Source organism: Podarcis liolepis, assembly GCF_965112155.1.
Source record: "Podarcis liolepis genome assembly, chromosome: 8".
Taxonomy (NCBI): domain Eukaryota; kingdom Metazoa; phylum Chordata; class Lepidosauria; order Squamata; family Lacertidae; genus Podarcis; species Podarcis liolepis.
In genome coordinates, this window is record NC_139560.1 from 7,129,985 (window position 1) to 7,274,163 (window position 144,179).

The 144,179-nt window shown below is 44.2% G+C and overlaps 1 protein-coding gene across 1 annotated transcript; it reads left to right on the plus strand.

The window, feature by feature from the left end:
* The first annotated feature begins 1,631 nt into the window (after positions 1-1,631).
* On the plus strand, positions 1,632-108,217 carry KCNK9 (potassium two pore domain channel subfamily K member 9). Its single transcript, XM_083516826.1, has 3 exons — positions 1,632-2,789; positions 95,118-99,638; positions 100,198-108,217. The coding sequence occupies exons 1-2, from the start codon at positions 2,138-2,140 to the stop codon at positions 95,954-95,956; spliced, it is 1,491 nt and encodes a 496-aa protein (XP_083372952.1). The 5' UTR covers positions 1,632-2,137; the 3' UTR covers positions 95,957-99,638; positions 100,198-108,217.
* Positions 108,218-144,179: the final 35,962 nt, after the last annotated feature.

Genomic DNA, 144,179 nt, shown 5'->3' on the forward strand with positions numbered 1-144,179 from the left:
TAGAGAATGAGTGAGTGAGACCGCGGACACCAAGAGAGCAGGTCGGGAGACGGCAGCCGACGAGTTCCAGTTTTTTCCAGACAAGGTGGGTGGATGAGAAGAGAGAGGGCGGGCGGGCGCTTCTCCGTCTGCGCTCAGAGGCAAGCGCTGGGAAGGGCGCTGAGCAATTGAGGCAGGCGCGCGGTTGAAGGCGGTGGGAGACTCTTCGCCGGCGACGGCTGGCTCGCACAAACCCCACCGCCAACTCTTCTCTGGGGCTGGAAACATCCCAGGAGATGAAGCCCAGCCCGGCCCGGCTTGGCTTTGCGTTGGGCGAGGAAGGAAGATGGTGATGGAGGAGGAAGGCGCGCACGCCACCCCTCCCACTCCCGGTGATGTCAAGCAGTTAGGACGCTGGGGGGCTGCTTTGTCGTGGGGGAGGCAGCCTTAAAGAGGATACGACCCAGAACCGAAGATATACACAAACACAGAGCCATGTCCCCCTCACCTCAGGCCCCATAATTTCTCCAATACTTTGAGTCTCATTTTCTGGGGAGTGGGGTTGGGATGGAAGAGTGTCAAGGCAAGGGGTCCTGCTTCCCTCCCCCTCCCCCTCCGTGCTCCTCCCCCTTCTGAATCCTGATGGCTGTTAACTCTCTCCTTTAAGGCAGGGAGACTGGCAAGACCAAGTGCCTTCTGTAGCGCTCTCATCTTCGGCTTCAGGCGAGCCCATCTTCTCAGTGTCTGCGAAAAGAGCAAAGGAGCGTGGCGCACTGGCGGGTGCGACCAGTTGGTTCCCAGACGATCCCACGCGCGACCGGGAGATTCCTTTGCATCCTTGGGCCACGCCTCTCTCTCTCACACACAATCTTCCCCCTCCCCTCCCCCAATTATTCATTCATTCCACTCCTTCCCCCGGCAAACGGCAGCCTTTCAGATAAAGGATCCAGAGGCAGGCGCGCACCTGTCTCCACAGAAGACCCAGACTGTCTGCCTTTTACTCCAGCGAGGAGGAGGAGGAAGAAGAAGAGGAGGAGGAGGAGAAAAGCGAGCGAGCGCGCCCCTGCCCTGAGTCCGACTATGAGACCCCAAAGCCGCAAGCTGACGTCTGAGACCGTCTCCTTCTTACCCCGGCTGGTCTTCCAGATCTTCTCCTTCAGCACCGTCTATCTGTTCCAGCGACAATCGCCCTGCCCCCAAATGGTGGGCTCTTCTTCTCCCTCTTCCCCTCCAAAAGCAATCTCCCTTCCGAAACAGTAACAGAAAGGGGCTGGCTGCATTAAGAGACCTCCCCCCCCCGCGACCCCTCCCCAGCCAAATCGCAACTGACCCTAAAGAAAGCTGGATTTCGCGAACTTCGCCGCCTCCTCCTGCCCTGTCTCCCCGCAGCCACGTTGGTGGCTGCAAAGCAAAGGCTGTGCGCGCTTTGTATGACCCTCGTGGCGACTCCTGGAACGATCTGCCTCAAGATTGCTGCTGATCATACTTGAAGGCTTTGCTCGAAGGAAGCAGCAGCCTGCAGAAGTGTGTGTGTGTGTGTGATGTTCGTGTGTGCCTGTGCGCGTGCCTGGTGAAAATTTGCATCCTTTGGGGGTGGGGGAGAGCCGCCGTGGCGCTTGCAAGCTGGTCAGTTTCCTTCCCCACTTACCGGAAGTTCTTCCTCCGTTCCAAAGAGGCAGCGCCCCCAAAAGAAGTCTTCTTGGGACGTGGCTGATGCTGTGCCGGCATCCCACCGGCGCACACCTGGACCGGCCACATCTGGAGACGGGACCCGCTGGCCTCTCCCGGGAGGGACAGCCCAGTCGCACATGGATTGGAAGGGGCGTGCCGCCGTCCCGCCGCCCCTCTGATGGGACCCCTCTTCGCGTCCTTAGCCCGCTCCCCCCGGGGCTCGACAAGTGCGGAATAAACCCCAACCCGAGCGGGGAAGGGCGATTGCGGGGAGACAGGTGGCGGGGCGGGCAAGATCCGCTCTCCCCGACGGACTCGACTTCCCTCTTGGCTTTCCCTTGCTAAGAGGGCGGGGAGGGAGTTTTCGGGAGTTTGGGAAAACTGTGGGCGGCGGCGTGGAGGGGGGGACCTGCCTCTGGTCCTCGGGCTGAGCCTCCTTTCGACTCCTCGGGTGGGCAAGATCTGGTTTCCTGAAGAGGTGCCCTTGATGGCCCTGCGCGCCGGGACAGCTTGGTTTGGACAGGTCTTGCGCAGAGTTTGCCGGCTGCAAGGTCCGTGGTCGAGACGCTCCAGCAGCCTTCTGTGCCTGTCCGCCTCACAGGAGCCCGATCCGCGAGGCGGAGAGCAGCAGCAACAGCCAGAGCAGCAGCAGCAGCGGCGGCAGCAGCCCGAGCAGCCGCCGCCGCCACCGCGCTTTCAGCACCAAGGACAGCAGCTTCCTCGAGGAAGCCCACCGAGCCCCGCCAGGCGCCGCTTGCAGCTCGCCTCGCTCGGCGGCTGCCTCTGTTGCACCCTGTCGGATCTCCGGGCGGCCAGGGGGGGACATGGTCCCTTCCGTGGGCCCTTCCTGGCGGCCATGAAGAGGCAGAACGTGCGGACCCTCTCCCTGATCATCTGCACGTTCACTTACCTGCTGGTGGGGGCGGCCGTCTTTGATGCCCTGGAGTCCGACCACGAAATGCGCGAAGACGAGCAGCTGAAAGCCGAGGAGACCCGGCTCAAGGGGAAGTACAACATCACCAACGACGACTACCAGCAGCTGGAGGAGATTATCATGCAGTTGGAGCCCCACCGGGCAGGGGTCCAGTGGAAATTCGCAGGGTCTTTCTACTTTGCCATCACAGTTATCACCACCATAGGTAAGTCCCCCGCGCGATGCCGGATGGGTGCAAGTGGAAGGTTTGAGGGCGCCAAGAGTTGAGAAACTGTGAGATGCCAAGGAGAGGGACGTCGGAAGGGAAGCTTCCTAAACTTTGGGTGCTGTTCGGTGCTGAACTGCTAACACGAAAAATGAAATATATCTGTGCGTAAAAGCATGAGTAAATGTGACCAGACTGCTCCAAAGGTTGAGGAGTTATGCAAAATGAAAGCGGGTTACCCAGGGAAAGATGTCTACTGGGAGGTGGGTGAACTGAGGATTTGGGGAGCAGGGCAACTGTGGGATTTGCAGGGTGAAACAAGAATGGTTTTAGGAAGCTGTGCAGTGGGGATTGGTTCCAAAAGTTGGAGAGCAAATGACCCTCCCTTTCCTACTCTATTAATTTATTTGAATGTTTCAATTCACACTTGTTGGACATTAGGTCTCTCTGTCTCTCTGCCCCCATCCCCAGATTCCAGATTAAACCTTAGTAGAATTGGGTGGAGTGACTGGGAACTTCTGAAGGTAGAATTTAGCACCACTAGAAGTTCTTCCCAACTCATGACAGGGAAGCAACAAAATGAAGCAAGTTTTCGTGCGATGATATTTGGAAGGTGATGCCAATAAATTAAGATTTAAAAGTAACTGAAGCTGCAATCCCAGGCACACATAACTGGGAACAAGTTCCAGTGAGCTCAGTTGGAAATACTTTTGAGAAAATGTATTGGCTTGGCTTGCAAGTCTCTTTTGAAGCTTGTTTTCAATCTAGGGAGAAAAAATAGACAAGGTTTGTAAACTGGCATTGCCATGTACCCTGAAATAGTTCGATTGTGCTACTTGGGAATCTTCACAATAATAGTTTGAGGATTGTAACCCAAGGCTTGGATTGCCATGATTCAGGGAACTAACAGACCAGATCTTTCCATCTGATCCTTTGCTTTGGGAAGGGAGAGGCCAATTTGCCCCAGAAGTTTTCTTCTACAACAGTAGTAGTAGTAACAGGTCCTTGTCTGCGTGCCTCTCCTCTTGTCTACTTGCAATCTCCTCCCCCTCACTTTAGAAGGCGGAGTAGACAGTCCAATGTGCAAAATAGTAGGAATCAGAGAACTTGCCCGGTGCTGAACGTAACATGACTTTTTAGATGACAGTTTTGTCGACAAGGCAGAGTTGTTTTTCTAGCAGCGTACCATACCCTTGGGAAAAGTGCAGAATCACCCAAATAAAGTTTTCCTCTCCTAAAATAAAATATTGCTTGACAGGATGAAAAAAAAAATTCAGTGTATAGACCATTTCATCCCTCAGGCACTGATGAGGTATCAAGAGATAGGTTCTGGACCCTGGACTTTATTTTGTGCTTACTCTATTGCTTGCCTATTTGTATATTCAGATGCACGTCATGAGAAAATGAAGATGTTCTCTCAACGTACGCCACTAGCAGGTCACTTGAACACAATAGTTGGTTAATAATGCATGCACTATGTTCTGTTGGACAGGACACGAAGAACAGAACAACGTTATTAATTGAGACAGACACTATCATTACCGCCAGTGTAAACATTAACACACGAAGGAGCTCTCTGTTTTCAGCAGAATGTCTATTCCACCTTCTTATAAGCTGTCAGGTGTGGAAGGTGTGCAGTTTCCAGCAGTAAATTGCTTGCTTGAGAGGTAATCTGACACTGGGAGAGATTTTGTAGATTATGTCTTTCTAACTTTGTTTAAAAAGAATGTTTCTTTTGGGGGCCAAAACTGAGACTTATTTTGCTGAGTCTCCCCTTCACTTCAATCTCCCCCCCCCCCGTCATAAAGGGTCTTTGTAGAAATCAAAACCTGAATGCTTTGGAACAATCTTTGTGAAGTTGGGGGTTTTTTTGGGGGGGGATCAGGGAGGGAAACACAGCAGAGTATTAACCCCCCACCCCTGTGCTTTAATTCTGATATTTTTCTACTTGCTGAATTTGTTCTGCTTCTCCAAGTGCTTTTATCTTTCTATACAGTAAATTTTTATCAGTTTTCAATCACAGTGCAATAATAGCCTCATTATAACAATACCAATTTATAATACAATTATTAATACCAATCATTCAAATACCGAACTATATAATTTAGGTAAAGTGGAGCCCCCAGCATGCTAGATTTGATGGTTTTATGGTTTTCTTCATTTCTGCGTTCAAAAATTCTCCAAGTGCTTTTAGAGAATTAATTTGACCCAGTGTTAAAAATTAGTTCCATATTTTATAATGTTATAATGTTTTAATGATTGTACTGAACGCTGTCGTGATAGTTTGTTGAATGGGTTTAGTTTAGTTTAGCTGGACCCAATGACGTAACTTCCTTTCGTGAGTTTCGGAACATCTGCTGTCTCTTAACTTGTGTATGTATTTAAAATTGCGAGTATATAATTGAAATACTTTGTAATACAGTATGTTGCAGAAGGATGAAAAGATTTTTTTTTAATGCTCTCAGTATACATGTTTGCCTGCCTGCATATTAACAAAAAATATTGGATATTTAGATCAAAAGCTTTCTTAAAAGAGCACAAGGAATAATTGGAAGAAGCCTGGTGGAAAGAGAACTCTGAATATAACCATGGGCATGACCTATTCAAAGGCAAACACTTTCTTGTCCCATTGATTTCAATGGGAGAGTTAAGTGTTAACTTTGACTGGCTTATACCCCAAATATGACTTGCATCTCCATTGCTTAATTTGTGAAACAACAGGTGTCAAGGTTCAAACCAACTTGGAAGCCATGGGCTAAGCCAATGTGTCCGAATGTGCTCCTATTGTGATTACTTAGGATTGAGAAGAAGCACTCTGTACATGCTCGAAGGCACTCTCCCCTCCATCCAGCCTGTAGGCATAGATTTTTTTTAAAAAAAAGCCAGATAGTTTTGAGTGCTCTTCAAGCTGGGATATATAGGACCATTATCACTGAAAATCCACTACCAGTGCAATTCTATGCATGCCTGCTCAGACGTAAGCCCCATTCAGTTCAATGGGACTTATTCCCGGGTAAGTATGTAAAAGGTTGCAGTCTCAGTAAACTGCTGTCCTGCTGAAATCAATGGGACAAGTTGGCCTTGACTTAATTTCAGACCCATTTATTTCAATGGATATCAAGTTCTACCAACCCATGAGGACAAATTAACAATTTCCCACGTGTGGTTAATTTATACCTTTAAAAAGTGCTTCTGTTTTCTTTATTCCACTTCAGTAGTTTTAGGCCTTTAGAGAAATCACTTTTTTTTTTTTAAAAAAAAAGTTATTTTAGAATAATCTGCAGTGACATCAAGTGTGCCGCTCGGCTGGTTTTTTTTTTTTAAGTTTCTATTTTTAAACTAACCTTGAAGACGTCGCTTTGCACACATTTTGTTCTCTCTCTGAAACCACCTAAGTACAACTCAGGAAGAAAAAGCACATTTTATGCATTAATGAGAAGGCAGCAAGTGCCTCCGTAGGGTACAGCTAGTGGGCTTTCACTAGCAAATGCAATCTGAAATTTCCATATTTTGCATAATGTCAATAAATACAACAGTTGGTTGTGTTTTCTGGATTGGCTTCTTATCAAAGGCAAGGAAATCAGAGTGTCTCAGAGGTGAGCATACCCAGGTGCAGAATTTGACATCTGGCACGGAGCAAGTTGGTCGAGGTTTAGCAATTATGGTGTGTTTGTACAAAATATTTCAACACCGCCGCCCCATCAAAAACGGCAAATATTTAAATCAGGCACAGGCAAACTCGACCCTCCAGATGTTTTGGGACTACAACTCCCATCATCCCTGACCACTGGTCCTGTTAGCAAGGGATGACGGGAGTTGTAGTCCCAAAAACATCTGGAGGGCTGAGTTTGCCTATGCCTGATTTAAATTGCTCCAAAGTGCTTCCTATGTTCAGAAATCCTTAGTATGCCACCTTTTAGAGTTTCACTGTCATCATTTTTATTTGCAGAAACCCCGTCAGTGTATATGATGCTCTACAGCATAAGCCAGTGTCCCTGCCCCTAGGAACATACAGTGCCAAATCTGACAGGGAATAGAGGCACATAAGAGAGAGGAGGGGGCAAGTGAATGTGAGCAAACGCCGTTAACGCCTATCAGGTGTGTACACATCTGAATCACATTTAGAACCCCCAAAGAATCATGGGAACTGTAGTTCAAGGGTGCTGGGAACTGTAGCTCTATGAACTACAGTTCTCAAGATTATCGGGAGTGACTGTGTGCTTTGAACGCATAGTGTGTACTCAGCTACTGTGACCTCGCTGTAGTTGAGGACCAGCACTACAAACCTTTGCTGTTGCACCTGGGGACCCAGAAGTGAAATGACGGTTTTGTGAAATAGAATCTTCACCAGTTTTCCCAAGACCATCACACACTAAGGATCATCGCTGGTTCTCCGCATGGACCAATACAACCAAGGTTGCATTCTCTCTTCCATCCTTGCTGCCAGCTCAGACCTGGGTTTCCTCAGTGAGGCCCCATCTACAGCATACATTTAAAATACCCTTTTAAACAGTCATGGCTCCCTGTCCCAAGAAACGTGGGAACTGTAGTTTTTTTTAAATGGCATAGGGAGCTTTTAAGAGAACCCTATTCCCTTCACAGAACTCCCTGGGAAGACGGATTGAGAATTAAAGCACTCTGGGAATAGTAGCCCTGCGAAGCGACTAGGGGTCACCTAACGACTCTCAGGACCCAACTACAGTTCCCAGGCTTTTTTCAAGGAAGCCACAGTTCTTTAAAGAGATATGATACTGTTTTAAATAGATAGTGCAGATGGGTCCCAACAGACCACAAATTGTGACACTGTTTCGATGAAGAGGTTAGGAGGGCTAGGTCCCTGTAATTTTTTTAAGAGATGCAGCAGGAATTACTTCTTCTATTTGGTTTTTGACTGGAAAAAGGGCTTTCCGTGGCTACTTTAAATCTGTAGTGGTGTGCTGATGTTGTGATTTTCTCCCCTTTTTTTCTTTTGAAGGCGCTTTTAATTAATTAATTAATTTTAAAATGTAAAACCACTTGGAACTGCTGGAGAAGAAGTAGGGAAGGCTTTTAATAAATAAACCTTAATTAAATAATAAATCAATCATTTCCAAGGAGGGATTTGAAGGAAGAGAGAGCGAGAGAGAGATATGTAAGACCACCTAAAGGTGCTTCCAAATCCTTATTATCATGTCCCTCAAAGGTATTTTCGCATTTCACATATTGGCTTTTTCGCTGAGCGTGCCCTCACTCTTTCACTCTGACTAGTGCATGTATGTTTTTAAAGAAGAGTTTAGTTTGCCTTTTGAGAGGTACGTTGAAAAGCAAGTGCAATGTTTGAAGAGGCTCCGCACTCACTCTCATACCAGTTCTTGAGGCAAGGCATTAATACTCCCAATTTACAGAGAACGGAGGGACATGGGTGGCGCTGTGGTCTAAACCACTGAGCATTGGGCTTGCCCATCGGAAGACCGGTGGTTCGAATCTCCGCAATGCAGTGAGCTCCTGTTGCTTGGTCCCAGCTCCTGTCAACCTAGCAGTTTGAAAGCATGTTGAAGTACAAGTAGATAAATAGGTACCACTCCAGCGGGAAGGTAAACGGTGTGTCTGTGCGCTGCTCTGGTTCGCCAGAAGTGGCTTAGTCATGCTGGCCACATGACCCGGAAGCTGTCTGCAAACAAATGCCGGCTCCCTTGGCCAGTAAAGCGAGATGAGCACTGCAACCCCAGAGTCGTTTGCGACTGGACTTAACTGTCAGGGGTCCTTTACCTGTGCAGGCTCACTGAGTTAGATGGACCAATGGACTGACTCAGTATAAGGCAACTGGCTATGTTCATAATTTGCTCTTTCTCTGTCTGCACATGAGTTGCAAAGATAAAAATAAGTGGGCAATGAAAAGGCTAGATGTCCTTTAGCCCCTCTGCCTTCTCTCCCATCCAAATAATCCCCTCCCAGTGCTGCTTTGCCACAGAGAAGCAGCACCTGGGAAATTTGGATTCATGAGTTCGCTGCTCACATGTAGTTTTTGACTGAGAGTTAATTGCAGGTTCGAGATACATCCTGGTGCAGCTGGGATTTAAGCCACAAGTTCCTGTCTGGCATGCTGTCCGCACTTCGCTTGCTTTGTGTCCCTGACTGGTCTTGAGTCCTTTTGGCTGGCTAGAATGTGTCCTCAGACTCTGATATTGCTTGCCTGGATTATGGATAGAGGAGAGAGAGAGAGAGAGAGAGAGAGAGAGAGAGAGAGAGAGAGGGGAATACAGTGCACTCTACAAATGCAAATTTGCAACCAAGATGAACAAGGGCCTGGACACCAAGCCTTATGAAGAACGGTTGAAGGAGCTGGGTATGTTTAGCCTGGAAAAGAGGAGACTGAGAGGAGATTTGATAGCCATCTTCAAAAATCTTAAGGGATATCTTCTTTGGGGGTTTTAAAGCAGAGGTTGGATGGCCATCTGTCATGGATGCTTTAAGTGAGTTTCCTGCATCACAGGGGGTTGGACTAGATGACCCTTGGGGTCACTTCCAACTCTACATTTCGACAATTTTACATTTGTGGCTCTGTCTCTTTTTCCTCTGGCTTGATCCATGTATGTATATATGTGGACTATGGAAAGCTGTCCAGCAGGGAAGTAAGCCATGGGGCTGTAAATGTTTTCCCTGTCCGTATTTTAACTGGAGATGCCATGGGACCTTCTGTATGGAAGCTGCTGCTTCATCACTAAGTTATGACTTCTCATATGATGCTGCAGTCATGTGCCTTGGGCCCCATTCCATCTTCTGTCAACGGATGGTTTTTCCATTGCATTTCCATCTCATCTTTTTCCTACAATGAACTCATGGTGGCATCCAAGGTTCTCCTCCTCCTCCACCTCCTCCTCATTTAAACCTCACAGCAACTCTGGGAGTAGTTGCCAAGACCACATAACACCGGTCTTGAAAGACCTACATTGGCTCCCAGTACATTTCCGAGCACAGTTCAAAGTGTTGGTGCTGACCTTTAAAGCCCTAAACAGCCATGGCCCGGTATACCTGAAGGAGCGTCTCCACCCCCATCGTTCTGCTCGGACACTGAGGTCCAGCTCCGAGGGCCTTCTGGCGGTTCCCTCACTGTGAGAAGCCAAGTTACAGGGAACCAGACAGAGGGCCTTCTTGGTAGTGGCACCTGCCCTGTGAAACACCCTCTCACCAGATGTCAAAGAGAAGAACAACTACCAGATTTTTAGAAGACATCTAAAGGCAGCCCTCTTTAGGGAAGCTTTCAATGTTTAACAGACTACTGTATTTTAATGCTTTGTTGGAAGCCGCCCAGATGGGCGGGGTTAGAAATAATAAATTCTATTCTATTCTATTCTATTCTATTCTATTCTATTCTATTCTATTCTATTCTATTCTATTCTATTCTATTCTATTCTATTCTATTCTATTCTGTGAGGTAGGTTAGGCTGAGAGGCTGTGACCGGTCCAAGGTCACCCGGTGAGCTTCATGGCCAAGTAGGGATTCAAATCCTGGCCTCCCAGGTCCTAGTCCCACACTCTAACCACTACACCACACCAGCTCTCCAGTTAGGGAGCATTTGGTTAAGAAACCATGCCAGTGAAATGGAAAGGTTAGAAAGATTACTTTTCTTTCTGGAGACCCATTTTGCACCACCAACATACAAGAAGTAATGGTGCTAAACTGGTTGAATTGGTCAGTTGATACAGCTGCTCACTGTTAAGGAAACCAAATGCTCTCCTAAATGCTGAGTGGTTATTGCTAATTACTCACAAATGATGACAAGAGAGGCGGTAGAATTGGGAAGCGTCCAAGCACCATTGCACTAATAAAACTTGGCCGATTTTTGTTAATTCCGTCCAATGAAGCCCACCCTTCCCTTCATTAACCAGTGGTAGATTTTTTCCCCTCTGGGAGGTGAGAGGTCTAGCTAATTTGCCAGCTCCAGTATTAGCAGAGGCTCAAAATATTTATTCCATTCCTTGGAGGATATTTTCTGACTCCCAATTGCCATACTCTTTGAATTTTTATTTTTTGGTAAGAAAGTTTTCTACAGGATGCGATACAATCCTGCCCCCTCACACCCAATCACTGTGCAGAAAATATATCACTGTGTTCCACTGGGAGCGTTGAAGTGACTTCTCATGAAATTTTCATGACTCGGTGGTTCAAAAAAGTTTCTGCAGGGGATTAAAGGAATTTACTTATTACTGTACAGGTTTCTTAGAGAATGATTTCTGAGCATTGAGAACAATTCGATTGTTTATTTCTGTACCTGAGCAAAATGTCTCCTCCTTCTCTATGTCAACCCCATTCACCTTCATCTACTTTTCAGATTCTATTTTCTGATTCAAAGTTCAACAGTGCATAAGAATGGTGTTGCTCGGCTAGATAAAAATCTTTTAGCCTAGCATGCTGTTTCCAGCAGTGGCAAGCCCAGTGTTTCTGGGTGCTTACAAACATGAGGACCCCTTATGGGCTGTTTGGAGCTCAAAGGTATATCAACTCTGCATATGCCAGCTCCACTGAAATAACTTTGCTGATAGTCCTTGATGTGTGTTGATTGCTCTCTCTCCACCCCCCCCCCCGAGCTAAACTGAGCTCCTTCAGCCTTTTCTCATTCATTGCATCTTTTGAGCAGTTAAATCCTCCTCAGGATTTGGTGATCATGCCAGGACAGGATCACAGTGAACTCCGATTAGTTATCAGCACCACCCAGTTTCGTCTGTTCTGACTGGCTCTCTAGGTTCTATGGCAGAGACCTTTCCTATCACCTGGTGTTCTAATAACCCAGGGGTGGGGAGGCACAGATCTGGGGGCCAAAAGTGGTCCTCAGGACTCCCCTCAGGCCACACACCTTCCCCAGCCTCCTTTATCCAGGCCACTTCCTTCACTGGTCCAGCATTGCACACTCCTTGAGTGTGTTTGTCTGGTTGTCATGTGTTCCTTGCTGCCTGGATGGAAGAGCGAGGTGTGTGTGTGTGTCGGCACCTGCCTACTTAGAAACCTAAATGTTGCATGGGTTGCCTTGCTCATTTTTGCCCGTGGGTCTGCCCAACACTTGCATGCGATTGTCCAGAAGGGAATGAAGTCTTTGGGCAGAAAATTGTCCCATGTCCCTGTTTTAACTGGAGATACCAGGGATTGGATATGAATGCAAAGTGGGTGCTCTGCAAAGTGGGTTAGGCTTCCCCATATGGTGTTGCAATTAGGGTTGGCAGAAGCCTTCACGTCTGCCTCACCCCCTGTAGGTGGCAAGTGGAGGTATTGAATCTCAAGGCGGGCAGCCTTTAACACTACCACCACCACTTGCAAGCTTCAGCCTGGCAGAGCTGGCTGCAATTTACACCATTGGCATTTGGGGAGAGTCTTCCCCTCTCTGCTCCAATTAAGCTCTGTCTCCAGGGCTTACCCCATGACATTATTAGGGGCTGCTCTCTGACATCACCAGGGCCCACCCCAAGATCTCAGGTATGGGCCCTGAAATCTCAGGATTTGGGATTCTCCTGCAGCCCTGATTGCATCAACATTAGACCATGTGATGCTGTGCAATGCAGGCAAGGTTCTCTGATGTTACACAGGGAGGTTACCTCAGCAGGGGCAATTGTTCAGATTACAGTGGCTGCATGCATTGTTCACCGCCCCCCACCCTCAGTCACTCAACAAGAGCCCATATAGATTAATGGTGAAGAGTATAGATGGTGATCTGGAAGGCTGCAGTTCCAAAGATCTCTTCTCAGGCATGAAATTGCTATGTGGCCTGAAGAAGAAGAGGAGGAGGAGGAGGAGGAGGAAGAAGAGTTTGGATTTGATATCCTGCTTTATCACTACCCTAAGGTGTCTCAAAGCGGCTAACAATCTCCTTTTCCCTTCCTCCCCCACAACAAACACTCTGTGAGGTGAATGAGGCTGAGAGACTTCAAAGAAGTGTGACTAGCCCAAGCAGCTGCATGTGGAGGAGCAGGGACGCGAACCCGGTTCACCAGATTACGAGTCTACCGCTCTTAACCACTTCACCACACTGGCAAACCTCTCTCACCTACTTTCAACAATCCCCACCCAAATGCAACGTGAGGTGATCACAAGAGTGGTATACCTCCCAGAGCAATTGTAAAAATAACTAAGAAAACATATATGGCATTCTTTGAACATTAAAGTAGTAAACAGAAACTCCTTTTCCTCCTCCTCTTATTCTTCTGATGTGCAGTAAAATGTCTATCCTCAGCTGCTAAGGGAAATGTTCCTTTTCAGGGCTCCAGAGACTGTAGAATAAGACCTTTGTGGTGCTATTTGAGTTCTTCTTTGGCGATCACTTGTAGCCAAGTAAGATTGTCTTCCATGAACATGGTCTTAACAGTGAGTCCGTAAGTGACTGTGGAGGCCAATTCTGGATCCACATGTCCTTCCACAGTGGGGATATAGGTTTCTGGGTGGGACTTGATCATGGTGAGGGTTTGCTGAATGTAGCTTCCTCTTAGCTCATTTCTCCTTTTTGCCCTGCGTTTGTGCTTCTTCAAAGTCCATGACACCCTTGGTAAAGGCTGTTCTCCAGTTGGAGCACTCATGCGCGAGCTATTTGAGTAAAAAGGTAAAAAAAACCACCCTTGAACTGTTTAGCCCAGTCAAAGGCGACTATGGGGTTGTGGCGCTCATCTCGCTTTCAGGCTGAGGGAGCCAGCGTTTGTCCACAGACAGCTTTCCAGGTCTTGTGGCCAGCAGGACTAAACTGCTTCTGGTGCAACAGAACACCGTGAAGGAAACCAGAGTGCATGGAAACACTGTTTACCTTCCCACCGCAGTGGTACCTATTTATCTACTTGCACTGGCGTGCTTTCGAACTGCTAGGTTGGCAGGAGCTGGGTCATGTGGCCAGCATGACTAAACTCTTTTGGTGCAACTGAACACCATGACAGAAATCAGAGTGCAATGAAACACTATTTACCTTCATACTGCAGCAGTACCTAACTATCTACTTTCAATAGGAGCTCGCCCTGTCGCACAGATTTGAACCGCCTACCTTCCGATTAGCAAGCCCAAGAGGCTCAGTATCATGGGAATGGAGGGGGTTTCAGTGAAAGGGAGGGGAAAAGGGCACATCCCCCCCCTGTTCCTTCCACCTTTTCATGCTGTGCTTCACAGCAAAACCTGAACATCTTTAAAACTAGCCATGATGGTTGTGTTCCATGTCCTCTGGTGGAATCAGTATGCCTCTGAATAAGTGCTGTTGGGAATCGTAAGAGGGAATAGTGTGGCTGAGCTCAGGTCCTGCTCATGAGTTGCTTCATTGCCCACCCATTAAGAGTTTTTCAAAACACATCTTTCCTTTAATTTACAAACTCATATGCACAACTAGGAAGGTAGAAACCACCCTCTTATTTTGGGGAGTGGTGTGTGTTTTTTTCTTCTTAGGCCACTCAACCTCCTGAGTTTGCTTTTAGAGGGATTGACTGTATTCTCCCATTCATAACCCCGAAATAACATGAATGGGCACACAAGTGTTGCTCTTACATCTCACGCAGACCTTTCCAGTAAAAAAAGAAAGAAAGGAAGGAAGAGAAGAAAAATTGAAGACCTGATGCACACTGGGGTTCAAATTGGCTCCAGGGTCTCCCGAGGGCTGCTGATTTAGACAATTTGCTTAATGTTCTTATTTCCATAATGTATTCTGATTGCAACATCTGTGGGCTTATATAGATGCCCACAAGATTTGGCTTCCTCTGTCGGGGAATCAGAATTATTTTGGGAATATAGTCTAGAGCAATCCATTTATAGCTGCAAGGAAACTGGGTATTCTCCCTCTCTCTCCCTCCCCCTTTCAAAGTGAGCAAGTTCCCACTACGGATAACACTCGATCATTTCTCAGGCTTTTAGAGGTGATAGCCATAGTTGATTTAACGCCACGGAACTGTAGTAAACACTGGCTATTTCTGGAGGCTCGTGTGGGGAATGCAAAGAAAAGAAAGCCATCTTTTCTCTCTCATTCCAAAACCAGAAGAAGCAACCAATGGATGACAGAAACATACGGCTACCCCTGATCTTTCACCAAAGGTTCATGGCCACCGTGTGCCCAGGGACATAGCTCAGTGTATCTGCTTTTTTATGCAGAAGGTCTTGATTTTAATTCCCCGGCATCTTACGGTAGGACTGGGAGAAGTCCCAGTCTGAAGCCTGGCAGAACTGCTACCAGGCACTGTAGGCCTTACTGAGGCTTTCTCTCCCCCACCAGCTTCATTATTGTTATTGTTATTTTTTATTTTAACAAAGTAATAAAATATAAAATATAAAATGTGCACCCCACCCCCAAGACCATTCCATTATAACTATCCAACCTCCCAAAATTTCAACACCTCTTGCAATGGTTTGACCCCTTTCCGTTTTAACAGTACAAATTCTCCAAATACCTTCCATATCTCCTAAAAATCATTTCTCCTGCACATTCCCTGTCTTACCTTAACAACACCTGTTAATTCATCATTAATAGCTATACCCGCAACCTCTTTGTTCCATTCTTCTATTTTATATTCACCTTGCACCTTCCACTTCCTAGCTATAATAACTCATACAGCTGTCAATAAATTTGTGAGCATGTCCTCCATAGCCTGCAAACCTTCCACCCCATCGTAAATTGATAACAATGCTACATCTGGACTTTCGGTCAGCTTTAACCCAGTGATTATCTCCTTAAATACCCTTTGCCAAAAAAATTGTACATATTTACACCCCCACCACATGTAAACGTAAGTCCCAGTTTCCTGGCATCTCCTCCAACATAACACCAAACATTTCTTTTTCATTTGATTTAATCTTACTGGTGTTAAATACAGAGTGAGTGGGATCAAATTGGTAGCAAAGGAAGAATATTCTACTGTCTTCCTGCACCATCAGTTTGTTTGGCTTCCTTGCTGAATGCTGAGAAAGTGGATTGCAAGTCAGCTCACATCATTCCTTTGGATGTTACAGACCCTCCAAGTTGTCCCTATTTTCCAGGGACGTCCCTGATTTAGAGATGCCATCCCAGTTACTGATTTGATCCCAGAATGTCTCACTTTTCCTTAGGATGTCCCTATTTTCATTGGAGAAATATTGGATGGTATGATGTTATCAGATCCCATAATGAGGGGCTCTTCTACAAAATGCTTTCCATCTTCCACTTTGTCACAGCCATCTAGGAGCAGTGCCAAAGGGCAGAGTCAAACGCCTTTCCCCCGCTTTATGTTCATCCAATCAACTGAGAAAACCATATGTTCCTCTTAACAAAGGTTTGCCTTTTTTGCTGTAATATCACCATCACCATCATCTCAGTAAAGCAAGCAGCCCACCCCCACCCCCGAGAAAGGATTTGAGCCAATAGCCCTTTGGCCAATTTAATGTTGCATAACCTTCTTATGGCAAACTTCCAGACATGAATAGAAGTTTATGTAATGGTGGGAAAAGAGAGGGGTAGGAAAAGAAAAAATTCAAGATTCTGGGAGGTGCTTCCTTTGCTTAGGAAATGGATTTGAAGGACTCTTTAAATATATCTTACTGTATCTCCCAGTATCATAGAACCATAGAACTGTAGAGTGGAAGGGACCCCAAGAATCCTCTAGTCTAACCCCCTGCAATGCAGAAATCTCAACAAAAGCATCTATGACAGATGGCCACTCAGCCTCTGCTTAAAAACCTCCAAGGAAGGAGAGTCTACAACCTCCTGAACTGAAGTGGCTGTACTGAAGCGAGCATCATAAGACAAGACAAAGGAAGGGTGAAATAATATATGGAGGTTTTTTTTTATGTAATAATAGAATTGGGGTACTTTCCAACTCTAAGTTCTATGATTCTAAGTGACTGTGGTCCTCAGACTGAAAAACGTCCCCACCATTGTGCTACACATCCACTTTATCATACTGCCATCTCATCCTTGTTTTCTGTTTTTGTAAAAAAATCATTATCATGCTTAACCTTTACAGAAACAGATTTCTGTTCAGTGACATAAACATGCACTGCTTATTCCAGTATGTGATAAATGGCGACCACTTACCTATCACCAAAATTGGCACAAGGGGTCTATTTCTTCTTGGGATAAAGACATTTCTGTCATTTTTCTGTAGTTTGTTAAGGGTGCTGAGAAATGTTTGCAGGTCCCTATTCCCCTCACTAAGCTACCGTTCCCAGAGTTCCTTGGGGAGAGTGCTGATTGTTAAACCACTCTGGAAACTATAGCTCTGTGAAAGGAGTAGGGAATCTCCTAACACCTCATAGCACCCTTAACAAACTACAGTGGTACCTCGGGTTACAGATGCTTCAGGTTATAATAATAATAATAATAATAATAATAAATTTTATTTATATCCCGCCCTCCCCAGCTGAGCCGGGCTCAGGGCGGCTAACAACAATCAAATAAACAATCAAATAATAACACATTCTAAAAATATTTCATTATAAAAATTAGTTAAAATCAAATTGATGGCAACCGATTAAACAAAATTCTGTGCAGGTTGCCAGAGGAGGGAGTCAGGCTGCGCCCTGACCAAAGGCCTGGCGGAACAACTCTGTCTTGCAGGCCCTGCGGAAAGATGTCAAGTCCCGCAGGGCCCTAGTCTCTTGTGACAGAGCATTCCACCAGGTTGGAGCTGCAGCCGAGAAGGCCCTGGCTCTAGTTGAGGCCAGCCTAACCTCTCTGAGGCCTGGGACCTTGAGGGTGTTATTATTTGTAGACCGTAGGTTTCTCTGTGGGGCATACCAGGAGAGGCGGTCCCGTAGGTACGAGGGTCCTAGGCCGTATAGGGCTTTAAAGGTTAAAACCAGCACCTTAAACCTGATCCTGTACTCCACCGGGAGCCAGTGCAGCTGGTATAGCACCGGATGAATGTGATCCCGCGGCGAAGACCCCGTAAGGAGTCTCGCTGCGGCATTCTGCACCCGCTGGAGTTTCTGGGTCAGTCTCAAGGGCAGCCCCACGTAGAGCGAGTTACAATAATCCAGTCTGGAGGTGACCGTCGCATGGATCGCAGTGGCTAGGTCAGGGCGAGAGAGATAAGGGGCCAACTGCTTAGCTTGGCGGAGATGGAAAAATGCCGCCTTTGTTATAGCTGTAATCTGCGCCTCCATAGAGAGGGAGGTATCGAAGATTACACCCAAACTCTTAACGGACGGTGCTGGCACTAATTGCACCCCCACAAGAGATGGGAGTTGCCCCCTCAATCCCATATCGTCCCGCCCCAGCCAGAGGACCTCTGTCTTCGAAGGATTTAACTTCAACCGGCTCCCACGTAACCATCCAGCCACAGCTTCCAGACATCTGGTCAGTGTGTCTGGGGCCGAGTTAGGATGGCCATCCATCAACAGATAGAGTTGGGTGTCATCAGCATACTGATGGCAACCCAGCCCAAAACTCCGGACAAGCTGGGCGAGGGGGCGCATAAAGATGTTAAAAAGCATCGGGGAGAGAATCGCACCCTGAGGCACTCCACACACCAAGGAGTGACGCGATGACAATTCCCCCCCAAGCGCCACCCTCTGTCCCCGATCAGAGAGAAATGAGCGCAGCCATTGAAGGACTGTGCCCTGGATCCCCACGTCGGCAAGGCGGTGGTCCAGGAGTTCGTGATCGACCATGTCAAAGGCTGCTGACAGATCTAGAAGAATCAGCAGCCCCGACCCGCCTCGATCCAGCTGCCTGCGGAGATCATCTGTTAGGGCGACCAGAGCCGTCTCGGTCCCATGACCAGCACGGAAGCCGGACTGGAATGGATCCAAAGCAGATGTTTCATCCAGAAACCTACCAAGCTGTTCAGCAACCGCTCTCTCAATCACCTTACCCAGGAATGGAAGATTCGAGACCGGGCGGTAATTGGATAGATCTAAGGGATCTAACGATGTTTTCTTTAAGAGCGGACGCACCACCGCCTCCTTCAGTTCCCCTGGGAATATCCCGGTGCCAAGGGACAAATTGATGATATCCCCCAGGGGGGCCCGCACCTCGTCTGGACACGCTCTAATCAGCCATGACGGGCACGGGTCAAGAGGACAGGTGGTGGGCTTTCCAGCTTGGAGGAATCTGTCCACATCGGCTGGAGATATCCGGTCAAAGTGGTCCAATACTGGACCCGAGGACAGTCGAGGGGCCTCCAGTTCCTTTATTGTATCCAAATTGGCAGGGAGGTCATGGCGGAGCAACAGGACCTTCTCCGCAAAAAAACTCGCAAATGCCTCACAGCTGTGTGTCAGATTGTTATTTAAATTTGGCTGTCCTTCAAGGGACGTTAAAGACCGAATTATACTAAATAATTGCGCCGGGCGAGAGCTAGCGGATGCAATGGAGGCCGAGAAGTAAGACTTCTTAGCGGCCTTCACTGCCATCTCATAGGTTTTCATAAAAACCCTATAAGATGTTCTTGAGGCTCCGTCACGGGCACCCCGCCATACTCGCTCTAGCCGTCTGAGGTCCCGCTTCATTTTCCGAAGCTCCTCGGTAAACCAGGGAGCCCGGTTTCTGCGGGGTCGCAGAGGGCGCTTAGGTGCGATCTCATCGATGGCTGCCAGGAGCTGGGTATTCCAGCCCTCAACAAGCTCAGTCAATGAGTCGCCAGGGGGAGCAAGGTCCCGCAAGGCTTGACGGAATCTATCAGGGTCCATCAGCCTCTGCGGGCGAGCCCAAATCGGCTCGCCACCTAAGCAGGGTGGGGGTGGAAAGTCAATCCTGGCTTTCAGAGCGTAGTGATCAGACCATGGCACCTTCATCGAAGGAGACATGATCACATCTATACCGGCGCCAAAGATCAAATCCAGCGTGTGGCCTGCTTGATGTGTGGGGCCCGAAACAAACTGGGAGAGCCCTAGTGTCGCCATGGAAGACACCAGGTCCAGAGCCTGTGAGGAGGGAGTGGCATCAGCGTGGAAGTTGAAGTCTCCCAATACCAATAGGTTAGGGAACTCCAAGGCCCAGCCGGCCACCGCCTCCAGCAGGCCTGACAGGGTGGCTGCTGGTGCGCTAGGTGGCCGGTACACCAGCCAGACAGCCAAGCTCTCCTCGGAGCCCCACACTAGGCCAACACATTCAATGCCGGGGATCGATGGCGATGGTAGAGCCCTGAAAGAACAATCTTCCCGGATTAATACTGCCACCCCTCCCACAGTCCGTGACTGGTGGAGGACGGAGAAACCCGGGGGCGCCATCTCTCGTAAGGTAACAGTTACCCCTTCGCGCACCCAGGTCTCCGTCACACAAGCCAGGTCGACCCCCTGCGAGGTAAAGAAAGGTTTTGTTGCCTATAGACCTGGCATTGCACAACACCAGTGAAGGAGGTGAGTAATCCTTGCTCACCCTACCCTCGTCCCTCGGGATGGGGCGCAGATTGGAAGGGGTACGAGCATATCCGTATCTCGATCCCCTTCGCCTATAATATCTGCCCCCACCGCCATACCTCCCTCGCCCCTCCACGGTAGCAATCCCAGGCCTCATACAAGCCTCCATTTATAAAATTGAAAACAAAACAACCAAAAACAATTATGCCCAAACAAAACCAATCCCCACCCCACTCAATGTCCGACCCCAAAACAAAACAAAACGGAACAAAACAAAATACATGGATAAAAACCACCGTTCACGGTGGTACAACAAAATAAACAATAAAAACACCTTTAAAACACCTTAAAATATATATAAACATGTTTAACATATGCTGCAGCAGCACCAGTGTCCTTAAAGCTATTACGGGGGTGAGCCTGAGCCCCGCCCTCTAGGCCAGATGGAATGAGCCTGAGGAGGGAGAGGCCTTCTCCAGCACTCACGATGCAGCAGCAGCGATGTCCCAGGCCCCAACGAGGCTCCTAAAGCTGTGGCGAAGGTGAGCCTGGGCCCCGCCCCCTAGGCCGGATGGAATGAGCCTGAGGAGGGAGAGGCCTTCTCCAGCACTCACGATGCAGCAGCAGCGATGTCCCAGACCCCAATGAGGCCTCTTAAAGCTGTGGCGAAGGTGAGTCTGGGCCCCGCCCCCTAGGCCGGATGGAATGAGCCTGAGGAGGGAGAGGCCTTCTCCAGCACTCACGATGCAGCAGCAGGTTACAGACTCTACTAACCCAGAAATAGTACCTTGGGTTAAGAACTTTGCTTCAAGATGAGAACAGAAATTGTGCGGTGGCAGCGCGGTGGCAGCGGGAGGCCCCATTAGCTAAAGTGGTCCTTCAGGTTAAGAACAGTTTCAGGTTAAGAATGGACCTCCAGAACAAATTAAGTTCTTAACCAGAGGTACCACTGTACACTTCCCAGGAGTCTTTGGGGGAAGCTGTGAATGTTTAAAGTGGTATGATGCATCCTTAAATGCATAGTGCAGATGGGGCTTCAGTTACAGATGATAGTGCTACCAGTCCAAGGTATTTTGCTTCTTCACTGGGACCTACTTTGGGGGCCAGCACTGAAACAAATATTGTTGCATCAGTCAGGCACTAATTGCTGCCTTCCTCTGTCCTTCACCATCAACCATGCCTCCAGAAGTACATCATGTCACCCTCCAACATGTCGCCATGGAAAACAGGATGTGCTTCTTCCGGGACATTGTCCCACACAAGTCATGTGATCGGCATGAGATCCTAGCACCCAAAAAGCATGTTTTGGGGCGTTGTGCTCTTGAGAGCACAGCCTCCCAAAACAGGACCTCCCAATTTAATTGGGGCAGTTGAGTGGTATGATGATTCATGGCAGGGACTGGACCCATATGGCAGACACTGTTTTCTGATCTTTACTTTGGTGTTTGATTCAGGGTTCTGCTAGCTAGGGGATGTTTTGCTGCTCTTGGGGGCTGTCTCCTTGCTTCCAGCTGATGTTGGAGTGCACACAGTGCTGTGACCCTTTCTGCAAACGACAGTGTCCCCACATTATCTCTTTCTCACCATGTGTCGTCTTAAGCTTCTGCACTACTGAGCAGTTGCTATGGTTAAAATGAGATAAATCTAGTTCCAGGCAACAAATAGTTGAAACACAGAGCTCTCTCTCATTCTGCCTTCCCTCCTTCTCCCTCTCCTATTCCATTTTTGCAAGGGACACATTTCAGCTTCAACTTCATGCCCAAGAGCTGCATGCAAACAACTGAGAGTAACAATTTGCCGCTAACACTTGGCTTGACCTTGTTCCACATGGTTGGTTCTTGTATTGGGGAAATCAGAGGACTGTCTGCTGAGAGAGGCGGAGGAATTCTGTTCCACTGTGCAGACTGGTGCCCCTGGGCTTGTGGGGTGGTGATAGCCAGTTGTTAAGAACATTTTACAGTCACCTACTGGGGCCTCGGTACGCGGGTGGCACTGTGGTCTAAACCACTGAGCCTCTTGGGCTTGCCAAACAGAAGGTCGGCGGTTCAAATCCCCGTGACGGGGTGAGCTCCTGTTGCTTGGTCCCTGCTCCTGGCAACCTAGCAGTTCGAAAGCACATCAAAGTGCAAGTAGATAAATAGGTACCACTCTGGAGGGAAGGTAAACGGTGTTTCCGTCACTGCTCTGGTTCTCCAGAAGCAGCTTAGTCATGCTGGCCACATGACCCGGAAGCTGTACGCCATCTCCCTTGGCCTATAAAGCGAGATGAACACCACAACCCCAGAGTCACCCGCAATTGGACCTATTGGTCACGGGTCCCTTTACCTTTACTGGGGCCTCAAGGCTGGGTGACCAACACAAACCCAGTATTAATGGATCTGTGGCTCCAGTCCACAGTATATGGAGATGGTGGGTTGATATGGAGCCTATATCCTCCAAGTGTCCAGATTTTCCGGGCACAGTCTCAGAATTACAAAAGCCTTCCCAGTTTCTGATTTGATCCTGGATATCTCTATTTCCCCCACCAGTGCAGCTGCTGCCAAGCTTGGGGAAGAAGATGAGCCAGGACTTGTCCTTGAGAGGTGGTGGCAGCTGTAAGGAACCACCCTGTTGCCTCTCCATGGCCTCTCTATGGCCACTGCCTCTGGCTTCCTCCCTTGGGCAGCTTGTAGCAACTGCTGGAGACCAGGCAAGGAGGAGGAGAGGTTGCGGCCGCCATTGCCCAACCCTGTGTGACACACTGGCTCTGAATGGCAGGCAAAGGGCGGGGACACCCTGGGGCAGGAGAAAGTGGGAGTGGAGTGGAGCACAAAGGAGTCTTGATTAAAAACAAACACTTTGTGCATCCACATCTAATCTTGCCCCTTTCTAAAATGTATCTATTGGTGTATTTATTGGTTCCCTCGCTGCGAGAAGCCAAGTTACAGGGAACCAGGGAGAGGGCCTTCTCAGTAGTGTCACCCGCCCTGTCGAATGCCCTCCCACCAGATGTCAAAGAGAAAAACAACTACCAGATTTTTAGAAGACATCTGAGGGCAGCCTTGTTTAGGGAAGCTTTTAATGTTTAGTAGGTTATTGTATTTTAGTGTTCTGTTGGAAGCCCAGCCAGATGGGCGGGGTATAAATAATAAATTATTATTATGATGATGATGATGATGATGATGATGATGATGATGATGTGTGGTTTGAATAAAATACAATAAAATCGGGGTGGTGGAGGGTGTCTCTCATTAGTGCAGTGGCGGCGGCACTCACCCTTCTTCTGATAGGAAATGCTCCGTTGGTGGGGGGATAAAAATGTGGGGGCTGAGGAGGGTCATTGGAGGGGGAGTGAGAAATGTCTCTATTCTCATTTGAGGAATGTTGGAGGGTATGGGAGTCTGATGTGAGGCAGGCTAGGCTTCTGTTATGATGATGATAAGATAAAAACTTTATTCGCATTAGCCAATGGCCATAGCCATAGCAACAATAAAACATCACAGTATACGCAGAAAGGGATATTTGATATAAGAGCACAATTTAAAGTCCTGAATCAACAGTCAGTTAGTGGCCCTTATTCTGATTGCCCCTGCTATGAATCTAGCAACCTTTGCTGTTATCTGCTCATTTTGATCTGATAGAAGAAAGGACATTGTGGCAGTGGTTGAGCACCCTGGGATGGTTAGTATGAGTGGGGTGATGATCTCGTTACTTAGATCTTTGTAGAGAGTGCAAGACAGGAGGACGTGTGCCACTGTTTCGGTGCTACCGTCTCCACAGGGGCAAAGACGTTTCTCAGACGGGATCTTTTGGAATCGACCCTCAAGTACCGCAGATGGCAAAACATCCAGTCTTGCAAGTGTAAAAGCACATCTGTATTTTGGGATAATACGTTTGTGCAGATATGGGGCCAGAGAATCAAAATGGAAAGGTGGAAAATGAACATACCAAGGGCAGAATTTCCTTATAGTGGCCAGGTTGTTCTGATGCTTGATATCTCAATAGCTTCTGTTATCAGGCTTGTTGAGAGACCGCCAAACACAAGGGCTGGTGTTGTAGATCGCCATTTTCATCTGCATTCCTGGAGCTCCAAGGGGTTTTACAAACAGCAGTAGGCACTGCTTTGTATACGCAGATCAAAAGCTTTGGAACCCCAGAGAAGGGTTCTCAAACATTTGTCAGTGCTAAAAGGTACTCCAGTATTTTGGGGGACTGATAAAGAAAGGGTCGGAGGTAGTTTCTTATTCCCAAAGCATTGCTCTACCTCTAAACCAGCTTTGTGACATCAGCACAAAACCAGCCTTCTAATTGGCCATGTCACATCACTATGTGATCGCTGATTAGCTAGGATCATGCTAGGAGTGTGCTAGATAGAAAGAAAATAAATGGTGCAAAGCAGCAGCGGGACTGCAGCAGGAGGCCATGAAGGAACAGGCAAAGAGCAGTATTCATTGGCATGACCTTACATTATACTTTAATAAGCCTACTAGTGTAGGCTTATTGAAAGCTGGTATTTTTAGGTGGAGTGTATGGCTGGATGCCAGGATCTTCCTACCTCCTGTTGGTTAAACAGTGGGGCTGAGTTGGAATCTGTTGGCCTCCAAGATAGCAGAAGCAGTTGTTGGCTGGTTGTGCATGGCTATTTATTAGTGGATATCTGGCAATGGATACCCGGTCTCATTTGGAGTGCCACTGTACAGGCCTACACCATAGGCTGCCAGTGTGCAACCTGGAGATCTGCATGACATCTTTAAATTGCCCGATGTTAAGTGGGAAATGCCGGGTGAGGCTCATCCTGCCTGGCTATGGTCTTCCTCACCCGGTTCAAGGCACAAAAGAACCACCCTGCTGGATCAAGCCAATGGGAATCGAGTCCAGCATCCTGTTCTCACAGTGGCCAACTGGATGCCTATGTTGTTGTTGTTGTTTAGTCGTTTAGTCGTGTCCGACTCTTCGTGACCCCATGGATCAGAGAATGCCAGGCACTCCTGTCTTCCACTGCCTCCCGCAGTTTGGTCAGACTCATGTTTGTAGCTTCAAGAACACTGTCCAACCATCTCAACCTCTGTCGTCTCCTTCTTCTTGTGCCCTCCATCTTTCCCAACATCAGGGTCTTTTCCAGGGAGTCTTCTCTTCTCATGAGGTGGCCAAAGTATTGGAGCCTCAGCTTCACGATCTGTCATTCCAGTGAGCACTCAGGGCTGATTTCCTTCAGAATGGAGAGGTTTGATCTTCTTGCAGTCCATGGGACTCTCCAGAGTCTCCTCCAGCACCATAATTCAAAAGCATCAATTCTTTGGCGATCAGCCTTCTTTATGGTCCAGCTCTCACTTCCATACATTACTACTGGGAAACCATGGCTTTAACTATACGGACCTTTGTTAGCAAGGTGATGTCTCTGCCTATAGGATGCCTATAGGAGGCCCCAAAGCATGACCTCACCATAATAGCACTCTGTCCACTTGTGATTCCTAGCTACTGGTGTATGCTGCCTTCGACAGTCAAAGTGGAACATTGCTATTGTGTTTAGTAACCACTGACAGCAGCATCCTCCATGAATTTTTCTAGCCCTCCTTTATGTAGGGATTTGCATAGATGCTCGGAGATAATATGTTTATTAGATGTTATCCTTCCTTCCTCAAGTTTGTGAGTACAGCAGAGTGCCATCCCCTTGCAGCTTAAAAGCGAAGCTTAGAAAGGCTAGTTTAAGCCTTTTTAAAAAGCCTTTTAGTTTAAGTAACCCAGGATGCTTCAAGGAGGAAAGGATTCTGCTGGTATTTCCCCTCTTTTCTGCCCTTTAAACAATAACCACATAAACAGTCTTGTAAGAGGTAAAAATAACATTTACAGTGGACCCTCTGGATACGAATTTAATTCGTACCGGGGGTCCATCTGCAACCTGAAAAGTCTGTGGCCAGAGGCACTGCTTATGTGCGCACGCACGGCACGATTGAGCGCTTCTGCGCATGTGCGTGTGGTAAAACCCAGCAGTATACACTTCCGGGTTTGTGGCATTCGTAACCCGAAAGTTACATATCCAGAGCGGTACGTAACTAGATGGTCCACAGAACTCACTCAGAGCTTCTGTTGCAGAATATAAAATACAGTCGCTTTAGTTCAGGTGAACTTAAAATGGTAATTCAGTTACACAGACCTACTTAAGTCTAGTTTAAAATGGTGCCTGAGCAATGGAACTCAGACATGCAGATTGTTCTCACATTTCTGGCTTGGGGATGAGATGAAAAAGTAAGAGTGAAGAGAGAGCAAAGAGGAAGTGCCCAGCCAGGTGAGGAAATTACCGTATTTTTCGCACCATAGGACGCAGTTTTTCCGTCTTAAAAACTAAGGGGAAAAGTCTGTGCGTCCTATGGAGTGAATGCAGGGGGGGAGGCAAGCAGGAAAAGCCCCCAAGAGCCACACACAAGCTTCGCGCGGCTCTTGCGGGCTTTTCCCCAGGAGGGAGAAGGGACTGACGTGGCCAGTCAGTCCCTTCTCCCTCCTCTAGAAATCCAGTCGTGGGAGGCTGCGCGAGGCTAAAGAGGAAGCCTGGGCAGCGAGTGTGATCCAAATATGTTTTTCCTTGATTTCCCCCTCTAAAAACTAGGTGCGTCCTGTGGTCTGGTGCGTCCAATAGAGCGAAAAATACGGTATATACAATCTCCCCACCAGGAGTTCTCTCCAGAAAACTTACAGGAAAACTCTATGAGCTTCAGCTCCTACCATCTAGCAAACATGCATTGTTGGTTTGATTGCATTATAAGTATCTTTCACTTTAAAGCTATCCATGTTGTTGGCCATTACTGTTAGGATTCCTGCTTTCTGCAGCAGAGGAGGGTGAGGCTAGAGGAGTCCTGGCTGCCATTTCTCACTGTACTGGAGAATTCAAAGGCTCTGTTGGGGTTGCTACCTGCTGCTTTCCCTGCAGCCAAACAGGAAAATATTCCACAGGTGAAGCTTTTCCAGATAACTGGCAGGGAAAAGCTTCAGCTGGTGTGCCAAACTGCTGTTTAATAAGAAAGGTGGCTATCAGGTTGCAACCTGATAACCCTCTTAGCTAGTTTCCCATTGTGATGCCAGGATGCCTGGGAGCTCTACAGCCTTTCAGGCAAGCCCTCTGAGTAATTCAGGGTTGCAATGAACCTGGCTTCTAGCCCTGCGTCTTTCCTATCCTGACACCTGGGTGATCTGTGCTGGAGAGATCTTGCCAGCAGCACTCAGAATGAGGAATGGCTTGTTCTTAAGGCAGGCCACAAGTGAGAGTCGAAAGGCTCGCTGAAAGAGCAATTCCAGCAACAGCAGCTCCTGCAACAGCAGGGTATTCCTTTTATTTGTATGAAACCAAAACATATGTCTGTGTCTGTAGGGCAAAAAGAGGCAAATGAGCTGCATTGGCAGCAGCTGAACAAAAACCAAATAGCTTTTAAAAACAACCACCACCGAACCAGCTTGATTTCTAATCAGATATGCTTTAGTTCATCTTCTCTGCAAATGGATGCAAACCTCCCCAAGGCCTAGTTCGTGATCTAGAAGCTCATTCTTGAAGGCTGCAGCATGCACTGAGGACTTGCATGTATCAATGGCCCATTACACATCAATATAAACAACATGGGCCACCTCTTTTGCAAGGCCTTTTCAGACAAAAGTCTTTTTGAACCTGGCTACTATGATCCTTTTTACAGGAGATGCTGGAGCTTGAACCTGATACCTCCCCTGTGCAAAGCAGATGTTTTACCACTGAATTCTGGCTCCTCCCTCTGCTGTTCCATGGTGCTTCAGATTCTAGCCATATATTTCTTGCCCCAGACAAAACTTCAGTAAACTGAGGGGCTGGTATATTGCCCAGTTTGTTATGATTCTTGTAGGGTTTGTTTTATTGTTAGGTGAGCCAACATAGGCTCAGAACTCGAGTGAGTCCCCTTTATAATTCTGATTCGCTGGAATAAATCCAAGACCACCAGCAAATCTATTTATGTTAGCAGTACTTTGGCACTGATTAAGTGGCTCTGTGCATGCGGCCTTGCAAGTGTCAGCGTGTGCCCTGCACCAGGAAGCGGTAGTCTGCAAAATAAATTATTGCAGACTTGAAAAGCAATTGGGGAAACCCTGAATGTAATGTTAGCCAATTTGGAGAATGGGAGTCTATGCATTGACTATGGAAGGATTAAAAAAAATGGATAGGCTGGGCTTCCAGGAAGGAGGAGAGGCATGCCAATCATGGAGACATGTAATGAAGAGATGGGGAGCTGAGTTCAGGAGCAGATTATATTGCAGCTGTTCCAGAAGTCCCAGTGCAGTTGTGATAAGCAGGATGACAATGCTGGAGACCACCAGAATCAAGGCTGAGCTGAGATCAGGAGCCAGACAGCCTACCCAAGAACCTGGTAGCAGGAACTTGGATGTATAGATGATAGGCTGAGGAATGCAGAGCAGGGCTTTGAACTGCAGACCAATTAGAAGCAATCTCAGGCAATGGCTGCAAGCGCTTGCCAGTGGATTCCCTATTTCACAGTCCCCATCACTTTTTTATGAACCAAATGGATTATTTTTCCAGTGCAAACTGAGACACAAGGCAAAGGGTTCTCCAGTGCTTCTCCCTTCTGCTCAGCTGATGTGAACAGCTTTGACAGAGTTCATATACAATACAGCTGAGGGTTGGCTCCTGCAAGGGAGAGTGGGAAAGGGAAGGATTTTCCAAACTGTCTATTGAAGTTTATTGGAGGAGAGGGGATTAAAGAGCCCTTTGCCCATGACTCGGCTTGCAGAGGCCTCATGTTTTGATGACATGCATCCTATTTGGTTGGAGATGTTGTGCCTTCAGCCATTACAGCTGCCGAGGATAGATAGGTGCATAAAACCTTTCATGGAGTGGACAGAAAGGTTTATCCTCTTCTCTTGCAATACTGAAACTCAGGGCCACCCAAAGAAGCTGAAATTCAGGACAAACAAAATCAAGTACTTTTTCATGCAGTGTTTAGTTAAACTATGGCATTTGCAAGAAGGAGTGATGACCATCAACTTGAATGGCTTTAAAAGAAGATTAGAAATTTTCATTGGCTACTAGCCATTATGACTATTTTATTTCCCCTGTTGGAGTCGGTATAGTTGCTGAGAATCACAGGTGGGGAGAGTGCTGTTGTGCTAATATCCTGTTCGTGAAAAAAGCACACCAAGAACTCGGGCCAATGTAAGTTTCAATAGTGGGCGTGGTCCCTACTCGCAAATCAATAGTCAATAGTAACAAAAACTAATCCATTCAAAAGTATGTATTCTGACAAGGATTAGAAACTCAAATAGAGATTACAAACTCTAACAGAGATTATAAACTCAAACTCATAAAGATATGTATAACACAATAATTCGTTACAGAATTAGAAATAAGAGTTTATGAGTAGAGATAAGTTCATGTTAGTCCATAGTCAGATTCAACATGAAGAGTTTCAATCATTGAGCAGAAGTCAGAAGTCAATTATAGATCAGAGACCAGGACAGGGCCCTGTTTCAATGTATTCACCTTCATCAGCTAATTTTTAAAGGGTTGTGTAAGTTTGAAGACTTTCGGATAAATATATCCTGTTATTTTCTACATTTCTCAGGGATAACAACTACGTGTGGGTAGATCAATGTGTATCTTGAGCTTTTCTGTGCATTTTCCACATGCTGGAATATGTGCCCCAACCAACTGATCCAGCAGGGCTTTCTGTATGTTCTGTGTCCAAATTTTATTTGTGTTTGCTGAGTCAACTTACCAAAAGTTCCATAGAAGTAATTATTAGTTCTGGCTCCTTTTGATGGCATAGTTGGGTTGCCTAGGAGAAACTAATCCTTATGAGGAATGGTTGAGGGAGCTGGGTATGTTGAGCCTGGAGAAGAGAAGACTGAGAGGTGGCATGATAGCTATATTCAAAGATCTGAAGGACTTGTTTTCTCCTGTTCCAGAGGGGAGGACTCACAGCCATGATAATAATAATAATAATAATAATAATAATAATAATAATTTTCATTTATACCCCACCCTTCCCAGCCAAGGCCGGGCTCAGGGCAGCTAACAAGCAATAATAAAAACAAGTTGAATGAATACAACTTAAAAACAAGATTAAAATACAACATTAAAATATTGAAACATTAAAATATTAACATGCAGCCTCATCACAGGAGAAAGGAAAAAGAAAGAGGGGGAGGGAATCCAAGCCAAAGGCCAGGCGGAACAACTCTGTCTTACAGGCCCCGCGGAAAGAAATCAGATCCTGCAGGGCCCTGGTCTCATGAGGCAGAGTGTTCCACCAGGCCGGAGCCAGAGTTGAAAAGGCCCTGGCTCTGGTTGAAGCTAATCTAACTTCCTTAGGGACCACTAGGGTGTTGCTATTTATGGACCTTGAGGCTCTCTGTGGGGCATACCGGGAGAGGTGGTCCCGTAGGCCCAAGATTATTCTTGGACTCTTTAGCAGCCTCAGCCTTTGTAGTTGGAGTCAGTCAGGGACCCGCCCTCCCAGGTCAGGTGGAAAAGGCCTGCAAAGCAAGGAGCAGGTCCCCCAAGACTCACAGCTAAGATGGTCTTACAACTGAAGGATCTGGCAACTTCTGTTTCAGTGTATCTGAAGAAGTGTGCATGCACACGAAAGCTCATACCTAGAACTAACTCAGTTGGTCTTTAAGGTGCTACTGGAAGAAATTTTTTTATTTTTACAAGAAAGGAGATTATGATTAAACATTAGAAATGGCTTTCTGATGGTAAGAACTATTTGACAGTGGAATGGACCAGCTCAGAAGGTGGTGGACTTTCGTTCACTGGAGATTTTTAAACAGATAACCATCTGACAGGGTTTCTTTAGTTGTGATTCCCACATTGCTGAGGGTGGAACTGCATGACCACTGGGGTCCCTTCCAACTCTACAATTCTATGGACACAGTGCTGACTTTGGGGTGTTTCTGTGCCAGTTCTTGGCGTGGGTTCAGTTCCCAGGGTTGGCAGAAAGGGATGAAACACAGTAACTCACATACATCCACTCAAGTCAAGATCCAAAGGGAATATGTAATAGGCACAAAAATCAGAATGAGAGGGGTTGAGTCCCACTGCAGGAGCTCCTAGACTTGGGCTTTCAATTCGTCCAGATGTCTGATACATGCTGTACTTCAAAGGTAGCGCAGCTTCTCTGCAGGACACCTAAGCTCTACTCAATGATGGTGGCGATTTCTTCCCTAACTTACCCTGTGGTTATTGGCATATGCCCTGAAGCATGGGATTTGATTATCCTTCTCATTATCTTAGCTACAAATGTTATTAGTAGCCATAAAATTGCTCATTAAAGCAAGAGGGATTACTTGCCTGTGCCACCAAGGGAGATAATAGATAATTTACTAAACAGGTTCAGCTGAAATCCTGTCTGGTTTCCCCACCCTCCTGCTCCTCTTCCTTTTTTTTGAAAGAGAGGGAGTCAGAGAAAGAAAACCACCCTCATTGCAGCATCTTGTACTCTCCAAATGAGCTCCAGGGACATCTATATCCTTGATGTACTTCTGATAATTGTAGGGCTATACACTTAAGGCCAGTTAATCTCTCTCCCCCTCCCCCGTTTCCCCAAAGTGATTTCTGTGCCTAGTGATACATGCATTTTGCTTCACGGGATCATAAATACACATAACATTATTTTTAGATATGTTTTTCAGAGTGCACAGAGCACACTTCACAGACATGTCTGGTTGTAAAGTCTCCTACAGCAAGCCTGGTAGGTAGATCAGTATTGTGTGCCCCCCGCCCCCATTTTGCAAATGGGAGCAGGAGCTGGTGTGTGTGTGTGTGTGTGTGTGTGTGTGTGTGTGTGTGTGCATACCCTCCAACATTTCTCCGATGTAAATAGGAATGTCCCATTCCATAATGGTAATTTATGGAATACCCCACACATCTTACTGGGTTGCCCCAGCCACTCTGGGAAGCTTCCAACAGATATGAAACCATAATAAACATTTTAAAAAGCTTCCTTATACAGGATTACCTTCAGATGGCTCGGGGGTCGGATACCCTCCAATACTTCTCCAATGAAAACAGGGACATCCTAAGAAAAAGTGGGACACTCCAGGATCAAATCAGAAACTGAGATGGCTTCTCTAAATCAGGGACGTCCTTGGAAAATAGGGACACATGGTGCCCTTCAGATGTTGCTGGACTACAACTCCCATAATCTCTGACCATTGCCCATAAGATAGGGCTTATGGGAGTTGTAGTTTAGCAATTTCTGGGGGATGCCACATTGGCTACCCCTGACCTAGGGCAATACAGTATCATAAAAAGGCAACATAACTACTCTGCCCCTGTCTCCCATCCAAGTAGGCTTTTCTCTATACCAGTTCAGTGTCTCACACTAATTGGTATTAAGCAACTTTAGGATCTGGTTGGCCGCTGTGAGAACAGGACTAGATGGGCCATTGATCCAGGAGACTCTTCCAATGGATACTCAAAAATGTTGCAGCCCAAACTCTCACTCTGGGCAACCTATAAAGGATGGGGTTTGGGGTTTGTAGGAAGCAGGCAGGAATAGGCTGACAGCTGCCTCCTGTCATTGTGCTTCTGTCTTGCTTAATTAAAAATAATGCAAGTGTCAATGACAAGGCTTTAATAAACAAAGCTCATCCCACACACCTTTATAAGTGTCTGAGTGGAGAGCTGGTGGCTTTCTGAAAAATCGTGTCTCAGACTCAGGTGCAAATATAACCACCAGTTATCTGAAAACCCCGTCCAAGAAACCCAGGTGATAAAAATAACACAATAGGGTGATACTGCTCTCCAAAACAAGGATTCACAATTGCATTTCATGCTTTGTAGTTGCCAAGGAATTCTAACTTGTGCAGGTTTGAATGGTGGTGGTGAGGAGGTAGTGGCTTTATGTATAATCAGGGCAATGGGAAGAGTGTACAGATAACCCCATCACTTTATTTTTTTTAGTGTTGGGAAAATTGGGTCAATTAGCTTTTGGTGAACAAAAACAGCCATTTAAGCGGATCCATAAATGGGGCTCAATTTGTTTACCCCTAGGTGGTCTGAACATCATGCTCAGAATTTGCTACTGTTGACCTGCCCTTGCATGAACATTTCCCACTGGTGCTATCAGCAAAGTCATTTGGCAGCTTGTAGCACTGGTTTTTGCTTCCTCTATCTAGCTTCTAAGAGTGCTCTTATTCCCTTGCTAGTGGCAGCGCCTTCTCAGTATTCAGCACCACGGAGAGCTCAGGGTTGATAATGGGTAGTAAGAAATGTGTGAAGAAATTATCAGCAGAAGAGCAGACACTCTCATAGGGGATTAATTGAGACCACAAATTCAGAGTAGTTAGCCATTTTGGGTTGCTCCTTCAGGGTCATCATGAGAATGAGAAAGTGCCCTATCCTTTCGATTTGTTGTTCTTGGGGCATTATTGTTTTTTAAGGGAGATTTTTTTTTAAAAAAAATTGATTGACTGGGATGCTCCCTGGGAAGTGGTGAGTGAAACTATGCTGGGGACTTCACCTGACTCACCACGGGACGAGAGTCTGTTGGTGGGAAAGTGTTTAATCTCCTTAGGTGGGAGATGGAGAGAGGGTTTTCTATTGCCCCAGGTGAGAGATGAGGAAGAAATGACCTCTCCTTCCAATGCTGTTCTTGGATTTTTCTTATTCAGAGGACTCCTTTTTCAGTACACAATGATTAGTTAATTGAACGTTGAGTGTTTTGTTGAAGCAGGAATTGAATAGATGGAGTGATGCAGCTGAGTGATGTGATAGTTGAATGATAGTGTTAAGTAGAGGTGGTGTAATCTGATTGGCTTTGTGTAGTGTGAATGTGTGTTTCAGGGCTGGGAAACCTTTGTCATCGAACTACAGCTCCCATCAGCTCCAGCCAGCAAGCCAATAGTCACAGAGAATGGGAGTTGTAATCCAACAAACATATGGAAAGCCAAAAATTCCTCACCCCTGGTGTACGTGAATGATTTTACTGATTGTATTATTATGCTATGTGCTTTTGTGTGATATTTATGACATTTTCTAGATGATACTATCATTATGTTGCGTTTTGATGTTGTATTTTGTGTTTTGATGTTTCGTATATGATCTGCTTTTGCGGTTCTTATTTATTTTACTTGTGCACATTGTTTTGTGACATTTATTGGTTGTTTTATCATGTTGCTTTACTAAACTGCGGAATTATTAGTAAGGTTTGGTTTTGAATGTTGATTTTGTATTTTATAGTTTTGTATTGATTATTTTATGCTGGCATGTGTAAACTGCTGAGAAATTTATGATGGAATATTTAGCAGCGTGCAACTTACTTAACTAGGCAACTGAATAGTAAATATATATTGAAGGGGGAGGTGAATCACCATTATCAGCAGAAGTTCCTAACCCTTCTGTACTTTGTGGCAAGGGAATGAAAATTCTGCAGAAATGTGATAAATTGCAGAATATCCTGTTCCTCAGTACTTGGGAACTAACACTGAGATTAAAACAAAACTGCAGAGGGGTGGGTAATACATGAGAGAAAAAATATTTTAAGTGTACTGAACTTTGTTTTGCAGAATTTTCAGACAACACCCATGGATTTGGATGCCATTCCTGATATTTGAAACACTTGCAGGTTGCATTTGATGTCAAAAAATCATGCCAATTGAATATTGAGAGATCCTGAATATAGCAGTGTAAGGTTTTCTTCCGCTCCTCAGCCATTCTTCCTAGTGTTGACCAGAGAGTCAGTAGTTTGCTGGCCAGATCTAAAGTGGTCTTTAAAGCCTCTTTGGCTAACCATTAAACTGAACTGACCTTATGCGAATTGAAACAGAAGCACTGTAATGTTTATTTTTTTAAAAAAGAGAGAAAAGTAGAAAATGGTGGGGAAGAAGAGTGAAAGATACAAAATTTATATACCGGTAATTAATATAAATTTATATTGGTTCAGTACTAGTTTAACTGACATGGCTCCTTGCTCTCTTGCCCCAAACCTAGGAACGGTAATTTGACTCAGACAATAAGGATTTTATGCTAGAAATTGCTACCCCCCCCCAAAGAACTACCATCTGCAATAAGCTAGTAAGTCTGCAGTGCAGATGTGCCCAGAGGAAGAAAAAGTGTGTGAGAGAAAAACAATGAGACAAGAGAAGTGGGACCTCTCTCTCTCTCTCTCTCTCTCTCTCTCTCTCTCTCTCTCTCTCTCTGTGTGTGTGTGTGAGAGAGAGAGTGAGTGAGAGAGAGAGAGAGAGAGAGAGAGAGAGAGAGACCTGTGGGTTGTATTCAGTGTAGCACTAAGATCAATGGTCTATCAGCACAAGAATATCTCTTTGTGCAATGACATGCCTGGAGAATAGCCTGGAGAAGAGGAGGTTAAGGGGTGATATGCTAGCCATGCTCAAATATATAAAAGGATGTCACATAGAGTAGGGAGAAAGGTTGTTTTCTGCTGCTCCAGAGAAGCGGACACGGAGCAATGGATCCAAACTACAAGAAAGAAGATTCCACCTAAACATTAGGAAGAACTTCCTGACAGTAAGAGCTGTTCGACAGTGGAATTTGCTGCCAAGGAGTGTGGTGGAGTCTCCTACTTTGGAGGTCTTTAAGCAGAGGCTTGACAACCATATGTCAGGAGTGCTCTGATGGTGTTTCCTGCTTGGCAGGGGGTTGGACTCGATGGCCCTTGTGGTCTCTTCCAACTCTATGATTCTATGTTCTCCACCTCTCCTAACTTCCAAGAGTGCATTTGAGATCGTATTGGGGGGAGGAGAAAAGGAAAACCCCATTGTGCTTCTGCTAATCCTTGCACTAGGACGAATATTTTGTTGAACACCCCCCTATGATGCAGGTTGGATTTAAAAGCCTGCCTTGGATCTGAAAACTTCGAAGACCTCTGAACTGGCTGAATAGTTCTGAAATAGCGAGAGAGGTGCGCATACCTGCCTTTGAGCCGCATCGTATGGTACACGCGTGTCTATATTGGTTATTAGAAGGCTGGTTCAGATGTTGATAGGCCTGGGGCAAGCTGAGGAGCAGGCAGGAGGTCAGATAGAGGAGGCAGTCAGGCAGAAATGAACAGAAACTGTGTATCTTCCCCTGGAGACCAGCTGCTCAGATTGCAAAGCAGCGGAGCTTAGAGATGGAAGTGAAAGGTGGCTGGGAAAGTAGCTCAGTGGCAGAACATCTGCTTTGCATGCAGAAGGCCACAGGTTCAAACCCCAACATCTCCAAGTAGGGCTGGTAGAAACTCCTGCCTTAAGCCCTGGAGACCCAATGCCAATCAGTGTAAGGAATACTGAATTAGATGGACCAGTGGTCTGACTCAAAGGTGGGTGGCTTCTTAGGTTCCTAAAGGCTAAGAAAGCCAATTTTCCATTACAGAGAAAGCTCTCTGCATTTACAAGTGCATGCTCTGTATACTTCTTGCATTAAACAAGAGAAAAAGCACAGGGAAGGGTGATGTATAGCTACTTCTGGCTGCATTGTGAGCAAGATCCTCTGCAGTCTCCATGCATACAGAAACGTTCTGCGAATGGGCCTTGGACTGCTGTTTTCTTTGTTTCCTCTTTCATTACCATGAGACTGTAGCTTGGAATTAGATACTTCCCACCCGGAATGAACAGCCTCACTTCCATCCCAGGTACAGCTGGGAACATCTCCCAACTGAAACCCCAGTCAATGTAGACGAGACTGAGACAGATGGACCAGTGGTCTCCCTCAGTAGAAAGCAGCTTCTTGTGTTCTTATAGAATCATTGGATTGTAGAGTGGGAAGGGACCCAAGGGTCATCTAGTCCAACCCCCTGCAATGCAGGGATTTTTACTGTGGTTAGTTCACTCCTACCTAGGAGGCTTCTATCATCATCATCAAACCTTTTATTGGCATCACATCCAAACATCCGAAACAAATCAATACAGAATTACCACTTCCCCAGTGGCACAAAACAATTGCTAAAAGAAAGGAGGCAGAGCAGTCTATTGTCACATCTCTAGGTCTCCAGGGAGATCAGGCGTCTGCAGTGTATTTCTACGACAAAAAACCAAATAGAGATATTGGTGAGCCCCAGTAATAGAAAATGTATGACCTCCAACTCTGGTTTCCATTTGGGGATGCAGAGTTGATCTAGAAATTGCTGATGGAGATCAGCAAATAGTTTAGAGTTAAGAACCATATGTGTGAGGGTTTCCACCAGTTGGTCTTCACATGGGCAAGTTCTTTCTCCTTCCACCCTGCCTGAGAACCTTCCCCAAAGGAGGTTGGATGGATTTGAATTAAACCTGGCCAGTGATACTGCCCTTCTTTCTTGAGGGTTAAGCAGAAATTCAAGGTAATTGTGGTTAGTTTCATGTGCCCAAGAAAGCTGAAAATAAAGAGGGAACACATTTTCTCTGCTGCTGCTGTTAGTTCCTGGCGCTCAATATGGAGAGTTCTAGAGTGTGCAGTGTCTGCAGTTATCATCTCCACGCAGCTAGCTGTCTCCTGGCAGTTCAGACTAAAAGTAACCCACACTGGGCTCCAAAGTTTGTCTGGCAGTGCCACAGCGCCTTACAATTGACATAAGATGGAGCATCACACACAGTCAGTGGTTTCCTGATACTGTTGTCCTAAGACAAGTGAGCTATTGGCTCTGGAAAGCTTTGCAAGTCTGTTCTGTGGTGTTCCTTCTCAGTAATGTTCTCTCCAAAAAAAATTATCCGTTCTTCTGGCCTTCACACTTCTGGCTTCCTTCCTTCATTTCAGTGATTCATTACCCCTGAATCCGCTTGCTCTTGGATGTCTGGAAGTACAATCACAGATATACATTTCCTTTGGATTCGCCTTGCATGCACAAGAGAATTTGGAGGAGTTTCCCCACCCACGCTCTGCTAGGTATAGATCTGGTTGCCAAAAAGGACAGCAAGTAAAAGAACAGTCAGTTCTTCCTCAAGTGTATAATCTAATAAACCAAGAGGATGGAGCAAATTATAGATTAAAATATCTAGCTCTGTTAAGATATCCCCCCTCACTTTACTCATTAAAATGAACAGTTAATGTCAGCCAGGAATAAAGCCGATATCAGGTGTATTTATAGTCACGTACACTAAAAACAGCCCCGGGGTGCCTGATTTTTCGTGGAACCTGCATACAGTGATTTGGCCTTTCTCATTCAGGCACATAACGACCCTGCTCTTTAAAACCATGTGACAAGTTTGGCCATTTCTCCATTCCACCCAGTTTTTCTTAGTAGGAGACTTTACAAGAGGATCACACAATTTCAAGCGCTTTGTGTTTGTGGGAGGGGCAACAGTCAGGCAGGCAACAGTTGAACAACAAGTATTATTTACATATGCATAAATGAATGCAATGTGTTTCTCTCCCTTGAGCCCAAGAGAGGGTTTAGTAGCCCTTTTTCTTTCAAAACTCCTTTGCAGCAGAGGAACACTTTTGACTTTTGCGCAATTGTCTTCTTTGTTTGGCGAAAGTGAGCATGAAAATTTCAACATGAAAACTGAACATGAAAATTAACCAATTGACTTTAGTGTCTACTACTTCACACAAAAGCACATGTGCAGTTGCAGGCAGTTCTGATCAGTCCTCAACACTGCGTATGTGTGTGTCTGTCCATGCTTGCAAGGAGAAATGTAACTTGTTCACGGTCTGATCATGGATAGAGGAACAAAGCAAGCTGCTTTATACAGATTCAGACCTCTGGTCCACCTAGCTCAGCATTACCCATACTGACTAGTAGCAGATCTCCAGAGTTTCATACCTGCCTTTCTTGAAGATGCCAAGGACTGAAACCAAGATCTTTTGCATGCTAAGCAGTTGCTCTGCTATTGAACCATAGCCCTTCCCAATACAACTACATGGGGTGTGATGTAGTGGTTTAGGGTGTCTGACTAGGACAAGGAGCAATGCAGCAGCGAGCTGCAGCTGGCTGGAAAGCAAAACATTATGGGAATGTTTGGGACTGTACCGTGAGAACAAAGGGGCAGTCTATTCACTGTGCTGAGCACCGGATGTTAGCTCAGGGTGTCATTTTACCTGTACAGGAAGTACAGGAGGTGGAGTTTCTCTCTCTGCTGTTGGTGCCTGAAGAGAGCAGACACGTTTCTCTGTAATGCTGCAAAGACAGAAATAAAGGCATGTAAATACATTTCTGTCTATCTCTTTCCCCTCCCTGGGGAGCAGGGAGCAGGGAAGAGTGGTGTGTTCTTCTCACGCTTGAGGAGGATCGCCGATAGTGACCTAGCCTGTATCCTGCCGGGAATTCAGACAGGGAGGTCAACCAGGAGATCAAGCCGGGTGCCTGGAGAGTGGCCAGTTCCTCTGATAAGGCTTGAAATCTGACACTGGGAGACCAGGGTTGAAAATTCCCACTCATCTGTGGAGCTCGCTGGGTGATGTTGGGCCAGTCACTCACTCTTGGCTTAAGCCACCTCACAGAGCTGTTGTGGGCATTAAACGAGGAGGGGAAGAACTAAGTAGACAAGCCACTTTGAGCTCCTTGGAGAAAACGGTGGGATATAAATGCAATGAATGAATAAATAAATGTAAGTGAATTACTACTACGTATATCTGCAATTCCAGAAGGCAGAGGGGACCTGGCTTGTTTACGTGTAACTTTTGAGCGCAGCTCCTTTGTTGTTGTTTAGTCATTTAGTTGTGTCCGACTCTTCGTGACCCCATGAACCAGAGCACACCAGGCACTCCTGTCTTCCACTGCCCCCCGCAATTTGGTCAAACTCATGCTGGTAGCTTCGAGAACACTGTCCCACCATCTCGTCCTCTGTCTTCCCCTTCTCCTTGTGCCCTCCATCTTTCCCAACATCAGGGTCTTTTCCAGGGAGTCTTCTCTTCTCATGAGGTGGCCAAAGTATTGGAGCCTCAGCTTCAGGATCTGTCCTTCCAGTGAGCACTCAGGGCTGAATTCCTTCAGAATGGAGAGGTTTGATCTTCATGCAGTCCATGGGACTCTCCAGAGTCTCCTCCAGCACCAGAATTCAAAAGTATAAACTTGGCGATCAGCCTTCTTTATGGTCCAGCTCTCACTTCCATACATCAATACTGGGAAAACCATAGCTTTTACTATACGGACCTTTGTTGGCAGCTCCTTTAGGTGCTGTTTTTGGAATACTAGAGGGGTCTATGAAATGGGAGAATCTGGAGACTGTAGATTGCACCAAGCACTACCTCCCTTCTCCAGCGAATTTAGCATGAACTGTTGACTCACATTTATATTTCCCCAAGTGAGGGCATTCCTAGTGCTGGCTGTGCCAAATATTAGGTGTAAACTGCCTCATCAAACAGATCAAAGTCCTTTCTCTTTGCAGGTTAATTATGGGGGGGAAAGCAACAATCCATGAATTTTCCTGTTAAGGCTGAGCTACTTTATCTTGAATTTCCAAGGGAATAAATCTTTCCTTTTGCAAACTGTTCTAAAATAAAAGAAGGGGAGTTATTTATAGTTCACGACCTCTCTTCTGGTGAAGCATCAAAGACTGTGTGCTTGTGTATGAACTACAATTATCCCAGGGGGATGAACAATGATTATAGGGCTCCCCCTAGAGGCTTCAAGCAGTGCAGTCATAGCTAAAGTAACCTGCAGGAACACCTGATTACAAAGAGGAGTATCTAACCAGGTGTGTGGCACGGTCCTGTTCAGTTCAGTTGGTGAATCTGGGCTCGCACCCTCATCTATATACTTTGGCTTTTTTTGCAATGAACAATGAATGAATGTGGTTCCAGGTACTCGAGCAAGCAGCCAGGATGCTATTTTTAAGAATTTGCAAGAGACTAAGTCACTCTGGGGGGACGCGGGTGGCACTGTGGGTTAAACCACAGAGCCTAGAACTTGCAGATCAGAAGGTAGGTGGCTTGAATCCCCGTGACGGGGTGAGCTCCCATTGCTCGGTCCCAGTTCGAAAGCACATCAAAGTGCAAGTAGATAAATAGGTACCACTCTGGCAGGAAGGTAAACGACGTTTCCATGCACTGCTCTGCTTCGCCAGAAGCGGCTTAGTCATACTGGCCACATGACCTGGAAGCTGTACGCCAGCTCCCTCGGCCAATAAAGCGAGATGAGCACCGCAACTCCAGAGTTGGTCACGACTGGACCTAATGGTCAGGGGTCCCTTTACCTTTACCTTTAAGTCACTCTGGCTATCTTGCATGTGGGAAAAGGACCAGGTAGAACTCTCATTATCTCCTTAAAGCTTTTAAGGAGGGTCTGTTTTCACATCCAGCTGACAGTCATCTATAGCAATTAAATGTGAACAAATCATGTGATGCAAATCATTGCATGAACTGATTGTTAAGGAATGTGTAAACTTACTACTTTGAAAAGTATAAAGTAACAGGAGAGGATTTGATAGTTCAGTCAGTGCTCTGATAGGCCATTCATTCATGCAAGGAATCTAAGATATTCTGCTATAACTCCCATCATTGCTGACCATCAGCCATGCTGTTTGGGACTAATGGGAGCAGGATTCAAGATTATATGGAGAACCATAGGCTGCCATTGCTGCCTTAGAGTATTGTTGTTTCTAAAAGTTGTCACCAGATGGTTTAAGTACATTGCAATTTACATTTCAGCGAACCTCTTATTCTGCAACTTTATTGGTACTGTTCTCAACTTCCATCCATGCTGTGGCAGCTTAATATAATAATAATTTAAAAAAACCCAATGTGGACCATCCCATAAGAATTACCTTGTTGGCTTAGATCAAAGTCCCATTTAGTCCATCACTGACTCCCAAATATGCCTCCAAGATGCTCACAAACAAGGCAAAGGCAATAATGCTGGTAGCTATCTATCTATCCCTTCTTGGTTTGTCTCCAGAATCTGGTAATGAAATACGTAGTACTTTTAAAGATGGAGTTTTAGCTGTTGGAGGAAATTGGATCTGATAACCTTCAAAACCCTCTTTGAAATTTGTGTATACTGAGTCATGAAGGCTATGGCTATTGATGGCTACTAGTCATGATGCTCCTGTGGTCAGAAGCATAGCTGTCAACTTTTCCCTTTTCTTGCAAGGAATCCTATTCGGAATAAGGGAATTTCCCTTAAAAAATGGGAAACATTGACAGCTATGGTCAGAAGCAGTACCAGTTGCTGAAAAACACAAGTGGTGAGGGCTTCCTATAGGCTTCTGGCTGGCTACTGTGAGAACAGAACTTTGGACCGGATGGGACTTGGACCTCATCCAGCAGGACCTGTCTTATGTTCGTAAAAACCACCACCACCTGTAATAGTGGTGAATCTCCCAAGTTCATGTAATATTGGGTTGGATTCAGTCATGCTTAGAGCAGACCCCTGGAGACCAAAGAGACTTAGTATTGACTAAGTCCCATTGATTTCAAAGGATCTTCTCTAACTCTGACGTAGGGATCAATCCTAAGTTCCAGCTGAGGAGCAGCAGAGTTGCAACTGCTCATCCAAGCTCATTCAACTGCTCATCCAAGCCACAGTGGGTGGGGCTAGGGTGTCATATATTTTGCTGAGCCAGCTCCAGGGTGGGGCAGCAGAGAGGCTCAGATCAGGCCCCTCCCCAGCTGGTGGATCAGCTTAGGATCTAGTTATTGTCTGCCAAAGTAGATTGTATGAATTAAGAAAGAAAGAAAGAAGAATGATGCCTTGCCTTTAGGCTAAAGAAAAACAAACCACACTGTGGAAGGGAAAGGCAGACAAAGGAGATGTTATACTTTGGGAGTGTGCAAGGGCTTTGTGTGTGGTCTGAATAACGAGGCAAATCAGGATGATTCAGGCCATGATCTCACATTCCTGAGTCAGATCAGACCATTAACAAGGTGCCTTAAGGCTGACCAGGAACCCCCTAAGCTTCTGAGTCATTCTGCGGCTGTGATTTCCCCCCAGAAGTTAAATGTACAACCTACCCATCCCATTTCCTGAGAAATAAAACCAAACTGACTGGGAAAATGTCTAGAGTTCAGTAAGGAAGGTGGGTGAGAGGGGAGGGGAACTTTGGTATTGATGGGCAGGTCAAGATTTTCATAGAATCAAAGATTTGAAGAATTGGAAGGTACCCCATGGGGTCCTTCTAGTTCATCCACCTCCAGTGCAGGAATCATAGCTAAAGAATCCCTGACAGATGGCCGGCCATCCAGGCTCTGTTTAGAAACCTCCTTCTGAGGGAGTCCATCCCACTGTTGAGCAGTTCTTACCACCAGAAAGTTATTCCTAATGTTTAGTTAGAATCTTGAAACCATTGGTTTCCTGAACTACAAGTTTCATCAATCCTGACTCCACTGAGTTTTGACTATAAGAGCAGGCTGTGTGTGGTTGAGTTAGACTATTGATTGGCCTGCTTCTTTCCCAATCTTCAATTTTTCTAACTACAAATCACAGCTCTCTTCTCCATTGAGGGATTTCTGGAGGGGTGGTGGTGAATAAGAACTGCAACTTTTCAAGGCCTTTCCCCCCCTCCAAAGAAGGTAAAACCACCCAGCAGAATACCCTTCGGATCTGTTTGTCTGAACATTGGTGAGTTTCTTACCAAGGGACACCTCCCTCAAGTTACAAGTTCTCAAATTGATTTCCTTCAACAACAAAAAAGAAGAGAGGGAACATGACTTCTCTTACCCCACTCCAAAATGTTAAAGTTTGTGCTTGTGGAAGACCTGTCTCCATTAATTTTGGCTGGTTTCATCCCTTCAGGACAAGTGAGCAATACCTGCAACTTACATGTAATTGTAGCAGCAAATAAAAGGTTAGAGACTAACCCCCCACAAAACCTACATGGAAACCCATGGATGGATTTGCCTGGATTTTGGCAGGTTTAGTCCACTCTGAGGACCCATAAATTTTATCTACTTCAGTGAAAATGGGGGGGGGGGAGAGAGGGATATTTGTAGATTCACCATTATAGTTAATGGGGGTGAAACAGAGCTTCAGATTTTAAAGATCAGATTTGGACCTGAATAACGAAGCAAAGTGAATGATACTGAATGCACTGGAAACAGATCAGGAGGTTTCCAAATATTACAGATTTGGTAAAGACTCAGGAAAGGGCCACCAAATGAGGATGGAATGGCTTTCGTATAATGAAAGCTTGCAGCGTTTGGGACGTTTTAGCTTAGAGAAAAGGTGAGGAAAAGGGAACATTTTAAAAAATATATATGCATGGCTTGGAGAAAGTAGATAGAACTTATGAATCTCCAATGAAGCTGAATGTTGGAAGACTTAGGACAGCTAAAAGAAAGCCCTTTTCCTTTTTCTTTCTTTTCTTTTACTTTTGCATTTGTACTTTTAGTGTTATACGGCATCACTGTTTCTCTCTCTCTCTTTTTGATTTTTTTTTTTGATACAGCAAGAAAAGAAAGAAAAGAGAAAACACAAATACCAAATTACACACAGGAAAAACAATAGATACTGAATTTTCTTAAGACATAAATTGACATAATAAGACATAAATTGGCCTTAACACTAAAGACCCAACCTTCTGTCTATTCCATATTTTGATTTCATGTAACTTCTTGCCAGTACACACTTTTATCATTATTAAACTTTTTCTTAGTATATCTTAATTCTTATATCTGCCTTGCAACTATTACTGAAGTTCCTCGAATGCCCTTTTTCACATAGCACAGGGCCAAACTATGGAACTTGCTTCTCCGGGAGGCAGTGATTGCCACTGACTTGGATGGCTTTAAAAAGCAACTGGACAAATTCATGGAGGAGAGGGCTGTCAGTGGCTACTAGCCATGATGACTATGTTCTACCTCTGCAGTTGGAGGCGGCAGAGCTTCTGAATGCTGGTTGATGGAAACCACAGGAGGGGAGAGGCCTCTTGTGCTGGAGGCCTGTTCATGAACTTAGAATCATAGAATCATAGAATCATAGAGTTGGAAGAGACCACAAGGGCCATCGAGTCCAACCCCCTGCCAAGCAGGAAACACCATCAGAGCACTCCTGACATATGGTTGTCAAGCCTCTGCTTAAAGACCTCCAAAGTAGGAGACTCCACCACACTCCTTGGCAGCAAATTCCACTGTCAAACAGCTCTTACTGTCAGGAAGTTCTTCCTAATGTTTAGGTGGAATCTTCTTTCTTGTAGTTTGGATCCATTGCTCCGTGTCCGCTTCTCTGGAGCAGCAGAAAACAACCTTTCTCCCTCCTCTATGTGACATCCTTTTATATATTTGAACATGGCTATCATATCACCCCTTAACCTCCTCTTCTCCAGGCTAAACATGCCCAGCTCCCTTAGCCGTTCCTCATAAGGCATCGTTTCCAGGCCTTATGAACTTCCCCTTGGGGGTTGGCTATTGTGACAACAGGGTGCTGGACTAGATGGGGCTTTGGCATGATCCAGCAGGCTATTCTTATCTTCTTACTATGTGCAGTTGCAAGGGGAATCTTATGCAGAGTTGCCATATTTCAAGCACCAATTTTTTTGCAAAACCACATTAAAATGTGACGTTTTCCAGCTGTTTTTATGGAAAATTGGCATAAACGACACTGCCGTGCATTGCCATACGTCTAGATTTCCCTAGACTTCTTGCCGATTTTCGCCCAGACACTGCAACCAACTAAAACAGAGGTTTTTCACCTTTTTAAGTCAGCAACTCTCTTGACCAACTACATTCTTTCTGTGGTAACCCTGAGGGGCTCAGGAGCCCAGTTATGTCCTGGACTCCTTGGCTGGCTTTGAATAAACAAACTTTTTATTGATAATAATCAGCTAAATAGTTTGAGGATCTGTACAACTGTGTAACATTGCATAAAACAGCACTCTTAGAGAAATCAAAGACTGGAACTGAGGGGTGGGTGGGTTTTGTGTGGGAGGGTGGGGGGAGGGAGGAAAAATGGGGGTGGGGGAAATAAGGATGATATGTTTCTGGATAATATGTTTTGTTTTAATTTTGAATTTAAAAAGTTTTTTAAAAAGAAAAGAAAAGAAAAGAAAAGAAAAGAAAGAAAGAAAGAAAGAAAGAAAGAAAGAAAGAAAGAAAGAAAGAAAGAAAGAAAGAGAGCCCAGTTATGTCCCCCCCTTGCTGGCAACCTCTCCCCTCTTTTCGAAGACCCTCCCTTGTGGAGTGTTCCCTCAGCCTCCTCTCCTCTCCCTTCTCCTCAGGAGTCCACTGGGCAGCAGCCACTGCTTCTACCGTTGGTCTCTGAACTGCCCCCCTCCCCCAAAGACAGGTGCCTCCCTCGCACTGCCCCACAGGGGCCTTGGACTTGTCTGTCCATTTCCAACAGCAAGAACTGGTGGACTGGCTGGGCTCCCTTGCCCGCTTGCTTGCTTATTCCAAGGCTGCCTCAGCTCCTGGCAACCAGCACCTCCTGGCCAGCCCCAGAGGCACCATTTGCCTTCCAGAGCTTGTAGCCAGGGCCACTGCAACAAACAGTTGTGCAAGCCTTTAGGAGGCAGAGAGGAAGGAAGGAAGGAAGGAAGGAAGGAAGGAAGGAGGGACAGAGGACAGTGTTGTCCATGGCACCCCTGACTATCATTCAAGTCACCCCAGGGTGCCACAGCACACTGGTTGAAAACCACTGAACTACAGTATTCCGGATATGCCCGGGAAATTTTGGATGTATGGAAACCCCATTATGGTTGAACGTAGGCATTTATATCCAGTTTGGGCTAGGTTGATCTTTCCTTGCTATCTGTTTGCTTGGACAGTGTTTTGTGGCTCTCTGCCCGACTTATGCTGATGAATGGGGTCAGGGTGTCATTTCCCCCTTCTTTCTGCAGTCTCAGAACAACCAGAAAATAAAGCAGATCATTAGGTTCAAACCGGCCAGAGAAAATCTGTTGATTTTCTACATTCTTCAATACACATTAATATTTAAGGCAAAACAAAGAAACGGAAACCCCCGGCTGAGTTGCGATTACTTTTGTTTTTATGGTTAAAATCCAGTTAAGTTAATCTTGTTTGTTGCATATAGCCCACACAAATTCTTAAAGCTCTTTTCTATGCAACTTTGCAGCTTTCATGATGTCAGCATTTTAATGAGAATTAAGCTTTGTTGCAGTATATGGAGATTATAGCCATTCATTCATTCATTAGAAGACCTTGCAAAATTAACCTCTGTAATATGCATTTTCAGCTTTTAGGAGGAACATTTTAATACTGAAATGAAACAGACAAGACCGTTTATTATTGTTTATTTTTTAATTTTGCACAAATTAGGTCAGATTCAGAAACAAAAATGCCGATCAGAATTTCCTTCTATTCCTGTTATGCAAATACATGAAATCATGATGATTCCTGTATTGTAGGTTTTTTAAAAAATTTTTTAGTAAGCATATCAATTCCTCACTCCTCACATCAGAGATGAATGAAATTATCTCATGTCATGGATCCCCTCATTTGAAGTATTCATGTGTTCATCAACAGACTCCTTCCCTTCCCTTTATGCCTTGATTTGACTATTCAGAGAACGTCACTGCAGAGTCTTAATCATAATGGAGATCATTCTACCGCATGCCTGACAAGTTGAGAGTTTGGCGAGAAAAGATTACACAAATATCAATGACTGGTGTGGCATAAACATCAGGATTCCTCCTCTCATCTCAAGAGGGCCAAGATCTAGCAAAGTGTGATTAAAAGATAAAGGGGAAAATATATATGGATTTAATAATGCAAATTTATATGATAGCTCTTTCCTTACAGCCTGTATTCCATTTATTTAACAGATGGTCAAACACACACAGTTGCTTTAGACTTGATTTGTGGCCTGATCTAATGAGCTGCTGTGCTGGCAAAAAGTAGGCATGGTTGGGGAATTTGATATTTGCAAATCCTTATTCATGTTGACCAGATCTGCATCTCCTAGACCTAGACTAATGTGCAGGCTGGAATTTAGCTGTTCACAGGGTTTCACGTTTCCCCAACAGTCTGACAGTTCTCAGTTCAGACTGAAGGATCCTGTGGTCTCTGAAAGAACACTGGGGGAGCCATAAAAGCACTGAACATAAAGGTAAAGGGACCCCTGACCATTAGGTCCAGTCGTGGCCGACTCTAGGGTTGCGGCGCTCATCTTGCTTTATTGGCCAAGGGAGCCGGCGTACAGCTTCCGGGTCATGTGGCCAGCATGACTAAGCCGCTTCTGGCGAACCAGAGCAGTGCACGGAAACGCCGTTTACCTTCCCGCCAGAGCGGTACCTATTTATCTATTTGCACTTTGACATGCTTTCGAACTGCTAGGTTGGCAAGAGCAGGGACCGAGCAACGGGAGCTCACCCCGTCGCGGGGATTCGAACCGCCAACTTTCTGATTGGCAAGCCCTAGGCTCTGTGGTTTAGACCACAGCACCACCCGCGTCCCAGCACTGAACATAAGAACACAAAAATAGCCTGCTGGATCAGGTCAGTTGCCTATGTAGTCAAGCATCCTGTTCTCACAGTGACCAACCAGGTTCCTGTGGGAAACCAGGGAGCAGAACGCTCCCCACTTGTGGTTTACAGTAACTGGTATTTGGAAGCATCACTGGCTCAAACTGTGAAGGTAGATCATAGTCATCTTGGCTAGCAGTTGTCAATAATCCTCTCCTCTATGAATTTGTGTAACCCGCTCTTAAAACCATCCACCTTGGTGGCCACCACTGCCTCCTGGGGGAGTGAGGTCCATAGTTTCATTATGTGCTGCATGAAGAAGTATTTTATTTCATAGAATTGTAGAGTTGTAAGGGACCCTGGAAAAGACCCTGATGCTGGGAAAGATTGAGGGCACAAGAAGAAGGGGACGACAGAGGACGAGATGGTTGGACAGTGTTCTCGAAGCTACCAGCATGAGGTTGACCAAACTGCAGGAGGCAGTGGAAGACAGGAGTGCCTGGAGTGTTCTGGTCCACACGACTAAATGACTAAATGACAACAAGGGACTTCCAGGGTCATCTAACCCAACCCCTTGCAATGAAGGAATATCAACTAAACCACCCATGACAGATGGCCATCTAACCTCTGCTTGAAAACCTCCAAGGAAGGAGAGTCCATTACCTTCCGAGGGAGTCCATTCTTACCATCAGAATGTTCTTCCTGATGTTTAGTAAGAATCTCCATTCTTGTAACCTAAATCCATTGGTTCAGGTCCTACCCTCTGGAGCAGCAGAAAACAGGCTTGCTCCATCTTCCATGTGAGAGCCCTTGAGATATTTGAAGGTGGTGACCATATCTCATCTCAGTCTCCTCTCTTCCAGGCTAAACAGTCCCAACTCCCTCAACCGTTCCTTATAAGGCTTGGCTTCCAGACCGTTGATCATCTTGGTTTCCCTCGTTTGCACATGTTCCAACTTGTCAATATCCTTCTTAAATTGTGGTACCCAGAATTGGACACAGTATTCCAGGTGTGGTCTGACCAAGGCAGAATAGAGTGGTACTACTCCCCTTGATCACTGCACTAAACGTCTGTTGATGCAGCCTAGAATAGCATTAGCTTTTTTTGCTGCTGCATCTCATGGTTGACTCATAGAGTTGGAAGGGACCCCATGGGCCATCTAGGTCAACCCCCTGCAAGACAGGAATATGCACCCAAACAGGGATCAAACCCATAACTGTGGCGTTATCAGCACCAACTGAGCTGTTAAGCTTGTGGTCTACTAAGACCCCCAGGATCCTTTTCACATATACCACTGGCAAGCCAGGTGTTCCCCATCTCTCATTTGAACAGCTGGCTCTTCCTGCCTACCTTTGTCTGTATTGAAATGCGTTTTTGTTAGTTTGGGCTGAATTCGCCCATCTGTTCAGGTCATTCTGACTGGCTACTGTTAGAAGCAGATTGATAGTCCAAGATGAGTGTTAGTCTGATTCAGGAGCCTAGTTATGATGCACCAAGACTCTCCAAATTTTTTCACTTTGCATAGAACCTTCCTCATCTCAGCTTCCCCAGATACGCCTGTAATCTTGCAAGGTGCATTCAGTTCATATTTGTGCTGCATTTTTGGGAGCGCAAAGTTGGATACCAATTGCTAACACAAGTCATGAATGAAAAACTCCAGCGGCAAAATCCATGTTTTTCTGGTAGAAGAATTGGCTAGTGGCAAATGACCTAATGTTCAAAAGCAGACCTATCCAAAGGGTTTGCTTAGCTTCGTCTTATCAGAGGCCACATTGTTGTAACATATTGCTCAACAAGAGCATTGAACGTACATCACCAAAGCCTTTGTTAACATGATGAACTTAGGTAGCACACAGAGTATGTTTTAATACTTTTTAGCTCTTACAACACAAACCAATTACTGTGCAAAGGCTCTGCTCTCAGCTCCAGCTCATCCTCCCATTTCATTTAATTTCTGCCAACAATTTCACTTAAAGCACAGTTCTTGGCTGTGCAATGGGGAAAAAAAAGAGATATAGTCAAGCCTGAAAAATTGCAGAGAAAGAGTACAAAATTGATCAAGGGGGGGGGGGGACTGGGTTTCACACAAAACTCAGCTAAAAAGATTAGGAGTCCTGGTTGGAAAAGAGAAGGCAAAAAGAGGAAAATGATTGTCATATATGAAATTATAATTGGTTCAGAAAATGGGAGCCTGGAATTTATACATTTGTTATTTCCCACAGTCCTCAACTCCAACACTTAATCTCAGAATGAAATGGAAGCCAAAGTTGCATCCTTCCTCCATTTTATAATTCTAAGTGTGGTGGAGAAGGCAGCAGTTATTCAGGGGTGTGGGAATACACTCTGCAGACAGTGGCGTAGCGTGGGGGGTGCAGGGGGGGCCGGCCGCACCGGGCGCAACATCTGGGGGTTAGGGGCGCAAATCTACGGGTTATGGGGCGCAAATCCACGGGTTAGGGGGCGCAAATTACTTGCCTTGCCCCGGGTGCTGACAACCCATGCTACGCCACTGTCTGCAGACGATCATTACGATTTCTCCTTCTCCTTGTTTGAGTTCTAGACCTGATAGCTCTGACATTGTAGCTTGATTTCCTGGAGGATAAGCCTGGCAATGGCAGCTAACCAAGATGGCTATGCCCTAGCTCCATGGGTAGAGTCAGATGCTGGGATTCATAAGTAGGGAGACTGCTGTGGAAGTCAGGTCTTGGTTTGTGAGCATCCCAGAGGCATTTGGTTGGGCACTGCTAGGATGCTTGACTAGAGACTTGGCCTGATCCTGTTGTGAACTGCTCTGATACCTACAGTTGTAGGGCAGTATTCTTGTGATTCTGGAACCAAGTCCTTACAGTTGCCATTGAGCCATGTGAGATTGGTGTCCTTAAGGAAATTGCTAGAGGAGATATGTAGAAGTAGTGGCAAAGATGGAAATGAAAAAAAGAAGGCATGAGAGGAGAAGAATGATATTAGAGTAATGGCCTTAACCTAGCATGTCTTTGTATCTACAGGGAGATGTGGGAGAGAATACAATAGCCTGACTGAAGGGATATGGAACATCCTTATATTTTATATATGAGTGTATATGATTGAAATTTCAATTTACTCTACGAGATGTACTATATATATGTAATATATTGTAAGATTAATAAAGCTTGTTAATAAAGCTTGTTACATTGCAAAAAAGAAGAAGATATTTTATGTATGCCCCTGCATGTTTATGATATTTATGATATTTATTTTTGTGTTTTTATACCGAAAACTCCCCTGTGATCCTTGGATGAAAAGCAATATATAGATTTTATTTTATTATTACATTCCTATACCACCTTTGTCTTCCAAGGATCTCATCATCATCACCACTAGAATTAGAATTTATTAATTTGCTTTCAAAACCACCATCTCAAGGTGAGATAATTACCGGTACAGTGGTGCCTCTGGTTACGTACTTAATTTGTTCCAGAGGTCTGTTCTTAACCTGAAGCACCACTTTAGCTAATGGGGTCTCCCGCTGCTGCTGCGCTGCCACTACGTGATTTCTGTTCTCATCTTGAAGCAAATTTCTTAACCTGAGGTACTATTTCTGGGTTAGCGGAGTCTGTAACCTGAAGCATATGTAACCTGAAGTGTATGTAACCCAAAGTACCACTGTACAAACAGTTAAAAACCTATGGACAACAGATACATTAAAAATAATACTAAACCCCTGACAATCCAGTGTAAAGACTTTGCTGGGATGGTGCTATTTTAGACTGCAAGTGGAAATCTGTTTGTTTGAATGTACTGACATGGAAATACATACGTAGGCCTGTGCATGTACACACCTTGCCTAGAAAAGAAACAAACCAGGGAAAAGACCCAGGCGAACTTATATGTACAGTACTGTTTTTCCATGTGTGGGACATGGAATTTTAACATTGATTCCCCCTCTGCAATCTGAAGTAGTACAGTCCAAGAGAAACGCTTCCATCTGATTCTGGTGACTGTAGAAACTGGCCATCTGTCAGGTCATTTCCTGGAGCTGCCGTGTAGTCATTTATGCTCCTGAAATTTGCTTCTTGGTCAAATTCAATGTCAAAAGCTCCTGCCATATGTCTGCAGATATTTCACTTCCACTGCACCTCTTAATGTCTCTTGCAGTTCTTGCTTTGACAAGGTCTAGGAACAACTTTTCCGGGAAATGGATCTGTTCATTAATACTCTGTGGTGTTGCATGGGCATTAGAAAGCCATTGGGCATTTTTCTTCATTTGTGTTTTGCAAAGAGCTGGCTTTTTTTTTTTGCAAGAGCTGAGAAAAATGTTTCCATTAAATCATAATGGAACAGAGATGCTCCTAGGCAAAGTGTTAAGAATGGGAAAGCATCGTTCAGACTTGATTTGCCTGGAATTATTGAGCAGGACAGAACTAACTAACAGCCTTCTTATCAGAGGCAGAATGCTGTTTGCTGGGGTTCACAAGTGAAAGAGTGCATCCACTTGGGCTTCATGTAGACATCTGCTTGGCCACTGTGTGGATAGGATGCTGGAGTAGGTGGTCTTTGGGTCTTATTGGGGAGTCTTCTCTTCTTGTGAGCTCAGCTGATGTAGTTAGGGCTGTGCCAGTTCTCACTGTGGCCCATTCTCTTCAATGGGAGAAAGTAAGCCGTATCAACACTAGGGTGTAGTTTGGAGGGGACCTGACTGTCACTGCAGACACCATGTGCTCACCATTGATGAGAACCACACAGGGATGTGATGTATTTCTGCATTGCAAGGGGTTGGACTAGTTAGAGTCTTGGGGTCCCTTCCAACTCAACGATTCCATGATTCTATGTTTTGAACCAGGCACTTTGTGTTTTGTTTTTGAGGGTAGGATCTCGCCTTTGCAGAACTATGCGCTCCAGTTTCGGTTCCCTCTTCAAGCATTAAAAGGAGCAGGAGTAAGCAACACAAACCCCCATGATTGCCTGACTGTGGATTAGTCAGGAATGGGAAATTAGGAGTCTGGACATTGTCCTCCACCCGTTCAAAACAGCAGTACATTTTACCTTCTTTGCAGCTCCAGCTGCAACCAGTAGAGCATGGGTAGGCAAACTAAGGCCCGGGGGCAGGATCTGGCCAAATCACCTTCTAAATCTGGCCTGCAGACAGTCTGGGAATCAGCGTGTTTTTACATGAGTAGAATGTGTCCTTTTATTTAAAATGCATCTCTGGGTTATTTGTGGGGCATAGGAATTGGTTCATTTTTTTCTTCTTCAAAATATAGTCCGGCTCCCCACAAGGTCTGAGGAACAGTGGACCGGCCCTCTGCTGAAAAAGTTTGCTGAGCTCTGCAGTAGAGGGTAGTCCATTTAGGCAAATGGGGCATGGCCCTACCAATTTTAGTCTGCTCTTAGTACCCACCTACCTTTTGTCTAACTTTCATCCAGTCCAGCGGGTGGCAGTGCTTGTATCCAACTCAGCTTTCTCTTCCTACTAAATCTCAGTGTCGACCTCGTTTAACTCAGCAAGTAGGAAGATGGGTTCAAAGCTAGGTTCTGGCGCCATCTACTGTTGACCTCCCTACATTCCACCCTACCAGACCCAATGGCTACCAGCCACAACTGGCCACAACAATTGATTTCCTCAATCTTGGAGTGAAGAGCACAGACTTCAGGGTTATCCATGGTCCCAGCCTACCTCTGACGATGGTGGGGATAGTATTCTTCAATAGATACATCAGCCATGGGCCAACGTTGGTCTGTGATGCCTTGACTAATGTGAATTTGCCGCGAGTAAATTCCATAGACATATAATATTGCAGCTTAGTTTACATTTAGCTAACATCTCTGTACTTCTACAATTCCCACTCCAGTTTTAGTCTCTTGTTCTTCTTCTTTTTAATAAATGTAGGTTAGCCTGGGCTCTCTGTTAGAGTGCCTTTCTGCCAATACCTCTCGAAGACCTTTGACCATGTTATTGTCAGAACTGCTTAGGAAACAGAGGTCCAAACTTGTTTGAGTATTTGAGCATAAACAGATAATCTCGTGTTCTATTATTTAGCTGTACTTTCTCTTGCTCACTGTGAATAACAAAGGTGGGGAAATGTTTGTGATTCATTTAGTGGCTTATAATGAACATTCAAGGCTGCTACTCGGAGGTCAGAGAGAAATTTTCAGAAGCATGCAAGGTAACAAGTTTTCTCCTGAAAACTGAGCAGGTTTATCTGGATGGTTTGAATGAAAATCTCTCTCTTCTCCTCTGATTCATTTTACAAATGGTTCTTCCTCCTTTGACTTTTTTTGGGGGGGAGTAAGTCATGCTGGCCACATGACCCGGAAGCTGTACACCGGCTCCCTCGGCCAATAAAGCGAGATGAGCACCGCAACCCCAGAGTCGGCCACGACTGGACCTAATGGTCAGGGGTCCCTTTACCTTTTACTTGATCACAAAAACACAGACACAATGAAACAATATTTATTATATAGGTAGAATTTCATGAGTTTTAGACTGGATCTAAGCTCTCACAAACACAGAATCTAGGACATTGTATATGAGACCCATTAGGGCCACTTGACATGGTATGAGAAAGATACATTCTCATTTCTTTGCAGTGAACGTTGTAACCTAGAGAGGATAGATGCATGCTTGGAAAGGGGTGGTGAAGACACAAGGAGAAACCTGGGTTGTTTGCAGTTCCTAGGCACTTTGTTGTTTGCAGTTCCTAGGTTTACTGAGTGAGTTTTGAGAAGCATTTCCTTTAAAGCCCTATATGGCCTAGGACCCTCATACCTATGGGACCGCCTATCCTGGCATGTCCCACGGAGGACCTTATGGTCTTCAAACAAAAACATCTTGGAGGTCCTGGGCCACAGAGAGGTTAGGCTGGCCTCAACAAGAGCCAGGGCTTTTTTGGCTGTGGCTCCGATCTAGTGGAATGCTCTGTCACAAGAGACTAGGGCCCTGCAGGACTTAACATCTTTCCGCAGGGCCTGCAAGACGAGCTGTTCCACCAGGCCTTTGGCCAAGACACAGCCTGACTCCCTCCTTTGGTAATCCTCACAGAACTCTAGCCCAATGGTTGCCATTAATCTGATTTGAATTGATTTTATAATGAAATGATTTTAGTATATTGTATCATTTTACTGTTGTTAGCCGCTCTGAGCCTGGCTTCGGCTGTGGAGGGCGGGATATAAATAAAATGTTGTTGTTGTTGTTGTTGTTGTTGTTATTTCCTCTCTGCACATATGGATTTCACTATGGAGACATGCAGAGAAAACTGTCTTTCAAATGGTAACTTTCTAGTCAAAGGACTGAAAGACCAGGGACGTTCACATGTTACATTGAATGAGTGGAGTGTACAATCTGTCCACATGTGTACACATGCTCTGGTTTCTCTTCAGATCATATGAATCTTTTGCCTTTTACACATGTGTACACAAATAGTTGAGCTGCACACTTGTACAGTTATTCACAGGTAATGTTCAACAAGTGTAGAATTTGGGTGCATGTGCGCACAATGACTGAGTTGTATGAACAAATAAGTGCACATTCTTTCACGCAATTACTTGTACATGTGTAGAAACAACTTGTACCTGGGTTCAGTGTATTATGTGAACAAGTCTACTATCTCTTGGGGTGGAGCACCCTCCCTGTATCTGTAAGCAATGTGGATTGGGTAGAACACATAGTAAGTCCTCATGCTAGCACGTCAGCTGCCCATATATAGTTTGGAGAGACACATAAGTTATAGCTATGGTGTAGAGACACCATCAAATGGAACCAGGTTGTGTGTGTGTTTTTTTTTTTAATGAAGCCATCCATACTGTGTTTATTATATGCCAGATTTGGTCTCTCAAGTGAAAATGCTGATCCTCGCTCACTATTTTTTTATTTATTTTTTGATTACTCAAATATCTTCTGAATATTCGCTATCCTGTTCTTGACATCTTGTGGCTGCTGCTTGCCTGAACGGAAGATCTAGAGGGGTGTGTGAGTGTAAAATCCAGCCTTCCGTGTACCGTATTTTTCGCTCCATAAGACACACTTTTTCCCTCCTAAAAAGTAAGGGGAAATGTCTGTGCGTCTTATGGAGTGAATGTACGGTTGATCGCTGGCTCCCTTTCCAGCCGTGCCCCCTTGCCCAGGCCTCCATTGTTGAATGTTCTGCAGATGGAGGCTATTTGTTTCCCCAGCGACATGTGACTGGCTGGTTAGATTATCTGTCTGGAAACTGTAGAAATGGCTCCCTTTCCTTTCCTAAAGAATCTGCAGAACTGTGAGTTGAACCCCATAAAAACAGGATTTTTTCCATTTGCAAAGTAAGCTCAACAACTTTGAGCTGATCCTCAAAAAGGGGCTTTTCCCATTTGCAAAAGAACCTGCACAACTTTGAGCTGATCTTCAAAAAAATGGGGCTTTCCCCCTTTCCTCCTCTAAAAACTAGGTGCGTCTTATGGTTAGGTGCGTCTTATGGAGCGAAACATACGGCAACTTACACTTGTCGCTAAGTCCAGGTTTGCCTCTGGTCCCTTCCACCCCTGGAACATGGCCCCTAGGAGGTTTCAAATATGGGAATATGAACCTTGGGCTGCAAATGTTCCCCACTCTTGACTTAAAAGTTTGGTTTTAGTGAATTAGGTTGTTTTGGTTTAAAATGAAGCTGAAACATAGAAGCACAGAATCAGAGATTTGGGAAGGACCTTGAGGGTCATCTACAGCAGTGAAACCCCCTGGAATGAAGGAATATGCAGCTGTCCCATATTGGGTTTGAACCTGCGACCTTGGTGTTATCAGCACCCCGCTCTAACCAACTGAGATATGTTTATCACCCAGTCATAAAACTTTGCTTTCTGTTCCTACCTATGTCACATAGAAATGTTTTGTGTTCAGAAGTTCAGTGTATGGAACAAGGTGATCTACTGCTTTCAGGCTGGTTTGAAAGGTTTGATAACGTTCTTTCAGGGGATCTGCTGGAGAGGTTCACAAACCTCACAGGTGAGAGGTGAAACACAGTTATAGATTATTTTTTAAATTGTGCTTAAGAGGCAAGGAACAAATAATAGAAGGAACAGTTCAGTTCCCAGAATGTGAGGAGGTTAATAGAAAAACACCCACAGGGATCAGGGTAGTAAAGGCGAGGGGAGGAACAAGTGGAACTCTGGAAGGGTTGAAGAAATCTCAGGAAATGCCAGCACAGTGGCACAGTGATGGATTTCAGGGCAGGTAGTGTGAAGTCTAGATGAAACAGCTTAAGCAAATCACACATACAAAAGGGTTCTGAATGAGCTCTTAGTCCTCTGGCCTCTAAACTCCTGGCTGGCACCTCCTTGAAAATATCTTTTCAGCACACACTTGAGAGGCGAAGAGGTGGAGAAGTCGCTCTTTGAAGGTGATAGAGAAGGCGAGATAAAGTATGATCGTTGCCAAGGTACTCAGATTGCATTGAGGTTTGAACATCCTTGAGGGTGGAATCTGGGCATGACATTGGGAAATAAAAATGAAAGGATACCAGTGACTATTGTTCATGTCCTGAAGAGGGAGAAATGACGTTGACTTGGTGAGATGTTATAGAACGGACAAGTTTGTGACTAATTCATAAGCTTACTTCAGTGGGGTGGGGGGCAGGGATACACGTGATTCTGCCCACCAACTGATATCTTCTTTGGGTGCCCTTCTCTGGGTGCTCCTTAACTTCAAATATTGGGCAGGTGACTACAAGCAAAGTGGTGGCACCCAGGCTGTGGAACCCTCTCCCTAGACACACAAATATTTTCTTCTTCATCTTGAATTTCAATTCCATCACTTGTGAGTTAAATTAAGATAGAGGATTTTTATCATGCTACATGAGCTTATTAGCTAACCAGTGCCAGGATATCTGTGCTCTTGCAAATGATTCCCTGCCCCACTACACGTGTTAATACAATCACTGCATCAATCATCACTGCAGAAACTTCAAGGTGTGCTCCAATAATCAATCCCTGACTTTAGTTTCTTCATCTCATAGCCGTTTAATGCCCATCTTGCAATTTCCTCCTTTGTATACCTGCCAGACAGGATTTCACTTCATGCCTCTGATGAAGCTAGTCTGAATCCCAAAAGCCACAATAAATTTGTTAGTCTTTAAGGTGCCACAAGACTCTTTGATTCTTAAAATATCTGAGACACTTTTGAATTGTTTTAATTCAAGCTTTAATTGCTTTTAGATGCCTTGACTGTAATGAACTGGTTTTGGTTCTTTCCATCTGCTGCTTTTATGAGTTTTTATTATTATTATAAAAAAACACTCTTCTTAATTTTGTATTTTAGTTGGTTTTTAACTTTATTGTAAGACATTTTCAGGCTGTTAGGTGATGAGGCAGAGTAGAAATATTATATATACAGATACATTTTGCGGAGTGGAAAGAAACCATGGGGAAGCATATCATTCCCCTGCTGCTGTCGTTAATGTATGTTTCAGGCCTAGATGGAAATGGGATAAATGTATTTCTGGCAATGAATGGAGAATAAATAAAGCCACCATGTTATTTTGCTTCAGTGCCAGTTGTTTGTGAAAAAGTGGGGGGGCATTTTTTCCACTCTGAGGGCCACATTCCTTTCTTAAGAACCTTCTGAGGGCCACAGGCCAATGGTGGGTGTGGCCAGAGGCAAATGGGTGGAGCAAGAAATGCAAATTTTCCATTTGGGCAGTAGGCTAGTTTCTACTCTCGCACACCCCTCTGTGTCCTCTATCCAGGCAAACAAGATATCTTTTTAGAGTTGAATGAGGCATTCCAGCCAAGAAAAAAATGCTCAGCAGATGACACAAGAGCAGTGAAGTATATGGCCTGAGGAACAAGGTGTAGCCTGAGGAGACTTCTGAGGGCCAAACAGAAAGTCCCGAAGGGCTGCATTCAGCCTCTGGGCTTGAGGTTCTCCACCCCTGGTATAAGGAAACAAAAGCCGATCAAAGGAACGGCAGGAAAGATCTCTTTGTGTCTAGAAAAGCTTCCCTGATATAATCTCGCTGCCTGTACAAGCTGTCACTGAGATGGGCATGGGATAAGCAATGGTTCAGTGCATTCGCCTTCCATCTTCTGCTCTTCCACTGCAATGTCTGAAGAGGAACCTGCGCATGGGACTTGCCAAAGATTCAGAAGCGCACACGGCTTGCACAAGCTGTCTTCCCGTCAGTGCCTTGAAAGACCCCAAAGCAGGAGCCAGGAGAAGGCCGTCCCTCACCTTGTCACGTCACATTAAATGTCTCTCACGCAGATGAGTAGCCTCAGCTCCTCAGCATTGCCCGGCCGGCCTTACAAGAGTGCAGGCATTTCATTCCTTGGGAGGTTTCCGAAGTACAATTCTGCGGAAGGATGGAGGGTGTTAACCCTTCATTGGCTGTTTTTGAGCAAAGATCTCCTGCCAAGTGACTTATAGGGATAGAAAGGAAGACATGCAGGAAGTGTACTGTGACTTGATGACAGGCCCAATCCTTGATCGAAAAGCATTTTATTTTTTTTAGAATGCCCTGCTCACCATCTTGGATCAAGGAATGCATGTCACAAAGAGAACATACATAACCAATAGCTCAGTAAGAAGTGAGACCGATCACACTTTCTACTTTTCTGGAAAGTGATTGCAGAGATGCAAGGATGGTTGAGGAGCAACTGAAGTGAGGTAGTGTCCTATTTAATGTCAGTGTGCTAAGCAGAGAAGGAAATGCTCTGCTGTATACAATTTTCGGGACACGGGTGGCACTGTTTTCTAAACCACAGAGCCTAGGGCTTGCTGATCAGAAGGTTGGCGGTTCAAATCCCGGCAACAGGGTGAGCTCCTGTTGCTCGGTCCCTGCTCCTGCCAACCTAGCAGTTCGAAAGCACGTCAAAGTGTAATTAGATAAATAGGTACCGCTCCAGTGGGAAGGTAAACGGTGTTTCCGTGCACTGCTCCGGTTCGCCAGAAGCGGCTTAGTCATGCTGGCCACATGACCCAGAAGCTGTACGCCGGCTCCCTCGGCTAATAAAGTGAGATGAGCACCGCAACCCCAGAGTCAGCCACGACTGGACCTAATGGTCAGGGGTCCCTTTACCTTCACTATACAATTTTCAGGCAAGTTTGGCATGGGCCCATAAAAAGGGACTTGGCTTACAAGTCAGACATAATTTGCGGCTATTGTTACTATAGATGGAATTTTTCAAAAATATCAGTGTTCAGCTTTTTAGCACAGTCCCCCTCCCCCAATCCTTGATTTCAAAAGTAGGACACATGCAAAATGTCCCAGGTTCATTCTTTGGCATCTCCTGGTGGGACTAAGAAATACAGCTGCAACTCTGAAGTAGCAGTCAGTCGGGATAGACCAACCCCTCAACCTGGACCCCTCTAGATGTTTTGGATTATGGACAGGTCGGAGTGAAACAATATAAACTGAAAGCTTTTGCAGATGACTTGGTTTTAACATTACAGGAGCCAGAATCTAGTACGAAGAGAGTTTTAGAATTAATTCATGAGTTTGGTCGGGTGGCGGGGTTCAAACTGAACAAGCAAAAAACTAAGGTTTTGGAAAAAAAATTGACAACTGAGGAATCAGAAAGGTTTCAGAAAGAGACAGACTTAAAAGTGGTAAAGAAGGTGAAATACCTAGGGGTAAACTTGACTGCTAAAAATCTGAACTTATTTAAGGACAACTATGAAAAATGTTGGTTAGAAATTAGAAAGGATCTAGAAACTTGGTCAAGATTGAAACTTTCCTTGTTAGGTCGAATTGCAGCTATAAAGATGAATGTATTGCCAAAGATGTTGTTTTTGTTTCAAACCCTACAGATTGTGGACAGAGTGGAATGTTTTGGAAAGTGGCAGAAAGATATTTCTAAGTTTGTCTGGCAGGGCAAAAAGCCCAGAATAAAATTCAAGATTCTAACTGATGCAAAAGAAAGGGGGGGATTTGCCCTGCCGGACTTAAGGTTATATTATGAAGCTGCAGCTTTCTGCTGGATGAAGGATTGGTTACTGTTAGAGAACACTGATGTCCTAGATCTGGAAGGGTTTAATAATGCTTTTGGATGGCATGCATATTTGTGGTACGACAAGGTTAAGGTTCATAAAGGGTTCAAAAACCATATTGTCAGAAAAGCAATATTTATTGTCTGGACTAAATACAAGGACTTACTAGAAAACAAGACCCCGAGATGGCTATCACCAATGGAGGCTAAGGTCCGAAAAAGACTCAATATGGAGGCTGGTTGGCCGAAATATTGGGAAATAATAGAAAAAATTGGAGACAATTGGAGGTTGCAGAGCTTAGAAAAATTAAAGAATAAGGTGCGAGATTGGTTACATTACGCTCAAATTCAAGAGGTTTTCAAATTGGACAAAAAGATAGGATTCCAGGTGGAAAAATCGAAACTAGATACAGAATTGTTAGAACCAAAGATTAAGGTACTTTTGAGAATGTATAATTTGCTGCTTAAATGGAATACTCAGGATGAGACAGTCAAATCAGCCATGATAAAATGGGCCCAGGATTTTGGGTATAACATTATGTTTGAAGACTGGGAAAGGTTATGGACCACCGGAATGAAATTCACGGCATGTAATGCCTTGAAGGAAAATATTATGAAAATGATTTATAGGTGGTACATGACCCCAGTCAAGCTTGCAAAAATATATCACCTGTCTGATAATAAATGCTGGAAATGTAAGGAGGCTGAAGGGACATTTTTTCACCTCTGGTGGACCTGTCCAAAAGTGAAGGCCTTCTGGGAAATGATTTATAATGAGTTAAAAAAGGTATTTAAATATACCTTTGTCAAGAAACCAGAAGCCTTCCTCTTGGGCATTGTCGGCCAGAAAGTGTTAAAAAAGGACAGAACTTTTTTATGTATGCGACTACAGCAGCAAGAATACTTATTGCAAAACATTGGAAGACACAAGATTTGCCCACACTGGAAGAGTGGCAGACGCAATTGATGGACTATATGGAACTGGCTGAAATGACTGGCAGAATCCGAGATTCAACTTAAATCCCGCCACCCGACCAAACTCCTGAATCACTTCTAAAACTCTTTTTGTACTAGATTCTGGCTCCTGTAATGTTAAAACCAAGTCATCTGCAAAAGCTTTCAGTTTATATTGTTTCGCTCTGACCCGTACTCCTTGTAGCTGCCGGTCCTTCCTAATCATATTCAGGAGCACCTCCAGGACTGAGATAAATAATAGGGGGGAGAGAGGGCACCCCTGCCGTGTTCCTTTTTCAATTTGGAACTCTTCTGTCACCGCATTGTTCACTATCAACTTAGCTTTTTGTTCTGAATAAATTGCTTCTATACCATTTTCAAACCCCCGTCCCACTCCCATCCCTTCCAGGTTTTTCTTCATAAACTTCCAAGAAATATTATCAAAGGCCTTCTCTGCATCAATAAAAATTAACACTGCTTTAGTGTTAATGTTTGTTTGCAAAAGTTCCAGAATATCAATAATATTCCTAGTATTGTCAAACAAGTGTCTGCCTGGGAGAAAGCCTGCTTGGTCCTTGTGAATTACTTCATTTAATAGCTTTTTGAATCTACTTGCCAAAATGTCTGCAAATATTTTGTAATCCACATTTAGGAGTGAGATGGGACGGTAGTTCTTAAGCTGAGTCTTTTCAGTTTCCACTTTAGGTGTCAATGTGATGAAAGCTTCTTTCCACGTTTCCGGTGCCCTCCCTCCCTCCATAATCTGATTGCAAACCTCCATTAGTGGCTGGGTCAAATAGTCTTTTAACATCTTATAATACTTGGAGGTAAGTCCATCTGGGCCTGGAGATTTGACCAACTGCATGTTCTGAATGGCATCCTCAATTTCCTGTTGTGTTATTCTGTAGTTCAAGATTGATCTCTTCTCCTGAGGTAATTCTGGTAGACCATTGGCTTTTAAAAATTGATCCATCTCAGACACTTCCTCGGGCCCTTGCGTGTACAGTTTTTTAAAGTATTTCTGGAAACAAAAAACAAAAAAAAACCCCCAAAAAGATGTTTTGGATTATGGGAGGAGTTGTAGCCCAAAACACATGCAGGGGGCATCTAGTTGGGGGTATCTAGTCTAGAGAGTACCAGGTTAGATGGATGAGTTATTTTACTCAATATATGGAAGATTCTTTTGTTCCACATATTGGGTGGAATTCACTGTTCCATCTGCACAAGCATATTAGTTTGCTAGATGGAATGATCCCACCTCCTTTCCCCATAGTGCTGTTTTGGGGTAATTCTCAACCCTCCCAGAGCCAATTATGGGGTTCATGGGGGCATGTAGGGGAGAGGAGGAAAGTCCCATTACACAAGGAGAAGCCCTTCTGCAGAGCCAACAGGGTTCATTAGGTGAGCTAATTAATTATACTAATTAATTACATTTATATCCCACTTTCCTCCAACGAGCTCAAGCTGGTGTATATGGTTCTCCCTCATTTCATCCTCACAATAATTAGACACAATAACTAGACATTGAGAGATAGTGACTGGCCCAAAGTCACCCAGTGCTTCAAATGTAGTGGGGATTTGAATGCTGGTCTGCCTGGTCCTAGGCCAACAATTGTAACCACAATGCCATATAAACATGTCCCCCTCTTTATGCCTAAATTGATGACCATCAGGGTTCCTTCCAATTTTATAATTCTATGCTTCTTCCATGCTGGGACTAAAATCAATTTTATAATGTTTTCTACACTTGTACTAGATTAGCATCTGTGATCTGTCCCTTCTTTTTGGTACCTTCCCAAATTTCCTTGCATTTTAGCAGTCAAGAATCTGAATGGCTATCTTTTGACGCTGGCTTTCTCAGCCAACGTCTCCATTTCCAGGCAGAACTTGTATCCTTATTTCCAAAAGAATTCAGCAACAGCCCTTTTCAGCCTCACCTCAGCCCTTTCAGCTACAGCACTGCGGAGAACAAAGAGCAGGGTATTTTAACTCAGTTTTTGACCTTCTGACCGACTGAGGAGCCTTCAGTTTAATTGTTGCTAGGGTCTCCTTTCCCATGCCTCAAGATGTTATTAGGAATGGAGTCAAAGGTTACCCGAGGTAATAGGGGTGGGGGAGAAATGTCCCTGAAAATGAACAGCTGGTGCTGGCTAAGCAGTGCATGGGGATAGGGCAGTGATGGTGTATTTAATCTCAGCAATGAGATTCTACTCTATTCTGTAAGTCACGCTGAAGTAATGCAATGAAGCAACTGGAGCTTGTAGGCAGTCCATGGTCTGCTCTACATACATCACAACTCTCTGTCACCATCCTCTTTTCAAGAATTTCCTGCAGATCTGGCAGATTCATATCTGAACTCTAATGATGGTGGATGCAGCTGAGCATTTGGAGTGCTTTGAGGGGTCGGAGCTCAGCCTTGGATTTCTCATGCTGTTTAATATCTCTTTGAAGCCATTTGGAGTGTCTAATAATAATAATAACAATAATACCGTATTTTTCGCTCTATAAGACACACCAGACCACAAGACGCACCTAGTTTTTGGAGGAGGAAAACAAGAAAAAAAATATTCTGAATCTCAGAAGCCAGAACAACAAGAGGGATCGCTGCGCAGTGAAAGCAGCGATCCCTCTTGCTGTTCTGACTTCTGGGATAGCTGTGCAGTCTGCATTCGCTCCATAAGATGCACACACATTTCCCCTTACTTTTTAGGAGGGAGAAAGTGAGTCTTATAGAGCAAAAAATACGGTAATTTATACCCCGCCCATCTGGATGGGCTTCCCCAGCCACTCTGGGCAGCTTCCAACAAAATATTAAAATACAGTAATGCATAAAACATTAAAAGCTTTCCTAAACAGGGCTGCCTTGTAGGAGATTTGGGACAAGGTACCATCAGTATGCTGACGACACCTCTATTTCTCCATAGCATCTGAAGTCAGAGAGATTGTAAAGCCCTAAGTGGGGTGGATAAGGAAGGATGGAGGCACTGTGGGTAAGTGGTTCCCCTGTCCAAGAAAAAACTGACCAATTGCTTGCCCTGGGTGGGATTTAACTGCTGCTGAAATATCAGTCTAGGATTGCTTCTGGGTCCAGCTTTGTCCCTGGAGGTCCTGATAACCTTGGTGGGGCTATTGACCAGCTTTAATTGGTACAACAGCTGTGGCCATTCCTGGACTGGGAGACCACAGTAGTTCAGGCATTGCTAACTCCAAGACTGGATTACTGCAATGCACTCCACGTGAGCTTCCCTTGTACTTGGGTCCAGAAACTATGGTTAGTGCAGAACGCTGCAGAACAATTGCTGAAAGGAGTGAGAGGCCACCAGCATATTGCAGCTCTGCTCAGAGATATGCACTGGCTGCCAATTTGTCACCAGGCAAAATTCTAGGTGTTATTAATATTTAACAGCTTTGAGCCAGTCAACTTGAAGTAACTCCTTGCCCCAATTGGCTGCTTTGATCTACAGAAAGGGCACTTTGCAGGTGCCGCATAATTCTCATTCTGTACTTGCAAGGAATCAATCCTTCAATGTGGCAGCCCCTGCACTTTGGAACTCCCTGCCCATTTATATTAACTTGGCACCTTTGTTGTATTTGCTTTCAAAGGTAAAGGGACCCCTGACCATTAGGTCCAGTTGTGACCGACTCTGGGGTTGCGGTGCTCATCTCGCCACCCGCTCATCTCACCACCAACATCCCTTGTATTTGCTTTGGCTCCTGCTAAAAACCTTTTTTAGTTTAGGCAGGCCTACCCAGACATGAGAGACGCAGGTGGCACTGTGGGTTAAGCCACAGAGCCTAGGACTTGCCGATCAGAAGGTCGGCGGTTCGAATCCCCATGACGGGGTAAACTTCCGTTGCTCGGTCCCTGCTCCTGCCAACCAGGCAGTTCGAAAGCACATCAAACTGCAAGTAGATAAATAGGTACAGCTCTGGTGGGAAGGTAAATGGCGTTTCCATGCGCTGCTCTGGTTCGCCAGAAGCAGCTTAGTCATGCTGGCCACATGACCCAGAAGCTGTATGCCGGCTCTCTCGGCCAATAAAGCAAGATGAGCGCCGCAACCCCAGAGTCGTCCACGACTGGACCTAATGGTCAGGGGTCCCTTTACCTTTATGTTCAGTGCTTTTATGGCTCCCCCAGTGTTCTTTCAGGGACCACAGGTCCTTTCAGTCTGAACTGAGAACTGTCAGGGGTCCCTTTACCTTTACCTTTACCCAGACATGAAATGTTATTTTATTGTGTATACATTTAACAGGTGCATGTTTTATTTAGGTTAACTTGCTTTAAATGTTAATAATAATAATAATAATAATAATAATAATAATAATAATAATAATTTATTATTTATACCCGCCCATCTGGCTGAGTTTCCCCAGCCACTCTGGGCGGCTCCCAATCAGTGTCATTATTATTTTTTTAATGAACATTTTATATTCTATGTAAACTGCTTAGAGGTTGTGGGTGAATAAGCGTTAAAAATAATCCTGTTAAATAAGAGGTTAAGTTAGGAACATAGGAAAGCTGCCGTACACTGGCTAGCTTAGTATTGTCAACACTGGCAGAGAGTGGCTCTCCAGGGTTTCAGGTGAGGTCTCATTTAGCCCTGCCTGGAATTGAATTTAGGACTTTCTGCATGCACAAGAGAGGCTCTACACTAAACTAGGACTCTTCCATGAACTTAACCACCTGATAAGTCAATTGTCTGCCTGTCTCATTACATGCTTCCTAAGCATTAGTTGCTATTCTCAACTGGAGACTCAATTGGCTCTCCATTCTCAACTGCTGGTTGGCATCTGTCTTGGGAAGAGTGTGCCTTTGTGGGTGAAGCCAAACCATTGGAGAGTTACAGCGCCTGCTGTGGATGTAGAGACCGATATGGGAGAGACACATTTTGCTGCAGCTGGGGCAGATGAAGGCGTCCAGTTGTGCTGCTGCAGATGCACCAGGACGTTTCTTTTCTCTGCGCTCCTCCCTGTGTAAAAGCTGGGGACAGCCCAAGGACAATTTCCTTCCTGAGGGACATGTTTGTTTCTGGGCAACCTTCTGGGTACCACATGCCACAAGACAAGCAAAAGCAAGCAGCGCAGAGCATGTAATTTCTACTTTTGTACAGTCGGCTAGTTGCTATACACTGTCACACACCCTGTCTCTATACGCCGTCCAGATAAGCAAGAGGCATGATTAGAGTGCAGGGACATATTTCAGGCAGGCAAAAACCCTTGTGGCCAGGGGCAAAGGAAGGCTAACCAGCACCCGGTGCAGGGTGTCGGGGTGGGGCAAACAGCCTGGCAGTGCATGCATATGAACCGTATGTACGGTGCATGTGTGGTACCACTACGTGCTGCGCATGCACCAAAGGGCGGTTTGCCGAATGTGCCATACGGATGGCAGTGGAATCCTCTGCTTGCAGCTGCAGCTCTGAGAGAGCAGATGGCTAGTGGGTAGGCTTACCTTGTGCGCTGCTTTGCAGCTCCCCCCTTTCCCTGGCTCCCTGTAGGCTTGGGAGGGGGGCAGAATGTCACCTTCATCAGGATGGCACCCAGAGTTGTGCCACACCCACCGCACCCACCTTGCTCTGCCTCTGCTTGTGGCATGATGTGGGGCCAGTGTAGGATGTGGCCTAGGGAGAATTCTGAGGGTGAGAGCTTCTCCATCCCTACCAGATACCATACAAGGGTCTGTCGTCCAACAGAATGGAAGTGCTAGTGGGCTTATAGAGAACAGCAAGAGGATATTGCCCTCCCCCCAATAATCTGAGTGCCCACTTTGCCCAATGGTAGGGCCAACCCTAGTAAGCGTTTCCATGCTACTGGCAAGTTCTGCGCTTGTCTGAGTGCGGCCAAAGGGGAGTGAGACATTAAAGAAAGGCATGGGCGATCAACAGTACAATCCTGGTTATAGTTCTCCAACATTTTGGTTCACTTCCGAGGATGGGAGGTGGAGAGCCATCATCAAGCTGGCAAGAGATTAACTGTTTGCAGGGCCTGGGAACAGATGCAACAAGTATCTCCCTGAGAGGATGGTTCATTCAACCGGTAAGCCCCAAAGCACAACTTGCTATGTTAATGAAGCCCAGTGCTGATCAAGCAGATTGGGAGCGATTTGAAGCGATTTGTAGGTATGTGGGACAGTAAATGGGAAATGCTGTTTTAATGGGAACTGGCGTCGAATGATACAGCGGGGACAGCCAAGTGCGGTAAAATGCAGACATTTTCCTAAGCAGCTGTGCAGCCAGCCAGCTTAGGGGATTTATTGGCTATTTATGGCAGATTATACGATGAGAGCAGCATTCTGGCTTGGTGAGGATATCAGACATTAGTATTCTATCGCAAAACGGGTTGTAATTCTCCATGCTCCGTCACGTCCTTCCCTGCTCGCACAACGCTACCCTTTCCCTTGTTCAGCCTAAAGCTTTGACATGTCATGTCCTTATCTCATCATCTATTTAATAGAATGCGGGGAAAATTCACAGAACTTCAATTCTCCCCATCTTTTATTTAGATTCACATCACAAAACAATATTGGCCTTCATAGGTCAGGGAGAAATTCATCCTGTGGTGCTTCATAATGATGGCTACTTGTCAGATAAGATGGATTATGATTGTGTACAGAGTAGCTTCCACACAGCAGTTCTGACAGAGGTTAGGATTGGCGCTGCACTGAATATTCACTAGTTTCAATTTTTTTTGGGGGGAAAAAGGCAATTATGGTAGGCAATGCTATTTTTCTAGAGAAAGAGGAGCCAGAACTCACCATGTTCTCTCTTTTTTAATTTTTTTTTATTCAAAATTATAACAAGACACATTATCCAAAAACATATCATCCTTATTCCCCCCCATTTTTCCTCCCTCCCCCCCCCAAAACCCACCCACCGCCACCGCCCGACTTCCCTCAGTTCCAGTCTTTGGTTTCTCTAAGAATGCTGTTTTCTGCATGTTACAAAGTTGTATAGATCCTCAAACTATTTAGCTGATTATTATCAATAAAAGGTTTGTGAATGTTTATTCAAAACCTGCCAATGAGTCCAGTTCTCTTTGTTGCGTCTTCAGATACTTTGTAAAGGGTTCCCATTCATCCTTAAAGTCACAGTTATCCTTGTCCCGTAGCTTATATGTCAGTTTTGCCAGTTCTGCATAGTCCATCAATTTTTCTTGCCATGATTCTTTAGTTGGGGTTTCTTCAGTCTTCGGAACTCACCATGTTCTCTTAGCATTCTCTTAGCAATGGCGCCCACCTGAGAGGTGCCGGAACTGAGTTCCAGTGAGCTCTGACTGGAACAAAGCTTTGATGAAGAGTTTGGACTTGATATCCCGCTTTATCACTACCCTAAGGAGTCTCAAAGCGGCTAACAACCTCCCTTCCCTTCCTCCCCCACAACAAACACTCTGTGAGGTGAGTGAGGCTGAGAGACTTCAGAGAAGTGTGACTAGCCCAAGGTCACCCAGCAGCTGCATGTGGAGGAGCGGGGAAGCGAACCCGGTTCACCAGACTACGAGTCCACTGCTCTTAACCACTACCACTACACTGGTAGGGTAGATTCTCCTTGCCCCTGAAAGATGTTTACATGTGCCTGCCTGCCCATCTTTATCTATGTAGTCTCTTGTTGCCTCTAGCCGGGGTTCCCAGGGTGTTGTTCTACCAACTTTGGTTGGTTGCCCAGCTGCAGCGCTGTCCAGATGAAGATAACCTGGCTTTAGTGATCTATGACTTGCAGAAGGCTATCAATGGCTACTAGCCATGATGCCTACGCCCTGTCTTCACTGTAAGTGGTAGTAATGCTTCTGAATATCAGTTGCTGGAAACCACAAGAGGGGAGAGTGGCTCTTGTGCTTGGCTGCTGCTTGCGGGTTTCTCACCGGCATCTGGGTGGCCACTGTGAGAACAGGATGCTGGACTAAGATGGGCCATTGGCCTGATCCAGCAGGCTCTTAAGTTCAGTGTTGAAGTAAGATGAACTCTTGGGCCAGTCAACATCTGTATACGGAGGGGTGTCATTCTTCCCACAAGCAGCAAAATGTCTTTCGTCTGCCCTGTTAAGAGAGAGCAGTTCTGAGCATCTTTCCTTTCTCTAAAAACAATTCTTGCTTTGATATTTTATATATACTACAAACACATTTGGACTAAGGGTGACCGACTTTTCTTACACAGCTGCTGCTGTTATCCCCCCCTTTCTGTTTCACCCTCCTTTTTGCAGGTGTTTTGATCCCTCTCGTTGTTTCTGAGCGGGGATTGCAGCCCTTGGTTGTAAAGGAACAACAGAATGAAGTCTGGGAATTTTACCAGGAAATGGTAATTGAGCTTTAACAGCTATGTTTAGGATACAAAAGAGCCTGTTGTTTCTCTTCCTTTCCTTAATTATCACAGTTTATTGACAAGGCAATAATCCTGATTGCTCTGTGACGTTTGTCAGGCATGATGGGTTTGGGCTCTGAGCCCGAACCATCGACTTCTGGTTAGTGCAGCAGATACTTGCTGCTGGTAATACTCATGGTCTTTCCCTCAGTAACATTACTCCTACTCCTGAATGTCAATACTACATCTCATGTTTAACCCGTAGCAGCTGCTGTTTTGACTTAGCTCCTATTGACATTTAGCTGCTCAGTTTCAGACTCAGGCTGGTGGGTGTAAGAGACACCATAGCAGACACCAATTATGTTAGCCTGCTATTATTTAATCTTGATTGGTGCTTAGTTTTGCTTCTGAGTCGAGATCAAAGTACTGGCTTCATTGGGACCTACAAGCCCTGGAAAGCTTGGGACTAGGATATTTGAAAGGCTGCCTGCTTTCATACGCTTCTGTCAGCCTATTCAGATCTTTGAGGAGAAACCCAGTTCCAAACCACTTTCCCCTGCCATCAGCAGTGTCGTTTATGGGAAGGGACCTTCTCTCTTGCTGCTCCCAGGCTGTGGATGAACTCCTTCCCTTGGGAGACTCAGCTTGTCTCGTCTTCACTGACATAAGAACATAGTCTAACATCCTGTTCTGCTTGCTGGGTTTCTCTATGGAAAACCAGCAAGCAGGTTTCAAGCACAAAGCATTGCCCTGCCCTGTGGTTTCCAGCAACTGGTATTCAGAGCATCATTGACTCCAACTGTGGAGACAGAGCACAGCTATCAGGCATGCTTCTTCCTTCCTTCCAGCTGCTCTGCCAGCTTTTATTACTGAACTTGCATATTGCCTCAACAGGAAAACAGCAGCAGCTTCCAGCCAGCCTAGATCCAACTCAACTTTCACAGAGTGCAATTTTGGAATAAGATTTTGCTCCTCTTGAGTTAAGGGGATCTTAGTTCTGGACAGAGAAGTGGAAGGGAAAGGAAGTCTTCTTCTGATGGGGCTCAGTAGGTTCTGTTGCTGTGAACCAGGAGAGGACAGAAAATGAGCAAAGTCTTGGGCAACCCCAGTGGGTGTAAAAACACAAGAACCCTGTTGGATTGGTTCCAGCTAGTCAACCACTCTGTTTCCCATACACTCCAACATGTTGCAGCGGGAAACTAGGATGCCTGTTTTTCAGAGCATGCACTTGCATGAATCACGTGAACCACACAAGAGCATGGTGCCCTAAAACATGTGTGTCAGGGCTGCCTCAGGTCCCAGCTCACAAAAGACCAACGCCAAGTTCTTCTTATATACAAGGATGTTTATTGCAGTTCATTATTGGTTCCACAACCAAGGCGTGCAGCCCCGCGTCTCTTAGCCTTAGACGTTAGAAGTCCCCTCTGAATCAGTCCCTCCCCTGCACCAGTTTAATAGGCTTACGCTGCCCCACCTCTTTCTTTCTTTCCTTTTCTGCAGGGTCTTTCTGCCCGCTGGGGTTTCGCCCCTCCTGGATTCCCCTGCCGTGGAATCCCCAGACTGCTCTCCCTCCCTCCTGCAGGCTTTGGGACTTGGCTCCTCCTCCGGGCTCCCTGTTCTTCCGCGCGCCCCCACATTTGGACTTGGCGCGCACGCCCAACCTCTAACCTTCCTTTTGACAGTTACACTACTCCCTTCACTACTCCCCTCCCCTTCCGGGAGGGTGGCTTGCTCCGACCCCCCTTCCCTCTCTGCTGCCGGAGCTGCTTCTCCTGATACAGTGGAACCTCCTCCCCTTCCGCTGCACTCCGGCGGGGAGGCTGGTCCAGACGCCCAGCTGCCACCCTGGGATCCCCCACTGGCCCCCTGCTCCTGACACATCCCCCCTGGGGCTCCCTTTGCTCTGACCACCGGCGCCCCCTTCTGGGAATCCTCTGATTCGCTGGAAAGACTCATGGAATGCCTTGAGTCATTGTCATCCTCTTCCTCGCTGTCCTGCGATTCATCCCCATCGCTCTCCATCTCCTGCCTCCCCTGTGCCTCTGTCCCTGAACCCCTGACAACGTGCCTTTCAGGTTGTGATGTTGCATGTTTTGGGGTGTCATCCTCCCAAACAGGATGACCCAATTTAATCAGGGCAGTTGCAGGATATGTGTTTCCCACGGTGATGTTCCTTATCGTATCTGCAACATACAGCTTTGCTGTGACAATCTAGCTTTCCCCAGACTGGTTTCCAGTGTTACACTAACATGAAGCACAGATACCTCACGCTTCCTGTTGTTTGGCATCTCTGCAGTGGCTGAGGCAGAGCTTTCCTATATTCCAATGCTGGACAGCTCAAGGTAAATTTCTGCTGTGTTTCCTTTCCAATGGTGTCACATACAAAACTCAAACTTGTGAGCATAGCTTGAACAAGGCAAATAGACAGATACGGAGACGCAGCACCTTAAATGTACAAGGCAGGAGAACATTATATTAGAGTTTCTCCCCGTCCCCCCCCCCCGTTTTCTCTGTCCCAACAAGCTTACAGCTTGAGTCACATGTATACAGTACTAGAACGATACTGCGGTTTTCCTGCGGAGGGTATCAGTAGCAGGAGCAAGGCTCATCTATCAATGTTATGCCTTGTCAACGGAGAACTACACACCAAGTAGTAAAGTTTCCATAGCTACAAAGCTTTACAGCTGTTCCTTTCTAAAAGAAATGGTGTCTGATCACATTCACGACTTGTCTTTATTTCCCCCTCTTTCCGTCAACCGATTTTGTGTTCTCTTTTCTCAAAACCCCTCCCCCACCTCCTACCAATAGAAGCAACAATAGTTTCTTCAGTTTGGTCAGATTTACACTTCTCAGATATAACGGAGAATAAAACAGTTTTACTATGAAGAGGATTTAATGCATTTGGGCTCCAGGCTGGGTCAAAATGACCCAAGATACATTCTAACTAACTAGGGAAGGGACTCTGGCTCATTAAGAAGAAGTCATATTGATGGTTGGCCTGTGGAAGCAATTCCCAGTCTTTCTCCCTTCTTTTTTAAGAGGGCAATGGAAAAGGCAGAAGCAATCCCAATGACAGACAGTAAAGTTTGTATGATGGATGGATCAGTCAGTCATCTGAGTCAGGCATGGCTCACTACTCTTACAGCCCAGACTAGGCAGCTGCTCTTAAATGTCATCAGATGCTATTTTTAATCCACAGAGTTAGGGTACCAGTCCAGTTCATATCAGATCAGATCAGGGAGAAGACACTGTAGAATTCTCAACAAGGTTTAGAGACCTGCTCCTGAATATACCCAAGATTAAATGGCACAGAGCAGTGTATTTATTTCAGCGATATGAGTTGTGTCCAATATTAGTTCTACCCAGAATGGACACATTGAAATTCATGAACATGACTAACTAAGGTTCATTAATTTCAATGGATCTACTTTGAGTAAAACCTAGTTGGCTGCAATCCTATAGGCTGACCTTAGTTTCAATGCCTACAAATGTATGTCATACATACTACATCAAAAGTTAAGTTCAAGCTGGTCAGCATATTGCATTCCAGGTTTCTCAGCCATATTTAGGGAGGTAATGTTACAAACTTCTTAGGAAATGTGTGCTATCTTCTAATGATGGCTTCTCAACAGTCACTTCATTTTAAAGAAAGTATTCTCCAGATTGATAAAAGATTTATTATGGATGCCTTTTCCTAACCTGTAAATGACACACTAAAATGTTTTCTGCTATGTAGTGTTATTCTTAAATGAAAGATTACCAGTTTCTCACAGTAGTTTAAAGTGTTGTGGCTGCTACTGTATTTTACATGAACAATAAGATTGTGTCTGTTTCTATGTGGCAAAATTCATTCACAACACACACACACACACACACACACACACACACACGTGTTAGTGTTTGTGTTTGTGTTTGTGTTTGTGTGTGTGTGTGTGGAAACAATTGGTCCTGGCAAGTATTAGCCACTCTCAATTCCAACCTGATAATTGCCACCTGCCCAGATTTTAACTTGTCTGAATTAATTTTAAGATGTATTTTAATTAATTGATGTGTGTTTTTATGCATATTGTATTGTTTTTTATGATGTTAGCCGCTCTGAGCCCGGCCTCGGCCGGGGAGGGCGGGATACAAATAAAATATTATTATTATTATTATTATTATTATTATTATTATTATTATTATTGCTACTACTACTATTACAAAATGAGGGATTGGTGCCAGTAAGAATGCAGATCTGATTTTGTAATGGTTTGGCATATATTCCAATTATAGTTGATATTAAAAGGCCTGTGCTATTGTGACATAGTTGGTCTGTGTCAGACCTAAAGCCAGGTGTTTCTGTCTGTCAAAGAACAGGGGGAAGCTTATAGCTCAGTCAGTAGAGCATGAGACTCTTAATCTCAGGGTTGTGAATTTGAGCCCTATGTTGGGCAGAAGATTCCTCCCACTCTCCTGCCCCTGATTCTGGACTTCTGTCTGCCACAGACTCTCCTAGCTCACTAAGCCCTGTTACCTCTTTGGCTTCTGACGCCTATTCTTCCAGTCTGCTCCCTCTTCTTCCTCTGACCGCTTATCATTGTCCCACCACCACTCTGAGCCTTCTTTGCTTGGTTCCTTCCACCATTCTTCAGCATCCAACCAGTCTATGACAGTGAATCACATTTCGATGGACAGTAGATATAAATAATGTAGATGACCAGTGTATCTTACACTTCACAGAAGGAATACAATAATAGGAAATGAGCTTTAAAAAGAAGGAAAAAATGGGGTGTATAAAAAATACTCTAATGCCATCCAACTTGGTGGTTATTACTACCAATATCCAAGCTCTGGTGTTTTGTGTGTGTGTGTGTGTGTGTGTGAGAGAGAGAGAGAGAGAGAGACTGTCTTCATCCCCATTACTAGCCCCTCTCCAAAAAAGCAACCTTATATTGAGAAAAGAAGAAGGGTTCACTGGGGAGAACTCAGTCACAGGAGAGACTTTGATGGTCTCCCCTTAATGTACTTGTGAAAGAAGAGAAAGTAACAATATGCATAACAGGTTATATAAACAGCAGTAAGTCATGCAAAATTCAACAGCATATCCAGTTTTCTTCTGTTGAAAGCCGCTAAAATATATATTAGCTGGGATCCTTGGCCAATAGTTGAATTAAAAGATGCAGCAGATCATTAGGGGAAAAACAATAACGGATCTGACTAATGATCTTCAAGGCCTCATTTGCTGACCAGTTAATTAAGCAGGCTGCATGGATGACGTTGCTGTTAATAATACTGTTCAATTACTGGAAAGCAAATTATTATGAGGCATGGAAAGCCCCTTTTGCCTGCTGTTTGAGGAGGGGAACTGTAGAAGACTTCTTAGAGGTTCGACAATGAATGCATCATAGGAACGTATGAAGCTACCTTATGGCAAGTGAGACCACGGGTCTATCTAGATCAGTAGTGCTGGCTTCTTCCTCATCACCAACACCTTAACTGGTTCAACCCCTCAGCTTGGGTGGGGAAAGGTCCCTGTCTAAAACCCTGGGCAGCTGCTATCAGTCATTGTAGGCGATACTGACCTAGATGGAACAATGACCTGGCTCCGTATAAAACAGCTTCCTTTGTTCCTAGCATGCAAGGTCTGAATCCTCATGGAAGACAGGTAGCAATCGATCAGATTCAAAACTAATACTCAGATAATAGACTTCAACATCAAATAAGACACTTCTGCCACTAAGTCCAGTTTGGCACTATCTCAGGGATGGGAAGAAAGATTTATGTGCTAATGTGTGCTTTGTGCTGACTTCTGAATGAAACAGCGGCAGTCAGATGTGCGTACAGTTCAGTAGACCTCCTTGTCTGAGAACAGCTGAGGTCAACAAAACCTCATTTAGCAAAGCAGGTAGTGGATGCATTTGGCTTAAATTTCCACTCTCTTAGATTGTGGGGATATCTAAAGAAAAGAAAAAGAGGGCTGTCAGGACGTGGTTTCATCTTGGCACTAAAAGCAGTATCAAACAAAATGTCTTCCCTTTCCGGGCATGAATATATATGCATATATGTCCAAAAATATATGAGACGGGGTGAAATTCAAATTCGTTTGCATTTTTATGAGCAACTACCCACTTCTCACGTCTCAAGCCAATAAACGAACCACAATATGATGATCTTCCAATATTCACGTCTCCAAATTTTGCAATGCGTTTCTCCAACCATCCAGTGTGTGCAAAAAATGCATTCAATATGGAAAGTGTGTGTAAATGTGCATATATATTTGTGAAAATAACACATCAAAATTGCATCCTGTTAGGAGAGATTCATGGGACGTGGGTGGAGTTGTGGTCTAAACGACTGAGCCTCTTGGGCTTGCCAATCAGAAGGTCAGTGGTTTGAAGCCCTGTGACGGAGTGAGCTCCTGTTGCTCTGTCCCAGCTCCTGCCAACCTACCAGTTCAAAAGCATGCCAGTGCAAGTAGATAAATAGGTACCACCGTGGCGGGAAGGCAAACAGTGTTTCTGTGCGCTGCTCTGGTTTCGGTGTTCCATTGCGCCAGAAGCAGCTTAGTCATGCTGGTCACATGACCCGGAAAAATGGTCTGCAGACAAATGCCAGCTCCCTTGGCCTATAAAGTGAGATGAGCGCCACAACCCCAGAGTTGTCTGCGACTGTCAGGGGGTCCTTTACCTTTACCTTTTTGGGAGAGATTCACACTGAAAGGCTGACAAATTTACACAGTGATTTGTTTTAAGATTGGTAAAATTAGAAACTGGTGAAGAGGGAAAGTCACAAAAAAATAAAAAACTTCCGCATTCGGCCCTGTGTTTTTCAAGGCAATGATACCTAAGGGAGATGAGATGTTAAAGAACATCCGATATTATAAGAATCCATTCCCACGGGAAAAGAGAAGCTAGGGAGATTACTTTGTTTCTCTCTCTTCAAAAAAGAGATGTTATAAAGGTTTCTGCCATTGATTAATGAAGTTCAAAGATTCCTTACTTGAACACCCCCCTGGACTACCATGGAATAGCTTTTACCCCAAGAGATGCTTTCATCCCAAGAGGTCTGTCAATGGTTTTCAGAAGGGGTGCTTAGCAGTGGCTCTCAGAATCTAGTATTTTGTTTCTAGGTCATCCAACATTGCCTTTTTACACCATTAAGTCCAGCACATATTAAGGCAAGGTATTAGAATTTCCCAGCATCCGAGTTTGGGTGGTGTTCCTCACATATGGTCCTTACACTATAGTGGCACTGTTGTGCCTTTGTGGAGGTTTGGAGGTCTCCTCTGAGTAAGAGCTGGAAGCAAATTTTGCTGGAATTGAAATTCTGAAAAGGAAGTGAAGGTTCTTGCTCAGGTGAGGAATGTCAAGAGAAGCAAAACAGTTTTGGATAAAACTCATGAATTTTATATCGGAGCTCTGCCTGTTCTGAGGTTGCTACTGAATTTCTCACCAAGTGGTGAATTTTGAGATCTTGGCTTGGGTGAAAGATCAGCGGAATTGCAAGAGATCAAATGGAGGTTCACAGTGGAATCCTATTGTTGTTGTTTAGTTGTTTAGTTGTGTCCGACCCCATGGACCAGAGCATGTCAGGCACTCCTGTCTTCCACTGCCTCCCGCAGTTTGGTCAAACTCATGCTGGTAGCTTCGAGAACACTGTCCAACCATCTTGTCCTCTGTCGTCCCCTTCTCCTTGTGCCCTTATTATTATTTATACATACAGGTCTCAGGGTGGTAAGTCACACTGAACTCAGTGAAACTTATTCTTAGGTCAGTGGGAATAATAATAATAATAATAATAATAATAATAATAATAATAATAATTTATTTGTATCCTGCCTTCCCCAGCTGAGGCCGGGCTCAGAGCGGCTAACACTGTAACATTCCCATGGATTCCTAACACTCTGGACCCTGCACACAGCAGTGTCACAACCTTAGTGTAGGCTGGTGTTCCCAGTGGGTCAACTTGGATAGGAAAAGTCAGGACGTTGATGGTGGAACAGTCTCATGCTGGTGTAAGCATAATCTAACTGGGTTCTAAACAAGGGGAAGTAATTTACAAAGCCACTCTTCCCAAGCTTTGCTACCATTACCAAGTACTTGTATATGTGACACTGCCAGGTTTTTAGTTTTCAATTTGGGCTTTCTCAGTTTCTCTCCCCCACCCACTCTTAAATCCAGCTCTCACATTTGTGCAACAATTTCAAAATTCCTTAGCATTTGTTTTATAAAAGGTATATTTTTATTGGCATTTTCAATAAACAGAGCAATCATTTTACAACAGCAGATTTGTTATATTAAGCACATTTCGGTACGCAGTTTTGACTAATATGCACTAATATTGACTAATGTTCCAATCCCTTTCCCGTAATATTTTTTTTTTGTTAGCTTCACTAATGTATGCATCTTTATGTACTCCTATCCCTGATTTATGCATCTTTGTACACTTAGGCTGGAGAACTGCATTGCAAAATTCAGAGAAGTGTGCATTTCAAATGACAGATGTCTTTTGGTTCATGTATAGGTTTGAGAAGTGCAAATTAGGTAGTTTCTCACTAAAATGCAAATAATATCAAATTTCTCTCCCATCCTGGGACTGTGCTGTGTGCTGCACGATTAGGCAGACAGTGGACCTGATCCCTAGATGCGTATGCACTGATTGTCTTCTAAGATCTCCCCTTTCATTGGACTGCTAACTTTACTCAACGCATTACAGTGCCTGGCAGGTGATTTGGCACATGGTGTAAGCGTCAGACAGCCATTTGCCTTGTGCACAGTGTTTTAGCCCGTCTACCTCCCAGCTTGTCTCTTTATTGTCTTGACCTCAGGTCATAACATACAAACGAGAAATGCACAAGCATAACATTTTGTACATTGTCAAAGCAGTATGCTGACATAAATGGTCAGATACCTCAGGCAAAAGAAAATCAATTATCCTTAAAACTGTCAGCTGCCTGGTTTTCCAGTTGAAGGTTTCTGAATCTTTCTGCTACTAAAGCAAAGATCTTGCTGGACTACAAGATCTCATCATCTCTGGCCACTGGCTGTACTGGCTCAGGCTAACAGGAGTCCCAACATCTGGAGGATCATGGGTTCCCCATCCCCTTAACGGGGGGGGGGGGCATAACTCAGTGGGAGAACATCTGCCTTGCATGCAGAAGGTCCTAGATTGAATCCCTGTCATCTCCAGGTATGGTTGGGAGAAACTCCTGCCTGAAGCTCTGGAGTCATTGACAGTCACTATAAACAATAGATGGACCACTGGTCTGACTCAATGTAAGGCACTTTCCTATGTTCCTAAGGCTAAGAAACTCTCAGCTTTTGCAAATACATATCTGAACATTTGTTGCATTGAACATGAGAGAAAGCACAGGGAAGAATGTGATCTATCTATCTATCTATCATCTATCTATCTATCTATCATCTATCTATCATCTATCTATCTATCTATCTATCTATCTATCTATCTATCATCTATCATCTCTATCTATCTATCTATCTATCTATCTATCTATCTATCTATCTATCATCTATCTATCATCTATCTATCTATCTATCTATCTATCTATCTATCTATCATCTATCTATCTATCTATCATCTATCTATCTATCATCTATCTATATCTATCTATCTATCTATCTATCTATCATCTATCTATCTATCTATCTATCTATCTATCTATCTATCTCTCTATCTCTATCTCTATCTCTCTATATCTATCTATCTATCTATCTATCTATCTATCTATCTATCTATCTATCATCTATCTATCTATCATCTCTCTCTCTCTCTCTCTCTCTCTCTCTCTCTAATCTATCTATCATCTATCTATCTATCTATCTATCTATCTATCTATCATCTATCATCTATCATCTATCTATCTATCTATCTATCTATCTAATCTATCTATCATCTATCTATCTATCTATCTATCTATCTATCTATCTATCTATCATCTATCTATCTATCTATCTATCATTTATCTATCTATCATCTATCTATATCTATCATCTATCTTTGGCTTCATTATCATGTGCAAGGTCCTCTGCAGTGGTCATGCTGCATATAGAAAGCTTGTTTGGATTGGCACTAAATGGCTGTTTTCTTTCTTTTTTACCCAATATGATGCTGCTGTGGCTTGGAATTGGACAATTCCTACCCAGAAAGAACCTCCTCAGTTCAGAACTCCCTGAGCCCATGCTGTTCTGAAGTTCAGGCCAAGTACACCTGACATCTCCATGCAACTGGTTCCCTCCTTCCCAAAATGTATGCATGTTAAGGCAGGAGGACGGTCTGGAGGTGGAGAGGGGAGGTCTCACTTAACCATTTTGGATGTTTTCATGGAGCATCTATTAATGCTGGGGATCACAGGAAATGTAGTTTCCCATGGCTCCCAGCTCCATCCTTTTTACAGATTTGGGGTGGCACCCAACTAAGTCTTACACAGAATAGGCTCCCTGAAATCCATGGACTTAAGTTTGTCACATGGAAGTCCATCAGCTTCAGGAGGTCTCCTCTGAGTATGACTTAGATACAACCCTTGGTTAATAAGCTTATGTGCTTTGTTTTAAAGTTTTACAACCTGCCTCCAGCCCTCTAGAGAGGGTAGGGGAGCAATCCAAATAATAAAAATGGAAGCACTGTGAAGTGTCAATTTTCCCTGAGGATAAGAAAATTTAAGTTGCTGGGCAGAGGCATCTGAATTCCATCCCTGCTTGTTAAGTGCAACCCTCGGCTTTCTGATTCCAACAGGAAGACAAATGGGAGCTTTTGTAGCCAACACGTCCATTTCCTAATGGACTGAAAGCCTATGGTATTTAAGGGACTTCCTTCTGGCACAATCTCTAAGTCCGAGGGATACGTTCTCGTGGCAGAGGCTTGAGTCTTATTAGTGGACGTGCAGCGCTGAAGGCAGCTAATGATGGTTTGGGGCTAATGGTGCATGAATGCAGTAATTTTAGTTGGTCATTATCACCCCTAGAAAAGACATGGGTCGTGACCGTAATTGCTTAAATAACAGGAAGAAAATGTATTTGAGATGGGCTCAGAGGCACAGGTGCTCAGGAATGCTACCTCTACCTTGTTCTCTGGGAGATTGCATTGTAATGGAGTGTAGTTTGCATCAATGGTGTGTGAAGACTCCAGTTATTTGGGCCAGCGGTGGGATTTTGAATTGTTCATTGCACATTATGACTTCGAAGGTCAAGCACTTTAATAGTTGGTGGTTAATTCATTTCTGCTCTCACATATACTTTAGCACTATCATTTACAACCACGATCCTTTTTATAATACTTTACAATATGTACTTTAAGGAGTGTCGTAGAAAAACGGCTTAAAAATCGACAGTAACAGTGCTTGGGAACTTCATTATAAAAAGGAATAAATTCCAGTTCAAGTTCGCCGCCTCCAAAAAGGAACTAATTCTGTCCCAGTTCAGGTTACAATTCCATTCAAAATTCATTCAAGTAGTCCTTGGCACTTTTTTTAGCCACTAGAATTTTACAAGCTGCTCCCCTCAAGCATAAAATATACTTAAGAAGACCAAGAAAGTATCAGAACATAACAACACAGTGTAATGTGAACAGTTGTTTTATTAATTTCCCCAAATAATGAAATGGCCACAATCAAACACAGAGTTAAGTGTGATGAAGCATATATGAATTGCACATCACCCAGATGTTCCACTGCAAAAGGAACTTAATTCAGATTGAGTTCATCCCAAAATTATAGGTATAATTCAGAGATTTTTGAATTAATTCAATGGATTAGTTAATCTGAATTATTTCCTTCTAAGCACTGGGAAGTGCCCATTGAGTCTGTTAGCACCACTGGTTGCAGGTACATCATCTGCAGCACTGAACAAGAAACAGGTGGGACCTGGAGCAAAATGATACGACATGACATGCCTCTGTTCAGGTCTACAGTCACTCAGTACTATTTCTTTTCCTCACTTCAGTTTTCCTTTTCCTCACCCCAGCAGCCACGTAGCATTCCATGCCTTCTGAGTATGCTCTGTCTTCATTCGGCTGTTTTCTGTTTCTTTTTTTCTCTATTTGTACCCTTGGTTTTCTCCCTATATTCTTTTTTTTTTTTGCACTTACGTAAATTGAGAATTGACAGAGCTATTTGCATCTATGAAACCAAGTCTTATGAAGAGTGGTTGAAGGAGCTGAGTATATTAAGCCTGGAAAAGAGGAGACTGAGAGGAGAAAGGATAGCCATCTCAAGGGCTGTCACATGGAAGATGGCACAAGCTTGTTTTCTCTTGCTCTGGAGAGTAGGGCTTGAAACAGTGGTTTCAAATTATGAGAAAGGAGATTCCAACTAAAGATCAGGAAGAACATTCTGGTGGTAAGAGCTGTTTGACAGTGGAACAATCTCCCTCGGGAGGTAGAGGACTCTCCCTCCTCTCTCACCAGCAGATGAAGGCTGTTCTAATCACAGAAGCAGACAGGCATTACCCCTAGTGTTCAGACTGGTCCTAGACGATTGGCAACCATGGGCTAGATGCAGACTATATTTGGGTACTGTTGAAATTCATCCAACAAGTTAGTGTTAATTTCCATTGATTACAGGGAACTAAGTGCAACAGAATTATTCTGGTTTTTTTAAAAAAGAATTTTATTAGCTTTACAGTTTTATATTCCACACATTTGTCATATAAAAGAAAAATAATAAAAGAATCAAAATATCCCCTCACCCTATGACTTCCCTCAACTTCCCCTTCCAATTCATTAAATGTTTGCTATTTCTGCTTAACTGTTATCTTTTGATTAAATGCTCTTATATTCTCATCATTTTTTTATACCATATTTTCTTTCCAATTATGTCTTATCCTTAATTAGTTTCCAAACTGTTGTTTCTTAATCTTTACATTTGTTTTCTTAATTGTAAGTGTTTACTCGAATCCTTTAACAGTATTATTCTGGACCCTACTGCATATTTCCTTCCCCGACTGTAATGATTCTGGGTTCAGAGGCAGACTAGAAGAATGAGAAATGGCTTGAAGCAATTATTATTATTATTTTTTAGAGCTTGTGCAAGAACCTCTGGGCATTTGGAACTGCCTGAGCCATGTGAGTTTAGGACGAGTCCTAAAATTACCAACTTCTTAATACTTAAGGGTTTAAAATTTAGAGATATTCCCTGTCTTTGCTCTGATTGGAAGGCTCAGAAAATGTTTTCTTCCCCCTCTCTTCAACTACAGAATGGTTGGTAACTGGAAGCGTGGTGTGGCTTGTCGGAAATCACTGCCATTTCTTTGTGTACCCTGATAAGCAGCTTCATCAAACAACTGCAAAACCCCTCCAAGGAAATTGAGTTTTGGAGGCAAATATAGCATGGTACAAACTGCACTAAGCCTGGAAAGGGAGCTTTTGATTTTGAAGCATGAAAGGAGAAAACATAATAATAAGCCACAAGAAGCAGAGAAAATTGCTGGCACACTTGGTGAACTGTGTTCTGAAGAGATGCAACCTCCACAGAACCATGCCCCAGGGCTGTTGCTTTCTTGGCTTTGTTTTCACGGTCCTTTTCAGATTATGCCAGCCTCCCTCAACCTGCTTTCCTCCAGATGTTCTTGGACTGCAATGGCAATCAGCCCCAGTCAGTATGGCCAATGGTAAGGAAAGATGGGAACCACATCTGGAAGGCTTCAGGATGGAGATGGCTGGGATGTGGCGTGGCCATTTGCAGTGACGTGTGGTGGTGGGGTTGTGCCATTCAATGTGTGGATGACACTGACACACTCAGAACCACCTTTAACCAGTTACGAGAACAAATATTTTGGTCTCCACTGAAATATTGCAGGCTTCCTTTTGCAGCCTGGTGAAGAAGGGACTGAAACCAAATGGCCAGGTTATAGCTTTCAAATCAAAGTGGTGGCTGAAAGGCCCATAACTCAAACAGAGCCACCTCATTCTAGTTTTGTCTCCATACTCCTCTCTGCTAAATTCTACAAGGGCAGCACTATAATTTGTTTAGGGCTGTTGCAAATTGTAACTCTGTGTGGGGTGAATTACAGTGCCCAGATTTCTTTGAGGAAAGTGATGCGCTTCGAATGCGCTTTATAGTGTTTCAATCAGGGGCCAGCAAACTTACCGCACCTCTGGCCAGTGTCTCCAGCGCCAATTGCATGGTGGGCGAGAGGGCGGGGCAGCGCGTGCCCATACGTGTGCGCACACGCTATTTCCAGCGCACTTCCGGGTCAGAGGAGCACCGGAAATAGCTTGTGCACATTTGCACGGGCCTCCTCCAACCTGGATGTGCACTGGAAATAATGCTTGCGCATGCGCAAATAACGCTTGCACATACGCACAAGCTATTTCTGGTGCTCCTCCAACCCGGAAGTGGACAGCAACACAGCGCAGTGCTGGTAAGAGCGAGTGGCGGCAGCGGGGGTTGCTGTGGGCCAGATAAGCAAGGCCCTTGGGCCTTATCCGGCCCGCGGGCCTTTGGGGACCCCTGGTGTACATAGCCTTTGACTTGTCCAGTGGATAGTGAGAAGCCAGGGATGGAAGATTGAAAGTGATGTTTCCTTTCTGGAGATGGTCAATGTACTCTCCCGACTTCATCGATCACAATGTGGTAAGGCTGGCCTTGGGGGTGGGTTTTCCTCTGGGATCCATGCAAAATTATTGAAAGTGCTGGATCTTTCACACAGGCTCATACATTGGGCCTCCAGTGCACAGGAAACAAAAATGATGGATCTCCCTGATTATGCATAGTCAGAACATTTAAGATGGGATGCCTAGCTCCACCGCCTCTTGTAAATTTACCGTGGGATGCATATGTCAGAATCTGGCATCGAGGAAGGTTGCTCTTTGTAAACAACAGAGAAATGGGCTTATTTTGTAGAAAACTGCAGCTGCCTATTGATGAGACAAATTGCTGTAAAAATGGCTAACTGGGATGGGTGGATCAATTTCCACAATTTAAACAAGACAGATTTACTTCCTTGGCTGCAGTGGCTTGGCTTGGTGCTTTCAGCATCCTCATCTTAGCCTCTTCCTGAGCATGATTTCACAGATGCCTGTTCAGACCCTCAGTTGGTGATTGAAAAAAATCCAAAAAGTCAGGAAAGGATTCAGGGAAGCCACTGTTGCTCAAGGGTGAAGACAGCAGGGTGTGTGAGGAAAGACTGGAGAGATTATTATTGTTTAGCCTAGAAGTGGGAGGGGGACACAACTGAACTGACACAGTTTTGCTCCTTTTAAGTTTTTGGCCCACCCCCAAAATGAAAACCCAGAAAAGGAATTTCTTCCCTTGAAATTTCATTGAAAATAGAGTTGCTCATCTTGCAGGAGATATGCAAAGTTCCTATGAAGTGCAGTGGGGGGAAAGGAAGGATGAAAACTCTGCAGGATGGGGATTGCCAGAATGTGGGATCTCCTTAAATTACTGTTTCGGCAAAGGCTAATGTTATTCTTTGCTACATTACGACAAAGAGCTGTTGGTTGGTTGTACCACTTCAGATGGCAAATAGGGGGATTGCTTGGTTGAATACTTCCCCATGAAAATGTGGGGCTCTGTGCATATGGAGCTCTGGATCAGTGCAGTGTGTAGAGCTGGGACGGAATGCTTTCTTTCCGTCGGAAGGCGGGGAGAAATGGGGTGGGAGATTTCATAAGATTTAGCTGGCCACAATGATGGCGATTCCTTTCTCCATTCCACTCCCTGTCTCCAACTTGTTTGACCACAACTTGTAGTGGATGAAGTCCTTGCAGAAATGGAGGAAACTGTTTTATACTGATTACAGGTAGGTAGCCGTGTTAGTCTGCCGTGTTGTTGTTTAGTCGTTTAGTCATGTCCGACTCTTTGTGACCCCATGGACCAGAGCACGCCAGGCACTCCTGTCTTCCATAGTCTGTCTGCCGTAGTCGAAACAAAATAAAAAAATTCCTTCCAGTAGCACTTTAGAGACCAACTAAGTTTGTTATTGGTATGAGCTTTCGTGCACATGCACACTTCTTCAGATACATATATAGATACAGATATATATAAGGGTCTGGTGACTTCTGTTTCAGTGGATCTGAAGAAGTGTGCATGCAGATGCCAGTTCTCTTCCCACCCTTGCTACCACTGGTAATGATTCTCTTTCCCACAGCCTGAGATTTTGTAGGATTTGGCCATCACCCTTTCCGTCATCACCTGTTTGACCCGGGCCACTTTCCAAGCTGAGCCCTAGACCACGGAGCAGTTGTTCACACAAACCACCCTATGCAGAAATATTGCTGGCACAGCAGAATGGGCTGCAGCTAAGTGGCAGAATATCTGTTTTTAATGCAGCAGGTCCCAGGCTGAATCCCTGGAATCTCCAGATACGGCTTGTAAAGACTCTGCCTGAAACCTTGGGAGAGCTGCTCCCAGCCAGTGTCCGCTGTTCTGCACTAGACGGACCAATGGTCTCACAGCTTTAAGGCAGCTTTCTATCTTTTTTAAGGATGCAAGTGCTGGACTAGGAGGCTTCTGCCTGAGGCAGGAAATAACGACTCTCTGACAGTGTCGGAAGAGGGTTTTTAATACCAAGAATGGAGAGACTCTGCAGTGATGTAGGGGGTGTATAGCGAAGGGTAATGGGATGCAATTGAGCAGAGAAATTCAACGTAGGCTGTATGTAAGGAAAACTTCCTAATGGCAGGCTCTGCAAAGCTCTTTACAGATTTCCCCAGGGACTGCTGTGAGGAACCCTTCCACTCCAGACATTTCACTTCATATATAACATCAGGCTTTCAAACTGCACTCCAGGGAATCTTGGGGATCCTTGAAGGCTCCTCAGGGGCTTCTCAAGGTGAACATCAGCAATGGGCAGAAGCTTTGTCCACCATGATTGATGTCCGCCTGCCATGCCAACAGTACACTAGATTCAGGATGTGCAGGGGTAGGCAGATCTATCCAATCAGTTTCTCTTCATTTCTCATTTTCCCAATCTCAACTTCTACACATTTCTACATCCATTTGTGAATTAAAGGTCCCAATGAAAGTGCACCAGTATTTTAGGATAACAGAAACATTATTGCATGCAACATTGCAACATTGACTACTACACAGGTTTGCAAGCAATTTCTCCCAATACAGTGCATTTAAAAAAATCATTTTCACTGATGCATTGATGCATGCTCAAAGCCTGCAAATTACTTGGTTGGAAAACGCACCTCAAAGTTCATTCAAGTATAGATTTCGAAGGATAGTAGTGTTTCAATCTTCCGTCAACAATCCTTACATTGGCAAAACAGCACAAATGGTGCATGAGAGGAGCATCAGAGGTCTTGGGGGAACTTAAAGGATTGCAGATGCACAAAACAGCTTTGGGGAAAAAAACACAAAGGGGACCCTCTCAACCAGCCAAAAACCCAGCCCTTTGAGAACTGGGCATGCTCTGTGGAGAGGCAAAATGGAGTGGGAAAAAAGCATGGATCAGAGGCTGGAAACCTGAACAGGAACACTCCACACTGCAGCATTTTGTTGCTGGTCTCATTTGTGCAAACTGAATGTGCACTCTAAATGGTGCCCCCAAATTCTTTGCAATACGTAGGGAAATTTTGTGACTCCAAAGAGGTTTCTTAGTAAAATGTTAGGAGTCACAAGACAGAGAAACCAGTAGGAGAACACTTCAATCTCCCAGGACATTCTATACAAAATCTCAAAGTAGCTGTCATATGACAAAAGAATTTCAGAAATAGACTGGAAAGAGAAGTTGCTGAATTGCAACTTATTACCAAACTTAAAACCATGGAGAGACCTGGTCTGAATAGAGGCACTGGATTCTTATTTCATTATACATGATAAAGCTATTTTTAGCCATCTCACCCCTTGCTTTTTCCTGTAAGACCAATTGCAGTCGTTAACAGTCGTCAACAGGTTTACCACACCTATCAGCCAATCACCCATTCCCACCACCTTTCTGAGTAATACCCCTCCCGACCCTCTCACTATATATAAGGGTCTGGTGACTTCTGTTTCAGTGTATCTGAAAAAGTGTGCATGCACATGAAAGCTCACACCAATAACAAACTTAGTTGGTCTCTAAGGTGCTGCTGGAAGGAATTTTTTTACTTAGTAAAATGCTTGATGTGAAAGCTGGATTAGGTTGGCATCCATCTTGTCTTGAGAGTCAACAGAGGAGTGTGCCTTTGGGTGTGAAGTCAAAACAGTTGGAAGGTTTTTACTTCACCCCCAAAAGCTGTGGCTGTAGAGGTATGGGGGAGACATGTTGTGTTGCAGCTGGGGCTATATAGTAAAACTGCAAGGATGTCATCACGCTGCACTTTGTGTGGCCACCAGCAGGCAGCCATGAAAACTGCAGCACGGTGATGGAACAGCCTGCTGTCCTGCCTGTTCCTCTTCAGGTTTCCTGGGCTCAGGTTTCAGTGATCTGTAGGTGTGTGCACATTTGGGACAATCTATAAGAGGAAGGGGGACGCGGGTGGTGCTGTGGTCTAAACCAGTGTTCCCCAACCTTGGGCATCCAGCTGTTTTTGGACTACAACTCCCATAATCCCTAGCTAGCAAGACCAGTGGTCAGGGATGATGGGAACTGTAGTCCAAAAACAGCTGGAGGCCCAAGGTTGGGGAACACTGGTCTAAACCACTGAGCCTAGGGCTTGCCGATCAGAAGGTTGGTGGTTCGAATCCCTGCGACGGGGTGAGCTCCTGTTGCTCGGTCCCTGCTCCTGCCAACCTAGCAGTTTGAAAGCACATCAAAGTGTAAGTAGGTAAATAGGCACCGCTCCAGCGGGAAGGTAAACGGCGTTTCCGTGCGCTGCTCTGGTTTTGCCAGAAGTGGCTTAGTCATGCTGGTCACATGACCTGGAAAAACTGTCTGCGGACAAATGCGGCTCCCTCGGCCAGTAAAGCGAGATGAGCACCGCAACCTCAGAAGTGTTCGCGACTGGACTTAGCTGTCATAAGAGGAAGGGGTTTCTGTAAGCTGCAAGGGGAGGGGTTGGAGAGTGAAGTGAGCAGTGTGTGTGTGTGTGTGTGTAATCCAAGGAGGCATGATTGGTTTAAACTAGAGAAGAGTTATTTCCTTCGGTCATCTCTGCTTGCCAGTTTGCCTTTTCAGGCTGCAATTCTTGTTCAAGGCATTATATGTCTTGTGATATAATACTCTGGATAGTTTCTGAGGAGGGTTGGCAGAGGCAAATGGGGACAGAGGGGTGCCACGAGGACACGCAGATTCCATCCCCTCAGCATGTGTAATAAGACATAAGGCTGGATGTGATGTGATAACTGTGTAGCAGAGCCCACTGTGTTCTGAACCCTTTCCCCTCTAAAACATAAGCCCAGATTCAGCAAATTCAGCAGGGAGGATGCAGGCAAGCGGACAAGTTCACCAGATGACTGAAAGCTGGCTGAAACTCTTCAGACTGCAGGTGGTGCTGGTGGAAGTATGAGATCTGATGCGCATTCAATCATGCATTATTTCCTGTGCTTGCTCCCTGATGGTCTTGCATGTGCAATATATATTGGCGAGCATTCAAATATTTAATCTCCCTCCCACTGCAGGCCAATGTGGAATCACCTGCATATTTATCCTTTTGAGATCTCTTGATTTCCTTCAGTTCAAGCGGCAGAGCATCTGCTTTGAGTGCAGAAGGTCCCAGGTTCAATCCCCAGCAGTTGAGATTCCCACATTGCAGGGGGTTGGACTAGATGACCCTCGGGGCCCCTCCAGCTCTACAGTTCTGTGATCTCCATGCAGGACTGGAAATGTGTCCTGTCTAAAACCTTGGCAGTCAGTGTAGATGATACTGATCTAGGTAGAATAACTTAATATAAAGCGGACACTTACCTTCTTCCTAAGCACACTTCTTTGACATGGGCTACAATCCTGCACAAACAATGGGGGTGAGACTCATTGAACTCAATAGGACTTACTTCTGAGTAGATATGCCCCAAACCGCATTGTTGTGGCCCAGTCCTATGCATGTTAACTTGGAAAGACCACTGCACCCAGTGCAGCTTACTCCAAGGGAACAGCGCAAAAGATTGCTGTTCTAATTCTTCTCCACTACAGTCATACCTCGGGTTACAGCCGCTTCAGGTTGCATTTTTTCGGGTTGCAGACCGCCAAAACCCAGAAGTACCAGAACACCGAATCGCAGACGCGCAGACATGGGTTGCAACCGCTGCGGGTTGCGAACCTTTAAAGCCCTATACGGCCTAGGACCCTCATACCTACGGGACCGCCTCTCCTGGTATGTACCACAGAGGAACTTACGATCTTCAAACAAAAACATTTTGAAGGTCCCAGGCCACAGAGAGGTTAGGCTGGCCTCAACCAGAGCCAGGGCTTTTTTGGCTGTGGCTCCAATCTGGTGGAACGCTCTGTCACAAGTGACTAGGGCCCTGTGGGACTTGACATCTTACCGCAGGGCCTGCAAGACAGAGCTGTTCCACCAAGCCTTTGGCCAGGGCACAGCCTGACTCCCTCCTTTGGCAATCTTCACAGAACTCTAGCCCAGTGGTTGCCATCAATTCGATTTGAATTAATTTTATAATGAAATGATTTTAGAATGTTGTATTCTTTTATTGTTGTTAGCCGCCCTGAGCCCAGCTTCGGCTGGGGAGGGCGGGATATAAATAAATAAATTATTATTATTATTATTATTATTATTATTATTATTATTATTATTATTATTATTATTTGCATCCCACACGGATCATGTTCGCAACCTGAGCGTCCACTGTATTTTCTTAATCGTAGCATTTGTATTAAAGCTTTTTTTTTTGAACGAGCTGGGATGGCCATAGCTCTCTTGAGTATTTGGAGCGCAGATGCATGTCCTGGCTTGAGAATTGGGACCTTATGTTGTCAGGGTGAATCATAGTGTGGAAAGAAAGTCACGTCCCTTATACCATTTCCCTCCTATGTGATTGCAAGGAGCAGCCAGCGCTCACCTCTCCACTGGGACAGGAATTTGCTGACTCTGTGACCATCTCCCCCTTCTCTTTCTTGGGTGACCCTTTCAACTCTGCCTCTTCACTGCCATCTGCTTGATTTGCTGACAGGCATTTAGCTAAGTCAACTTGATTTACTTGCAGACAAACCTGTGCCGGGGGTAACTTTTCAAGCTGAAGCAGCCATCCTTCTTCTGAGTCATGCTGTGCCGTGCTGCAGCCTGGCCTTCCACCCTTCAGAATTAAAAAAAGGGAAGACAGGCGCCTGACCTGATAGAGCTGATGAGAGAAGAAGAGGCCCGTAGCTCGTGCTGTTAATCTCTGTGAGGCGATTGTAGTCTCGGCTAGGGCAGGAGCACGATTCCTTTTACACTTATTTTAAACTTTATTCACATCTGCTGGTGTGGTCCAGCGCATAGCAATAAGGCTAGAGGCAGCCAGGCAACATTTTGGCTGCAGGAAACCGATCTGCTCTTTTTGGCTTTCAGCTGCTCCTTTTGCAGTTGCATATGCTCAAAATTAGCTTATTTATTGTTAACATTCACAGGTATCATATATTTCTGTGGATGCATATTGCTGCCTGCCACCCCAATCTCTGAGTGGTGTGAGATTCCAGGGGTTCATGTTTCCTTTTGCAAATGAGGCACAGCAGAGACTATGGTCTCTTTACGATAATATTGTTTATGTGCACATATATACAACCTGAGCCTGTGATGGAGGGGTTCACAGCATTAACCCCCCCAAATGATCTTGTTTCTCCCATAGGTGCAGCCTTGGATTCAAGCAGAAATCAATCATACTCCCACCTTCTTCTTAGCTTGCTGCCTTTAAAAACCTGCAACCTTTCCCCCCTCTAGGTCACATCACAGCCAAGTCTAAACATCTGCCTCAAACTCTGGCTTTGTTTTCTAACTAACTTCAAAATGAGGAGAGGTGTCACCCATTTGCCATCTGGCACAGAGCCCCCTCTCCTTAGCTTTCTTAATGGGCCATCACCGTTCCTTTGTTTTCTTAATGGCTCACCTCTCATGAGGAAGCTTACTTGGTTTATATTTTAACACTCCAATCCTTGATTAAATTCTAACACTTACTAGGTCCAGGAATTTAGGGGAGTCTGGCACCCCCAAACGCATAACAATATTTTGGTCATAGTAACACTGTACCATGGAGTTTGTAGTCTTGAGGCTCCACCAACTATTGTGGCAGTCAAGAAAGCCTCCACTTAATGAGTGGCAAATGCCATGAGGATTTTACCAAGTTGTCTACAATGTTGTATAACAGATTTGAGCTTTTTTTTGGATGCTGTTGCTGCAGTTCTGGAACACTCCTCCAGGTAGATCTTGTGGGGCCCTTCTTTCAAAATTTGCCTTGCATTTTTGTTCTGTAGCAGTCTTTTTCAGTGTTCATTTTGTTGATTGACCTTTGTTGTTTTTACTGATTATTTTTTAAAAAAATATTTATTATTTTCCCAAAAACTTAAACACTAAAAAGACAATACAATACAACACATCAAATTAACAAAACAAAACAAAAACAATAAAATAAATCAAACAATTTCATTATCCCGTCTTTCATTCACTTATTTCCACAACCTCCTCACACCTCCCTTTTTGTATTCCACTTCTATTAATTATTTCAGCAATTCCTTTCCATCTGTTTTTACTGATGTTAACTGTACACTGCTTCGGGTGCAGATGAGCAGAAAGGTGGTCTGTAAACAATATGAAATAAACATAAATGATGGTAGCTATTCAGCAGTAACAGATCCCCTACTTGCAAAGTCAGTTTTAGAAAAGATTTGATGACAACCTTCATTATTTCCACTCATGGAAAGAGAAGTTAATGGGGAGTGGAGTCATTTTCTGGGTGTGTATATAATACGCCAAACTCTAATTTAGAGAACTGGATGCACTGTTTGCAGTATTTACTAATGGGTTTACTTAGGCCTAATCTGTCAGTTTTGGTTTCTTCCAGTTTCTCATTTCCCCAGTCTTACTTTTATTTTTCCACCTTTCTACATCACTGCGTGGATTTTTTTAAGTCGTGAAAATTCACCAGCATTTTAGTGTGAATTTTCTCCAATATACACATTTTTTTATTTAAAAAAATGCAGCTTTGCCTAATACAACAATTGTTGCAAACCATTTGACCTAATGCAATGCATAAACCACAAATCAATGCAGAAACGAGATTAACTGAAGACTGGGAAAAGGAGAAACAGAAAGAAACCCAAACTGACAGGTTCATTCCTACCTCCGACCATGACAGCATTAGCTGCTACTGAAAGGGCTTGTCTGCTACCATGACTGAAGATGATGGGGCAACCTAAGTCAAGAGCCGCTTAAATGCTTCAGATACACAGTCTACGTACAATGGCCTTTAAGCGTCTAGTACAACTGAGCTAAGGAAAATTTAGCATGCCGAAAGGATTACTGGAGTTATTCCTAAAATCTACGTCACTCTTTGCCACCATTTCCCTGGAGGAAAAGCAGTTTGTGTGTTACCTCAGTCATGACCATACCCTCCCCCTCCTAATACGTCTGTTTTAAGTTTCAGATGCAATTATTCCTCTGTCGCTATCTGCCATCTCAGGCTGCAGCCAGCATAAGAAATGTCTGAGTCATGAGGGTTTGGCATAGTTCACCCCCCTCCACCCCCAGCTTTATGCTGTTGTCAAAAGGAGAGATTGCCCCAAGAAGGAAGGTGAATTTCCATTACCATGGAATGACAATGAAGAATGCTTGTGAAGCTTCTTCCATTCTGGTTTTGAATAGCAGTGTGGGTCCCATATTGCCTGAAAAAGTGAATTCAAAGGGAAGCGAAATCAGCAGCACACAATTTGCATTCAGATCCTGCAAATGGAGGAGGAGGAGAGCTTGGCATGGATTTATTGCTGCAGCTGCTGTTGCTACCATTAGTTAACAGATCACTTTTCACTACTATTGCTGTGATATAGCAGTATCATATTGCTATGATACAGCAATATCAGGCAGGTGGTTCTTGCCTGTTTGAAGGAGGCAGTGATAAGACCACTTCTCAAGAAACCATCCATAGATTCTGAGAACCTAAGTAATTACTGGTCAGCTGCCAGCCTCCCTTTTGGGGGTAAGGTACTTGAGTGGGTGGCCATTGACCAGATCCAGATCTTGGAGGAGACTGATCTTCTAGACCATTTCAATCAGGGTTTCAGCCTGGCTTTGGCACAGAAACGGTCATGGTCGCCTTATATGATGACCTCTGTCAGAAGAGAGACAGGGGCAATGTGTCCCTGTTAATCCTCCTTGACCTCTCAGTGGCTTTCAATACCATCAACAATGGTATACTTCTGGAGCAGCTGTCCCATTTGGGGGTGAGCAGAGCTGTTTTGCAGTGGTTCCAGTTCTACTTGGATGGTTATCTTCAGTGGGTGATGCTTGGGGAGTGTTTTTGGGCACCATGAGTCTTTCAGTGATGACACACAGCTCTATTTCTCCTTTACTGAAGACATGTGTAGGGCATTTGGAATGGTACAGAGGAAGATTTAGGGCAGGACAACTTGTACCACCGTGCTGGGTGTTGAGCCTAGTAGGGGAAAGCAGGGCATTGCAACTATGACGTAGTGAATTGAACAGAACAGAAGGCGAGAAGTAGAATATGTGAGCTGATTTTGGGGCTTGCACAGGGTGCTACTGAAATGTGAAAGATCAAAGTCCACCTGTGATGGGTAGCTCCACCTAGGAGCAGCCACTCCTCCTTCCCTCCCTCCCTGGTCACTCACCTGTTTTTGTCTTTTGCTTCTCCAGGTTATGGGCATGCTGCCCCAGGAACAAATGCTGGAAAGGCTTTCTGCATGTGCTACGCTGCCCTGGGCATCCCGTTGACCCTGGTCATGTTCCAGAGCCTTGGCGAACGCATGAACACCTTTGTCAAGTACCTCTTGCAGCGGATGAAAAGGTGCTGCAGGATGAGGAGCACTGATGTCTCCATGGAGAACATGGTGGCCGTCGGATTCTTTTCGTGCATAGGGACCCTCTGCATAGGAGCAGCGGCCTTCTCCCACTGCGAGGAGTGGAGCTTTTTCCAGGCCTTCTACTACTGCTTTATAACATTGACTACAATAGGGTTTGGGGACTACGTGGCCCTTCAGACGAAAGGAGCCCTCCAGAGGAAGCCGCTCTATGTGGCCTTTAGCTTTATGTACATCCTAGTAGGCTTGACAGTCATTGGGGCATTCCTCAATCTGGTTGTTCTCAGGTTGTTCATGAACATCGAGGAAGAGAGGCGGGAGGCTGAGGAACGTGCCTCCCAGGCAGGGAACCATAACAGCATGATCATCCACATCCAAGATGATTCCCAGCATGGGCGGCCGAGGTACAAAGCCGAGGTGACGGACCTCCAGTCGGATTGCTCCTGCATGTGCTACAGGTCCCACGAATACACCAGCCGGGTTGTGTCCCACCAAAACTCCTTCAGCTCCAAGTTGAACCTCCAGTACTTTCACTCTATCTCCTACAAGATAGAGGAGATCTCGCCAAGCACATTAAAAAACAGCCTTTTCCCATCCCCTGTGAGCTCCATCTCTCCTGGCTTGAACAGCTTCACAGACAGCCACAGGCTGATGAGACGGCGGAAGTCCATCTGAAGTCCTTTGTCCTTGGGGTTTTTGATTCCTTTTATTCCTAAGATTGGTTTTGGGTTTGTTTGTTTTTTTAAAAGGAATTCCTCGTGTAAGTCAGAGCGAGGCTAAGATTAATCAAGGAAATCAAGCAAAGGAAGAGACATCCTTCCTCTGAGACTCAGTTCTGGAGCAAAGTATGCCTTACATTTATGTCCCCGCCCCTCGGTAGTCTGAAGATTCGAGGTGATGGGAAGTGGGTATCCAAATTCCAAAGTTGCACATATTAGCTGGGAGCTTTCAATGTGCCCTCGGGCACTTTTTGACCTAATGAACTCTTTTCCTTCACAAGCAGGTCACTGTGTGTGTGTGTGTGTGTGTGTGTGTGTGTGAGAGAGAGAGAGAGAGAGAGAGAGCACGAGTGTGCCTGTGTGTGGCGTGTCTGGGTTAGGGTATAGGTGCACACGCACAATTCCACTACCAGTGCCATGTGACTAACAAAGTATATATCAAAGCATCCGGTATTGGTTTTCTTTTCTTTTGATTCTTCCTTTGAAGAACTTGTATTCTGGCCTGCTTTTTGGCTTCCAAAACATGGCAGGGGCTGCGGGAACGGGAAAAAGCTGCTATTCTCTTTTGTTCCGTTTGCTGAGTCAAGCATGCACCATAAACGGTCAATATACCAAGTGTATCATGGTGATTTTTAATTATTATTTTTTTAATGCTAGATTTTATTAGATGTTTTGTTTCCAGAAAGATTCAAGGCAGGAAAGAAGGATTGCTTTTGCTTGCCAGATCAAATCCCTACAAAAAAACAAACCCCAAACATATATTTTTAAAAAAATCTACAGCATGCATTTTGTAGAACTGGTATGCATTAAGACAATACAAGAGGAAAACAAAACCCTTGAAAAGATAGGATTAATACTCTAAAGCAAATAATATGGTTTTAAAATCAGTTTCTTTTAATTCTTTGTTATTGTTCCAACTATATGCCACAACACAGAGGGTTTTTCTTTTCTGAGGGGGGAATTGCTGGAACTGAAGAGTATCTATTTTATCATTTCTTATTTATACAGTTTTGTATAAAATTAAATTTTATGTTATCATGTGCTTGTGTGTGTGTGTGAGTGAGTGAGAGAGCCTGAATGTGTGTACGTGTGCAGAATCAGATGCATGCATAGGAATTATATTTTTGGGAATGCTTGGACAAGGATGGTATACAGAGGTGGGTGTATCCCGCCCTTTTCTTATATAAAAAAAACAGGGCATTCCTTGTTTTAAATTATTATTATAATAAAAGATAGTCTCTAAATGCTTTTGATTTGTAAATAACGGAAAACCTTGGTTGGCCTCAGGAAGGATTGAAGAGAGAGTGTCTCATGCTTTGACCTTCTGGGAACGTTTAAACCCTGACAATCTTTTGCTGAGCGAATGTGTTCAATTGAGGCAACTGCGGGTGTCAATACTTGCTCTGCTTTGACCCTTTGAATGATTGCACCGGAATTGAGTTGCTTTAGCGACTTGAGAGCAGCTCTTCGAACCATTTTGTTCAAGGAATACAAGATCTAGGAAGCGATGGCTTAATGGTGAGGCGTACTTGCAGTCCAGAAATTCCAAAACAGTTGACAACAGCTAGAGTTATGCAGAGAAATGGGATCATTTAGAATGGAAAAGCTTATTTGAGCGCTAAGTACCCCATGACATGAAGAAGCTTGCCTTGTTGCTGTCTCTCCAAGAGTCCCTGTTCTGGCTTGGCTTCCTTCCAGCCAATCAACCTCATTTTTGTGAGATGGCAATTCTGCTGTATGTCTGCATTGGGTCTGCGAAGGGATCGTTCACTTGCTCCCAAAGCAACTGTGCTTTTCATCAGCCCAATGGCCATTCTGTGTTTTGTGCCTGTGTTTGAACCATTATGTAACAATCCAGTTTATCCTATTGTATTACATATCAGCACCAGAGGGAGGGAGGGAGGGATTTAGTTTGCTCAGGGCATGGTTAAAATGTTTTTGACAGAGCAAGCTGCAAAGCAGGGATGAGACATGCCCTAATGAAGCCAGGCAAGCAGAAGGCTAATATGATGCTGTGATTTTCTGAGGGTTGCAATGGCCTCAGCAAAAGGCTTTCACAAGGCTTCAGGGTCTGGAGTTTTCTATATTGGTTCATCTTTCTCACTTGGTAAATATAGAGATCTGAAGGCCTAGTATTCATCCCTTCCATTTCTTGTACCCTCTGGCCCAGTGTAAGGGGAAATTGTAAAATTGCAGAATGAGGGGTGAAGTGAAATAAACAATGCACTTATGATGACATGTTTATTTTTGAGAATGGGGAAACTATCTTCATTGTACAATATCAGGGCCGAGGAACTGTTGGCCACAGGGACCTTGACTGCAGACAGTTAGAGTTCAATTATGCTTTAAAAAAACAGCCTCCATTGGTGTCAGTGGAAGCTGATTTTTAAGCCTATTTGCCAGGCAGGAGGGAAATTTGTTTGATGGGAAGGGAGACACAGCTGAGGAGGGAATAGGTAACCTGTGTTCTGTTGTCACTCCCCACCCCCAAATTACTTCACCACCACACATCTTACAAAGCAGCTTGGTGGCTGAGGACCTGTAAGCACATGCAAGAGTTGTTGTTGTTATTTTCTAGGCAGGAAAAGTGCTTTATTCTGGTGAACTTACTTCCGAATTTAACGCAATTGCTTGCACATTCTCTTTTTTTAAAAAACAATAATATTTTTTTCTTTGAGTTTTTAAGTTGGTTATTCATATACATATTCCATTTGTTCTTCAACATGTATTTTCTTATACACAAATATAAACCAAAAATATAATAATTATTCTTCGCATGTGACTTCCCTCCACCTCATTTCGACTCCTTACTTCTTCCTTATCTTTTAACTGTGTTGTTTTTCCTTGAAAGAGTTATTATTATGGAGCCTAAACATTATTTATTTATTTATATATGACTTAATTGTCAAAGTGGCTTGTAAGTGGTTTTAGAAATATAAAACCACTTACAGAATATAAGCGCACAGAATGGAGACAAGCAATAAAACAATGCCCCATCAAAACATTAAATTACACATCCCACAATTAAAACGTGCAATAAACAAGCCCTTTGAAACAGCACAACGGTTAAAACAGCAATTAAGATGGGGGGTTTAGGTCAGGAGATCAGGGGGATGTGACAACAAGTGTGTTTGCAAGAGCCCGCGGAATGCCAATGCGGATAGGACCCCTTGCGTTTCAGCAGGGTGAGCATTCCACAATACTGGGGCCACCAGCGCTACCAAGTGTTGCTTATCTGAGGTGAAAATAGCTTTCTTTCCTGCAGGCTCTGCCCTCTGACACACAAGCTTCTTTTCAGTTGTAGCCTAATGCCAACCAGTAGCACCAAAAATGATGCATGAAGTGCAATATTGGCCAGAACGAAGTCATTAACTATAATAATAGTAAACATAATACTGCTACAGTCGTACCTTGGGTTAAATATACTTCAGGCTGAGTGTTTTTGGGTTGCGCTCCACAACGATCCGGAAGTAACGGAATGCATTACTTCTGGGTTTCGCCGCTAGTGCATGCGCTCAAAATGACATCATGCGCATGCACGGAAGCGGTGAATCACGACTCGCGCACGTGCAGACGCGGGTTATGTTCACTTCAGGATGCAAATGGATCACCAGAACAGATCCCGTTTGCATCCAGAGGTACCACTGTGTTTTAAATTTGATTGAATGAAATATATATTTATTTAACAAGATTTATAAACAGCTTATTTTTTTAAAAAACCCCCATCTAACTATTTTATGTAAAATAATATAAAACATTCATAAGAAAATATAAATTTTGTGGTAGACATGTGAAAAATCCCTGCTTGAGTGATGATGTAGCTGTGGCCATGGCGATGACTCAATTGACCCGCCCCTGCCCTGCCGCTGTGATATCTCTTGTGAATCACCAGTTTTTCTAGGAATGCTTTGTGTTCTTCTAGAAAGAGAGCAAGAGCCACAGGTGCCTATAAGAGGGAACTGGCCTTGCACCTGGCCCAGGTTTCTGGGTTACCTTCTACCAGAATCCCAGGAATGCAGAAAACAGCTGATGTTACTTATTTATAAAATTTCTATACCGCCCTTCATCTGAGAATCACTGGGTAGTATACAATATAAAAATACAAAAATGCATAACATAATAACAAGCATGAACAATACCCACCCACGGTTGAAAAGGCCATAGATTGTTTAATCAACCAATGGCTTGGTTGAAGAGGAATGTTTTCACTTGGTGCCTAAAGATATGTAATGAATGCGTTAGGCAAGTCTCCCTGGGGAGAGCATTCCACAAAACGAGGAACCACCACAGAAGATACCCATTCTTATGTTGCCATCCTCTGGACCTCTCACAGAGGGGGCACATGAAGGACCAGAGATTATGATTTCAGGGTCCAGGTCAATTGATGTGGGGAGAGGCGGTTCTTGAGGAATTGTGATCCTGAGCTACCTTTATAGGTCAAAAGCAGCACTTTGAATTGGGCTTAGAAACTAATTGGCAGCCAGTGAAGTTGGGTCAGGATCTCTGTATCACAGTCGAACTGTCTTGCCCTGGTGAGCAACCTGGCCACTGAATTCTGCACCAGCTGAAGTTTCCGAACTGTCTTCAGAGGCAGCCCCATGTATAACACATTGCAGTAATCTAACCTAGAGGATACCAGTGTTTGAGTGCATAGGCTCAAGGAACCATTTCCCTTGTGCGCAGGTTTACACATGCATGTAGTTAGCTTGCTTTCAGTCTTCTTGCGTGTGTTGGCAATAATGGATGGTATTCATCTAGAAAGTGTCCTCCCTAGAAATCTGTGTGGAGGTTTGGGGGAACTCCTAGAAGAGCTGTAAGGGGTACACAGGGGGGAAAGGTTAATTATGCAGGAGTAAATCCTTGCACTGATGCAACATGCTAGCTGGATGCCAACTTTGACCACCAAGTTTCACTGCGACCATGGCTATTTTTCAATCTCATGTCTTAATGAAACTTGGTTGTTCTAGTCCAATTCTCCTTTTCACTCATTCCTGGGTGGGCACAACATCCAAGATATTTTGCTGCAGGAAGTAAAGGATAATACAGTGTCCATTCTATATACAGTGGTACCTCGGTTTTTGAACGTAATCCATTCTGGAAGACCATATGACTTCCGAAACGTTCAAAAACCGAAGCATTTACTTCTGAAAAAACTCAATACAGAAGCTGTGTGGCACGTTCGACTTCAAAAAAGCATTTGAAAACCGAAGCAGTTACTTCCAGGTTTTCGGTGTTCGAAAACTGAAACGTTTGACTTCTGAGATGTTCGAAAACTGAGGTACCATTGTATAGAAGCTGTGGAATAGGATGATGTCTTCTACCACTCTTGGAGAAATCAGACTATTTTAAGGGGTGCACACAATTGTGTACTTCAACAGAAGGGGACAGCTGAGCAGGGGGAAGGATGGTGTTGTACCTCATAAGCCCTCATGATCTTCTGCCTGAGGTAACTGCCTCATTATGTTTAATGGTAGGGTGGGATCTGACTATTCCTCAGAAATCACAAGGCTGCCCTTTCAAGAATGCTGAATTGCACATCATGACCTAGCTAACTATATATTTGGTAGCTGGAAACATGTGAGAGGAGACTGGTTAAGCTTAAAAGAAAGATCAATGAAAGGAACAAGAGATTTAAAAAAGGAAACATTTTCCAACTATTAAAAGCATGGAGGCCAGCGGAAGAATTATGAAGGAAATAGACCAGATCTGAGGTTTATGGCATAATTTTACTTTGTGTAATGTTCTTGCTAATATCCAGGGTCTAATTAAGATATTCATTTAAAGCCTTTTACTAGGGAAATGCAAATAGAAAGGGTCGCTGGAATCTGTCCATTGCACTAATGTTATGGACTTTTTAATGTAGATTTTAATGAGGTTCTGTTGCTGACTGGGATATTACACAAATTTAAATCCAAGTGTTGCTAATTTCAACAATGTGGAGCACAATGTCATTTCAAGATTTGAAAAGGAAAAGAAACACAGAAGAGGAACTGCCCATTTTAACAGCATCCTTTTAAAATATCAACATGCTTACTGGAAAATGAGAGGATATAGCGCTCTAGGAGCAGGGTAACAGAGGGCAGCAACAGAGATGAGCTGTAGAAAAATTGACTGAAGTTTGAATTCACTATGGAAATCTTTTTTCACTTAGTTTAACTAAATTAAAGTCCCCTTCCTCTGAATAGAAGCTGCAAATAATTAAAGTGCAGATAATTAAGACGGATGTGGAATATCCACTGCAAGATGGTAGCAGGGACACAAAACCTGATTGTGAATGCAAATGCATGAAATTTGATCAGAAATATTGTTTTGAATTAGCCAATAAGTATTTCATCTCGACTTACATTCCAATCAGGTATTCTGGTTTACAGCATAACCCAATGAAATATGAAACCATCAGATTACAGAGAATCCATTTGCATTGAAAAACAAACCATATTCCCAGTCCTTGTGGATGTAGTGAAAACTCAGAAATAGCTTTGGGGCTGAATTTGCAAATGGTCTAACAGTGTACTAAAAATAAACAAATGCTTGGTGGATCAAACCAAAGGCCCATTTAGTCTAGCATCCTGTTCTCACAGTGGCTAACCAATGTCCATGGGATATTCGCAAGCAGGACATGTGCACATAGGTTAGGGAGGAAGTGATAGAGCACATTCTTGGAATGCGGCAGACCCCATATTCAAGACCCTCCCCTGAGTTGCTAGAGCACTGTTGCCTCTCTGAGGAGACAATACCAAAGATGGATAAGCAGCCCGACCTGCTACAAGTCAGGTTCTGATAATGGTGCTAATCAAAGCATTATTTTACTGACCCTGTATTGGTTGCATTGGACCAACACCGTTGCTTGTTTGTTACTCGGCTTGTCATGGTTTGTTACAGCTGGGTGCAGCTGCTCTGGTATGCAAAGAGCATTCCTCCAGTCATTTCAATAGAGAGAGTTGATCGCTGATTCATTGAATTGTAGAGTTGGAAGGGGACACGTATTCCTTTGTCTGAATGGATTGGCTGAATCCATGGAAATGAGTGAGGAAGACCAGAAGTGCAGCAGCGCTGCATGAAAACCTGAAGGTTTGAATGAGGTGGATATGTGCGGCACCTAATTGCAACTGTTCATTTTCAGTGGTGTTACCTAGACTTCAGGTCAAGGGTGGGGAACCTGTGCCCCTCCAGAAGTTGTTGGATTCCAACGAGCATCAACCTCAACCAGCATGGAGAGTAGTCAGGGATTATGGGAGTTGTGACCCAACCATAGCTGGAGGGTCACAGGTCCCCATTCCTGCTTTTGAACCAGAATTAGATTGGTTTATTATATTTATATCCGACCACTTTTCCAAAGAGTTCCAAGACAGCATATAAATCCATGCCTTTTCATCTTTACAACAACTCACTTAGGTAGTTTAGACTGAGAGCAAGCAAGCGACTGTGTCAAGACCACTCTGTGAGTTTTATAGTTCAGTGGGTATCTAAATTTAGGTCATTGCTGGCCTAATCCAGTACTCTAATCCAGGGTGTAGTCAATATCGTGCCCTCCAGATGTTGAGAACTATAGCTGCCATCATCCATGACCATTGACCATGCTGGCTGGAGCTAATGGGAGTTGTAATCCAAAACATCTGGAGGTATTACAGTGGTGACCCTTGCTCTAACCAGCAGGACACAGGGGCTCTCAATAATAATTGGAAACATATTTTATGAGCCTACGTCCAGATCCAAGCCTTCCTTCCTCCCTCTCCTCTCCCTCCCTTTTATGTTTGTGATGAATGGATATTGTAATTAACAAAGATCTCACCCCTAGCGCATTTCATTTTTACTTAATTGTCTTGTCAACCTTTCCCCACCTTGCCTACTGATCATGTATGGCACTGTGCTATATGTCAACACCCACAACAGCTTTGCCCCCCACCCCCAAGAAAGGAGAAGACTCCAAACCAAGATTAATAGGTGCAGTCTTTCGGGTAATTAATATTCATCGCTGCAAGCCATGTTGTCTGGGCTCCGTTTGAGAAAGCAGAACCCATCCTGCAGAGTGACGGGATTTATCATTTGCCGGTTCTTTCTGTGAGCAGATTGAGTCGCAGCTCCAGTAATTGAAAATGTGCTCTGAAATGCATCTTTTCCTCCCCTAACTTCTGATTATACTAGTTTGGTGGCTTTGATAAATACCCTGTTCAGTGTGCAGAAGAGCTTGTGGAAGGGTGTCTACCAGGATCACAGCATCCCAGAAGGGCAGAAGGCAGATTCCTTGTTAAAGAGCTGATGTCGCTTGTTTCATGCTTGGCTATTTTTCACCCCTGTTTGTTATCCCCGCCGCGCTTTCGAACTGATGCCTTAGCTTGCCCTTTCAGAGGCACATTCAATCAGATGGAACCATTACTGTGTAGCGCTTCTCCCTCTCATTGCGCATTAATGAAGAGCATGATGTTGTGGGAAAGAACCCTGGGGAAAGAAAATAGCGCCACTAATTACTGCTGGCAATAGGAATGTGCGGATTGATTTAAAGACAAGAGAGGGAGAGGGGGAACTAAAGTGGAAAGACAATTTGCTCAAAAGGTTGCATGTCCCAGGTTCCTTGTCTCTAAATCAGAGGCTAACCAGAGGCCCAAGTCAGGATTTGTCCAGCTTTCTCCTCCATTCTTAGAAGCAGTTTGTCTCTGAATACCAGTTTCTGGAATCACAAATGGGGAGAGTGCAGTTGTTGCACCAAATACCTCTTTGCAGGCTCTGGCTCTCCACTGGGGAATCTGGTTGGCCACTGTGAGAGTAGGATCCTGGACCTGTGGCTTGATCCAGCAGGGACCTTATGCTTCATTTCTTTCAGTTTTTAAATATTATTTTCTGGAGTCTAATCCAGAATGAGGATTGGTTTGTGAGAAAGGGTTTGCATTTCCCCACCCTGTCTCCAGCTCCCCCACGGCTTCAGCAGACCCTCCAAGTGTCCCTATTTTCAAGGGACAGTCCCGGATTTACAGAAGCTCTTCCAGTTTCTGATTTGATCCTGGAATGTTCCATTGTTGTTGTTTAGTCATTTAGTCATTTCCAACTCTTCGTGACCCCATGGACCAGAGCACACCAGCCACTCCTGTCTTCCACTGCCTCCTGCAGTTTGGTCAAACTCATGCTGGTAGCTTCGAGAACACTATCCAACCATCTCGTCCTCTGTTGTCCCCTTCTCCTTGTGCCCTCCATCTTTCCCAACATCAGGGTCTTTTCCAGAGAGTCTTCTCTTCTCATGAGGTGGCCAAAGTCTTGGAGCCTCAGCTTCACGATCTGTCCTTCTAGTGAGCACTCATTAGGGTGTCCCTATTTTCATCAGAGCTATGTTGGTAGGACATTCCTATTTTCATTAGAGGGTGTGGAGCTATTCGGCCTCCAAGCTAAGGAGATAAATAACTATACAACTGTTAGAAGACATCTGAAGGCAGCCCTGTATAGGGAAATTTGTTTAAAAAAGTTTAATATTTTATTACGTTTTTATATATGTTGGAAGCCCACCCAGAGTGGCTGGGGCAAACCAGTCAGATGGGTGTGGGGTATAAATAATAAAAGTATTGTTGTGGTTGAATAGGATGTCCCTATTTTCATCGGACAGATGTTGGAGGGTATGCTTCAGCTTTCCCTATTAGTCTAAGCTTAAATCTGATATAAACATGATGTCCCTAGCATGGGTGTTTCCCAGCAACTGTCATTCAGAAACATACCTCCACTAGTCACTGGGTATTAGGTGAGCAATTTCCCAACTTTCTGCCTTCAGAGAATTCTTGTGTATGCCAAAGAGGCCTTTGCAGGAGGTCTCAGTATAGCTTCAGGTTAATATCTACCACCCCCATCCACATCCAAAAGGGAGAGCATTTTGATGGACAAGCTATCTTTTAAGGAAGCTTTTCCACCATGTATGATCTTCTCACTGAAGAGTAGTAACAGGCAGAAGAAGCTCGTCATTCCTTGGAACACACTTTAAACACACTTAGGGTACCACTTGCCTCTGCATGGCGAGTCCTTTTATCATAGATAATTCCAGTTAATAAACTGGATTACAGATAGTCAATTCGATATATTATGGGGAAGATGGGTCCTTGTGATTGCTGTTCCCAGCAAGTCAAAAAGCATGGAGAGACTGTCTCTTTAAGGTGCAATTTTTTCTTTCAGCTTACTCTTGTATCTACGAGAAGCAGGGATAAAAAGTGTTCAAATTGTGTCCCAGTGGCTTTTATACAGAAGTTCTTGGATTTCTTCCAAAGCAAACGCACGAAAGGTGTTCAACCGGGTTGAGAGCCTGCAATTATTGTGTGTGTGTGTGAGTGTGCGCGCATGGGTGTGCGTTGATGCTGTCTCTCCTGACACTTCGGCTGCATTTTTGTACTTTTTGCACGATGTACACAGGACAGGGGTGAGGCACCTGGAGCCCTTCTGATGTTGCTGGACTCCCACCACCCCTGACCATTGGTCATGCTGGTTAGGGCTGAAGGGAGTTGGGAGCTCCACAGCATCTCAGGTTCCCCATTCCTGGAGTGGGAAGAAGACAAAGCAGCATTTTCCAGTGGCATTATCAAAAAGAAAATGTCCCTAATTTGAGTGGTATATTTTCTGTGCAGAGCATAGAAGAGAAATGGCGGAGGAAAGAGGGACAAGAATTAAAGTCCATGGACTAGAGACAGACAGTGTGGTGCCCTTCAGATGTTGCTGGACTACAATTCCCATAATTCCTGACCATTGGCCACACTCACCAGGGCTGATGGGAGTCATAAGCCAATAACATCTGAAGGTCACCAGGTTGACTACCTCCACCATGGACTATGCTGAAAATCTGTCCCAAGGAACAAATTATGGATGAGTAGCCATGGCAGAGCTGAGTGGGTGCCATGGAAATGACATCCCTTTGGATCATTCTTCTCCTTATTGCAGCAGCATCCAGGAAGGTACATTTATTGCATGGGTCAAAGCCATCACCTGATGATCAACAACAATGACAAGGAGCAAGAGTTGGGCAAACCACAGTATGATGGCCCTGATCTGTGTGGTGGTGGATCTTCCTAGATGATATCTTGGGGAGGGGAGATCTTACCTCAAGAGTGCCATTCACAGTGCAATTCCTCTGGCAGATTAACAGCTTCTAGCCAGCTTCTAACCCGCACAGCAGAAGTGGCAAAGAAAATAATCCCATGGTACCTAAAAGACTATCATATTCATTGTGACAGGAGCTATTCACATTGCATTTGTTTATTATGTTAGTGTGATTATATTGTAAGGTGCTTTTGCCTACAAATACACGATATAAGTGCTTAAATTAGCATTGCACACTAAAGGCAAGAGTTGAAGCAGGCTCCAGAGTGGCCAATCTCAAGGTGAAGTTGTTGTTCCTGCTCAAGCAAGGTTTTTCCTGCACAGGTAAAACATCTGAAGAAATTTAAGGAATAATAATAATAATGAAATTGCTAAGGAATGGTATCCCTGGTTGGCCATTGACTTTTCCCTGAAATGACATTTCCAGGCAAATCTGAAGGTTCTTGATTCATCTGGAACATTCAAAGAAGGGGAGAAAACCTCACACCCCACATTTCAGAGGACTAGTAAAATTCTTGAGGAGGATTCCACATACCCCTCTATTCCATGGAAGCTCAATGCACAATGAAATTATTTGTCTTTAAGGTACCATAGTGCTCTTGGTTGAGTTTTTGCTCCCAAGGAAAAGACCCATATGGAGAAAGAAGTCCAGGGCTTTGCATTTCAAAATAGAATGTCAAGAGGAAGAAGAGCAGGTCAGAAGCAACAAGTTGAATCGTGTTAGTATGTGAATTAAATTAAATGACAGTTGTGTCTCAATTTCATTTTTTTTACTGGCCTTCTCCATGTTGGGAGAGGTAGACCTCACAGATGGCCTTCAAATGCCGTACTTGATTCAGCAGAGTGGCTTAACAGTTGGATGAGCAGAAAAAAAATGATGTATTGCAGCTTACCTAAAGAATGAAAACTGTACCACACCAATGTTTACAAGTCCAAGTAGACAGAGAACCCCTGTAAAATATATGTAATTTATGCAAGGGATTGCATCTTTCTTTTTGTAATGAATGCACTAAGCAACCCTGTATATATTTTACAATGTCTTTACAAAACAAGAGAAAAAAAAATACAGAGAGAGAATCATTTACTGTAGTGTTGTAAAATAAATGCACTTTTTCTAATTTTTTCATTAAAAATCCTATGGCACGTTTTCAAATGCATATGGCTTCTTTTATATAACACGGGGATAGGGAACCTTTTGCAGCCTAGAGGCTGATTCCTTCATGGAAATCACGTCAGTGGTGGTTGGGGCTAGAGGGAAAGCGGTCAGAGCAATGGACATGATACTTATCTGTGTATAGTTGGCTACATTCAAGCCACGCAAAGTCCAGAGGTTTCTGCACCCACTTGCACCTTTCCTTCCTCCTTACAGGAAAGAAAAAGACACTGTCATCATTCAAGGACATGTTCCAGCCAGACAAAAGCACCTGAGGGTGCAGAACAAGCGTAGAGGGTTTGTGGCCTGGGTAGAGCTCCAAAGTCTGGAAAGCAAAACCTGGGAGGCCACATTTGGACATTCAATTTGGGGTTATTTGGCATGCCCTACAACCAAAATGTGCTCAAGTCCCTTCATAAGATCCATTCTATTTTTGCATTCAGTCGAGGTAGTCGATGTGATGCCCTGTAGATGTTTTGGATAGTCATTCCCATCAGCTCCAGCCAGCATTGTGGGGATGATGGGTTCTGTAGTCCACAACATCTTCAGGGCACCACATTGGCCACCCTTGGCATACAGGTACAGAGCACCATCCAATAGGTGCCTTACGGGTACCCAAACCATCACAGCCTCTTGCTCTGTATGAGAATGGAACATTTTAAACTGTTGGAAGGCCTGCAGTGATTAATTAGGCAGGTAAGAGAAACACTCAGATTCCATAGTCCCAGAATGAGAATAAGCCCTTCTGAGCTAAGCAAAGCCCCAAGAGTTCTACCAGCCCATCTATTCCTTTTCCTAGCGCATCACTGGTAGGAGCTTGTCATGCTCACCCACATGTGCCTGCGTCCCACTGGGATTCATCCATTTTGCCTGCCACAGTTTGCCTGCGGCGCTGGAGCCTCCTAGGGGGCATTATACTTTGCCTCTTGTAAGCACAGATAGACATTAATCATTCAAGACTGCCAAGTGACAGATGACAGAGCACACAGCACATTTCCTGGGATTTTGTTCTCGCAGAAGCCAGCGATAAGTGCTTGCCATGGTGGTAAGGACATGTTGATTATTAGTGCTGCTGTCTGATTACATGATTACAAGGGAAACAATGATATGCAGCGCATTTTGCAAAGGCACCCAGATACATCAAAAGCCCGTTTATTGAGAAACAGGCAGTGAAGTTGTGTGATGCTTCTGGCTTTGGGGCAGATGGAGACATAGAGGACCCAGAGGAAGTTAGTTGCATTTGGGACCCTTTGAATTCAATAGGACAAGTTAGTCATCTATGGAGTTCAACTAACTCTCAGTATTATTTAACTAACCTGTCCTCTCAGTGCAACAGGAGTTTCCCTCCTTCTTCCCCCTGTGGTCTCCCCAAATCTGCTCTGAAGGGTTGGGTGAACACCCTAGAACAGATTTAAGGGGTTCATGGAATGGAGAGTGGGCGAATATTCCATTGCCCAAGCAGAAATCTTTGCACTGGCAGAACATTCATTTTGTTCTGTGTTGGATTCCATCCTCAGTCTGGATCCAACCCACAGAGTAGTAAACCAAGAAGAGGCCATCAATCTCAATCCCTTGACCTTGTGCAATACTGATGGCATCTAAGGACCAGAATACCAATTCAATCATAGGGCTGCTTTCCAAGGGGGGACGTGGAGGTCCTCACTCACTCCTGAGCATTGAAATGAGGTCATCCACAATATCAATGGTTTTTTTTTTGGGATCAGAATGGCAATGCAATCATGAAGTTGCAGAGCTAGAAAGCCCTTCAAGATGATACAGGCTGAACTGTTGATTGGAGGCTGGAGCTGCGTTCATTTCATTCTTGAGGTCAATGGGAGAAGATTGAGTGGATGAGACCAATGGTGGGTCCAACCATCATAAAGGCAGCTTCTGCGTGTGTTGTAGAGGGAAGCAAGGGGCAGATGGGGCTTGTCAACCTGGGAAGGTAGCTCGACTAGGAGAAGGAAAATTCTGACCCTCAACCTCCACCGTCTTTAGGGATATCTTTGGAAGAAGGAAAGGTTAAGGGGCAAACCCTACACAAATCCAGAGTGGAGCCCCTAAGGCAGTTGGATGGCACCTTGTACACCTCCTTCGGGCAACTTCTTTAGCCAAGCTGGTGCCAAACATATTGCTTTCCTTTCCTTTGGACCACCTCATCAAGTCTGAGAGGGAGATCTTAACTGGGCAGCCCAGAATACCCAGACACACTGCCTAGGCTCATGCCCAGGGAAGGTCACTTCAGCGCTGCTAATGCAGCAGTTTGACTTCACCCATGGAGACACACTCCATTGTCTCTCAAGACAGACAGATGTCAACAGCAATATGCTATCCATAGAGCTCCTAGATGACTCAAGCACATAAGCTATGCTACACTCTAAAAGGAAAGGAGAAAGAAAATAAAAGCATCACCAGCAACTGACCCTTGGTAACGATCCCCTTTCCTCCTCCAGTCACCAACTTGCTTTTGCCAACCCCCCCTAGAAGAGGGGTTTCTTAAGGAGTGGTTTTACCATTGCCTCCTTAAAGCAGACAGGGACCACTCATCTCAAAAAAGGCACCAATCACTTCCCAGCTGGCTCTCCCCTCCCTGCCCGTTTTCCTCAGCCATGAGGCTCAAGGGTCAAGTACACAGGTGGTTGTCCAGACCAAACCAAATGTTCTCCCACATCCTCAAGCCTTAATAACTGAAACTCATCTAGCACAAGAAGACTAGACAGTGTTCTGGACACCTCTTGAGATTCAGCTGCTTACATTTCCATGAGTACATATAAAAACCTCATATGGTTGGAGGATGTGCATGCATTGCACATTGACTTGAGAGGCACTGTGGTATAGTGGTTACAGTGCAAAAATTCAGGTCCAAACCCTGCAGGCTTGATGTGAGGATAAAAAGGGTAGAGGAGAACAATATGTGTGAGCTTAGAGCTCACGGGAGGAGGAAAGCAGGGGTGGTAGAAATGCAATTATGAATGATAAATTGATGCCACAATTCCAAATGCAGCTAAACCTTTTGGTAAATTGGGATGGAGGCAGTAAATAATCTTGTGGAACAAGTCGATGGGTGAGAGTTTCTTAGTGCTTCTATGAATGCACCCCTCCCAAACCAAAAATAAGAAAAAAACAACTTTGATTTCCAGATTACCACTGTTTCCATGGCAATGTCCCAGTGTTGTACCAAGAATAGATGCCGGAGAAAGAAATATTAACTAGTTTCTTTGGAGCAATGAAGATGTTACGACAAGATCTACATAACAAAGCTAAAGAAAGCATATTGGGGTGAAGGGAGGGAGAAAGATGCCCTTCCCCAGTGGCTCAGCACAAATTATTCACAGCATAAGAGGTTTAGGAAGAACAAGGTCTCTTGCATATTTAGACAATCCCGCCATTATTTCTGCTGTAAGCAGATCAGACACAGGAGGTTCTCTGCTGTCAACACAAAGAGAGGAATCAGATTAACATAAGAAGCTGCCTTATACTGAGCGGGATTCGATGTCTCATGAATCTACGCATGGCTATAAGCCATGACACCTAAGCGAAACTAGGACCCATGTACCCATGGGACCACCTCTCCTGGTATGCCCCACAGAGGACCTTAAGGTCCACAAATGACAATATTTTGGAGGTCCCAAGTTACAAGGTCTCAGCTAGGCCAGGGCCTTTTCAGTACTGGCCCCGACTTGGTGGAACGCTGTGTCACAAGAGACTAGGGCCCTGCGGGACTTGACATCTTTCCGCAGGGCCTGCAAGACAGAGCTGTTCCGCCTGGCCTTTGGTTTGGACTCAGTCTGACCCTTATGTTGCCCTCCCCTTATGGTTTTGATCTATGGGCTACTTTTAAAATGAGGCTGCATTTTAAATTGCATTTTAACCTGTATTTTAAATTGGTTCCCCCCCCCATTATGTTTTTACTGTTAGCCTCCCTGAGCTTGGCTCTGGCCGGGGAGGGCGGCGTATAAATAAAATTTATTTATTTATTTATTTATTTATTTATTTATTTATTTATTTATTTATTTATTTAATAATCGATCTCTGGGTTATTTGTGGGGCATTGGAATTTGTTAATATTTTTTTCCAATATATAGTCTGGCCCACCACATGGTCTGAGGGATGGTGGACCGGCCAACAGCTGAAAATGTTGCTGACCCCTGGTCTAATCAATGCCCAAACTTTTAAGAGCACCAGCATAGCACAAAATCAGAAAAAAGAGCAATATATTGCAGCACAAGTAGTGTAAAAATCCATAGAACAGGCCCTACAAAATAGCACTTATATATATGCACACATGTACATACAAGTAAATAGCAAAATCATTCCAATCTGTCAAATGCCCGGGAAAAGAGGTAAGTTTTTACTTGGTTCTAAGAGGATATTAATTAAGGTGCCAGGAGGAACTTGCTAGGAAGAGCATTCCACAAATGGGAAACCCCAAAAGGAAAGGTCATCTTCCTCTGTGCCACCCTCAGAACCTCCCCTTTCAGTCTACTTCCTACTTGGTTCCATTTCCATTAGCTACCCTCTCTTCTGCATGGCCTCCATCATCAGTTCCTCTCACCCATTATCACAGAGTTTTCCATGGCCCTTCCGTTCCTTGAGGTTTATTCAGCATCCTTTCTATCATGAGCCCTTTTGCAGTCATAGAATCATAGAATCATAGAGTTGGAATAGACCACAAGGGCCATCGAGTCCAACCCCCTGCCAAGCAGGAAACACCATCAGAGCACTCCTGACATATGGTTGTCAAGCCTCTGCTTAAAGACCTCCAAAGTAGGAGACTCCACCACACTCCTTGGCAGCAAATTCCACTGTCGAACAGCTCTTACTGTCAGGAAGTTCTTCCTAATGTTTAGGTGGAATCTTCTTTCTTGTAGTTTGGATCCATTGCTCCGTGTCCGCTTCTCTGGAGCAGCAGAAAACAACCTTTCTCCCTCCTCTATATGACATCCTTTTATATATTTGAACATGGCTATCATATCACCCCTTAACCTCCTCTTCTCCAGGCTAAACATGCCCAGCTCCCTTAGCCGTTCCTCATAAGGCATCGTTTCTAGGCCTTTGACCATTTTGGTTGCCCTCCTCTGGACACGTTCCAGTTTGTCAGTGTCCTTCTTGAATTGTGGTGCCCAGAACTGGACACAGTACTCCAGGTGAGGTCTGACCAGAGCAGAATACAGTGGCACTATTACTTCCCTTGATCTAGATGCTATACTCTTATTGATGCAGCCAAGAATTGCATTGGCTTTTTTAGCTGCCGCGTCACACTGTTGGCTCATGTCAAGTTTGTGGTCAACCAAGACTCCTAGATCCTTTTCACATGTACTGCTCTCAAGCCAGGTGTCCCCCATCTTGTATTTGTGCCTCTCATTTTTTTTGCCCAAGTGCAATACTTTACATTTCTCCCTGTTAAAGTTCATCTTGTTTGTTTTGGCCCAGTTCTCTAATCTGTCAAGGTCGTTTTGAAGTGTGAGCCTGTCCTCTGGGGTGTTAGCCACCCCTCCCAGTTTGGTGTCATCTGCAAATTTGATCAGGAAGCCCTTGAGTCCATCATCCAAGTCGTTGATAAAGATGTTGAATAAGACCGGGCCCAAGACAGAACCCTGTGGCACCCCACTAGTCACTCTTCTCCAGGATGAAGAGGAACCATTGATGAGCACCCTTTGGGTTGAGTCAGTCAGCCAGTTACAAATCCACTGAGTGGTAGCATAGTCAAGACCGCATTTTACCAGCTTCTTTACAAGAATATCATGGGGCAACTTGTCGAATGCCTTGCTGAAATCAAGGTAGGCTACATCCACTGCGTTCCCTTCATCTACCAGGCTTGTAATTCTGTCAAAAAACGAGATCAGGTTAGTCTGACATGACTTATTTTTCAGAAATCCATGCTGACTATTGGTGATCACAGCATTCCTTTCTAGGTGCTCACAGACTGTTTGCTTAATGATCTGCTCCAGAATCTTCCCTGGTATTGATGTCAGACTGACTGGGCGATAATTATTTGGGTCCTCTCTTTTCCCCTTTTTGAAAATAGGGACAACATTTGCCCTCCTCCAGTCTGCCGGGACTTTGCCTGTTCTCCAGGAATTCTCAAAGATGACTGCCAGTGGTTCTGAGATCCCATCTGCCAGTTCTTTTAATACTCTTGGATGCAGTTCATCTGGCCCTGGAGACTTGAATACATCTAAACTAGCCAAGTATTCTTGTACTATCTCCTTAGTTATTCTGGGCTGTGTTTCCTCTGCTGAATCATTTGCTCCAAATTCTTCAGGTCGGGCATTGTTTTCTTTATCGGAGAAGACTGAGGCAAAGAAGGCATTGAGGAGTTCAGCCCTTTCTGTGTCCCCTGTTTGCATTTCACCATCCTCTCCTCTGAGTGACCCCACTGTTTCTTTGTTCTTCCTTTTGCTACGGACATACCCATAAAAGTCACTTCCCTTATCTCCTTGGTCCCTTTCTCTCAAGTCTCCTTCCTGTTTCTTTACCAGTGGCCTATTCTCTACCATTCATGAGACCCTTCCTTCTCTTCCCTACATTCTTGGACCACTTTCCAATCATCAGCCTTCCCCACAAAGCAGTGGGGTCAGTATCAAATTTAATTCCCGGTTTTCTTTCTCCCACAGAAAGAGGACATAAGGACATAAGGAGAAGGTCTCCTGGATCATACAGAAGACCTGTCAAGTCCACCAGCCATCAAGTGCCCATGGAGAGCCCACAAGTTGGAGATGACTGCAGTAGCAGTCTTAGCTCCCAATTTTTGAACAGTTCCCCTTCCCCTTGAGAAGATGGAACCATAGAATTGTAGCATTGGAAGGGACCGCAAGGGTCATCTAGTCCAACCCCCTGGCAATGCAGGAATCTCAGCTAAAGCATCCATGACAGATGGGCTTAAAAACCTCCAAGGAGGGAGAGTCCACCACCTCCCGAGGGAGATTGTCCCACTGTTGAAGAGCTCTGACCACCAGAATGTTCTTTCTGATGTTTAGTCGGAATCTCCTTTCTCACAATTTGAAGCCATTGGTTCAAGTCCTACCCTCCACAGCAGGAGAAAACAAGCTTGTTCCATCTTAGATGTAATGGCCCTTGAGATATTTGAAGATAACGATCATCTCTCAGTCTTCTCTTTTCCAAGCTAAACATATCCAGCACTTTCAACCATTCCTCATAAGGCGCTTTCCTGAACATCCCACGCCATCACAGTGGTTCAGACAATTGATTTCAGAGGCTACATTGCTCCAGGCTTGATGCAAATGCACCTAGAAAGTGCACTTTATACAGCTTTCCCACCTTGCATAACATTATGTTATAAAGTGAGCATCAGTTTAGCCATTCTTCCTTCCTCTGATGGCTACATTCCACTCCTTCTCTGTTCAGGTGGCCTGGAATTACTCTGCATTTTAGAGATCCAAAGAGAGAGCACTTTCGATCTCTTTGCGAGGACCAAAAGGGCACTTCTTTCCCATAGTCCCTGCAGGAATTAACCTCAGTCGACAGAGTCAGTCCAGTGAGATAAAAGAGAGGCTGAGTGAATTGTTCTAAAAAAAGCAAGGCACTGGAATGTGGCTTGTTTCTGAGGCTCGCCATCAGTGCATTCTTTTGGTGTGTAGGGAATTGAGCAGGAGTCTGCAGGGATAAAAAGAGAAAATAGGAGTTAAAATTGGAGTGTTGAGGGCTGGGGTGGAAGGGAGAGATTTTGTCCCTTTCCTTGCGCTGCAGGCTTTCAAAAAATCAATACTCGTAACATTAACCCGCACGAAAGTGAAAGAAAAGCAGAAGCACACATTAAAAACACAGTGGTGCTATGTGCTGGAAAGTACACAAAATGACTGGGGGATTTCTCAGGAGCATAACTGAGCACATCTTGCTGCAAGAAAATAAGGAGCGCCCTAGCCCATCTCATCCAGCACCCTATTCTTGTTGGTGGCAATGGAAAAATGTAAGTATTAAAAGACAACCCCCTGGATGCCAATATCCAGGTTTGGGACAAGTAGTCTTTGGTGAGAGCAACCCAGCTGAGATTTAAAATCACAAAACATGCAGCAAAGTAAAACGTGAAAATATGGGTTGTTAGCCTTTGAAAATATGCCCTTGTGAGTTCCAAAACTTCCCTCTTCCCTTAGCATAGAAAAAGACCACACATTTGGTAAGTTAAAAATGCTTTACTTACAAACCCTCCAAAAGTCAGATTCTTGTGCTTTTCTATACAGCACTCAGGAAAAGTTGCACTGGCAGTAAAACTTGGCTTAGTTCCAAAGTGGTGAAAGTTCCTAAATTATTATTACAGGAACTCAAGAGTGGCTTGTTCAAGCCATGCGGCCTGAGCTTGGAGCAACCAGCTCATACCTCTTCACACAATGAACTTCTCTGATAGACTGAAGGTGAACAAGTGCCTTGATTACCTTCCTCCAAAGGTGAAGGGGAGTGAGCTAACTCTGACAGCTTACCCTATGACATTAACTCCTTCACACATTGATTAGACTTAAGCATGTTGGTTATATGAGGCCAGCCAGATGCTCATGGGAGACTCACAGGAAGAACCTGAACACAACAGTACTCTTCCTTCCCGTGGTTTCCAGCAAGTGATATTCACTGTTCAGAGACAATATTGCCTCTGGCCATGGAGGCAGAGCATACCCGTCATGGCTAGCAGCAATCAATAGCCTCATTGTCAACGAGTGTGTCGAACCCTCTTTGATAGTCATCCAATTTGGCAGTCATCATTACCTCCTGTGGAGTGAATTCCATAGTTTAGCTACACACTGGGTGAAGACGCGTTTTCTTTTACCTGTCCCAAATCTTGGAACATTCAGCTTCATTGTATGTCCTCACGTTCTAGTATTATGTGAAAGGGAGAAAAATGGCTTCCTGTGTGCTTTCTCCACATGGCATACATGGCACACCACTATCATGTCCCTCTTAATTGCCTTTTCTCTAAAATAAAATGCCACAGATGCTGTATCCTTTAGTTAGTCTATACTTTGATGACTTGGGTTGCCTTTTTCTGAATCTTTTCCAGCTGTACAGTATCCTTTGCATGATTGATTTGTCGAGTGGTAGTCATGAGGAGGGGTAATGAGCTATGTAGCCTTCCTGCCTCCTCCAAGTCTTATTTAACCACTGCTTTGGGATTTGAGATAACACTAGGGGCTGCCCACCCATTTTCAAGGATGTTTGCAGCCATATGGACCAGACCCCTGCTTTTTAAAATGGGTAATATATGTTGAGACGCGGGTGGCGTTGTGGGTTAAACCACAGAGCCTAGGACTTGCTGATCAGAAGGTCAGCGGTTCGAATCTCCGTGGCGGGGTGAGCTCCCATTGCTTGGTCCCTGCTCCTGCCAACCTAGCAGTTCGAAAGCACGTCAAAGTGCAAGTAGATAAATAGGTACCGCTCTGGCGGAAAGGTAAATGGCGTTTCCGTGCGCTGCTGGCCACATGACCCAGAAACTGTAAGCTGGCTCCCTTGGCCAGTAAAGCGAGATGAGGGCCGCAACCCCAGAGTCATCCATGACTGGACCTAATGGTCAGGGGTCCCTTTACCTTTAACTTTAATATATGTTGAATGATAGATCTTATCCCTAAGAATTAGTCTGGCACATTTTAAGGCCATCAAAGGCACCTTTCATTGCTTTCTCCTGAGATAAACAAAATCCCTAAGTTAATTGTGCATCATGTGATAATTCTTTCCTGATTCTACTGCCAATCAATTTCATTTGAGTGACTCTAAGCTTATGCATTATGATGAAGGGAAAAATATTTGCATACCTATTTCCCCAAATATTGCTTCTCTAGTCGTTTCAGCCTCCTTTAACCAACCTTCACAAATCATTAGGATATTGCTCATGTTCTTTCCTTTGTTCTAAAATATCCTGATGCTCAAAGCAAAAATGTGGGTAAAAATAACTCTTGCTCAAAAATAACATCGATTCTTCAGTTAAAAAACACACACACACAAGCAAGGAAAAAAATAACAACCCAGCAACCCAATTGTCAGTGGCAAATATTATTTCTTATAACTGTAGATAACCTTTCAGAACTCCTGGGTAGAACAGAAAAGATTAAAACATAACTCATAGGAAATAATAATAATAAGAGTAATAATAAAACATCTGTGAAAAGGTTGCATCAAAGAAAATTGAATTTAAGGGCAGATTTTGCCCTATAAATCTGTAGTAAAAATAGCCAAGGTTGGCTGAGAGTGGTGTGAAAAATGCATTCGGTTGAAGCAGCGAAGGCTGTGATTGCTCAGAGAATAGCTTCATATAACGGACTTGGATAATCATTGAAGAATTATTTTTTACCACCCATCAGTAGTGCATAAAAGGTAACCTTATGAACCACTTACCTGGTGACAGAAAATCCACGGGTGTCCAGGGCAGACCAATGAGAAAACTTTCAAAGTGTTATAAATGTCTTCCTTTTCCAACATTTTCTTTTGCATGAGTTGCAAAAACTTTTGATTATTCAATTACTTTGATCTCTCTCTCGGTCTCTCTCTCTCTTGACTTCATTTATCCTTGGTGGTGCCATTGCATAGACAAATCTGATTAGTAGCATCTTTCTTTTCATTCCATTCAGAGTGCCATTAATCCCTGATGGGCTGGGGTCATCAATGTGACTGTCCGTTGCCCTCAACAAAGGGGCAATTTTATTTATGATTTTTTCATGATTATTATTTTATTTTTTAAACAAAACTTGTATACCCACCTGTCATCAAATAGTTATGGGTTAGATTAGCATTGCTGGCTAGGACAATGGTTCACACACAAGACAAGAAGGCTGTTTGGTTTGAATTTGAACAAGCATTTTGTTGGAGCAACTTGAAAGCTGTCCTATGATTGTATCAAGCGGTTAGGGACACGATGCTTGGATAAAACATTATTCAACACAAATTACTAAAAATGTGGGGCAAGCAGAGTAATACATTAAATCTAGTGCTGATTTCAAGAAATCCCAAATTTAATTTACTTTGTTGTCTTGGGGACATTTCCAAATGGGAAAGACCTAAAACCCCAGTTTGTACATAAAGCCAAGTAAAACCATGGCTTTATGGAGAGAGGCTCCTAGGGAGAAGATTCTGGCCATTTCACTCCTTTTCTGGTCCAGCTGCTGCTATGCTGCATGGTTTGCCTTAGCCCGGCATATGAACACAGGCTCATGGCTTCTCTCACTCCAGATAAACGATGAGAAACAAACCACAAGTCCATGGTTAGAGTGATGCACTAAGTCAAACCATGGCTTCGTCCATAGCCACACTGCAGCAGCAGGACCAGAGGAGAAGTAAAGTGGTCACAATCTCCTCTCTGGGAGCAGCACCCTTCCATGGTCACACTAAGCCATGGTTTGGCTTAGTGTTACACGTGAACCAAGTCTGTGACTACAAATGGATGGATGTTCTTATAAATGGGATTTTCATCAGAGGAGAGGGAGCTGGGATGAGACTGCAAGGCTGCGTTCCATCTTGGTTTCCATGTTTTCTGGGAAGACATTTTGTCTGATGAAAATCAGGGCCCCCCCAATTTTTTGTTTTTGTTTTAAAGAAGACTGATCATCTTGCAAGGTTTTGGTGCTTAATAATTTGACAGAGAGGTGCTGGCTCTCTGCTATGAGCATTAATAATGTATTTTGGATATTAAAAAAGACTCTCTAAAATATTTATGGGAAAAGAATTTAGAAATGTCAGAAGACCTGGATGAAGATTTATTATTTGATTAATCCTCACTTCTCTGGTGTCTTCCTGAGAAAAGCAAAATGTTATGAGTTGTTCTGTTTCTATAAACTAACTCCTGGCAGGCTGAAAAAAATGTTCAAGTGCAATAGATTTAAATCCTGGAAGTCCTTTAGAGACCAGGCAGAATTTTTGCCGCCCCCCCCCATACTTGTAGTATGAGTATCTTCATATTTGATTCCAAATTGGTTCTAAATTGGGTGCCATTTGTCAAGTAACTGATGTTAACCTGAAGCTTGATCCATTTGGATATGAACTATAAAACATAAGGATGCTTGAAGAATTCATCATCTGAGGAATTCTGGTATGAAATGAGGCAACTTGCACCTCCCACACTAATGTGTAGATGAGACTTTTCTATCCTCTGGCTTCTACAAATCTCCAATGTTCTGAAGCGGTAGCTCTGCTAATGTGTTACTCTCATGTAAGGCAAGTGTGTGGTGACTGGGAAGCAGAACCTCTTTTGTAGCCCCATCTCCATATCACATCTCCTTCCCAGAACAACCACATGTTGTGTGAAATTGTCTGTGAAGAAAACCCAACCTGTGAGCTCTTGTTCACATGTCAACACACAAGTGCCCTACACTTGAGTAACACATGAACAGAAAATATGTTTTAGAATAGTATTTAATTATGAATTTAAATATGAATTAGTGTGGAATGGGACAGGGCAGGCTTGTGCAGGAACACATGCAAAAGTGACACAATAGAAATAGACTTGACGCTTATAGCAAAAAACTGGAAAGGGGGAAAAATTCCATCAGTAAGAGAATGGCAAATCAAACTCTGTGAATACATAGATTTGGCAAGGTTAACAGCAGTCTTGAGGACAACCAGAGCAAAAACTAATGAAAGAATGGGACTGTGTATATGAAAAAACATTGTTCTGGAATAAACGTATCGGTATGTAATGAATGAAGTTTGCAATGTTGAAGAAAGGAAGAATTGGATATGAAAGGGTTAAAGTTAGAATTAATGTACGTATGTATATATAACATGACAATCAAGATGAGGTGAAAATTGAAAGTCGCTAAAGGGTATGCAGGAATCAAAATGTATGTATGTTTTGCTATGATTTGTGGTTATTGCTGTTGTTTTTTCTTTTTCTTTTTCTTTTGTCTTTTTTTCTTTCTCTTTTTCCTTCAAGATTTTTGATCATTTTTAAAAAAAAGATATTTATTAAGGTTTCAACATATTACAAAATATGCAAAGAAAAAACGGAAAAAGAATTAAAGAAAAAAAATAGAAGAAAAAAGTAAAAATACAAGATAAAAACAATTAAAAAAAAGATTGGTCTTTCCATGTCTTATCTTCCATTTGCTTGTTTCCCCGACCTCCTCACACCTCCCTTTTTGTATTCCAGTTCAAATTAGTTAGTTCAGCAAATCCTTTCCCTCTTTAATTTTATCTAATCTCTTATCTTAAAATGTAATAACTTTAAATTTTCACCTGTTAACAATCCATTTTTACATATTCCTTTTAACATTGCTGCTTAAAACCACTTAACTTCAGTCCAACATCATTCTAACATTCATTAATTTTGCAGTATTTCTGTAAATAGTCTTTAAATTTATTCCAATCTTCTTCCACCGACTCTTCTCCCTGGTCTCGGATTCTGCCAATCATTTCCGCCAGTTCCATATAGTCCATCACCTTCATCTGCCATTCTTCCAGAGTGGGTAAATCTTGTGTCTTCCAATACTTTGCAATAAGTATTCTTGCTGCTGTTGTAGCATACATAAAGAAAGTTCTATCCTTCTTTAGCACCAATTGGCCAACCATGCCCAGGAGAAAGGCCTCTGGTTTCTTCAAAAAGGTATATTTAAATACCCTTTTCATTTCATTATAAATCATCTCCCAGAAAGCCTTAATCCTTGGGCACGTCCACCAAAGGTGAAAGAATGTACCTTCAGTTTCTTTACATTTCCAACATTTATTATCAGGCAAATGATAGATTTTTGCAAGCTTGATCATTGTTTGACTTTATATTTTATGTTGTAACTTTGCAATGAATATTTTTTTAAAAAAAGAAGAAGAAGAAAGAAATTCACTTGAATGTCACTTCCACAAAATATATTTAAAGCACTATTATGCCACTCTAACAGTCAAACTTATTGCAAAGAATCACGGGAAGTGTAGAGAGTTATGGGCACTGAGAGTTGTTAGTAGGCTCCATTCCTCTCACAAAGCTGCAATTTCCAGGGTCAATCCCTAACAATCAATCCCTAACAACTTTCAGCACCCTTAACTAATCACACTTCCCGGGATTCTTTGCAGGAAGCCATGACTCTTAAAGTGGCATTACAGGTCTTAAATGTTTGGTACGGATGTGGCCATTGACTCATCCATCCCTAATCAATGTGCTTGAATTAGAATGCAGTGTTTTCCCAACACCAGAAATGAGCAGCTATTCCAACAATCAAGGAGCGGCCTATCAAGTTCTTTGACATGTGTTGAAATGAGCAAGCTGATGCGAATATGCACTGAAGAAACTAACCTAAGTTCAAGATTAACTGGAAGGAATATGGATTGCATTTTACACCAGAATGGACATGGGTATGTATATAAGGCTGGAAATATATATTTTTTTCTTTTTGGGGGGAAGGGGATAATGCCAATGTTTTGAAAAATCCTTTCTTTTAAAAACAAATATTTGCACAAAATGTTTTTCAGAAAACTTCCTCACACCTTACCTCCCCCGCTTTTTTTGCTGCAAAATTGAAACTGGAGAATATTTTATTCAGCACAGACATGCATATGCCTCAATAGACGAATTATGACACCACCAACTGCATGACACCCAACTGCACAGCAGGCTTTTCTGCTTTTTGTTGGGGGGTCTAAACTATTTGTCTGCAGGATTGTGGGGTTTGTGTTTCTCCTCTTGCAAAGAGAGTTGCGTAATGCCTTTCCACCACCAAAACAACAAATCTGTCGCCTCTGTTAATTAGGCTGTGAGTTTGTTCTCCATTTTGTTCAGATGCCACCTCACGCCTCACATCTGCCTAAGAGGCTGTGGGAGTCTTCTGCAAAATGTCTTCTCCCCTCCCCACTTTCCAGAGAGTCAAAAATCTTTTGTTCCCTTTAGCAGCAGCCTGACTTAATAATTAATACTTAGCACTTGTACAAACATTAGCTAATTAATCCTCACAACACTCTGGAGAGTATTGCCATCTCCATTAATGGAGACTGGGAATTAGGGACCCAATGAGACATATTATTGTTATTATCGAAACATTTCTGCTGCAATAGACTCTAAAAGGCCACAAACAGGTTAACTCCCACAGGGCTAGGCATTGTACATAAGAAGTGATGTCTGCTTCACACAACACTCTTTTCCTACACAGATATGTTTATTTGTTGAAAGGGTTTTCTATCACCCCCCGCCCCACTTCTCTACAGCTTGGGGTGGATTGAAAGCAAATTTGAAAAACTAACATAAAGCCGGCAAAAGCATTTCCTCAGAACTACAGAAGCTGTAAAACAGCAGCCACAAATCAGCCAGAAAATTAAGCCAAGGAAACATCAAAACAGCAGGTGGCGCCATCCTGCCCCAACGGCTGCCATTGTATTTATTACAGGAAGTTTGTGAGTAAAAGGACTGGGAAGCGTTTATGGCCTACCTGGATAGGGTGTGGTATGAAGAGCAATTATAAGACAGTCTATACATTATGTGTGGAGCTAACAACCTTTATGTGTGTAGCTAACAACCTTTTTTTGTTACAATATAAGTAACAAATAGATTTTTCTTTCTTTAAAAAAAATAAAGCTGCAAGAACCTCTCTGTGTATTCACCCATCCTAGGGGACTCGGGTGGCGCTATCCTCTAGTGGCGCTAAACCACTGAGCCTCTTGGGCTTGCCAATTGGAAGGTTGGCGGTTTGAATCCCCACGACGGAGTGAGCTCCCATTGCTTTGTCCTAGCTCCTGCCAACCTAGCAGTTTGAAAGCACGCCAGTGCAAGTAGATAAATAGGTACTGCTGCAGCGGGAAGGTAAACGGCGTTGCCATGCGCTCTGGCTTCTGTCACAGTGTCCTGTTGCACCAGAAGAGGTTTAGTCATGCTGGCCACATGACCCAGAAAGCTGTCTGCTCCCTCGGCCTGAAAGCGAGATGAGCACTGCAACCCCATAGTGGCCTTTGACTGGATGTAACCGTCCAGGGGCTCTTTACCTTTATCTATTCATCCATCACAGTTGCAACTTCTCTTTCTTCCAAGATACTCATTTTGGTATACAGTATAAGGGGCAGGGGCACCAACTCCAGGGGCTGGAAGTGTCGTCAGCCCCCTCAATATTCCTTAGCAGGTGGCTCAGCCCCCCTAATATTGAGGGGGCAGAGGAGGCTGAAGCATTGAGCTGAGAGCAGCCTAGCATCAAAGGCAAGCTCCTCCTAAGTACGAGAGAGGGAAATTTGCAGCCATAGAAGCTGCGTGGCACTGGGCAAGGCCTATTCGCAATGACGTGTGTGTGATGACACAGGCATGTCGTGCTGCTGCCCCCAATCTTTGGCTCAAGGTGGCGCCTCTGTTAAGGGGTGTGTTGGGCTGCAAAACACTGACTTGTCCAAAGACATGTAGAGGGTTTCATGGTTGAGTGTGAGTAAAGGTAAAGGGTAAAGGGACCCCTGACCATTAGGTCCAGTTGTGGCCAACTCTGGGGTTGTGGTGCTCATCTTGCTTTACTGGCCGAGGGAGCCGGCGTACAGCTTCTGGGTCATGTGGCCAGCATGACTAAGCCGCTTCTGGCGAACCAGAGCAGCGCATGGAAACGCCGTTTACCTCCCCGCCAGAGCAGTACCTATTTATCTACTTGCACTTTGATGTGCTTTCGAACTGCTAGGTTGGCAGGAGCAGGGACAGAGCAACGGGAGCTCACTCCGTCGTGGGGATTCAAACCACTTACCTTCCGATTGGCAAGCCCAAGAGGTTCAGTGGTATAACCCACAGTGCCACCCTGGTCCCCAAAATTCAAGGTGAGAGCACTTGAAAAGGATTTCTGTATGACTGGGAGGAGTATAACAAGTTCAACAGTCTCCAGCTCATGATGACCTCTGAACTTGTTATCTGTCCCCACCCCCCGATATTTCAAGCAGAGGGAAGAAGGGAATGATAAAAGCACTTAACAGGACTATCCCATCGATTAACATTACTTTGGTGAGTTAAAACTAGAGATGTGTGAATCTATCTATTCTGGTTTCTCATGTTTCCAGTCGTAAGTTCAGCACTTCATATATCCACATCAGTTTGTGATTTCCCTCCCTAGAAACAAGTTTCATGAAAATTCCTCAGTATTTTCATCCAGATTGATCCCGATAGACATATTTTTGCATGCAGTTGTGCTATATATAAACATTTCGCTAATATTTATATTATATGCTATTTTCACTAATATATGTACTTTTATATACAGTACACTTTCCCTTAGAATGTGCATTTTTGTAGATGCTACTTGGCTGAACAATTGAATCGCAAAATTCAGAGAAGTGCAAATTTCAAAGGACAGTTGTGTTACAGTTCGCGTATTGTTTCATAAAATGCAAATTAGGTAGATTTGCCTTTAAAATGCAAAGTGAATAAAATTTATCCCCCATCCCTAATTAAAATGATCCACGAGGCTTCTGTTCCTTGGGTTGGACTAGACGACATTTGAGATCATTTCCAATTCTGTGAAGACAGCAGCTGATTCACTCCCTGTCAGCATGTAGCAGGCAGAATAGAGTGATTCTCTTTTTTAAAATCCACTCTTATCTATTAAGATGGCACAATGCCTCTTCCCTTGGTGCTAAAATTGGTTTTCCCCCCTCTTTGCCACTATATCAGCCTCTCTTCCTCTTTGCACCCCTTTCTCCTCTGCCCTGGACAGGAGCAGAGATAATCTACCAGACTAAATAAATTAAACAAACAAACTGAAGCCGTCTTTTGTCTGGTGCAATGAAATGTGAAGGGGTTTTTTTTTCCCTGGAATCTAAATGACACTGACATAGGAGTAGGTATTGACTATCCTCTTTGGGTTTCTGTGATTTGTCTGATCTGTGATGGAGTGTCATAACCAGCTGGGATAAGGTGTGTGGTCCTCCAGCCCCTTCATCCTCCTGTAACTGATAAATCACCTTCTTTTGTTGTCTTGCTTTGAAGCCAAGCCACTGAATTCCCTCCTGTCTCCTTTGTGAAGCCACTAGTCCTTCAGCGCTGCCCTTTCTAAGCAAGGCAGCTCCTCCCCAGGGCTAAAAGAACATCACAGATTCCTTTTTACTCTTTATCTCGCTGCCTGACATGGCCATACCCCAAATGCAGTGTGTGCCTTTACAAATTATAATCCGATTTGAAAGCAATACTTATCAAAAGCAGTCGACAATGACTTACAGTTTATAATCCCCCTGGATACTATAAAAATAGCTGAAGCATTAGATACATAACACTGTTTAAATTGTTCCAGAATGTAATGCTACAATCTGTTGAGGGAATTTCTTTTTTCTGGGGGTAAAGGGCATAGTAGGGCTCAAAGCCTTAAGTGGACATTGCTCCCCCCATTTTTTTTTTTTTTGGTAAAAATATGATAATTTGGGAGCCACTATATATCAGATTCCGGCTATAAGAGCTGTCTTTCTCTGAGGCAAATGCCATGTTACATTCAAATGTGTGCTATAAATCCTGGCTTTTCTTTAAAATAAATTAAAGCCTTGGATGCCTGCGATTCTGAACAGAGGAGGAAAGTGGGAAGGGTTGCATTTAACCCCTTCCCTTCTCCAAATCACACTATACAAGCTACTTTTCCCGCTGCAGAACTCTAGAGCCATGTTTACCCTTCAAAATACACAGCTGGAACCCCACCAGGGAAAAGCAACCACTAGCAACAATTTTAGGAATGGGTCACAGCTCAGGGATAGAGCACATCATGTCTAAAATGTAAATAGTTCCTGGTTCAGTTTCCAAGCATCACCAGCTTGGGCCCAGTTTGAAACTCAGGAAAACTGCTTCCAGTCGGAGTAGGCAGTTCAAAGGTCACTTCAAAGGACCACTGGTCCGACTCACTTTAAGTCACCTTCCTGTGTTCTCTGAGAGTGAAAGAATGCCCACCTGGGAAAAAGCTGAGCACCTTCTGCTCAGAATTGCAGCCTCTTGGGTCTGCTATTTATTTTTAAATCACTGGGGCTTCGTTACATGTCCTTGCATATATCATGGAATTTGTCCCTAAGGTAAGATCTTAAGGACAGTGGAAGTTGTTTCAGCATTTATCTTATGTGCTATTAACTTTTTTTTAAGTTACAAAAGTACTGTTATGGAGCTTGTGTTGTTGACATCAGTGCTCCCCCCTCCAAAAAAAAAAAAAAATATTGTTTAGGGGTACTCTCATTTTGACTCCAGAAAACCACCATTTTATAGTTCAAATCGGGGAAAATAAATACAGTAAATGGACAAAAGTACAAAGATTCACAAAATGTTTAGGGGTATGCGTATCCCCCCAGAAAAAAAGCACTGGTTGACATCATGGGAACTAGCCAAGGGGGAACCCTCTACAGTAGACACTTCTCTTATTCCAAACAAACGGTTCTCCAAACCACAAATCTGTTTCCCCCCGCAATTCTTCTCAAGACACACTTTTATTTTGCTGTCTGGTGGGCAGTTATGACATGTGAGGTGGGCTACCACCTCTCTGCTGCTCTTCTGGCTATGGTGCCTGCTGCTCATGAAGACCAGGATGGGGCAGGGCAGGGGGGTGGCGAGGGTGGGAGAAGCAATGGATTGGCAGTGGGCACATACATGTGTAAACTTGTGCCTCCATTTCATTCAGGTTTTGGGTCTAATTTTGCTGTGGAAACCTTCTTGAATACCCTGTAGCCAACATGGTGCACTTTTGTAGTACCAGCCTTGTACCCGACGTTGCTCAAGAATTCTAAGAAACAAGAACAATAATTGGCGCAGTTTTGAAAGGTGCAGTACACCATCTTGATTCAAAATGGCATCCAATTGTATTCAAACATAGGGGGGAAAATATCTGCTGGATATTTAATGTATTAAATTTAATATTATTTAATATATTTAATTAAAAAAATATCTCAGGAACCATCATGTCAAAGTTCGTTATGATATCTTAAGCGGTATCCAAATGCACAGTGAACAAACAACTTGCCCAAATATATTGTAGAGAGAGAACATTCTAGGGTGACTAACTTCCTTCCAGGGCTCCCAAAATATTCCCTGAAAAATGTTTAAGAATAATAACCTTTTCCATGACTTTTTGCAGCCATTGTACTACTTAAGGTACCATTCCCCCTTCTCCCTCTGATTTAGAGTTTCTTTCTCTAAGGCTACATGGTCTCAACCATTCAGGGTCTCTATCGTAAACACAATAATGCCACAACGCTAGCCAGTCCGTGTGACTTGATGACATGAGGGCAAATGCATTATCATTGGCTCTACACTGAATGTGTGAACATATTTGCCCTCTTTTGGAGAAAATTCATAATATTATTTGAAAGGTGAAGATTCTTTTCACTGCTGATTTCCTCCTCCTTTCAGCTCAGCTGTAGCTTTCATGTGCCTCTGTTGCTTTTCATGCACTGTTTTCAGCTGCTAAGATTGCTGGCATTGAAATTGGGTAAGTAAATAAATACATTTGTCTGTGTAAAATGTCTACTATTGCTGCTGGTGAAGCAAACCAAGTAAGGTAGCTCTTCTCACTGAAACAATGTCTGCAGGCAAAAGCTTACCAGTCAGCACAGGTTCCCATTATCATTTCGCTCTCTGAACCTGATGGGAGCTACATAAACAAATAGCAGGATGGAAAGTTTGCCGAGTACTTGCCATCAGACAGTGTCTACATTTCCTAGCCCCCAGGCTGTCTTGCTGACATGAATATCTGAGACATATTGGAGAGATATTTTTTCCCTTTCTCGGAGTTAAACATAGATGAGTAATTCTTACAGGCTTTAAAAATAGCCCAGGCATCCAAGTACCATCTGCACAAATAACATGGCTGGAACAATTGTGTCTTGGCATTGCTTTGCCTCCTTTCAAAACGCTCGTCCTTTCAGCAATTTGCACTTGCGGTTAACAACCATTAGGAACAATGTTATTGCAGATGATGGGGCAGATTAAATTAGTCCCGTGTGCCATATGCCAGGTCCAAAGTATGAGAAAGTGCCACTCTAACAGCCATGGTGGCTGTATATTTTCAATCCCTGTATGTCCAAGTGTGGTTTTGCCTCTCATTGTTGAGTTGAAAAACAGGCAAGGCTGTCCCCCAATTTTTGTTGCCAGAGATGAAAGACAAGGTGATAGACGTTACTCATTCCATGTACAGAAGCTGAAAACACCAACAGTTAGGAACATAGGAAGTTGTCTTATGCTGAATCAGGATCATTGGTCCTTTGAGCTCAGCATACCCTCCAGCATTTCTCTGGTGGAAATAGGGATGTCTTATTCCATTATTATTATTATTATTATTATTATTATTATTATTATTCACTGCCTATTTGACTAGGTTGCCCCAGCCACTCTGGGTGGCTTCCAACAGACATAAAAACATAATAAAACATTAAACATTTAAAAAACTTCCATATGCAGGGCTGCCTTCAGATATCTTCTTTTTAAAAAAATAATATTTATTAGAATTTTACAAACAATAAAGAGTTTCAAAGTTTAAACATAAAAGATAAAAACAAAGAATAACCTTAATAAAAGAAAAAAGAGCTACAAATATACAAAAACAAAACACATGAAAAATGCAAAATAGAAAACAGTTAAAAAGAACAAAAAATAAAGAAAGAAAGAAATCAATATTTTCATATCTTATACTTCGTTTACTAGTTTCCTGACCTCCTCACACCTCCCTTTCTGTATTCCAGTTCAGATATTTAATTCAGCAAGTTCTTACCCTTTGTCATTTGTCCTTGCTCAACATCTTAACCTATTATAATGCCTTCAGATATCTTCTTAAGGCATTATAATCCTTGGCTCGGGGGTTACATAACTCCATACCCTCCAACATTTCTCCTATGAACATAGGGACGTCCCAAGGAAACATTCTGGGATCAAATCAGAAACGAGGATGGCTTCCGTTAATCTGAGACAGTCCCTGGAAAATAGGGGCACTTGGAGGGTCTGGCTCAGTATTGTCTGCTCTCTAGGATTTCAGACAGGGGTTAAGCCAAGGCCACCGAGCTATGGCCGTGGCCCCCAATCTTGTTTCAACCCTGGCAGTGGGATTGTTGATATTAATTAGTTAGATGTATATCCTGCCCTTCTTCCTGTAATGCCCATCAGAGAAGGACCTAGGCTAGTTTAGGGGACCCGGGGCAGATGGTGTAGCATGCACAATTCTGTCTTCCAATTGAGGGGTCTAGGCAGGGGGCCTAGGTGGAACAGAGATTGCTGCCGGAGGTGGTCTCCTCTGCCTAACAGTAGAGCTGGCCTTGAATTAGCCTGCTGAGTAAAAAAAGAGGCATAGCAAGAACGATATCCCAGACACCCATCGAGCTAGCTTATCCCAGAATCTGTTGAGACCAAGCTGTGCTATGTAAGATTTGAGAATGAATGAATTTGGCGGCTTTATACTGGTGTCTGCTTTTTAAAAATGTATGTCCACTACAGTTTTTATTCTGTTTGAGATTGGTGTTGCTTTAATTTCTAAAAATTGCTTATAGTTACCTTTTTAAAAAAGTGACTAATAAGTGCAATTAATAATAAGTATATCCTGACCAGCAAGGCTTTTTGAAACCCAATTTTCATATTTTGCTCAGCTGCATCTGAAAAGAGTAGATCACACATCAGGAGAAACATATAATGCCCCTCTGGGCAGAGACAATAACTGAGTGGTCGAGTATGAACTCCACATGTCAAAGGTCCCGTATTAAATCCCTAGCACCTCCACTTAAAACTAACAAGCAACAGAAAAGACCTCTGCCGAGACCATGGAGAAATGCTGCCCATTCAAGTAGATTATTCTGGGCTAGCTGGGCAGATAATCTGACCTGGTGTGAGACAGCTTCCTAATCACTACATTAGGCTGCAGCACATCTGAGTCTGTGAGTAATTGTGGGGTCTCTGGTTGTGATGGACATAGAGCCGTCCCCAATGCTCCCTGGCTCCGAGAAGCCCTGCAATAGGGCAGACAGTTTAATTTGTATCTGTCGGTGTAACCTTTTGAAATCTGATAGTTATGCATACCACTAACCCACTTTCCCACCCAACCATAACAATCCATCTGTTGTTGATGCCTGTGAGATGGGCAGAAGGGTGGGAAAGCTGTATCTGGGCTGGAGACTTCTTCAGATGACATGTAAGGTGGAATGGAAGCTGGAGGTAGGCTGGACTCATGTGCACTCGTTTGAAGGACCTCACAAAGCCAAAACTCCAGCCCCAGTGCACCCTCCCCACAGAACCATGAGGTATCCCGGAGTCCAGGCTGCTACTCTCCCAACCTCGTGCTGTTGCTCTCTTCTCCTTTTCTCTCCCGGGGATTGGGAGGCAGGAGGCCACTGGAACTCTGCAATCAGAGATGGGGCTTCAGAGCCAGACAGTTGATGTCGTTGTTTAGTTGTTTAGTTGTGTACGACTCTTCGTGACCTCATGGACCAGAGCACACCAGGCACTCCGCGTTGTAGCGGACCACCAGGGAATCAGCTGAAAGGCCATTAACATGGGATAAAGCATCACCTACCACTCTCAGGAAAACATTTGTATCCATTAAGTGGCAGGGGCAGACCATCTGAATTGGTCCCACCTCCCTGCAGAGGGGAAGGGTCACAGAGAAGTCCAGTTGCATCAGGAAGTGATCTGACCATGGCACTTCTTTTGTTTCACTTTTACTGAATGTCAGATCACCCACGTCACTAGAGGTGAACACCAGGTCTAAGGCATGTCCGTGACTATGAGTTGGGCCAAACTTATTCAGGGACAGCCCCATGGAGCCCATGCTTTCCACGAAGTCCTGAGCGGCCCCATGTAAGGTGGTGTTGGCATGGATGTTAAAATCCCCTAGGACAACCAAACTAGGTGTCTCCAGGAGAACATCTGCTATGACCTGAAGCAGCTCGGGCAGGGAATCCTTGGTGCAGTGGGGAGGTCGGTACACCAAAAGGAATCCTGTACTGCCCCTATTGCCCAACTTCCAGAACCTGCACTCAGAGAACTGGGTCTTCCCAATAAGATGCCTGGTATAAACCAGTGACTTCCTAAAAATCATTGCCACCCCCCTCCCTGCCCATATGACCTGAGTTGCTGTATGTACGAGAAACCTGGTGGACAAGCAGCAGCAAGGACAAACCCATCTGCTTCATCCAACCAAGTCTCTGTTACACATGCCAGGTCAAGTCCTCCATCCACAATCAAGTCGTGGATGGAAGTGGTCTTATGAATCATTGACCTGGCATTGCACAGCAACACCTTCATTTTTTTTAAAATAAATATTTTATTATGTTTTCACAATAGACAAGCTTACATAGACAAAGAAAATACAAAATCACAAAAAACAATACAATACAAAAATACAAAACATTAAACACATCAAAGAAAAAAGAAGAAAAAAGAAAAAAGATAAAAACACATATAATAACAAAAAACAAAAATTCCCTCTTTCTTAATTTCTCATTTTCAATTAGCTTATTTTCCCGACTTCCTCACGTCTCCCGTTCTTGTATCCCTTTTTAAAAGTTAATTCAGCAAATTCATATCCTGTTAATTTATCTGTTGTTGGTCCAATCTTACATTTTACTTTGTTGCTAAAGTCCCTGCGGTTCATTTCAATATCCTTAACATTCATAAATTTTACAGTATTTCTGCAAATAGATTTTAAATTTCTTCCAATCTTCCTCCACCGTCTCCTCTCCCTGGTCTCGGATTCTGCCAGTCATTTCCTGCACAGCAACACCTTCAGGTCATGTGGGTCTCCCTTGTTGATTCCAGTATCCATCCAGTCAAGACCAGACCCGGAGGCAGGGATAGACTTCAAACAACGACTAAACCTGCCTCCTCAGTAATGATGTGGTCTGACTTCCGGGTCAGCGCCATCGGTGAATGGCGGAGTTCCTCCGATTGGAGGAACGGGCTCCATGGAAATCGGGTCTTCCCGCCGCGGCGAAGGTGGGGACCTGCTAGAAATCCCAGGCGGAGGAAGCCTGGGAACGTGGGGTTTGGCAGGGCACCAGGAGCGCCCCCTCTACACACCAGGAACCCCATTTTGGGGCTCCGGAGTGAAGTGGGGTGAGTGGCACGGTGCTGCGAACTGATTGCTATTTTTACGGAGTGAAGCCGTACAGCCATTGCCAGAGAGCGCTGACTTTTTCCTGTGGACAATTGGATTTAAAACAAGTACCCGTGAGTAGAAATGGAAAATTGGATCAAGAAATATCTTAATTTGGCACCGAAGCGGGAAGTTTCAAAACAGGAAGTCCGCCTTCCGCTTTCTGTATATAGACTAAAGCAAAAACTTTGTAAGCTAAAGCCTGGAAAGCCGTTAAAAAAGTCTAAATTTGCTTCATCTACAATTACTGAAACCCCCTTGGAAGTAGGATAAAAGGGGGGAGAACTTTGTTTAACCCCTGCAAGAGAGGGAGTGAAGAAGGATAAGTTTCCACTGTCTCTAACCTGGAAACGGGGTGTCAGAGACAGAAATAGTTGGAGAGGTTCATTGACTGTGAATGGATTACTTTGACAGATAGCTAAAGAAGAGAAATAAACTGATTCCAATGTTGCCTTTTGCATTCTAAAGAAACAAAATATCTGAAAAATGAAAATAATTTTCCTTTGTTGGACTTGCCTTAAAAAAAATGGATACAAATAGAAATTGTCTCCCCTAGAGGGAGCTTGTTAAATTGTTGCTGCAGTCTACGTGAGGACTCAACAGCCGTGAGAGTAAGATTGTGGGATTAGTCTTTTCTGACCTTGACTAAAGATGAGCTGGGAGGAAGACTGGGTGCTTGCTTTATGCAAGACAAGTGCCTTGCTGGAACAGATGCACGAGAAGATGGATTTGATGAATGAGAAAATGGACTTGATGACTGTTGTGGTTAACAACTCTGGACAAACAGGGAACATTGATGCAGAAACCATTCAGGGACCAACTCATGAACCTGTACTGACTGGGCAAGTGCAGAAAATAATGGAGGAGGATGCGGTTGCACCTCAAATAATGCAAATGGAGAAACCCGAGGCCCTACAAGAGCATAAGCCGCTGCCATTGAAGATGGAAGTTGGATTGGCCCAGGGGGAGTCTGGAGCTGAGGAGGTTCCTAATTTTGGAAAGACCTTGAAATATGTTTTTAAATACTTTTTGGATTACACTGATGACTGTGGGGAGTGGGACTGTGGGGAATGGGTGGATTTGATGAAGGGAGATGGAGACAATTTTGGGTTGGAACCCCCCAGAGACCTGTTGAATGGTTTCTTTAAATGTAAAGGTTCATCATTGTTCCACTCCATGTGTATGTCTTTAAGGGGCCAGAGCAAGGGCCAGAGCAAGATAACGAGACCCAGCTTTACAGCTGTGAAACATAACAGGTGCTGCTGAGTTGTATTTGATTAAGGTGTGTCAGCATCTGGGTAGAGTATATAAGGAGCAGCACCAAGCTCTCCCATTACCCTGGGGGATGGGTTGGTGGTTGGGTCTGGTTTGTTGATGTATTTAGTGTAAATGGAGTTTTTGTTTTTCTTATTAAAACCTTCTTTAAGTTATTTTTGAGTCCCTTCTTTTTAATGCATGGTCTCCCCAGCAAGCTCTCTGCAGCGTCACTATACTGCAAAAAGCCAACATCTTTGGTTATGGGCCCAGCTGCTGAGTGGATGACTGCATATTTTTGGACTCTGAGGAAGGTTTGAGAACTCCTTCTCCTGTTAGCGTAGTTTTTGTGGGTCTGGAAGAGTTCCAGAATGGTTGACCGGGTTCCTGAAGCTGAGAAGGCTCTGGTCTTCCCACAGCTAACAGATGAGAACTATAGTTTATGGTCTTTTCGGGTGGAGGCGCTTTTGACCTCAAGAGAAGTATGGACCTATGTAACTGATGACCCTCCTGACCCTGTAACTAATGCTTGGTCGAAAGGAGATGCAAAAGCCAGGGCGATAATTAATTTGGCAGTCAGCAACCAGCAAGTAGTCTATATAAGAAATAAGAAAACTGCCAAAGAAATGTGGGACAGTCTTGCAGCAGTGCATGTTAGAAAAGAGTCAGCGTCTGCATTGACGTTTTTCAAGCAGTTGTACCAGACGAAGTTGCAGCCTGGTGGTGATTTGGCAGCACACTTGAGACGTCTGGAGGCAATACGCGGCGAGTTAATTCGAAGGGACATGGAGATACCTGATATTCAGTATGTTTTTATCATCCTTTGTTCCCTTAATGAGGACTTTGATGGTATAGCTAGCCAGATATCTGCTGTTCCACCAGCACAATTAACTGTGGAAGGGGTAACGGCAAGATTAATGGGCGAGTTGGATAGAAGGGAGGCTTGTGCCATAAGCACTCCTGTTTCCAGAAAGAATGAGGAACGCCATATGCAAACCTGTGGTGATACAACTGCATTTAAAGCTGCAAAGCGTTGTTGGTTCTGCAATAAGCAAGGACATTTTGCAAGGGACTGCAGATCCAAAAGAAAGCAAAGTACTCCCAAGCCTGTTTCTGTTCGTCAATCACGGTCGTCAGCCCAGCAGCCGACATCGTACCGTAAAGACAGAAACGAGCCGCGAGCTTTTCACGCTCGGACTAAAGATCGTAAAAGAATTAAAGATGCCAAGTGGAAGTCTTTTGTTATCGACTCAGGAGCATCGCAGCACGTCTGCAATGATCGAAGCTTGTTTATTTCTTTCGAAGAGGAAATTGGTAATGTACATTTAGCCAATTCACAAGTCTTACAGTCGCTTGGCAGGGGTACTGTTAAACTTGACTCTTTAAACATTACAATAGCGAACTGCATTTACTGCCCTTCAGTGGACAATTTATTATCAGTAAGGTGTTTTGCTCGTCAAGGCATAACTGTGCGTTTCTTAAAGTCTATGTGTGAGTTTTTCGAGGGGAACAAACGTCTATTGTATGCCCGGGAATCTGATGGTTTATATAGACTGTATTTTCGCACCTACTCCCAATCGCCTATAAATTGCAGAGCAGCACAGTTAAGCCAGGGGTTGAGGAATGTAAGGCCACATTCTGGGTGTATCCACGTGGCGCACAGAATTCTGGGACACCTGAATTTTGCTGATGTAATTAAGACAAAGAATATTGTTAATGGTCTCAACTTAAAACCATGTAAATTCTTTATGCAGTGTCTATCCTGTTGCAAGAATAAGATTAAGGTTGCACGCAAGGGTAGGTGCTCAGATAGGAAAGTAACTGAGCCATTTGAGCGTGTACATTGTGATTTAGTTGGGCCACTCCCACCCTCATTAGGAGGTTCAAAGTACTGGCTTACTCTGATAGACCAGTATAGTAGATATTGTTGGACTTATGCAATAGCTGAGAAGTCCCAAGCATTTGAGAAGTACAAGGTTTTTTGCAACTGGGTAAAAACGCACTTTAACAAACCAATTAAGAACCTGTTTTCTGACCGGGGCGGGGAATTTGTTTCTGAGGATTTTGAGAAATTCCTGGAAGCGCAGGGGACTACTCATGAGTTATCTTGCCCCCGAAGTCCTTGGCAAAATGGGCTTGTTGAAGTTGTGCAGCGTGACTTGCAGGCAGGGGTTAAAACTTATCTGCACGATGCTAATCTGCCCGAAGACTTTTGGGCTGAAGCACTCCATGCTTTTTGTTATGTTAGAAATCGCAGTTATCATTCTGGTTTAGATGTCACCCCCTATGAGAAGTTGTTTAAAAAACGCCCTAATCTGAAATACCTACGCATTTGGGGTTCAGATGTAATTATGCATTATCCCGCTAAGCAGAAATTGGGTGAACGTAGTGTTCAGGGAAAATTAATGGGCTACCAGCAGGGGGCGTACAGAATTTACATACCAGCAACTGGCAAATTTCATATTACCAGAAGCATGATACAAACTGTAAATTGGAATGGGGTTGCTGTTTTCCAAGATACTGATGGTATAAATGATACTAAGGAAGAAGAGGAAGCAGCAGCAGCAGCAGCAGGAGGAAATGGTGATTCTGAATTAATAGAAAAAGACAAAAAGCCTGTTGAATCTGATAATTTGTTTGACTTTAAGTCACAGGCACCTGAGGGGAGGTTAGATTCTCTTGAGTTTTCTGACCGTGAGCTTAGCCTACAGGCACCTCTTCAGTCTGACAATGATAATTTACAACCTGAAACTAGTAGTTCACTGAGTCCCATTAAGTCTGAGGAGTCTGACTCTCCTTCCGGACTGAGACGTTCAGATAGAAAGAGGCAGAAACCACAACGTTTTGCAGATGAACATTTTAATACTGTGTATGCCAATAAGGTGGTTTTTGAGCCAAAAAGCTACAATGATGTTCAGAATTTACCTAAGCACCAAGCTGTAAATTGGTATAAAGCTATGAACTCTGAGATAGCTTCTTTAAAAGAGCATAACACTTGGTCTCTTGTACCACAAACCCCAGATATGAGACTTATTGATTCAAAATGGGTTTATAGAGTTAAAATGAATGACAAAAATGAAGTTGTAAGGTACAAGGCAAGACTAGTTGCTAGAGGTTTTCAACAAATTCCAGGCGAAGATTATGATTTGTGCTATTCACCAAGTGTAAAATATGAAACAGTTAAGCTTTTGTTAAAAGATGCATCACAACGTGGACATTCTGTTTATCACCTAGATATAAAAACTGCATATTTGTTTGCAGATTTAAAAGAACAAATTTTTATGCGTGTCCCTGAAGGCATAGACGCTGCTGAAGGTTTGGTATGCAAATTAAATAAATCCCTTTATGGTCTGCACCAAAGTGGAAGGAATTGGCACCAAACTTTAGCAAAAGAATTGCTAGATATTGGTTTTTCACAAGGAAAGGCAGACAATTGTGTGTTTATAAAGGAAAGGGCAAACTCTGTAACAAAAATATGTGTGTATGTAGATGACGTGTTAATTTCTACAAAAACTAAACAGGAATATGAACAGGTAGTTTCACAGTTACAGAAGAAATTTGATGTGGTGGAATTAGGCATAGCTAAAAACTACTTATCCATGCAAATTGAGAAAGGCAAAAATGGATCTTTTCTGGTTCATCAAACTGCAAAAATTGATGATCTAGTTGAAATGCTACGTTTAGAAAATGCAAATGGGAAGGAAACACCTATGGTGTGTGGTTTCACCTTTACAGGTGAAGATAAGCCATTTCCTAACAAAACTTTGTATCGTTCTGCTATAGGCAAGCTAAATTTCATTCAAAGAATCTCAAGACCAGATATAACTTATGCTTTTCACTTTCTGGCAAAATTTGTGGAAAAGCCCACTACACAATGTTTCTCTGCTCTTAAGAGAGTGGTAATGTACCTTAAACATACCAAACATTATAGGTTGCAGTTTACACGCAGTATTGATAAAGGTTTTGAAATTTTCTGCGATGCATCTCATGCAGTGGAACAAAATAATTGCAGGGGTGTGTCTGGTATGGTGTTTTGTTATAACGGTTGTCCATTTGAATGGAAGTCCCAGACACAAACCATTATTTGTCTCTCCACAACAGAGAGTGAATTATGTGCATGCGTTCAGGCCACTCGTGATGTAGAATGGTATCTGCAAGTATTTGCAGACCTACAGATGCAAGTAACACTACCAGTAAAAGTTTACCTTGATTCCCAGAGTGGACTTGCTATCCTGTGTTCAGAGACCAATACGCAGCGCACTAGAGTCTTAAGATTACGTTTAGAATTTGTAAAGAAACTAATTGCTGATGAAATGGTTGTATTTAAATATGTTCCAGGTGATAGTCAAATTGCAGACATTTTTACTAAAGCACTTCCAAAGGTTACACATGAAAAACATGTACAAAGTATGCTTTATGTTTTTGTTCCACAATGATGAACCGCAGGGGAAATGTTGAATGGTTTCTTTAAATGTAAAGGTTCATCATTGTTCCACTCCATGTGTATGTCTTTAAGGGGCCAGAGCAAGGGCCAGAGCAAGATAACGAGACCCAGCTTTACAGCTGTGAAACATAACAGGTGCTGCTGAGTTGTATTTGATTAAGGTGTGTCAGCATCTGGGTAGAGTATATAAGGAGCAGCACCAAGCTCTCCCATTACCCTGGGGGATGGGTTGGTGGTTGGGTCTGGTTTGTTGATGTATTTAGTGTAAATGGAGTTTTTGTTTTTCTTATTAAAACCTTCTTTAAGTTATTTTTGAGTCCCTTCTTTTTAATGCATGGTCTCCCCAGCAAGCTCTCTGCAGCGTCACTATACTGCAAAAAGCCAACAAGACCTACTCCTCAATGAGAAAGGAAAGAAATTAAGAAAGAGACCAACAAATGACAAGGAAAAGGGCAAGTATAAACAAGAAGAAGATCTGCAGAAGGGACATGGAAGAGACTTAAGGGCCTTGGACATAAGACTTCCAGGTTGATGGACTAGATGGAATGGACAGTAAGGACTGACACGACCTGAGACCAGGAAAAAGAGACGTTGGATGAAGATTGGAAGAAAATCTATAAAGAAAATTTTTATTTGGGGAATTAGCCTAAAATAAATGAATATTAGGGAAAATGTTGGAATGAAACTATATGAATCTAGCAGAAATAATATCAGGAGCTATGTACCTTATATTTGAGCATTAAGATTCAAGCTTTAAGGTATTTTAGGGTAAGATACGGTTAAATAAATCAAGGTAATTTAAATAACAGAATATGGGAAAAGATGGGAAGGATTTGTTGAGTTAACTATTAGGTTAAAATGTTAAGATAAATTATTTAACAAAAATTGAGAAAGATGGAAAGAATTTGCTGAAATTACTAATTAAACTAGAATACAAAAAGGGAGGTGTGAGGAGTCAATGAAACAAGCAAATGGAAGTTAAAGATATGTAATTTGGGATTTGTGGTTTTTTTCTTTTTTCTTTCTTGCTGTTGCATTGCTGTATTGGTTTTTGTTTTGTGTTTTTTTCTTCTTCTTTATGTATTGTAGTGTTTTTTATTGTTTCTTTTTTCCCTATTATTCTGAAACTATTAATAAATATTATTAAAAAAAAAGTAATGATGTGGTCTGGTCTTCTATTATTTTAACCACTCATGAGCAGTAAATGGCCATATGCCCTTCCACATAACCATTTCCCTTGTCAACATGGACATTCTTTCTGTCTCCTCTGTGTGCTGTTAGCACTTCATAGCCATAAATGATAAAGAATAGCATGTTCTTCAAAACAGTCTCCAAAAGGACACAGTGGAAAAAAGCCACTGCTGGAGACACATAGTTGGAGAATGAATGGAAAATGTACTGGAGGGAGCAATTGCATGCTGTCATTGGGAATGAAGTGCCGGTGTTCTAAATTTGGCTGGGCGATGTCAGGTGGAGAAGACAAGAGGGGATTAGTGGTTGCTCTGTATTCTTCTTTTAGTCTGCTTATGTAGAGCTGGAGGCAGCCCAAATTGGCCTGAGGTGAAATAACCTTAACAACCTCCACCATTTATAGAGCAGCATCAATGTGCACAACACTTTATAGAGAAACGACAAAGAGTGAGGTGGAAAGTGAAGAACATGGGGTGATAATTCATAGGTGATGACCACCATGTTTTCAGCTCACCTACATATACTTTGTTTCAATAGGAGCTGAGGTCCAAGGGGTTGCGCCAGTCTTCATGGAAGAGGGGCTTTTGGTGTGGATGTGATAGAAGAGAGATTGGTGGCAGCAGGCAGGTACTCTGAGAGAGAGCCCTAGGCAAAAGGAGCAACAAGACAGGAGGAGTGGAGTTATCTATGGAAGCAGGGAAGCATACTTGGAGGAATGACCATAGTTCGGTAGTAGAGCATGCGAGAGTTTCCAGGTTCAGTTCCTTGGTATTGTAAGGTAGAGCTTGGAATCTTTTGTCTGATGCCAGCCAGTGCAGAAAGCACTGGGCTAGATGAATCATTGGTCTGACTCAGTAGAAGACAATCTCCTATGATTCACGTTGGCATGTTGCATTTGTGTCAATATCTATTTAAAAGGTTTTGTTACTTAAGAACAAAAGAAACACCCTTCTTGATCAAACCAGAGATCCATCAAGTTCAGCGTCCTCTTCTCACGGTGGCCAGTCATATACCTACAGAGAACTAAGAAGCAGGAGATGTAAATGTGGATTAAGGATGGGTCTGGCCAGCATTCTCACATGCAGAAAAAGCATTGAATACTGCTGCTCCCCCTCTAAAACAAAAACAAAAATCGCCACCAACCAGGAATGTAAGACGAGCCTGCTAGATTAGGCCAAAGACCAATCTTTCCACCATTCTGTTCTTACAATAGCCAGCCAGATGCTGATCTGAAGCCCACAAAGTGGTATAGAGTGTGTATGGGGGGCACAGGGACAGTTGTCCCCAGCACAAAATTGTTTGGGGCACAAAATTTCAGCACCTGGTTCTGCCTCAATACAACTGTGCGCTTCCAGCACTGGGCTCCATTGAAAATGTCTTCTCCATGCGAAATAGGAAGTTACCACTCCAGACAATGGAATGACTCTTCTTTTCTTCTCTCTGTGGCTGCAATCTCCTGGGTGATGTGGATGCCGTTAGGCAGTTGAATGTGGCATGAGTACTTTGTCTGTTTCCTTCCCTCCCCTTCCCCCTCTGTGCAGCCCTGGGTGCTGGCAACCTATGCTATGCCACTGGGAGCACCTGAGCACTCTCTTCACCTGTGATTCCCAAGAACTGGAAAACTACCCCTGATGCTGGGGATGTGATGGTCAACCTTTCCTAGGCATAGGGATATTTAGTGTGGCAGGCCTGCCCTGCCCTACCTTTAGAGGTTCTACAGGAATTTCCCCTGCCTTCTTTCAAATGACTTCTGAAAACTGTACTGTTTCCATACCCCTGCAGATTTATTTTTTCTTTTTAACCAAACATAAGAACATTGGACCTGCTGGATCAGGAACATCTAGCCCAGCATCCTGTTCCACAGTGGTCACCCAGATGCCTGTAGCAGGACCAGAGCACAAGAGCACTTTTTCCTCTCATGTGGTTTCCAGAAGCATTGCTCTCTCCAACTGCTGAGCTACCTGTATCTGCTGGTGTTTAATTGATATTTTTAATTGTGCTCTGTGGATCTGTATAGGCTGATTTTATATTTTAATATTGCAAGCCGCTTTGATATATTTTATGAAAAGTGCAGATTGTAAATTTGTCAAAAAAATAAATGTTACATAATGCTATTTGCCTATCTAGTTCACTGTTGTCCACTCAAACTGGCAGCAGGTCTGGCAGAGATCTTTCACTTTTGTTGTTTAGTCATTTAGTCATGTCCGACTCTTCGTGACCCCATGGACCAGAGCATGCCAGGTACACCTGTCTTCTACTGCCTCCCGCAGTTTGGTCAGACTCATGCTGGTAGCTTCGAGAACACTGTCCAACCATCTTGTCCTCTGTCATCCCCTTCTCCTTGTGCCTTCAATCTTTCCCAACATCAGGGTCTTTTCCAGGGAGTCTTCTCTTCTCATGAGGTGGTCAAAGTCTTGGAGCCTCAGCTTCAGGATCTGTCCTTCCAGAGAGCACTCAGGGCTGATTTCCTTCAGAATGGATAGGTTTGATCTTCTTGCAGTCCATGGGACTCTCAAGAGTCTCCTTCAGCACCATAATTCAAAAGCATCTTACCTGTAGTCAAATGCAGTAAGAAGGTCCATTTAACTTCTATGATTTTTTATAAGCGTTTGGAATGAGAAAGCTGCATGTGCGTGTCTGAGGCTGCTCCTTCCTTCCTTCCTTCCAGATGCAGGCTCCCTTTCAAAGCTCCTGATGAGCAAGCAAATGAAATAACATTACTTGAAAACATTGCAGGCCATAATTTTAATAAAAGTCGGCTCCTGTCATTGTGTTCCTCAGTATTTATCCTTTTATATGCTGCCAACCGATCCAACAGTTTCGTCTCTTTGACAAACATTTCACGCAATCATAAATTAACTCATTTCTCAACCTCACCCTGACATAAGTAGTCAAGCTGGCAGAAGGTATCTGGCTTGGCAGAACTTCCCCTGGAAACAGAAAAGGAGCTTCCACAGAGTGAGCTAAACATGGCCAATTCTCGGATTGCTGCCGTCGGGCAACACAGTAGCCACCTTAGGACACATCATTCGTGGTTTGCAGCTAGACTGAAAATGGATCCAGTGGCAACTGTGGAATTTCCTGTAGAGCTTCTTACCAGCTTAATTTGCATTCGGATAGCCGGAGGACTGAATTTAAGAATATAATGGGAGCCTTGAAAAGGGTCATTTAACCCAGACCTCTGTTGCCAACACTGGCTTCTTGGAACCAACAAACTGTGATTGAAACATCACTTCTGTTGCTTGTCCCTCAGCACTTGCTATTCTTTGTGCATCGAGGTGCCATTTTGGTATCATTGGTGGTGACTGGTGTCCACTGGAAGTAGCAGGGCGGAAGGCACAGAGACAAACAGTACAGGGAGCCAAGGGCGGAGGAAGGGGGGTGATGGGGTGGTCCACCCAGGGTGCCCTCACTGAGGGGGGTGACATTCGGCACGCCACCCACCCACAACTCCCAAGCCTACCCTGAGCCGTCGGGGTAAGGGGGAGAGCTGCTCCGCTTTGCCGGTGGCATTCCTCCCCTTCCTCCTTCGTTTTGACAGCTTGGGGAGGCTTGGGAGTCACGGGCGGGGGGCACACTCCAAATGTCCACCATGGGTGGATCACTCTGCCCCTGGCTGCAGGGTGCACATGCCGCTCCGTGCACCCAAGCGTCTATTCCGTGCCTGGCAGGGCACCCTCCTTGTCCCGCCCCCCCCCCTGGGAGCACACCCGCCATGGGCAGCACGGGCATATGCTCTGCCACTGTGGGAAACCAGAGCAAGGTTACCAGATTTTTTTTCCAATGAATCTGGGGACACTTTTCAACTTCCTACTAAATAGATGGATTTTGTCAGGGGATTGATTTATAAATCCGGGGACTGCCCCCGGGAAATGGGGACATCTGGTAACCTTAAGCCAGAGTCAACAACAGACAGAGTCAGCTAATTCTAATTTTGTCACCCTCCTGTTCCTGCCAAGAAGAAGAGCTTGGATTTGATATCCCGCTTTATCACTACCCGAAGGAGTCTCAAAGCGGCTAACATTCTCCTTTCCCTCCACCCCCCACAACAAACACTCTGTGAGGTGAGTGAGGCTGAGAGACTTCAGAGAAGTGTAGCTAATCCAAG

Excerpts from the sequence above, each read along its gene's own strand:
- KCNK9 (XM_083516826.1), top strand. The coding sequence starts at position 2,138 with ATGGCCCTGCGCGCCGGGACAGCTTGGTTTGGACAGGTCTTGCGCAGA. Across the intron at positions 2,790-95,117 it reads CACAGTTATCACCACCATAG|GTTATGGGCATGCTGCCCCA; the intron begins GTAAGTCCCCCG and ends TTGCTTCTCCAG.